The 118,842-nt window shown below is 28.9% G+C and overlaps 1 protein-coding gene across 2 annotated transcripts; it reads right to left on the bottom strand.

Annotated features, from left to right (window-relative positions):
• Positions 1-5,792: 5,792 nt before the first annotated feature.
• Positions 5,793-90,137, bottom strand: LOC107452277 (neuroendocrine convertase 1). Of its 2 annotated transcripts, XM_043042632.3 has the most exons (15): positions 89,832-90,137; positions 53,629-53,733; positions 46,774-46,911; positions 39,865-39,973; positions 39,259-39,296; positions 36,854-36,930; positions 36,678-36,766; positions 28,949-29,121; positions 27,110-27,322; positions 25,430-25,530; positions 17,259-17,477; positions 15,745-15,914; positions 13,752-13,885; positions 9,756-9,896; positions 5,793-6,187 (listed from the first exon to the last, which is right to left on the bottom strand). In XM_043042632.3, exons 1-15 carry the CDS (start codon positions 90,003-90,005, stop codon positions 5,972-5,974), a joined length of 2,097 nt encoding a protein of 698 aa, XP_042898566.2. In that variant the 5' UTR covers positions 90,006-90,137; the 3' UTR covers positions 5,793-5,971. The 2 variants fall into 2 exon arrangements, with proteins under 2 accessions (XP_042898566.2, XP_071039452.2); XM_071183351.2 differs by lacking the exon at positions 53,629-53,733 and having other exon boundaries at positions 89,832-90,134.
• Positions 90,138-118,842: the final 28,705 nt, after the last annotated feature.

Here is a 118,842-nt window from a genome sequence, read left to right on the forward strand (position 1 = left end):
CGTCTGCTCATCTTGTCCATATAAGAAACGAATAGATTGTGATGAACAAAGGAGTCCTTCAAATAAAACAACCCTGAGAGTGACTCTTGGTTGCACGAATGAAATGTACAGATGAAAAGATGTGCTGTTTACAGAGCTCCAAGTTACAACTGAAGAATGTTTCGTAATACAAATGTCAGTTGTTACATGCCCTATAGGCCAGGACAACAAAATTTGGAACATAATATATGAACATGAATTGTAAATGATGGTGTCCAGATATAAAGAAATGTTTATGAATAAAGAAGACATTCAAAAAATTGCAGTGGTAACACTATTTGATTTATTCGAATTTAATTAGATGACTTTTTGTTTACGAAATGTTTCATAAGCTTTGCAAAAACTTGAAAGATTGATTTGATTACCGATACATTGATTTGGGCAACCGAAAGAATTTTGAAAGGTTTAGATTACTGATTTTTCTATGTAAATGGCATTTTGATTGCCTCTTCTTTTATCGGAAGAACTTCCTCTATCTATCCTCCTCTTTTATCGGAAGTGCACCTTTGAGAAGTTTCTGTATGGTTATGAAAGTATAACATAGCCATCTATTTACTAAAATATACTTCCGTTACCGAGGAAGAAAATTTTTGGAACACTCAGTTCATAAAGAAGGCATAACTCGATTGCCCAGAAATTGCAGCTATAAAAAATTTTCCCGAACCAACTAATGTGACTAAATTAAGCTGATTTCTTGGAGTACTAAATTTTTATCGTCGATATACACGCAAAACTCTACATAGCATGCTGGGTCTTGGAATCAGAAAACGATAAAACTTCATTGATTTGGACAACCAAAACAAATCTAGCGTTTGGGAACCCTAGGATGTCGTTGAAAGATGTTACACATTTAGCCCATCCAGATCCTGAAGGAGCATTATTTTTAATTACAGATCCCTCCAATTTGACGATAGAAGTGTGTGTTCAACAACGTAAAAATAATAACTGGCAACCTTTAGGTTTCTAATTAAGAAAACTCAGTCCTGCCGACTAGAAATATAACGCGTGTGATCACAAAATGTTGGCGATTTTTTTTGCAATTATATATATTCGCTACATCTACTTAGAGGAGAGTTATTTTATGATTTTTACTGATCATAAACCACTAGTTCATGCTTTCACTCAAAAATTTGATGATCTGTCTCCAAAACAAATAAATCGACTAATTTTTATAGCCCGAATTTCAGTTAACATGCACAACGTCAGTGGCTCTGTTGTCGATGCAATTTCTCGTATTCATAATCTCTGCACACAAAATGATTTAAATTATTCTAATAAAGCTAATGCTCAAACAAATGGCCTTAAATTAAAAGAACTCTTAAATTCGATTTCCTGCTAAAAACTTCAAAAGCTTAAAGTATCAGGTCAAACAACTTATGCTTATTGTGGCATTTTGACGAATCTTATCTGTCCTTATATACCAAAAATTTATAGTGATTGAAATAATTTCAGTATTTCAATCTCAAAACTATTTTTTTCATCCTGGAGTTAATGCGACAATATTTACATGCCTTTGCGAAGCAGATGCATGAGAAAAAATGTTCTTGGATTAATCTTTGTCACATTTATGAATTCTGCCTGGTTTTTAATTTCAATGAAAAATTATAAAGATAAGAAATTCGATACTAAATTATCTGTTAGATAGTTTTCTTGCCTTTTATTACATTAATCTAGTGCAAAGAGATAAAACAGTGCCTACAACATACAAAAAAAGACAAAAAATTAAAATTTATTATTATTTTATAAAATAATTAATGAACACTAAGATTTTTAACTGAGATTAATTATTTGAATTTTTTTTAAGAAATACTTTTCTGAATTTATGAGTTTATTTTCTTCTAAACTACATATATTTTTAAAACATGAAAAAATTTTGGTGTCTAGTTACTTCGATATTTGGCGTTTAAGGTAAATTAAATGCCTTTTTTAAGCACAGAAATTTGAATATCGTGTAAAAAATATACATAGAATTGACAAAATAACAATTGTTTGAAAGAATTAGTTTGAATATATTACTAAAATTTTTTCTTATTTTTTTAAGCGAAATGTTTTTGAAACGAAGCCATCTAGTTAATTCCCACGATCTTGAAAATATGCTTTGTCAGTAAACAAACAAACAAACGAAAAAATGAATAAATCAATATGAAACTATAACATAAAAACTAAATAAAAATTATTACTACGTGCACTGTAAAAAATTTTTGTTTACCTCACCACCAAAAATGGTGGTAACAATACATTAAAAATGAGGGTCACTACAATTCGAAAATGGTGGCAAAATCGCATTAAAAATCGCATTTTCTATCATTATCTGAAACTATCATTTATGATTATAAAAGGGAAAAATTTTTAATGCTTTTGAAAAAAAATCATGATACGATACTTTAAGTAATATAAATAGAACTATTTTGAAGTTTAAAAAAATGAGTTGATGTTTAAAATATGTTGTTTGTTCTTTTTCCAATCCAGTTTAGAATAAAGAAGTTCTTTTTTGCTGTTTCTTTTAATAAAAGCTACGCAATTTTACAAGTTGTTCGTTTTTTATTACTTCAAAAACTGAATCTGTATTCTGCACGTTTTCATTCTAAACCTTAAAATTATTGCTCTTTAAATGAAACTCTAAAATTTAACTACCCATTAAAAACAAATGGTCCAGCAAAAAGCATAACTGAGAAACGGAGAATTGCTTTTTTGATATTCCTTTTATGGATGCAATGAAAGAAATTTAAAACCCCTTTTTTGTCCAAACGTTGATAAAACTTTCCAACATTAGAGGAAAATCTAAAAATAGACTTCTCATTAAATAATGGTAACAAAAGAAATGCTTAATCAAAATTTTCAGTAATAAAATGATTAAAGATTAAGAATGTTTAGCATGGGGGATAGGGGGACGGAATGCGATGGGGAATAGCATGTTATTTTCCATCCCCCATCACAGATCTAAAATATCTATTATCATACGTCAATTATTTAAGTTTATTGGTAACTATGCATATTAGGCATGTCTCTTCATCTATTCTTTGGGCTTTAAATATTTTTTTTCCAATGCCCACCTGTGTTAACATCCGTCAATTCAGGCATTTACTGGGCGATTTTGTTGGCCTCTCTTTCAGGGGCACCATATTAGGTGGGTCAACGTCACTCCCGCAGTGAGAACAGATAGTACAGAGAAGGGAAGAACATCCATGCCTTGCCCGAGATTCGAACCCAGAGTCTTTCTGATGAAAGGACAGTTCCCTGCCCCCTACACAGGCCGGTCGGCTCGGCTTTAAATATAAAAGAAACTATTTTGAAATATCTTAATAGCGAAGCAAGTGATGCCTCTTAGCTTATTTTTAGTTGGAGCTTGTAGTTGGAAAGCAATAAACTCGAAGAATTTGAGGAGCAAATGAAGTTCGGAAAACCTCTGCAGTCGGTGATATTTGAGATTTACTCTCATTAGAGCTATACTAAGCTTTACATGGAGGGACCGACATTGAGCCCTCGAGGATTTTCTGGACCTGCAGTCAAGAGTCTGGTCAACTGTGAACACCATCCAGTTGATAAGTTTTAGGCGCTTGAAGAAAATTTGCCAGAGATGGGGGGATAGGTCATTTCTGATCTTAATACTGATCAAAAATAATTATAAATCAGGTGGTTTTAACTAGTTATTGTCCATTTAATCTGAGATCACTAAGCTCAGGTGAACTTTCGAATGCGAGATGGCTCAGTATGATTGACAGAGGTATTTGAGTTTACATAAATAGTTAGATCCATCGGTGAACTTAATGTAGTTAGCTTCTTTCATTATGAAAGTATATGCTCCAATGTGGTTTTTATATCAAATGTTAAACAATAATTAAGACTGATTCGGTGATCCTATGGTGAACTTCTTGGTTTACTTTGTCTGTTTTCTATTGGTTGTTTTTTATTTAAGTCTCACAATTGCGATCCTATGACGAGCTTATTGGTTTTCTTTGTCTTTTTTTCTATTGATTGTTTTTATTTAAGTTTCCCAATAGTCTCTCAATTAATTTGGAAAAAATGTCAGCCTGAAAAAAGAAGAAAAAATCAAATAAAAAATTCGTGAGTAATGTCACTGGAAGTAACGATTGCGAGATAAATTAGTTCTACCTGAATATTTTTTTAAAATCCACTCACATTTTAAAATTTCGTATTTTTCGTTTTTTTTTTAAAATTGTTCTGCTGTTACAGAAAATGAAACTGTTAACAAAATATTCTGAAAAAAATTCACATGCAATATTTTATTTGATGTACAAATTTTGAAAGGTAATTTGTTTTTATTCAAAAGCTTTTGAAAATTTGCTGCGTTTTCAAAATATTATTCGCTGAAGAATTTCAAATTTTCAACCCTTTAGAGAACAAAAATGACGATTAGGGAAAGTTGCATTTTTTTGTTGCGGAAATAGGTGTGTGGGAAAATCTACAAGGAGTATGAAAGAATAAAAAATAATAAAATTAACAATCGATAATTATATACTGTCACTCTTTTTGAAGAAAAATAATACCAAGAGGCTGTTCTATTGGCAAATATGACGTGCTGAAAGGGCCCTTTCATTTATAAACTGAACGCGAATTTTTTTTTTCAAAATTCCAATTTGATTGGAAATTATTGCATTTTAAATACTGTTTTCACGATTTTTGCAAAATTTTTTTGCTACAAATAATGATTATTTATTCGTTGAAGAAGACATTTTTTCTTTCTTACGCGATCTTCGTTTTAGGAGCTTGCACTAGATTTAATGTCAAACTTTAAAAAAAAAAATTATGAATGATGGGAATTAAAAAAAAAGTGATTAGATATAGCTAGATAAAATAAAAATAACAAAAGAGTAACATTTTAATGCTACCAAAAATTAGATATTTTTCTTCAAGGTCCCGTGTTCTCTAGAAAACAAAGAGAAAGGTTTCAGGACCCAGATAAACAGTCATTAAGTCTCATTTATACTCCTTTGAAATCAGTAGCTCAGTTCTATTAAAAAGGTTAAACTGTTACCAATTATACTCCATATGTTACTGTTTTTTAATTATAGAAGAGTGGCAAATCGCCAGACGCCAATGATGCCTAATTAATTTTGATAATATTATTCATTGAAAAAAACTACGTCACGATCTAAAAATGAAAATTAATATAGAGCTGGTACTAGTTCGTTCCATTTAAAAGAAAAGTAAAAGCTCGTATGACTAATTTTTACTCCAATTATGCTTACCTACTTAATTTTGGTAATGGGTACCAAGTGAAATAGAAAATAATATTAATTAGCAATATTAATAAAGTAATGGTGCAAATTCGTTTAGGAGATTGTAAAGAATTGTCATGTGATTATTGACAGCAGTGTAGCGTAATTAATTTTGATAATAAGTACTAATTAAAATAGAAAAAGCAATTTATTAATTAAAAAAATAAGAAATGGTACTCATTCCTTTAAAAGAGGCGTAAAATATCGCCAATAAATTAGTGACGCCAAGTATGATTACATAATTTTAGTAAAGAGTTCGAATTAAAATAAAAAAGAGCTACTGTAAAAAACGAAATGGTGTAAATTCGTTTTGGAGAAACGTAAAAAATTCCCATACTATTATTGGCGCCAATGCTGCTTAAGAAATTTTGGAAAAACGCACAGCTGGTATTAAGGTAATTCGTCCAGTTTTAATTGGTATCAGATATAATAATATCGATACATTGAATTTTGTTAGTACATAGAAATGGTAAAAAATTATATTAAAAACATCTAATCTACATGAAATTTAAGACAGTTTTAAAAAATAATTTAATTTACAAAAACAAAATAATACATTCATGATTGAGGGCAAGGAACGGGAGCTGATTGACTAGAATTTCCAACTGACTAGAGAGTCCGATACACAGGTTTAATTACAAAATATTCAATCTTAATAAAATAATACTTTCACAAAATAATAATTTTTTTTCTTATTCCCAGGAATAAGGATATTGTATAGGTAGGTAGTCATAGTATTTTCTTTTAAAGGTTGAGCGTATGTAGGGGAACTTTCGGGCTGCAATCTTTCGCAGGTTTTTGTTGACGAGATCTAGCCAATCCAAATCCTCTTTACTTTCAGAAGATCTTATGTCGTCTAATTCATCATGGATATAATTCTCAGAAGATGGAGCTTCCTCTTCATATTCCTAGAAAAGCGTTTGTTTTTCATTAAGTAATTGACAATTTTAAATATATAATCAATATAATGTTATGAAGCTTAAATTTCCTATACAGTTAAGTAAATTTATCATTTGCCTATTAGTACAAAGAGGCAGATGCTCGATCATTAAGGGAAATGAAAGTGCTATGACCAGCTATGCAGTACCAAACTTTAAATAACACGTGATACTGAGCCACGATGGCTCAGGGAATAGAGCGTTAGCCTTCCAATGAGGTGAGCCAGGTTCGAATCCCAGAAATGGCAGGTCGATATGAATTTCGCATCCAGCTTTCACCGACCATAGTGCTGACGTGAAAGATCCTCAGCGGTAAACGGATCATGGGTTAGATACCCCTTTGCCGTCAGGCTAACTGTGAGAGGTTCTCGTGGTCTTCCTCTCCATGTAACACAAATGCGGATTAGTTCCATCAAAGAGTCCTGCACGAAAGCAAATTTCTCCCAATACTTGGATCAAGATCCAAGAGTTCCCTTGTCTTCTAGATTGGGTTCAAAATTACAAGGCTACGGAGTTGAATATTAGTGGTCGTAAACCCCAATTTGGGTTCGCTGTTCAACGACGATTATAAAATAAAATAATACGCGATACTAAAAATCTATTCGATGATACTGCATAAATCTCTCAACTCTCCTGGAACTGGGGTATACAACTATAGTGATTAGAGCATCCTTTTATGAACCCGGTGGTTCTTGGTTCGAATTCAGCCGGTATCCGACGAACATTTTCCCCTCGACTATATTTTTTGTTCAAAGATAAGTATATACTGTTTTAATTTTGAATACATGGGATTTTCCCATTCTACTATTGTTTGTTTCGGCGATATTTTGGACAAATTTTTTTTAAACTTTAAAAAACCTTTTCTTATTGTATATCACGCGCAAAATTAAAAGAAAATAAAAAAAAAATATTGTGCGAGAATTTCGAATGTGAATTAACTCTCAGTCTAGACGGAGAATTTTGAACTCATTAAGTATACTACGCAATCAGTCGTTTGCATCAGATGTCAATAATAACAAATACATAGAGATGGCCCATTGAAGGAGCCGGTCTAATGAAAGAATTTTTTCCTTAAACGATACATAGATAGATAATGAATTAAAGTTTTCATTCTATGCCTTTTAGATGTCACTTTTTCGAGCTTACTCAATAAAAATAATGTGTTTTTAGAAGCGCTACTCTTAAAACTGTCTAATCTCAGTACATGTAATTTTGCTTTTTAAAACATTATTTACTTTTCAACGTCTTATGAAAGTACTTTATATTTTTTGTCAGAAATGTCAGGCCTAAGTAACACAATTCTAAACATCTTCAAGCTAAAGAAAATAATATGTTAATCATTAATTACCTTTAAGACGATTTCAAATTTCATTTCAGATAAATTTCTATTCTGTTTACTATAAGTGGCCTTATTTAATCTTATAAGTGGATCTTAAAGAAATAAAATTTTTGGCAGTTTAACAATGCACGCGCAATTTTTTGGACATTTCTTTCCAGCAGAAGCTTCTGACCGCCATCTTATCACCAATGACTGAAACGTGAGGGTTTGAATTGTTGCACTTGCATTTTTGATAGTAAATTATGTTAATTTCTTTCAGATTCTGAAAATTTCTAAATCAAACTTTTTACAAGACTTTTTAGGGGACAGTCTCTTAATACGGTGACTCAGGTTATTCAGATCAGACTCTGGTGACTGTTTAATTCAAATTCTGCTCTCAGTACGCACCGACCACTGTGCTCCCTTAAAATATCTTCAGCTGTAAGGGATTAAAATCTCCTTGCCTTCGAACAAACCGTGGTATGTTTTCAGGGTTTTTCCAGTTGACTCCCAAAAAAATTTCTCCCTGAAGGCTCATTTATGTCAATGCTTGATCTTGGAGTTCTCTTATCGGGAAAAATATACTTGAGGGTGCTTCTTGGCGAAATTGGCGACTTATGTTTGGCACCATTCCTGTTTGCATGGAACACTGTGGTAACAGGAATGGCGGCCAAAACATAATGATATTTCAATAAAACATTGGAAAAATTCAGCAAAACATCGGCCAAAACTTGCAATGAACCAAATCTAAGCAAATTAATAAAGCCAATAAAAGGCATTTTGAATCGAAGCAAAAATTAATGGAGTAGACGTAGAAAGAAAAGGGAATAAGCAACTCACTTCTTCTTTAAGCTTGAATATTCTCAGATTTAGGTGCGCAGAATTCTCTAATAACAGTCAGAAAATGTCTAAATTTATCATGAATAGAATCTGTGTACATTAATCGTCACATAAATTCCGCGAAATACGAATCGAAAATTGCGTCCGTAATACTGGACTTGAGGTGACATTTTTTTCTAAAGTCCTTTTTTATGACTGCCCACATACCTTCGATCTTATTGACCAGAAACAAAGGTAACCTTACCAGCCGGTATCCAACGTAGAACTAACGGATCTCTGAAATTACTTTTACCGTTGAACATTTAAAAATAGCACTAAAATCTAAACCAATCAAAATGACGATTGGGTTCCAACATCGCCTAGCTTGGCAATCAACCACGATCACAACTTGGCGAGAATCAAGGGGCACCCTCAAATATAGTCTACCCCTCTTATCTTGTGGGTTGGGTTCAAAGTTACAAGATTATGGCTTTGAACATTGATAGCCCTAAACTGAAAACTGGGTCTATTGTTCAGCACTGGTTTCAAAATATAATAAAAAAGACCCTTGGGGATTTTAGAGAGAATAGAATGGAATACAAATCAATCTATAACTAACACAAGTATTTCAAAGAAACCAGCGAAATAACAGAAGGCAAGAAAACCATTTTAAGACGGTTCCTAATAGCTATTAATAAAACTAATCAAACGAACATAATAACAAAAAAGATCCTGGTAAATAAATTTTGTTGTCGTTGTTTCTAATACGATTTGCCAATCCATCAAGCATGCTTGGTGTAACCAAGCATATTTAAGGCAGAGGGTGAGTTTCATATTTTTCAGCGGTGCCATCTATGGCCAAGAATACGACTTCAGTCCCACATACGTCACATCCCAGTTACAGGGCCCACCTATTTATTCATCCACAGATCGTAATTTTGACCTGAACCGGAGAACGATCAATCTCCAATACCACTGGAGGTACATCCAGTACCTCCAGTGGTATTGATTTGTTATAGGAACTGGAAGGGCTTTAGGATCCAACAGAGTTAACGTGCACCAGTCACCATTTACCACACTGGAATCTTCAGCAAGAGAAGATCGAACTCATGACCTCTTGGACATGGACTCAACGCCCTATCAACCAGGCTATTCTGGCCTCAAAATTAAATAGAAAGGGTGAATATTAGTCATTTGAAATTTTCCAAATTCCCAAAACTCGAAAAACGTTATGATTCTGGTGTATAGTTGAAAAACTATAATTGTTTCAGAAAATTTTAGCAATTCTTTTCTGAGAAGTGACCGTCTTTTTTAACCTTAAATGGAGGCTGTTGATATCAGAGACACTTGTTCATTGACTACTGTGTATGTCTTGACTTGTTTGTGAAACATTTTACTCACTGGAATTCTATCTATGACGTATTCCATGGAATCGTCATCCACATATCGCTTTCGTTCACCTTCCATATGACGTGGCTTCATTTTTGTTCCATGCAAAGTAAGTTTTGCGAAATTAATACGTCCTTTGAAATTCCCTTCTGTCTGAAAGGGAAAATAAACATTTGGTATTATAAAATGTTCAGAATAAATAAAAAGGCAATATTTATAAGTAAAAATTTAAGTAGTAACTTTTCCGTATCTAGTGAATTCAATTAGTGTTATAAACACAAAACATAAATTGTTATGTTCATATCATAAGATGGTTATGAAGAGAATTTAACAGAACTTCAGTCTACGAGGGTTGAGTTTTTGCAGTGGCTGATGAATCCATATAATGTTTCTAGCTCGCATAAATATTAAACCCATAGTGTTTAATGATTGATTGTTTATATATTATATACAAACTTGGACAATGAGTCCATATTTAATCACATTTAAGGAGTTTTTCGATAAATCATCTAAAATAGTCAAATCTTTTATAAATTATCTTCCAACCTATTTAAAGTTAAAAAGTACTTAAAAGTAAATTTAAACAATTAAAACGTAAAATGTGGTTTCCTAATAACTTTTAATAGGTGCTATTATTTTTTATTCCTCGCAAAATAAAATATGAATAAAAATGCACTTTAAGAGTAAAAAACTAGGTTTAATTGAAAAAAAAAGCATTTTTGATGTTCAGCAAACCATTATCACCCAATGTTGAGATTAAAAGGATTAAAACCTGCTTGATTGCAGGAGGCAGCAGCATTAGTACTGCTTTATTTACGTCTCGTTAGAGCTACACACTTGGCTATACAATATATATATATATATATATATATATATATATATATATATATATATATAAAATTGAATAGATTGAATAAAATTGAATATAATATATATATAGATGTAAAATTGAAACTACTATTTAAATTTAATAAAAAAAAGAACTTTTCTTAGGTAATCAAATTATTTGTTGCCATTTTTTAGGTATCTAAAATATGCTGAAATATTTTTCAATGAATCTATAAAAGAAATCCTCAAAAACTATTCTTTATTTACATTTTTTTTGGAATAGATGCGTCTGCATGGGAAAAACTCGCCTGTCACAAAATTGTCAGAGATATTTCTGGTTTCAAATAAAATATGTATCGGGATATTTCATACGTCTATTTATTTCAGTTTGTTTACTCTTCAAGTCCAATTCATCTTCTTCGATAGAATTTTCGAAAATTGAGGTCATGAAATTCGTTCTCAGAATAGAAAATAAAAGATATTGAAACCTGACAAGTCATTCTAACATTTCCCCGATTCTTGGAAATAAATTGAGAACAAAATGAATCTTTTGGTAAGTAAGGTTTCAGAATAAAAATAAATCGTACTGTTAGAAACAGTTTTCTCTCCTTTCTAGATTCAATATTTAAAAAGAAAAACACGAATATCTTCTTTATATTTCATAAAATCGCTTTGCTGAATTAATGCAACCAATGCTGTAATGGTACTGTAAATTTTAAAACATTTTTTATTGCACTCATTTCTTTTGAACTTGGGGTTTTTATTTAATGCATGTTTTAACTAATATTGTAATTATTGTCGTTAAATTGGGAACAACTTTTAAATAGCATAGATTGCTTTTCTTTTATAACAATGTAATTTCAAAGCATAAATTTTAACTTTTAAGGCTTAATATATAAACTCACCTACGGAAAATTAGTCGCTTAAAGCGAAATTATGAAAAACATTTAAAGAAGGTGGGTTTGTGATCCTTTTTGGGGGAATTTTTTATTTCTTACTACAGATTGGGCCCGCTTACTAAGGTAACCACTAACATGAAACGAAAATGATTACTTTAACATTCTGAAAGATTATATCTTGCCTTTCAGTCGAAATCTTCATAATAAATGGTCTGAAACGCGAGTGCTTAGGGGTTAGAGCTTTTGCCTCTCAATGAGGTCACCAAGGTTCGAACTTTAATCGGTGGTGAGTTTTATTTTATTTTACAACCGTCGTTGTAAAATGTGATGAGTCAATTTTTTTTGGTTTACGACTTCGTATCCTTGTAATTTTGAACCCAATCGAGAAGACAAAGGAACTCCCGGATCAACTATTGGGTGAAATTTGTCTTCATGGAGGACTTTTCGATGGAACTAACCCGAATTTGCGTTACATGGAGAGGAAGACGACGTGAACCTGCCACGGTAAGCCTGACGTCAAAGGAACTTTAACCCAAGATCCATTTACCACTGAGGATATTTTTCGCCAGCACTGTGGTCAATACAAGCCGGATGCGGAATTCGTATTGACCAGACATAGCAGGTCGATTCGCAACCGGTTCACCTTATTAAAAAGCTGCAAATGTAATAACCGATACACCGACCATAGTGCTGACGTAAACAATCTTCAGGGAAACACGGATCGGGGATTGGAATCCCGCTGCAGTCTTGCTAATCCTGGGAGGTTCTCGTGGTTTTGCAACTGTGGGTTAATGCGATCAAAAAATTTTCTCTGGAAGTTCGTTTATTCCAAACTTGATTATGGAATTCCCTTATCCTCTGGGTTGGGTTCAAACTTACAAGGCTACGGCTTTGAACATTGATAGTTGTAAACCCAAAACTGGGTCGGCTGTTCAACACTGATCATAAAATAAAATAATAAGTATGCTGTTGGCACCATTATTTTTCAAAATGGCAACAAAAATTTCTTACACACCATCATTCATGGTGAAGCATTTAACCCCGTTTTCTGGGGCTTTATCCTTTATCAGTCGAGGAAGGTCTGCCACGTAATATTAATCTTGGACAGATGACGTAATCAGTGCTTGAGCTGGTAGCAATCTCCACACAACCAATGCAATGACTTTCAATCATCACAGATTAACTTGATTTATTATTTTGATACAATGATTACACATGAGACAATGAAGGATTCACATACGTATTATGTAACCTATACATTGCAGTTTAGTCATAACACGGTTAAAGACAGTTTAGCCATAGAACGTTTAAAGAAAATTTGCTTTAATACGTATTAAATATTTGATTGGGATAAAAATTGAACTCAGGACCTTCTTTTGGGAATAAAACGTATTTGCATCACACGCATTGTTTGAACTTTAATCAAAGTGAATAATTCTCTGATGACAAATGTTTAAATTTAGACTAATTATATGACAAACCTGAAGGGCAGATGTGTTTTGCTTTAATTCCATAATGCATAAATAATTTTAAAAAAACATATTCTTTCAATCGCTTCTAATCTCTAAACATCGCGACGTGAAAAAGAATTTTTGTTATAGATAAGCCAACTACAAATATTTCAGGCCAATTATTGTCGACTGAAAAACAAATAGTAAAATATTAATATCAAAAAATTCTGAACTGGCACTACTACGCGGGAAAAAAATTGTATGATAATGACATTTCTGGTAAAAAGAAAACTGTAATTCTGGTTGATAAAATCAAAATATAAGGTATTTAAACAATTCACTTCGTAATTTTTCCATTTGTATGGTAACTGTTAACCAGAATTTCTGGTTTTCAAAATATGAGTTCTTATTACCACACATTTAATTAAAAAAATTAACTGTATAAATAAATTTTATGCCTTGCTCTAAAATATTACAATAAATTACCAAATTTTACAACATCGTAAAATAACCATATCTTATTGTAAGATTTAAAAAAAGTCATTATCACAACACTTCGGTAAAATCACCACGCTTTTGTTGTTCCCAACGATTTAGAAACATGGTAATTCTTACTATATTATTGTAGTTTTGATCATACTTTTGAATCGTATGAATATTTTCGTACAAGTTCTTACATGTTGCTTACATGAATTAGATAATGTTTATATATAAAATTTAAATCTACTCTAAGGATATATACAAGTTCATTCTGAAAAAAAAAGGAAAATTTGTAATTCAACGCAATATCAGAGACAGAATAGTATATAAAGAGAATGAAGTGCACATACCATGTCTCTCACAAGAACTTTCCATACACCATGGGGATTCTCACCCCAGAAATGAACTGAGAGAAATGTCCAATTTTTGAATCCAAGTGACGATGTATCTTTTTCTCGGCGAGATAAGACCATGCTTACCGTTCCTAAAGGTTAAAGACATAGTTTAAACTCGTGAAAAACTAAAACTATTTTGCTTCTATTAATCTTTTTGTGTTAATTCTTCACTATAAAGCAACTTCTAATTAATTATTCTAATCGAAACACTTTCTCATACTTTTAAAAAGTCACATCCTGTTCTTAAATCTATTTTTGGCTCAAGTATGCATAATTAAAAGTAAAGACATTTTTCCCCTGTCCCTTTGTGGGAAGTCTTACGATCTTTTTCATAAACAATAGTAATTTCTAAGATTTCCCTCTTTTCCCTAAATACAGAAATTTTCGGATTTTTTGCAAAATTTTCCCTACCAGAAAGACTTCATTTGGTGTAAACTTCATTTTTCACTCGTCATCCATTTCAAGATGATCAAATAAATTATTTTGCTTTCATTAAAATCCTGTGTCTGTTTTCCTGCTCTTTCTGACTGCATCATTTTACAAGCCGGCAGGATTATTACACCTCATGAAACGGGAGCAGGATAATTATAAATGCTAAAATGATTGAGCCTATTAACGAACGGATCGAAATTGGACTTAACAGCGCAATATCAAAAATCATCGGTTGTTTTAAAACTCATTCTTTTCTTCACGGCTACTTCGATCTTGAAGAGAATGCTGAACAGTTTATTTCCAATGCTGCGAAAAAAATTGGATTTGGATGAACCTAGAACCTGGGCTGGCGACATTTTCCCCTCCTACTCTGAAATCGAAAGAATAATTTGCCACAATTTCTCCATCACTATCGGGTTAGTTTGTGATTCATCTTAACGAAGAAAATTAGTTTATTCCCCTATTAACTGTCGTGTTTACTTTTGGATTGGAGAGAAAGCACTAAGAAGAAAAGAAGGAAAGAAGTTTCGTTTTCTCAGCCTTTTCGAAAAACTACCAAGAAGCAAAAGAGCTTTTAGGGTGAAAAAATGTGATCTCAAGTGATGGCTATGATTCTGTGCACGTGATTTATCAAATATTTGAAATGATTTATTGGTGATTAAATGAAGATGTGCTTGATATTTACTCTCAAAATTTTCTATACCAGATGAAATTTTTAAACGTGAATGCATTTGAATCATTCATGATCATATATTGAAATAGGAAAATATAATTTTATGGTTATTGATATTTATATTTGCTTACAGTTATATTGATATTTATATTATCTATTTCAATCAATTGATTTTATTATTCAATAGTTTCAAATAGTATTTGGTTTTGATTATAGTAAGGTTTTTGAAATTTAATGTTATTAAGTGCATAAATATATAAATATATATTTATTTTTTTAAATTTTCAAATGTAATTTTATTATTTTTGGTGGTTCTATTCAGTTTTGTTATTTTTGGTTTTGGTTCTTCTCCCCTAAAAATCAATTTTAAGATTTAAAATAACGACGTAAACATTAGAGCATTCGAATACTGTTTAATTTTAAATCATCATCTTCATCAATGTATCAATACATAATTAAAAATTAAGAAAATTCTTATTAATTAATAGTGCCCATTACATAATTTATTTAATGGCAAAGTACATTGTTTGTATATTTCTTAAGGGTTGCTAAGTGACAAAAGTATTTAACTAAACAAGTGTACCTGATAACGTAATGATATGAGAACGGTATCAATAAAAAAAATTAATGACAGATTTAGACAAGGTACACGGTGAAATATTCAATACTCGTAATTCGATATTGCTTTATTCTAGAAACTAAGTTTATTTGATGTTTGATATGTAATTTATTGTGCTACAGTAATAGTGTTTCAAAGTATCGGTGTAAGATGTAAATTAATTTAGAATGATGCTTTTGACAATTACAAAAATAATAATAATAAAGAAACAATGTTAACTTTACCTGCAGGTGAAAAGAGATAAATATCTAAAGCTCCTCTATGGTTGTAATCAATATCAAGGGTTAGTTCAACATGCTCTAAGAAGTTTATTTCTTCAGAAGTTCCACGACAAGCATCTGATGGAATTTCAACTTGAACTTCCTTCAATTCTGAAGAGATTTGCTTAGGTAGCCTAAATAAAAGCAGTTAAACTTGTATATACGTTAAGCACCATATATTGAAAAATAAAAAGAAAACGTATTAATATACTATGTTTGTTCAGGCATAAAGGTGGGCTACATATTTTTGTAGAATGTCAGTTGTAAGTTACTCTTTATAAACTTGATTGATTATACTAGGGATTGACTTTTCAATGCATTTATACAAATACTTGTTATTACCTAATGCTGGTATAGGGATTTGAAATCTGAAGTTAGTTTTGTCTCCAAAGCTATAGATATTTTTTTAATCAAAATGGTATTTTTAATTTAGTTTACTTTTCGTCTGAATCTAAAAGTTTATAAAAAGCGAACACATACATATACACGTATCTGCTCTTTTGAAAATAACATTTAACAGAAAAAAACATGACTTGAACTTATCCCATCAGAAATTAAAAAACATTAAATATTACCACTTTCTATGTAGCAGAAGAAGTGGGCGGTACACTGAGTAGTCCCACTACTGAATTTTGAAAAATCCTGGTTCGGACTATATTACTAAATTACATAAAAACTTTAGAGGAAACGATTACAGATTTGAAGTAAGCGATACAAACTTTCTATGATTTGTTAAAAAAATCTCATGTAACGGAAAATATATTGTTCTAATCTTGTTCTTATAATTCCATTTTTTTCGAGTTTCGAGAGATGAAGTGAGGAACAACAAACTAATTATACACCGAAGAACCATTACATTCTGACCACCCTCCATCTATGACAATGGGCTCGCTCAGGTTTTCATGGTTTCTCGCCCAGGTACAATGTTTTCATGGCGCACATTAAGACCCATAATCTTCATAGAACAATCCCTGACGTCTGTAAACAACTTGAACATAGTTGCAGACCAGGTTCACCCATTCATGGCAGCAGTTTTTCCTGCGGGGGATGGTCTTTACCAACAGGATAATGCACTTTGCCATAAGGGTCGAATCGTCATGGATAGGTTCGAGGAACATTCCAGTGACTTCATGTCTTGGCCCCAAACTTCATCTGACCTTAATCCAATAGAGCATTTGTGATCCTACTTGGAAAACCAAATTCGTGCTGCCAAGCTACCCCTCTCAATGTGAGGGAATTGCTGGACCAGTTGGTGAGCGCTTGGTACCAGATACCTCAGACTACCTATCAGTACCTTGTGGAATCAATGCCACAGCGGGTGCTAGCAGTTTTGAGGGCTAAAGGTGGTCCTAATTAGCAGGATGGTCATAATGTAATGGCTCTTCTATGTAAATTCTAATTTTAAGAGAATACCGGGACATTTGAAGAAAAAAAATAGTTTAATTGTAAAATTGAATGAATGAATAGTTAATATTTACTTTGCCGATGCAGATGCTTTACAAATTGTTTTTTCAGGCACCGTTGTCCAGTTCAAGGCTGTCTTCACCATATCTTCAGCATTAATCAATCCAAAACCAAATCTGCTATTAAACATTAAACCAGCTGAATTCTTTTTCCATCCCTTGTTATGGCTCAACTGGTGATACTGTGACGTCCAGACTACAATGTGTTGCACGTCTCGCCAGCTTAAATTTGGACTGTTAAATCAATATAAACAATTATTACTTCCTTTATCAAAGGCACTGTAAGAAATGGGTATTCAAATATCACACACGTTTTTGACGATATTGGTTCCCGCTAAAAGCTCCAAGGAAAAATTTCATCAAAGTGACGATTGTTGCTTCTTCGAGGAAATGAATTTCGATAAAAGTTAAAAAAAAAAAATTCATTCCATTTTTGCTTCAAAAAATATCATGATTCATTCATAGTACCTCAGGGACGGACGGTATTTTTGAAAGCTTTTGCATGGTCACCATTTAGGTAAATGAACGTTATCCCGGCAACGCAAGAAAAGAAGAGTGGACATAACAGAGAGCTAAATTGCATCCACACACGAAGTGGGAGTCAACCCGGGATCTTCTTGGTATGAGATAAACTACTTGACCACCCTTCTGGTCACCGCCCTACACCAGTGATTCTAATTTCGATCGTCTAGTCTTCATTTCAATTAATAATCTCTCATAATGTTGCTCATAACAGCTATGAGGTTCCGAGAAAAAATTTTTATCACACAATTGAGATTGTACGTTTCGTCTCAAATCATGTAATTTCGTGACGAAATGTTTCTCGAAATTAACAAAATACAGCTCAAAGATTGCTGAATTGTAAAAATTGGGAGTTTCATTTCTGACAGTGTGTTAATTTTTTTGTTCATAAATTTACAACAATTTCATTTTTAAATGAAAACAAAAATATAATACTTTTTAGATGTTTAATCAGAGTTTCCAGATCCAGTCGTTTGCCCTACAACTTAAAATCCAGATACCGCCCATCCGTCGTCTTATTTGACTGATAGGTTCGTTTGCCCAACAGTAAAATATCGTGACAACACATTTACACGAAGGCGTGAACAAGCAATGAAAATGAGTATAAATATTTATTGTAATAATTATTTACACTATTCTAATAACTCTTTAATTTATTGTATAATTATTTATAGTAAATATTATTTGTAAATTGGGCGATATATATTAGGCGATTATATATTGGGCGATTTTATGCAGTGAGAGATAATAGATTTTTCTCCGTGTAATGAAAATGAATAAAAATATGCTTTCTATGTATGTTTCTAGGTTTATTATATATAACCAGAATTGAATAGTTCTATGCATCGTAAAATTTTTATTCCATACGCCAAAAAATATTTTAGCTCTAAAATGCTGAAAGAGCGGAAAAGTATTTGCATTGAAAAGTGAAAGTATTTTAGTTGTAATTAATTTATTAGTCGATTTTAAATTTGTTTGCCAAATTAGACTTAGTGAAAAACATCTTAGCATTATTTTTAACATCTTCTGAAATTTTGCGGCATTAATGACGACAAATCTTTTGTACTACGTATTATATGTTATAATTATTTCAAATATAAATAATTAAGAGCAATGCGTACCACAGTTTTAATTCTGTGATGCATTATATTATTCCGATATTTAGAAAAAAATAAAGGAAATTTTCGAACAAACAAAATGAATTTGAAAACCGTGGTTTAAATATATACTTTTTTGAAATATATATCAAGGCAGTGTGGCCTATCATTGAAATAAAGTAAACATGTGGGTGAATAACCAAACAGTTTTTATTTTATTATCAATGTATGGAATGTAAGACAAATGTAAGACGTCAAATCACACAAAATTGAAATGCTTCTCTATAAATATAAATGAAATTTTGAAAATTCATCCCCATAACCTCTTAAATCACATGCAAAAAAGGAATTATTATTTCCTATGACTCGTTAAAAAATTATTACCTGTGACTCGTTAAAAAATTATTTCCTATGACTCGTATAAGTCGAGGAATTTCTCTGGTTCTCATGCTTGATTAAGGGGAAAACTTAAACTGTTAATTCTAGCATTCTTTAATCTAAATTTAGAACCAATATGCCATACATGAATAATAAATGAGAGAACGCGTTTCGTTTTAAATTATAAATTAAATAAGAGGAATTGATATAAAGAAATAACATGACACGATTTTTAAAGCTTTTTATGATACAAATACATACTAGGTAGCACAAGGGTCAACTGAAAGCAATAATTCATATTAAAACTGCCATACTAATCGAAGAGCAATTGCCATCTCTGTTATAAAATCAAAAAAGTTTGTTTACTTATTAGCACTAAAGTGTTTAACAGTTTTGTACTATTAAAATAGTTTTATCTTATATTTTAAAACTTTTCTCGAATTTTAATTAATACATTTAACCCTCAAATGTGGTAATTAGGATTGAATATTGCTTGGAAAAGAAATTACAATTCAGCGAATGCAAAACAAAAATCATTCTGCTTCAATCGAATTTAAATTAAAGAGTAAAGCGAAAATTCTTTTCCTTATCCTATTTTTTTAAAACATATTTGAGGTTATTGTTTGAAACTACTTAAGCTTTTATTCAACATAAAATTAGTTATTTATATTTAAAGCAGAAATCTGAATAAATAAATTGCGAAAAAAATAGACAATTTCCTCAGAGTTTAGAACAAGGAAGCCTGAAACAAAATTGAAAATTTTTTCTACTAACAGTACAACAAAAGTAGTTATATTTTGCTAAATGAAAATTTCAATCCCGTTCTTATTAAAGTTGATTTTTTCCGAGGAAAGATGTAGTTTCTAAAACCAAAAGAAATTAATTTAGTTTTCGTTCGCAAATGAAAGCGGAAAATGTAATTTAGCATTTTGATTGTAAATAAAGAATATTTATTTTAGTTTGAAAATATTTTAATTAATAAACCACTTTAAATTGATCTCTTATTCACTTTATTATTCATTTCTAGCATATTATATTTATACAGATAATTAGCACATTAACGATTGGTTTTACTCTTTATAGATTTTAACTAGTAATGCAAATTAAAAGAGTCACTTGTTTAATGTTTTATTTTATAAATCAAAATTTATTTTGAAAAAATACATACATTAATAAAATTAGTTTTATTAATTAATTGAAACAGAAATTGCACTCTCGAAAATAAAATCTTTTTTTCTGTTTAATAAAAAATTTTCGACACTTTTCCTGAGACATATCAATTTTTGAATATTAAGGACTCTAAATGTTCATGATTAATTTTCCTATGCTCAGTTTCAAAAAACATTATTCATATAATTAGAAATAATAATTGGATTTTCATGTTATGAAACTCAATCTTAAATTCAATTCCTAAAGATTCAAGAAGGCAAGTATTTAATTAGCACTAGCTATTAATTGAATTAAGGAATTTAATGCCAAAAGCTACTTTTTTTGCATGAACATACATTTTTTGAGCAGTTTTTGATTTTAATTCTAAGCACCCCGATAACAAATTAAATAAAGAAATGATTTTAAAATTCGAGACGTTATTTATTTTTCTTAGATTAAATTAATCATTAAAATATTTCTATATCCCCAATTTAAAGAGCTTTGACTGTAATATGTTAAATCTTTTTAAGTCTTTGAATTTGATTATTATTTTGTGGTATTTCCACGATCTACGGAAAGTACCCTCATATTAAAGATAAAGTTATTAAAAATACATAAATTAAGAATGTTTCACCAGCATTTTAAATCGATAAATCGAATATTATTAAAATTTTAAAAGTATCAGAAAATAATATCTTCAAGTTTGTCCAGTGGAACATTTGAAAAAAGATCCTTGAAGTCAAAAGATTCAATAAGTGCAATTAAATTACTATTAATAAACTTAAAATAAACTTAATAATAAACTTAATAAACTTAACTTAACTTTAATAAACTTAAACATAAAAAATAATAACTGATTATTATTTTTAATAATCAAAATAAATCCTGAATCATATATAGAATTAAATAAAATGTTAAACTATTTAGCAAAACTTTTACCTGGTGTACTCATATAAGTATTGGTGCTACAAGTAAAAAAACGAGAATTGATAGAATATATTCTATTCCATTTTCAATCGTATTGCATTCGTATCTTAAATTGCATGATATATATATAAATATATATATATATATATATATATATACATACGAGGGTTGTAAATTAAATAGTGGCAAGTTAACCTTGAAACTCACAAAAGGGCGCGCATGCGTAAATAGGGTATGGGTGCGGTGAGGTGGCGCTGTTGTCGATGTGTAGAGTGCAAAAAACAGTCGATTTGCTTAGAAGGGTAGTTGTTGCGTGGCGTTAAAGTGAGGAGTTTCGTTTCCATCGCTCTAAAGCATGTTGTGAAAAGGCTTAATGAGGAAAAAAGACGAGATGCTGGAATCCATCGTGCTACTGTCCTATATGGTAAAGCATTTGCTCCAAAGGCTTCCACTAATCCTCGATAGCATTCTGTTGTATTTTTGCCACGGGCAACCTCAATTGTAAGCCACGACCGCTGATCACCTTTTGAAAACATGCTTTAGAGCGATGGAAACGAAACTCCTCACTTTAACGCCACACAACAGCTACCCTTCTAAGCTAATAGACTTTTTTTTGCACTCTACACATCGACAACAGCCCCACCTCACAGCTCCCATATCTAATTTGCGCATGCCCGTCCTTCTGTGAGTTTAAAGGTTAAGTTGCCACTATTTAATTTACAACCCTCGTATATATATATATATATATATATATATATATATATATATATATATATATATATATATATATATATATATATATATATATATATATATATATATATATATATATATATATATATATATATATATATATATATATATATATATATATATATATATATATATACATATATATATATATATATATATATATATATATATATATATATACATATATATATATATATATATATATATATATATATATATATTCTATATTTTCCTTCCTTTTTGGTGTTTCTTCGTATTTACCTCATCCGACATTTCATCTAAACTGAGGGGAGCTTAAATGGTATTTCAGATTAAATATTTAAATGCTCGGTTGGTCATTAGAGGGTAAACTGTAGATGTATGATCGGAATCTTAAAATACCTTATGCTTTATTATCCAAAAATTTAAGGGAATAATTTAAGACCAATTAATGCCATGCTATTGAAGATTTATAAACTTTTTGATTGGAAAGATAGATAAAATATTCCTTCATTATTTTCTCCAGAGTTATTTTAATATGCCTTAAGAAAAGTCACAACTTTTACCAAAGATTGATATAAATGCCACACTTTCAAGAGTTATTCATCTCCTCCTTTTCTTTTTCTCTTTGCTTATATGGTTGGTATCCGTTACTCTAACTATTCCTTTTTATTACATAATATTTTACAACTTTATGAGGTATAAAGGGTAGAATTCTTATAACATGGACAAGTCTTTATTTTCAACATATAGTGTATTGTATGGGTACATAAGAGCATAATACTTATTAATTTTTCGGAAAATGATTTTAGCCAAAAAAGTAAATAAAATTTGTGATTACTTTTTCAAGGAAATTTTTATAAATGAAAAAGTTTTTAAATATATTATTACAAGAATGGTGGTTATTTTTCACAATTGCTTTTTTTAATGCTTTTTTTTGCTTTTTTAATCTGTTTTACGTATTTGAAATGGTTTTTTTTAGTATTTCTGATAAAATAAACTTCAAGCATTGATTAATATGATTGCCAAAGATTTCATTGTTGATAAAAATCATTTTTTTTGTTATTTTAGTGCATTGAGTTACGTAATTTCAAGGGAAAAATGAATCACAATTTTTTATTTCATTTTTTATTTTCTTAATAGCTTAAATAGCTTATTTCTAGCAATCATCTGTCGAATTTTTTTTGTTGACATTTGAGATACCATTGGCAAGCTTTCTTTTAAAATTTTTTCACTGTTACATGTAGTTTTACAATATTGCAAGATTTGTTTTTTATAAAATTCCCTTAAATTGCCATTTACTTTATATTTAAGCCAAACGATTCATAAAATTTATGAAAAATTCTCATGCGTGTTTATATAAGTATTTGAAAATTCGTTTTTTTATTCCCTTGACCCTCTATGAGTTTAATAGATATTTATACCGTAATTCTCGATTAGTGTTTAACTAGCAGTAATAATTTGCAACAGATTGATCAGTGTTAATTAGTAACAAAAACTAATAATTAATAAATTTGCCTGAAACGAGATTTATAATTGCATCAAAAAAATATGTCACGCGGAATTTTTAAAAATTATTGCATTTTTAATTAACCCATTGCTTGTTCATGTAATTATTTATTCATCTTTATAAAATACCTTTCTATAAAATATAATTCATTTGCGTGAAATTATATACTCTTAAATAAATCTTGAAATTGAATGAAAAAAACTATCAGATAAACGCAATTTAATAACAGTTATACTTCATATTTAGTTATTTAACCCTCAATCGTACAATTAGCAATTACAGTAGGAATTACTAATGATTAGAACAAGGAACTGTAGAAAGTAAAGCCCTTTATAATAAACTTTAGGTCATACTACCAATTCCAAATTTCGACTGTCTTCTTTAAATCTCGATGACGCAGAATCCGTTATAGATATCCATCAACGTGTAAGCAAAGAAAATACATTTATGGAAAATATCTTTACGACTAAATAGGTAGTTAGTATTAACTATTTAACGTATTTAAGATACTCCCTCGAAATATTAAACTATATCTTATGGTACATGTAGGATAATTACGCAAAAAGTAATTCAGGAGGATTCTGGTTTTTCATGTCCACTGTACAGATATTTAATATTAATTTTTGAGTGTGAATTTTGCAGTAATTTATGAGAGGCTTTAACACCTACCTGGCAATCAAGCTATAAATTAAACTTACTTTTATATTACTTGGGTAATATTTTTGTTAGAAACTAAACTATCTGAATAGAAGTAGTTATTTATGATATCGAATAATATTTTTTTTTATTATTTAAATCTGTAGAAAGAGACTATAATATTATTCGAAATTTTAATGCTTTAATTTGTGAATAAATGTTGTACCTAGTAAATAGTTATTTACATTTGTCTTCTGATTTAACCCTTTGAGGAAGAATTTCTATAAAGCATATGTTTCGTACTTTTTCATTATTGTTTGTTCATTTATGTCAAAATAAATGAAAATATTGCATTTAATGTTTCAAAAATTTGTGGTTATGAAACATCTGTATCTTTTCACCTCTAAACGTAAAAGCTTCCAGACACAGCTCACTTCCGAACAATAATTTTGTTATTTGCACTTACTTGCAATTACCTATTTAGATCTGAAAGAACCAGTTATTCAACATTGCAATTTCTTTAGTTTACAAAATTAATTATTGATAAATTTTTGAATATGAATAAAAACTAATTACTTGTGAATTTTATATAGTTTGGTAGAAATATAATTCCGATATATTCCACCAAAATTTTCACTAATTATTAGATTGTTTTTTACAATTAAGAAATAACAAAAGTTATTTTTGCTCGGATGAGCGTCAGAAAAAATATAAAAAGAACACCGATCTCCCATTTTCGTCAAAGGAATAAACCGATCAGAAAATGAATTTTTTCCATTATATTCATGGGAACTTTATACTATCAAAAAGTAAATAATTTTGCCAGAACAGGAAATAAAAACATAAAATTAAAAAAAAACATAAAACACATTTTTTTTAAATTTATTACTAATTATTTTTTATAAGTGCTTTATTAAGATATTTTAGTTTTTACTAATTAATAAAAGAACTGTTTAGATCATATTTGAATATATATGGCATTAAAAGCACTATCCCCACATTTTATGTAATTATCAATTTTTATTTCATTTTTTATATTTCTATTTCGATAAGTTAGATATTAAAAGATATTTAGTATAAAACTGCTGGTCTTAAGTTTCTATGTACGTCCTTAATCCTTAAAAGGTGCACGTTATTACTTTTTCAAGAGCTTTTCCTTTCAATACCTTATCTTGATACTCAGTAGTAAAGTTGTTTTTCCTGGAAAGTCAGCTTACAGCTCGATTGATACTTACTTAGCTTCCAGGACGAGAGCAATAACTCCTGCAGCTAAGGGGGCGGCAGCAGATGTTCCTGTATGATGAACCGTGCATTGATTGTGAAGATCAGTTGTAGCCTAAAAGATAAATGATGCAATAAAAAATACATCTTGCTATGAGTTTCACATAAACTGGTATTTTTAGTTCAGTGTGGATATAATAGAGTTTCTAAACTTAGATTTTACTAGTTCGTTCATTTATATTAGTGTATAAGGAATATTATACAAATAATGAAATTCTACTTCTATATTAATTTTTCTGTAAGCAAAGATATGAATTATTTTTTTCCAACACTTGAAGTTTTCATTACATTTTTAAACTGATGATAAATATAAGAATAATGTACAATGATACCTAATGTTTGAATACACACCATATTAATTTCCCGTTCATGTAAGTTCATTTGATTTCGCTGCTCGCTTTATAGATTATGTTTTATGTTTTTTTCTGTTTTTTCTTAATGCTTTATTTTCTGTTTTTACGTGTTATTTTTACTTATTGTGTTCTATTTTATTTGTTGTAATTTTTGTAAAAATTTTTTGAGTGCTCCTCACACTATTGCATTGATATATTTTGTTTTGGCTATATTGATACAATATTAGAAAGCATTCTTTCTTGCTGATATAATCGTGTGGGCTGAGGAAAAGATTATATCTTTCATTTTATCATCTATCATCTTTAAAAGAATTCTATCCTTTTTTTCTGATTTTTTCCCCCAGTTTTTGTTATTTTTATTATTAATTTTCTTTTCCCCCCTTTTTTCATTAACCTGTAATTTTCCTTTGTTTTATCTTCCTTTTGAACTTATTTTATGAGTTTTATTTACTTGCAGCTTATGCGCAATAAATGAAACTTATTGTTTTTCTTAATTTTTTTCGTATTTATTTATTATGTTATATATATATATATATATATATATATATATATATATATATATATATATATATATATATATATATATATATATATATATATATATATATATATATATATATATATATATATATATATATATATATATATATATATATATATATATATATATATATATATATATATATATATATATATATACACGAAGAAAATGTTGCAAAATGAATGAGTTATTACTACACGGCAAAAAAATGCTGTTTAGTACTGTACATACAATACTGTATAGTAAACATTTTTGAAAAGAAAAACGATAGTTCCGGTTATAATTGCCAAATAAATGGTTTAAATACAGTATATTTAAACCATTAATTTGGTAATTTTTCCTTTTATACTGTAATTGCTTACCGAAAATTTTGGTTTTCAAAATAGCTCTTAATACCACACATTTACTAAAAAATGCATAACATAAAAGCAAATGTAACCGAATAATAGGTTTCTGTGCCATTCTCTAAGATATCGTGATAAGATTGTCAAATTTTTACCACATTTACCAAATTTAATCACATATTTTATTGTTATCCTATTAAGTAAATTTTATTGCCGTACTTTACCAAAGAGCCTCAGTTAAAATTACTGAGCTTTTTGATGTACCTCTTGAGCTAAGAACATGGTAAATGTAATCATATCCTGGTAGTTTTAACCCTACTTTTTTCTCTCGGTGCAAACTTGAATACCTTTTATTTAGATCAAAAATCAAATAAGAGAAGAAAAAAAAGTGCTTACAATTTTTTGGTCTGAATAAGCACCACTGGAATACGCAGTTGTCATGGTTGAGGCACACTTTTCTCCGTACCAGGGAAAATCTCCTCTTTGACTTGCACTGCCAACAGATAATGTATAAATAGAATTCGTATACCCATCACAGTTGCAGTTATCACCTTTTGATCCGCCATTACCAGAAGCCCAGACGTAGATAACTCCTTTTCCGTTTCGACCCTATCCAAAAGAAATGGTTAAAAAGAAAATATTATTATTGATTACAAACTATTGATTACAAAATAGCGTTTTTGGTAAGGTTGATAAAAGAAGCTCATTTATTGTGAGTGACAGTAAAACGTAATTAGGATGGCTGTTATTTTTTAACCGCATATTTTTGGTAATTAAATTTTGAATCAAGTTTAGTAATTTTATAATTTAGTAAATATTTTGTAAATGTAATCACTACCATCCATAATAGTTATAATATGTTATAATTATAAAATGTTAAATAAATATTTGAAAATAAACATCAGTGTCATTGATTTAAGGAAGAAAACTAATAGACTTCATTGGGAACTGGAACTGAACTAGACTGAACGAACTGGACTAATATAATAGCAACCTTCCTTATTCAGAAGAATTTTAATTCCTGTAGATTTTTAAATATAATTCTTGGTCTCAGCTCTTACTTTAAATTTTAGAATCGGAAAGTAATTAAATGTAAAAAAAAAAATTTTCTCATCAAGAAATAAAATTTTTAATAGTAGAATAATAAAAGAAAAGCAAGACATTTATAGATATCGATGTAATGGCTTTAAAGTATTATATTTTCGGAACTTTACGAACGTTTTATATTTTTTCTTAGGCATGGTCTTAGGAACAAAACTTTATAAATTCAGCAATCACCATGAACTCCGTTCTTGAATTCAAAGAATTAATTAAGATAGATGTCTGAGCTTATGTAACTTTACTTACCCCTGATGAAAATTTATCAATGTTTAATTAGTTACTAGTGGCAACCGATTGGAATACCTTTCATTTCAATGTAAAATAGTATTAACAACATTACTGTTATTGATTGAATGGCAGTAGTCAAGTGATATAATTCAGTCTCTGGCTTGTACATATCTACTTTAGTTTTAGTTATATTCATGTTTTCTCCCTCCACACTGCCTATTGTAATCTTAATAAAATAATATATTAAATACGACAGTAAAAGTGTCATTAATTACAGGATAAGCCAAAAAAATGTAGAATGAGTTTAAAAATGCAGGATACGTCTAAAAATACAGGATAGGCCTAAAATATACTAGACATGCCTTTATACAATGATGTTCATTCTATGATTTAATGTATGAAAAATCTTTCTTCTAATTTCTGTCGTAAGCATTCCTTATTGTATAAATCCTTATTTGCGATGTAAATATTAAATTTTTACAAATATTATTAAGAAATTATTTTACTTTTCCTTAAAAAGTAAAAGTGCAGACTGTTCCATACGTAAAAATAAAAATACAGACTGTGAAACCACATTTAATTAAAAAGCAATTTATTTGCTTTTGCATTTTATTTTTTAATAAAATTCAAAGCATGGCTGAAAAAAAACGAAGCTGTAGCGTTTTATAGCCAGAAAAAAATTAAAACAAAATACTTATTTTCGAAATTATTATTGGATTCACTTTTGTCCCAGTCTAAAACAGGATTCCACATTTATTTTATACTGAATAAAAAATCCTTTTTATGTGAGACAATTTAATACACTGTGTGTATTTAGATCCAAAAACTTAAGTTTCGAACATTGAAGACATTTTACAAACAGACAAACGAACATCAATTCTTCTATCAAAGAAAATTAGTGTTTACTCTTTGTATTCCTTTTTCTAATGCTTCAACTGCGAGCCTTTTGGGTCCGTCTACGGTCATGCCGTCATCATTTGGTCCCCATGAGGCACTAAAGATGTCGATATGTTCCACATTAAAGGCTATAGACACCGATTCCACAGCATCATTTACAATACCATCCAACATTCGAATACCTGAAAGGTAAAAAGAATTTTGAAATTTGAGTTCTAGATTTGGTTGCTTAAAAAGAGTTTTGTGATTGATATTCGTTTCTTTAAATAAAACACTGTAAAATCTGCATGTAGCGAATACGGCATAACAACAAAAAGTCCATTATTACGAAAATTTTACCAAGTTTCAGTCAAAATGTAACTATTAATGATGTAAAAATTATATGTTTATAGAGATTTAACTATTTACCAGCCTTCCACTATTGCTGTATTTTTTTTCAAGGGGAATACTTTTTTCTATTATTTAATCCTTAAACAATATTATACGAAAAAAGGCAAAATGTAAGATATATTTTATTTATTTCTTGTGTCAAATGAGAAAAGGGAAAAACGACTGTCATTACACCTTCTTCTGTCTCTAACATAAACTTATGTAAGTAACTTACAGAAAAGTTACCCCTTTTCTGGAGTTACCTAAAAGTTTTCCATACAAAAAATAAATTCTTCTGCTATTTTTCGAAATCCTGAAGCTCTTTTAAAAAGAATATGTGTTTTTCTCTCTTATTTCCATTCTTTACAGCGAACTGTTGACAGTGAATTCAGGTTTATAAACTCTAAAAACTGTGGTTAAACCGATCCTAATTTGGCGTTGTAAAAATCCATACATTGTGTGAATGCATGTGATATATGTAAATGCGTAATGATATATGTGAATGCGTATTGTGTATACTTTATTTCATGATAATATGGAATAGGGCAATCTTATAAATTTCAAAATTTTCAAAATTAAATCTTCAAAAACTAAATTTTATATACCAATAATTAACAAAAATTACATCAACCTCAAATCTTTTTTTTCTTAGAGGGTGTTTTTTTCGGAGCTTGAATAATTATTTCACACTTGAACTCGTGTATGAAATGATGGGAGGGCATATTTTAAAAGCATAAAAAATGTTTTTGGAACCTTATTACATATTTAAAAATGAATAATTGTATAATTTAAAGATAGTAGTAATTATATGGCGGTTTGTTTACAGACTGTGTACTATTTCATTGTGAGTTCTTGCTGGATAGAACTGACAAACTAATTATAGCCTATTCAATACTAAGTAAGTTTCAATCCTCTTCACAGATTGATCAAATATATTTTTTGTGGTCAATTGTTTGCCAAGTAATTTTAATTTTCCTTATCGGATTGATTTAAAAAACTATTTACATAAACTGTAGGTGTGCTTTTCGTTGTATAATAAAGATATTTTGTCTCCTCATAAGATTCACGTAAATATGTTAATTGTTTCTAATAATATTATAAAATTTAAGGTTTAATCTCTTCTGCTTTGTTAACCCCTTCTTTAAACCCTTTCCTCCCCTTCTTTCTCACTCCCGTCAAAATCTCCTGCTTAGCTTTTGTCTCCAATCTTGTGCCCGTGATATTTCCGAGCTAGAGCATTCAAAATGCACCAAATGCATCTCATGTTGTTTTTAATGCACCAAAAAGGTTTAAAAATGTCCCTCTCTTCTGCCGAGAGTTTTTTTAAAATTCTTATTTTACACACTGAATGGCAGCACTATCCAAATCTATGTATTTGTGATATGTATTTAGTATTCTTATCTCAGTTACTTATGCTCTTTATGAATACCAGTAGTTTGTGTTATATGAATAAATATGTTTTTATATTGTGTACATTATGAAGTCAGAGTTACATGGACATATAGTTTTTTAAATTCTAAGCTAAAAAAATTCCAAAATCAGAAATGAGTACATATATTGTATATACACCTTTTTTTATATAATTTTCTTGAATAAAAAAATTACAACTTTTATGACCATTTTTGGGAAAATAATAAGATCATTAAGAAATTAAGCTTAGCCTTATTTCATATTAATATTCTCCCAGTTCTGTGTGCATGTTTGATTTACAAATAAATTTTATTTCAGTAAATACCGTACTAATGCCTCCTAAGTTAATGATTCTTACTTTATATTGTATTCTTAAAAAATCTTTACTGCCCTTAATGTGTATTATATCTTACAGTTATTATAAACTTAAGTGTTAATGAATAACAAAAAAGGGTTCACAGCAAGAGGCGAAAAAGAACATTCTTGGTGCTTCACTATACCAGAAACTATAATTGGCTCGCTGAGTAGTTGAACTCTTATGGTGTAAAGTAGTTGCCCCTACTCTAGCGTCAAGATAAATTAAAAAAATTTTCTCTGTAGATGATGCGAAATGCTATTACAAACTATAACTCTCTAGTCATTTAAATTAATAGTTAAACAATAAATTTGCGCGATACAACTAACTCGACATTACAACTATTAAACATGCTATTGTGAATTGTCGTTATAACGAGCTTTTACCATTTTGAACCTAATTTGGAAATATTTTCAGAGACTTTCCTCAGTTATACTTTTAAGTAGTTTAAATAAGATTAAGGACTAGTGTAAAAACATCACTTTGGGCAAAATATTATCAATTGAGTTTATTATAAATTTAGAATCCCTGAATATAATGAAAAATACTTTAGTTACTTTAGTTTGCTATCTAGTTATTTACGAAGTTATAGTAGTTTTGCGCCAGGTGATTTTACTGATGATTTTAAGTAATTAAATGCATTCATCTCAGAATTAGCATTTCACAGTGCCTTAAGTACGATATCTCATGTTTGTTTTTAAAATAATTATCTACAATTTTTCATGAGTGTTTATCGTTATAACACCCATATTTTGAACTACAGACTAAAAGAATAAAGTAGAATTTAATTTTTTTATGCAAGTTTTTTTCTCAAAGACAAGTGCGGAAATTTTTAAAAACTTATTTTTTTAACTACATTGGTCCTTAACTCAGTAGTATATGCACCCGCTTTGAAGATGATACTTCAAAAAACAGTTGATAACCTCGTAAATAAAACCCTCAAAAATTTATTGTTTTAGACGATAAAAATTCTTTTGCAGTGTTTAGCGTATTTAAAAAAATTAACTTTTTTTAACCTAAAATAGCCTTTTAAAATAATAAAAATAATAGTTTTTACGCATAATAAAACAAATAAACAAATTTTTCTGAAATTTTATATTAATATTTAAGAAAAAAAACGTTTTCAAAACTAGTCGGATATCTTAACGTTTTCCTCTCTTGTTAATATCAATTAATTTCTTTATTTATTTTGAAGCTATGTTTCATGCTACTAAACTTAGAAAATAATGTCGTATTGCTTACTCTATTCTTTTAATTTTTTTTATCAGTTGCTACGCAACTTTAAACACTTTAACACAACTTCAAGCAGCTGTAACACAAATTTAAAAAATGTTTATTAAAAATAATTTTGCAGTCAACTCAGAAAAAAAAATGTTTTTAATTAATGACTCATCTTTCAGCTTTTATCGAAAATCTAATTATATGGTATTGCTTGGAAAAGATATAATTTGCAATATCAAAGAGCTGATAACAATAGTACGAAAAAAATCACCAAATTATAAAAATTATGCAGCTTTGCATTGATGTAATAATGTTTAGTAGACTACAGTTACTTTAATGCGATTTTTTAAGAGTTTTCAACCATTCAATATTTTAAACACGGACATTAGTTATTAACCAACCTCTATTTATATTTTTATGAAAGAATTAATTAAGACCTAAAATAATTTCAAAGACTTTTTTCACTTTTGTGCACGTAATGCAACTTTTATTTATTTCTTTGGTTTTTTAATGATTTAAAGTTTGTTTTTTTATTTAACTGAAAGGATAAAATATTTTTTTTCTATGAATCATTGTATTCATATGAAAAAAATGTTGAAAAATATTGAAATAACAAGCATTCAAAAATAATTTTATCTTTCAATGCGGTAAATATAATTAATAAATATGGGTGAATATATTTAATTTTAAATTTTTAGAATGTCTGATGCATTAAGAAACTTTAATGCATTTTTTTTAAGATTCTTCAGCTATTCAATATTTTACGAAGTGATCAGTTACTAACCCGCCCCTATTTATATTCTTGTGAAAAAATTAATTAAGATTTAAAATAATTTCAGGCTATCACTTTTTATCATATAGTGCTATTTTTGTTTGCTTCTTCGGTTTTTTAATACTTTAAAGTTTTTTTTAATTTCCCACAAAAGATAAAATATAATTTTTTTTTCTATGAATCATTACATGCATGTGGAAAAAATATTGAAGTAACATGCATTCAAAAATAATATATAGACGTGAGTGAATATATTTAAGTTTAAATTTTTAGAATGTCTGAAACATTAAGAAACTCAAAAATTAATAAAAATCTGTCCCAGAAGTAAATTTATGCTGAATCTTCAGTTCTTAAATTTCGAATCCTCAGGCTTTAAATTTTATAGGTTCCATAAAATATTGACTCGTGAAAATAAAATTTCATTTGATAAAGTTTCGATCAATAAAAGATCGTATAAAACGGAGTTTTGAAAAAACTAAAAAGAAAATGCTTAGAAAGAAAACTGGCTCTTTTAAAATTTCAATCTTTATATAAACTAATAACACTTCCGAAATTGTATTTTTGGACAGGTTTAATAATTTTAATAAAGCGCACTACATCATAGGTGTTTCACATATTTTTTAAATTTATATTTTATAATGACGTAGGGTCTAATCTATTTTTTATTAAAAATTGAAGTCATATACCTATAAAACCAATATATCTCTATATTGGTTTTATAACATAACCAATATATCTCTATTTGGCTGAAGTATAAAACAATTATGTATATAAAATAGCATTAATTGCTATATTAATTGTTAAATAATATTAATTTTATATGACAACCGATGTTGAACAGCCGGAGAAATTCAGTAATTTTGAACCCTACCCAGGAGACAAGGGAACTCTTATATTAAGCATTGAAACAAACTTATCTTGGTGAAAGACTTTTTGATCGATCGAACCTGCATTTGTGTTACAAGGAAAGGAAAACCATGAAAACCTCCTAAGATTAGCTTGGTAGTTAGTGGATTAAAACCCATGACCACTGAGGCGTCTACCACTGAGGGTAGTATATTTCAGGACTATGGTCGGTGATAGCCAAGAGCAAAATTTGCATCAAATAGCCACCGCCAGGATTCAAACCTGTGTCACTTGATTGAGAAGCTAACGCTCTATTCCCTAAGCCACCATGGCTAAAACCCTTATTAAAAAATGTAGTCAAATTTAAAAGTAAAAGTTTCATTTTACTCTAAATTAGTGCTTATTATGAACTCAAATGAAATGTATCTCTTACACATAAAATGATAGAGTTTAAAAAGGTAAAATGAATTCAATATATTTCACACTTTGTTAGAAATTCTTAACTACTTTGAACCAAAATATCGTTTAAACTTGCTGCAGCTTTACCTAGGTGAAATATTGTACCATCTAGTAGTACGAAAATTTCCTTGGTCTTTATTGCATGTTAGTAGGTCCCAGATTGAATGAAAAAACGGTTCGATTTAATATATTTTCAAGTGTGCAGCAAATATGTAAATATTCAATATATCGATATGAGGATTTAGCATTTAGCCATTTCTTGAGAAAGTGTAAAAAATCCTAAAGTATTGTTGAAATTCTCTGGCATAAAAGTTGCCATAATATTTTGTGCCATGGAAAAATGACGTTAACAGTAATTTTCTGTAATAGAACCATAAAAAAAATACATATATTGGACAGACTTTTTCGGTAAGACCGTGTATGATTAAACACGGTACAGTTTACGATAAAAAATTGGCATTGATTGTAATCTAGAAAATTGTGTCAATAATGTTAAGAGGACGCTATACCAAGAGAGAAACTTTTCGCAAATTCTCTTTCACTTCCATAAATATTTAAAAAAACTGAGTTCAAGCAGATCAAGAGCAAGCCATGATGTTTTAAATACTGCAAAGATATTTTCAAAATATTAAAATGAAAATAAATTATGAGAAGATGACTTAGGATTATGAGATGGGAAAGTACTTTTCCAATAATTTGTTTGCATCTTCAAATTTCGAATTTTTTTAGCAATTGAAATACTATAGATTTGCCTAAACTCACTTTTCCTATTCTTTAAATTTTAAATTAATTATGGCCTTAAAAATAGAATTTATGATGAAAAGTTTCTCATGCGGTATGGCGTCCTCTGAAGACGAATCATAGGAATGAAGCGATGTAGCGTCGGGCTGTCATCTGTCGAGAAAAAAAAGAATTGCATGTTTTGCGCATGGTCATTAATGTAGAGGATGGAGGAAAGAACAGAAAATAGGGCTGAATTTGTTATTAATGTATATTAGCATTAGGGTGAACCTGGCCAGGTCAAATGTCCAGGTTTCATGCAGGATTCGTTTGCCGCCCGATGGTTGGTATCGAACTAGCCAGCTTAATCTGATGCTCTAACCGCCATTAGAGAGGTTGTAATTCTAACCAAGGTAAATTAGAAAGCTTGTAGTCCGATTCATCCTTACGATTTACTTATATGAAACTGATTCACAGGAGAGAAAAATTTTGGTATAATAACCTTACTGTATGGTGAGGGTATTTTCACCCAGTGATTTTAGGACTCTATCTCTTAGCGGCCATGTTAGGAATACAACGTAATTTAGACTCAGGTCAGACGACGTGGACAATGCCTGAGCTGGTACCCTTTTCTCTCCAAACTTCCACTTCAAACAGAGGAGTGATAGACACCTTAAGCGAATGCGCCACTAGAGCAATTCTGATAAATAAATAAAAAATTTTAAAAAAAGCAATAACAATGTTACTTTGGTAATATTTATTTTTGTGTATTTCAGTATTTATTAAATTATTCATTTTGCGCTTTCTTTTCCTTTCCTATGGTTAGAGTTCATCAGAAGTTCTGATTTTCAAAATCATAGTTCTCATTTAACCGAATAAATGGTTTTTATGCCATGCTCTAAGGTATCATAATAAAACCATCAAATTTCACCATATTTAGTATTGAACAGTATGGTAATAAAACCATATTTCATGGTTTATTTAACCAAAAATTTTTAAAGCTTAGTAATTTTTATTAAAGCGCTTTGCTTTAATAAAAATTACTAAGCTTTTGGTGTATCCATAAAGCCTGAAGCAAAGTAAATTTTATTGTATTCTGGCTGTTTTGATCATACATTTTCTCAGTGCACAATGTGTAAAAATATAAATGGACCATCTAATGATCTGATCTTGACGCTATAGGACTCAATCATAATGGTTCGAGAGGATGACCTCAAATATGCTTACTAATTAGGGAAAATGAAGTTGTAAGTTACAAAAACAGACACAAAAAGCTTCTTTCTTTGAATAAAAATGCTTTTTTTTTCGATGGATTCAAAAATATGATCCTCAAACTATAGGGAATAGCCGCAATCTGGAAAATATGGTCCCAATAAAACAAAAGAAAGGTGTGCAATAATTTTTTAACTCACTCAAAATGTTCTCGAAATATGGCGAAATGTGTAAATAGTCCAAATTAACATTAAGGGGCCTTTGGATCGCTCTCCTGAACAAACTATTTTCCACATTGCAGTTTTCCCGATATTTTGACTGTCAGGAATTAAGATGTTTTTAATTATTACATGTTATTTCACTATTTAGTTTACCTCCAATCTTAGCATTGTAAGCAACTCCAACGCCGCATTTTTTGTTATCAGCCTTCATGGCTACTTCTCCAGCGCAACGTGTTCCATGACTAAAAAATAAATATAATAAGTATTTTAAAGAAGATTACAACTCAAAACAAACAAATTACAAATAAATAAAATATTTAAAAAAATACTTGTTGGAATCGGATGCATCGTATCTTGGAAAGGGATCATCGTCATCATCATTGGTATCCCAACTAGCTTTCGGATCCTGGAAAAATAAGTTTTTTAAGTAAATTCATAAAGGAACTTTCTTATAACCACTTTATCCAATCTTATCTCATAATCACTGATCATCATCATTGGTATTCCAAATAGCTCTCAGATTCTTATAAAAATAATGTTTTTAGTAAATCTATAGAGAAACTTTTTTATCACCACTATACATAATCTTATCTTATTACCACTGATCAAAATCATTGGTATCCCAAACAGCTCTCAGATCCTTATAAAAATAATGTTTTTAGTAAATCCATAGAGAAACTTTTTTATTACCATTATATATAATCTTATCTTATAACCACTGATCATCATCATTGGTATCACAATTAGCTTTCGGGTCTTAGAAAAATATTTTTTTAAATGAATCCATAAAGAAACTTTCTTCTATAACTACTATACATAATCTCATCTTATAACTACTGAAATTTTAAGACATTCTCAAGAATTCTCGATTTTTTATTCTTTAAGATAGGATGTCTTACAAACATATGTTAATGTTGACTTACGTTGTAAGATCTTTCAGCATATGAAATATCGCCTTAAGCCTTCATAAATAACGCCTTTTATATTATCTCATAGCTAGTGCTATTAATATACTGTTAATGAAAATGATACTGAAAATTTTCGATCCGCAATATTTTGAAAGATAAAGAGGAACTCAAAATACATCATTTAAAAGTTATTCCCAAACTGCTCCGTATAAATTTATAAAATACGAAATATCTGAAAATTAATCTAACATATTTATGGTTATTATCAAGGTGAAAAATCTGGACACACAGAAGATTTTTTCTTTTAAAAAAATATAGGTTTTTTCAAAAGCGTATGTGAAATATTTGAAAAAAGAAAAAATATGCTAGCACAAAATTATAATATAACTTAGAATTTTCTTCAAATTGATTTTTATTTTTAATTTCCCTTCATGAAAGTGTTTTTGAGAAAGAGCTAAAATAAAATTTAAATTCAATACTTAAATACAATTAATATATTTACCCTATAAATGCAATATTTAACAAATACAAAAATACAACTAATAAATTTGCTTTATTACATTTCTTTAAATACAATAGAATAAATAAGGTGCTGAGATTGCCAGTCACCTTATGAGTTAAATTTTTGCCTGTTAAGCTAAATTTTTTGTTTCTTTTTTTATTTTTAAAGGTTTAAAAATAGTGAGTAATGTTTAATTAGAAATTCATTCACTAAATATGATTCTTAGTTCTATTTTCTGCAAATTGAAACTCAGTGTTGGCCAATCTTAAGCTTTAACCAAAAAAATATGTTCAGCCTACTGTTCAGCCTACCTATTATAAAATTAAAAAGAAGTATAAAATTGTTGCATTGTATACAAGTACACCTAATAATACTTAGAACCTAAAGAAATTGCTTTGATAGTTTAAAAAAGAAACACGATTTTCTCAATTTTCTAAATTTCTTGGAGTCTATTTTTCCAAAAATCAGTTCCAATAAGGATATTTTTTTGAGAAAAAAAAACAAATATTTTGAAACATGGCCATTTGAGCATCAGTAATTTTCTTGATTCTCCAAAATTATCAAAACTGTTACTTCCAGCCTATCGAAGAAGTTTAAAGGCTAATAAGTTATTGCATGAAAAAGATTTTATAAAAAATTTGTTTTATCTGTAGTATCTTTTTTAATTTATTAATGCCTAATATACACGGATTTAAAAGTAGGAAAAAAAGACTAGTTTCTGAAATAGATTGCAAGAGCATTTGGGCTGTCGTTATGATAATTTCTGTTAAAAAAATGACTGAGAAAGGAAATATTTTATGATGCAAAGAACTTGAATACTGTTTATTTCCGGTTATTAGAAAATGGTTATTTCTCAAAAAAAATTTATATTAAAATGGATGCTTATTTTTTAAACAGATAAGAATTGCTATTTTTTCAAATGAACTCTTAGCAGTGAAGCGCAAATGAACAGCTTAGCGCAAATGAACAGCTTATTTTTTAACAAAAGAACTATTTTAAAGGAAAAACTTTCTAAAATAAATATACATGGTGTCCCAAAACGACCGCATAAACTCTGCACAGCTAGATTCCTCGTTGGGAGTACATAAAAGCAGCCCGAAGAAGCATTCCTGTACGATACATAGTTTACGAGAAAAATACTAAAATCAACATTTTATTGGGCATATCAACAACAGTATTTGCATATCTTTCAAGACGATAATGTTTAAAACGAATTTGATAAATTATATTGTACAATAAAATTTGTTAATGTAATTTGTTAAATATAAATTGTTAAAAACTCAATAAACTGAAAGAAACTTTTGAGAATAGAAATTTAGCTTACATAATTTCCAATTATATCAGTATGATTCCATTCCAAACCTGAAAAAGAGATACATTTTTACTATACTTCCCTTAAAAAAAGTCAATCAAGCTTTCATTTAGAGTCATACTGATTATAAATACTTGAATTTTAAATTTTTACTCATTGAGAGGCAGTTGTTTGCTTCACTTTGCTTCATTTCGTTCGCAAAATAATTTAAAGCTAGAAATTCTGAAACAATTTTTCTTTCGCTTACAAAAAAAAAAAAAAAAAAAAAAAAAAACTTTTTTTTTTCTTTACATTTTAATCAAACTATTTTGAAATTTTTTTCTTTCATTCAACTTAAAAATATAATGTTATGACAGTTAATAATTTTTAATGATGTTATTAGTTATTAATGTTTAAAAGTTTAAAGAGAATAAACATTCGACAAAAATCCTATTAATCAAGGGCATGATTAGAAGTGCATTTTATAAGAAATCCTAAACAATGAAAAAAGATTATTATTATCTAGTAGGGGCGCCAATGTTTGTCTTGGAGAGCTGGCGGAGAACCAAAAATGGTTTGAAAACTATGATCTAAATACATCAGTATTTATGTTATTTTATAATTACGTAAACATCTTACCATCGTCCATTATGGTAACAACAATTCCTTTGCCTGTATAACCCATGTTCCATACTGGAATAGTTCGCATGTCTAACTCAGGAAGGTTGTTTAAGCTTCTTGTATCATGCTGAAATCAAAATAACAGATACGTAATTTTTTAATAACCAGTTGATATTTAAGACCGTGTACTGATCTATTTTTAAACTTTTGATAAAAATACTATAAATTGAATGTTATTTTAATTTGTGACATAAAGCGTTTTAATAATCCCTAAAGAATATTTTTTTTAATTTTAAAAATTTAATTTTTTTTAAATATTAATATTTGGACATAACAGTTGCGTAATGTAATTAATAGTTACACATTATTTAAACGTCATTAAAAGACTATGAGTTTTTTTATCAGTGGTATTTCTTAGTAGAATAACAATCCAATAAGAATATCAGTTGTTAACCATACTTTTAAAGGATGACAACAATCAAATATAATTTATCTTTTGTCATTTAGTAATCACTGAAATTACTAACAGAATTTGAGATTTTTCAGTATTTAGTATTCGCAACAAATCTGTTAAATACCCATTTCCACTTCAATACTCGTATTTCATTTTATCTTATTTTAATGCATTTTTGTTGATCAGCTCATACGTTTTTGGATTTATGGCTATCAATGATAAACAACGTAGCTTTGTGATTTTGTAGCCGACTCAGACAAAGATACTCCTGGATCAAGCGTTGGGTCAACTTAGTCTTCGTGGACGAATTTTTGCTGGGACCAACCCGCTTTTGCGTTACATGCAGAGGAAAACCACGGTAGCCCGGTAAACACAACAGCAAGGGTACTCTAACTCAAGTTTTACCCACATCAGTATTGTGATGAGTGCAATCCAAGAACAGAATTCTAATCAATCAGCTATCGCCAGAATTTGAATCTGGGTCATTTAATTGTATGCAAGCGTTTTAGCCCCTGAGCTACTAAAGCTCAAATGTTATAGTTTATAAAAATTGTACCGTTTGATTTCAAAAACATTAGCACACTAGCAAAAAAAGATCTATATTCAATGATTGAATAGATAAAAATCTGGCATACAAACTCATGGTGATTCAGCACAGCTGTTAAAAACTTAGAGGGTGGTTATAGCACATTATATTTATACAACTCTGGGATGCACATTCCTATCATGTTCTAATTTATCGTGAACTTTTTAACCGCAACATTTATTTCACTAAATTGTCCTAAGGTTATGTTTTCAAATTACTATTTTAGAAAATTGCATCTAAATAGGATCAAAAAGATCTGTTTTTTCGCAATTTAATGATTTCGGCAACTAAATTAGTGATCTTTGCAAGAAAATAATCTGACACGCTAGCTAAGTTTCACAACCATTAAACTAAAATAATATTAAGTTAACACATCGGCTGATAAGTTTCCGGTTTGACATACAGATGGGGCCCTAAATGCAGAATTAGTATTTTGTTTAGCAAATCCTAACCTTCAAATAGAAGGTGTCAAAATTTTATAACGATCTGTAGATTGATTTTAAAGTTACAGTGATTTTTATCGAATGCTAATTTATATTATTGAAGCAATGGATAAAAAAGAATTTCGTATTCTTATTAAACATTGTTATTTAATGGGAAAAAACACGGTAGAAACTAAAGCTTGGCTCGATAAGTGTTATCCGTTTTCTTCAGCAGGAAAATCGACCCTTATTGACTGGTTTGCTGATTTTAAACGTGGTCGTACAAATGTTGAAGATGCGCCACGCTCTGGATGCCCTAAAGATGATGTTAATCCGGAAAACATAATAAAAGTCCACAAAATTGTTATGGAAAACCGCAAAGTGAAGTTGCATGACATAGTTGATATTCTAAATATATCAAAAGAGCGTGTAGGCTTTATTTTGCACGAACATTTGCTTATGAGAAAGCTGTTTTCGAAGTGGGCGCCGCGTATGCTTAACAGTTGACCTAAAACAACAACAAATTGATGATTCCGAGAGCTGTTTGACGTTGTGTCAGACACCACCAATTCACCCGCACCCACCCTATTCACCAGATTTGGCTCCTAGTGGCTTCTACTTGTTTGCAGACTTGAAAAAAATGTTCGTGGGTAAGAGATTCAGCACGAATGAGGAAGTGATTGTAGAAACAAACGCCTATTTTGAGGCCAAAGATTAAAATCACTGTAACTTTAAAACCGATCTACAGATCATTATAAAATTTTGACACCTTTTATTTGAAGGTTAGGACTCGATAAACAAAATACTAATTCTGCATTTAGGGTGCCATCTCTATGTCAGACCGGAAACTTATCAGCCGATGTGTTATAAACACTTTATTTACAAAGATGGTATTTTAAGAAACACAAGCATATAACATCAAGCTTACTTCAGACGCCATAATAACAATATATAATTCATTGAATAGTTCAGCATGAACGGATCATGATGCTCATTGAACGGAACAACCCATAGTCAGCAGCCCATGTCAGTGGTACTGGACGCTTATTATATTTTAAGAGCTAAAGTAAATCTTGATCACTAGTTCTGGTGATGTGTCTCTCAAAACTGTCTAGAGTGATTGCATTTTTTGGGGAAGGACTTTTTAATTTTGATTACTTGCTTTTGAGTACTCTTGCATTTATTGTGACAGCTGAGTGAATACTAAGTGAATAGAATGTTATTATTTCATGAAAAATATTTTCAATGTCCCTTCTACAACATCTTTTTTTAGACCAATTACAGACAAATGCTATCCACCCAATTGTGTACCAAACTGAATTTCATACTCAGATCATTTTGACTCAAGGATAGATATTGAGGTTAAATATACCATCTCAAAATAAGTGCCAAAATAAGTAAATTAGTGAACTACACTATGACGAGGAACTAGTTCTGTACCTATTTGAATCCAATTTTTGACAATAAAGATCCGAAAATGTAAAATTTCGGTAAAATTACTTTAGTTTTGGAAAATAAAAGTATCGGCTCACATGCGCATGAAAATATGAAGACACCCTAACAGCGTACTATGATATTTTCAGAAATAGGCTGCTACACGACTCGCAATCTTTGTCCATTATGTTTGTAACCGCATATTGAACCACTCAGTGCAAGTAGAGAGTTATGTAGATAATTTGGTTGGACTTAACTTCCATCAAAAGAATTGTTCATTATCACTTCGTGCTATCTTACGTCCATGGAAGAATAATAAAATAATACACGTCTTTTTCTATCTGTGTTTTAGTGCATGCTTAAGATTTTTTAAATTCCTTTTGAATCCGCTGAATATGATTTTTTTTACCATTGCCCTTACATGATCAGAAAACAACTTTTTCTTACAATTTTCAATATTCAGTTCATGTTTTATTAGTGTAAATGCAAACTATATTCCTTCCGTAACAAGCACTTTGTTATTATATCTGAAGCTTACAAAAGCATGTTTCAATAGAGAAGCTATCAAAAAAATTAAACACGTGGTGCAGCGTAACACGTGGTCTAGCGTAAAAATAAAACGTGACCTAACCCTGTTATTGCAAATCCGATTATCATAATGATAACAAAGAAAATTTGCCTTTCACGTTGTATTCAAGTTGTTTGAAAAATTCGTAGAGTTAAAAACTATTCAAGTGATTTCGTTAAAATTTTTATTTTGCCATATAAAATTACATGCTTTAAAATGAAGTAAAAATTGTTTACCTTTCAATTCAAAATTTTTACTGTTATTTAATAAAATAATATATTTTTACTAAAATTTATTTTCTGCTTGGAATTATCTTTGGATAAAAGAATTTTATAATTGTGTGTAAAAAAATTTCAATCCGCTTAGGAAGTTTTCGTGTTACAGAGAAACACGAAGTAATAAAATTAACATTAAGGGGTCCAAACTTTGGAGTACACTCCTGTCCAAATTATTGGGACCATATTTTCCAGATTGTGGATTTCATAGCTCAAAATATCATCTGCACTTGTTAGTTAAAATATTTAAGGTCAATCTCTCGAACCATTAAGATTGAGTCCTAGAACGTGAGAACGTGAAGATCCGATCATTAAAGTAAAAGTTATTCAGAGTGGTCCGTTTTTTTGTGCCCTGTACATAAAAACTGATTTCCAGAGAGATATTTGAATGATGAATTTGATGGTAATTTTAACATGTGATGGTCAATTTTATTAAATCACCGATAATATTTAATTGAAGTTTTAAAAAAATTGAGTGAATAATGATTTTATTCAAGTTTCCTTTTGTAAAATATTTTAAATTTAGGAAACAAATGTTTGCTTCGTTAAATCTGAGAAAAGGAGTCAAATTTCACAAAAAATATCCTTTAAAACATGACGAATATTTTTTATTTTAATTGGCAGAAAATGTTTTTCTTCTTGCTTTTCATTAGCATGATGATAGTTTTTAGAACGTACTATTATGCATAAATTTATCCTTAAACCCAAAGTGATTGAATTCTATCTAATTGAGAATATCGTAAACATTATCTCATAAATAATTCATAATACTTTTATGTCTAAACTTTATTTTTGAATATAATAACTGAAATACTTTATTTCATCCTAATAAAAGTGTTTTGATTATCTAAGGCTTCATTCTAGTTTTAAAAAGTATACAGCTTTACCTTTCATTATTTAAAAAAACATATTCTGAACTATTTTTTAATGAATTCTGTATAAAATTTTCAAAAATTGTTATAGATAAGCAAATTAGCATAGCGTGCTTTATTTATATATCCTTAATTAGATACTTATTTTTAAAGAGAAAAGAAGTTTCATTTTTCTTTTAAAGAGAAAAAAGTTTCATTTTTCTTTAAATCCGAATAGCGTAGATTGAGTGTAGGGGAGAGTGGGGTCAATTGTAAAATTTTTTACTTAACTATTTTTAACTAACAAAAAATCCAATATATTATTAGTATTAATTGACAGACGAGTAAAGTAGACTATCCTCTACTAGAAAAAAAAAATAAATACCTAATTTTAAATGTTATTATATTAGTTATTAACAATTTTTGACAGTCGTGCACTTGTTACAATTGTCCCCACTTACGGGGTCAATTGTAACAGTTCATAAATTCAACTAAAACATAGTTAATTATACATAGTATCATAGTTGTGATATATTTCTTTATTGATCAAAATAGTAGTGATATTTTAGGAGTAAAAATAATAATGAGCAGAGACCTAAAGGGTTAAACTTTTAACTTTAAGGGGTTAAAAATTTTAATTTATGCTGTGAAAGGTGACAAATAAAATAATGCATATGCAACATAATATAAATGATTTAGGAAATTATTGGTAGTTCTTAAAGAGTTAAGAAATGGGTTTGTAAACATAGGATTATTTATTTTCAGCTGTTACAATCGTCCCTTTACTTATTGTTACAATTGTCCCCAAGACGCCATTTCAGCTTCATTTGTTAAAAACAATGCTAGTTAATTAGCAAAACTAATTTTTTTTTATTGAAATGTTAATTAAGGTGTCCACTTACATATTCGGTTACTAATTTTTATTTGTTTAAACAAAATTACTTTGTTACAATATAATATTCTAATACCAAAAAAATTACTTGCGTGGCGTGAAAATATCTTTTATGATCTAACTCTTTCAAAAGTACATAAAAATGATTGCCAGCAGGGGTGTACATGTAGATTTATTAAATACACCTTGTGCGCCACCTAGGAACCAAATCTAGAACCCGACACTCGAAATTTTTGCTCTGTTACAATCGTAGTCTGTTACAATTGACCCCACTCTCCCCTATTGTCCTGTAAGAAAATTTTAATCCATCTTCCATGCTGAAAATATTATTTTATTTGAATTTCGTTCTTAAGTAATTTGTATGAGCAAATAATATACTGAGTTGAGCTGAACAATTTGAATGTTGAATTTAATTACAGAATTATTTTAACTTAACTCTGAACTCACCGTCTCTTTCAATAACCATCGGTTGTTACTGACAACTTTATAACTTCAATGTAAATAACAGTTCCAGTTCTCAAACTCAAATATACTCAACTGAATAACTGAAATAAACTCAACTCTTGACTCGAAAGATAGGCTTATAGGAGAGTCAACTCAAGTTAAGTACAGACTAAAATGTGGGAGTGTCATTATCTTCAGACCAATTAATTGCTCTCAATTTTTGGTGGCCTCATAAAAATGAATGTTGCATTGAGTGCTATTTGTATGGGGCCTGACGACGCATTAAAGTTGAAATTACATTAATGGTCCACAGTACAGATTAGAAACTAATGTTCTACTTAACAATAAAATCCCAAGATACTCTAAATTTAGTATTCCTCTAAGTAACTGTGAACGACGCATAGCGTTTTAAATTAGACTGACGGTTTCAAAACTTATAACATGAAAATGATTAAAATTTTTCAAAAAAAGTCAAGAAACTAATGTTACAGTGCACACTTTTCCTACCCGAGTTCCTATTTTTTTAATTAAAAAAGTTTTCTACAGATGGCGCTGCAAGTATAAAATATTTAAATGAAAGAAAAACATCTGAAATCTGCTTCTTATTTTCCGAAAAGTTTAATTCACATTTACAAAACGTCCACAATCACTTGTAATCAGTGAGCGAAATTTTTATACATCAAAAAGCAAAGGGCAAAATTGATAGACAAGACTTAGCGCGTAATCTGTCTGAAAAGTTTGTTTCTAAATCCAGAAACTCAGAAAAACTTATTTCTTGTTACATGACTGTGTTGCAAGAATTTTTTTATTATCTCAAATGTCTAAGTTTAGTAAGGTATTATAAGTTTTTGAATACTGTCTGTATAATTTAGTACACTCTATATTTATAACACATATTATACAGGATATATTACGAAGAATATTATTAAGGATATATATAGCGATGATATAATATAGACTACAAAAAATTGTTTTGTTGTTGACTGTATTATATTACTTACCAGGTACCACTGATCTGGCCACAAGTAGTCATTAAACCTAAAACGTTCCTTAGTCGTCTCCCTCAAAAATTCTGGAGTAACTCTAGAAAAATCTCTTTTCACACGATTTTTTGCAATCTGTTGTTCAGCCCATTCAACCTAAAGTTTAACATAATTGGGAAATGATTGATATCAGACATTGAAAACACAATGTTTTTTTGAATGATAGTTAGCTGCTAATCGTTGGTAATATAGTATTTGTGTATATGAACTCATTTTCTGTTTATCAATTATTTTTTTTTACTTACACATGAACCTAGAGTTGTCAGGTCCTATTATAGGCAAAATGATTATTTAGGATTTTACCTGAATCAACAATTTCATGCATAATTTTCGCATCATACACTCGTAATCAAAGATTTGAGTTAGTGAAGGTAAACGTTCCCCCCGACGTTTATAGACATAGTTATAATATATGCACATATATACACATAACATTTCCATGTGGTTATTCCTGTCCCCTGTTTTGAGTATCATTCAAAAAAATTTAATATGTTGAGTTAATTGAAGGAAGAATTTCATGATAAATTCGGATTAAAAAATTTGAGTCAAAGAAAACATTTGCTCTCATTTGTTTTGGTCATTTGTTTCGCAAATCATTCTAAAAATTTTAAAATTTAGGCTTAAATGTAGGAAAAATTTCCTGATGCATTCGGATTCAAAGATTTGAGTTAATGATTGAAGAATTTTCATGTAGTTGTTCCAGTCTCTTGCATTTCGTATCAATCTAAAAAAATTTAAATGTTGGCTTCATATTTTGATAAAAATAATTAAGCTTTAAGTGTATTACAATTTTCAACAAAAAAAATTGAATTTTATTACCTAATTTGAAAAAACAATATTTTTTTTCGTAATTCTTTCCTTCTTTTTTTTCATGGAATTAAATGATTTTATTGCTTGCTAAATAGTTTAAGAACCTGCTGCAAATTCAGTGTTTTTAATTAATTATAAAGTGAATATTAATAAACAGAAAACATTGGCTAATAAACAAAACATTTAATAACGAAACAATTAGCGCATTGCTTGATAAACAAAACATTTAGTAACGAAACAATTAACACATTGTTTTTAATAAAAAAACATTTAATAAATGAAAATGAATTTAAAAAATGAAATAAAAGAATGCACCTCTTTAATTTGCAATAAACAAAATATTTATTCATAAAATGAAATCAAATTTAAAGCAAATTAAAATTTATGGCTGCATCTTCCCGACCTTGAAGTTCCTACATTATGAATAACAAAAATTTAGCTTATTTTATTCCACGTATAAACTCTAGACATAAGGCAATCATATTTCTTTACAAAAATGTCCTTTCTGAATTTTCTTGAAGAACTTGTTTTTCTAAATAATTAATAATAAAGCATGGATTATTATTTATGCATTTCGTCAAAATCAAATTGAATTGACGCTCTGGTTTCTCAACTCAGTAAATTTTCTCTTCATTAAATCACGATTCTGAGCGCCTTTTAGGCGGCCAATTAAGCGAGATTAAATAAATTAGGCATTCTCTAAACTGACGTCTTGTTGGTTTAGGCATCCAATCTATGCGGTTATGAGCACTATAAATAGGATCTTTTGTTTACTAATTTCAGTATGGTGCAAATGAAGTGCATTCAAATTGAAATTTAAGCTTCGCCGCTAGAGGCATTCATTTAGTAAACTTAAAAGTTCCTTCTCAGAAATAAAGGTGAATTAATAATGTATAAAATGAAACTCGAGTAAATATGAAGTTGTAACTTATCTATATTAAAAGGATGAGAGGAAATTTCGATAGCAGCTGAAAGAGGGAATTTTTACTTGATTTAGAATTGACTAGTTTATGAATTAAACTGTAGATGGTTCTATTTTATAAATATTTAAAATATAACATTATGAATGCTATCTTATAGTTCTGTTTAATAAAAAAAAAGGATTTTATTCTTTGCACATAATTATTTATTTATTTTTTGTTGTGTCAAATAAAATTAAGAATCAACGTAAATTGTGTGCAAGAGCTCACCGCATTAGTATTTTTAAGTTATTTGTATCCATATAGTATTTCTTTTGCTTTTAGTTGTGATTTTGCAACATGTTTCGTTAATATTGTGTAAGAAGAACGTTAATTGAAAATTAAAGAAAAATAAATTATGTGCTAAAAAGCAAAGTTAATAAAGATATGCTCTTATTAGTTTCGAGAACAAATACAATTATTATATCACTATACAACTATTGACGCCAATGATGTTTAATTAATTTTGGTAATAGGTTTAGTTTAAGTAAAGATGTGGTTTCAGTGGGTACAAAATATATTTAATGTAAGTATTCATAGTACTGTGGTAATAGGTTTTTTACGGTCATAGGTGTTAAGAAAACAAATGCAAACAAAACAAAAACAATATCCTAGTTCGTAAGTTTTGCGAAAGTTTTTTATATTTTTTTCATTTGTAAATGTCTTGCATTTCTTTTAAAAAGAGAGGACAAAACAGAGTTTACGACTACTACTGTTCAGCTCCGTAGCCTTGTAATTTTGAACCAATCTAGAAGACAAGGAAACTCCTGGATCTGTACCCCCAGAGGTATTGATCTGTTATGGGAACATGGAGGACTTTGAAACTCTACAGTTTTAACGTGCATCAGTCACCATTTACTATACGGGGAGTCTTCGGCCGGCAGGGATCAAATCCACGAACTCTTGGACATGGGCTCAGTGCCCTACCGACGAGGCTATCCCGGCCGTTGGGGTAAGTATTTATAAAAAATTTTACTTACGGCTATTTTGGTAAACAATTCAAATGTGCTAATGTATGATTTAAAAATGCGAAAGACGTTTAAAACAGCCCTGCTTGGTATATAGGTCGATTGTCAGCAGAATATACTCCTATTTTCATGAGTCATATGAGACGCTTTTCATTGTCCTATATTTTATATTATAACAATTAATGATCAGTCAAATGCAAACATATATGAAGTTGACGAAAGAAAATTTATTTGAGCATGAATGAAACTTCGTGTCCTTCAATCCCATTTATGACGCAAAGGGACGAGTGTCTTGACTCGAGACAATCAAACACATCTTCGTGGAGAACACTTTTTTTTCTGTTAAATTAAATTGATTTGAGTTACATGGAAAAACACAAAACAACTCCTCGGGTATGCCACCAGTGGTTTAATTTTAAATAAATTGTCTACCACAATGAAAAATTCGCATCAACACGAAGTGTTCATGCAGGAGTGCACTCTTCACCTGTCACGAGAACTCCTTCAGCCACTAGACTGCAGAGTTGGACAAAAATGTAATCGGTTGCATTTTTCTATTACAGTAATCAATTACTTGTAATGATAATAACAAGATAACATAATTTTGATAACAACTGTAATCGTGATTGCAACAAACAATTACAGTAATCAATTACTTGTAATGATAATAACAAGATAACATAATTTTGATAACAACTGTAATCGTGATTGCAACAAACAATTACAGTAATCAATTACTTGTAATCGTGATTACAACTGTCAAAAACTCTTATTACAGCTGTAATCGTGATTACAATAATTGATTACAGTAATCAATTACTTGTAATCTTGATTACGACTGTAATCAAAATTTTGATTACAACTGTAATCAGGATTCCAATTAATTGCAACTGCAAGTAATCACAACAAAAATGATTACGGGTAATTACGATTACAAATAATCAAAATATATGATTACATGTAATCATGATTACTTGTAATCTTGATTACAAGTAATTGTGATTACTTGTAATCAAACTATACGATTACAAGTAATTACAATTGCATTCTATATGCAAATACATTATGTAAGTAATAATGGGGATAAATATTTTTATGTACATAGAATGTACGCTTGCATGTACGTACAATTTGTGATTCATATATATACATATACAATGCATGCAGAAACGTTGTTTGTATACATAGAAAATATATGTATGAACGTACGTGAAAATAATGTTCAGATGTATGCATGCATTTATGTGCGTAAGTACATACATTGGATAAATTTGCGATAGTAGAGCGTATATACAATGTACGTTTGTAAATACACTCTACGTATTTACGTAAAATATGTAAGAGTGTTGTTTATAGGTACACTATATGCACATAGTTGCTTAAATAAGACGCATACATGTATGCATGTACATTTATATGTACAGAGATATAGGGTTTGTACACGCAGCATGCATACTTATATAACTATATACTTTGTTGATACATCTGCACATGTAATGTATGGATGTACTAAGAATGGTTAGATGTACATATATATATGTATGTACCTACAACGTATACATATACGTAATTACATTTAATGCATAAATACATGAGTACATTTAAATACATGTTTTTACAATGTGCACATAAATTGTGCATGCATTAAAAAAACTTTATTACAGTTAAGTTATTAAAGTTCGTTTTAAAGTTTATTCTAAGATATATAAAACTCAATCTCTTATTTTTTAAAAAGCAAACGATAATCTTATTTTAAATTCCTAAATTTTATTTCCACATATTAAATTAGCAGCTTTTTTGCTATCTATGAACTATGTTATAAAAAATTAATTCGTAGCGTCTAACATTTTAAGAAAATACCTGAAAATTATACTTTATTTAAAAAAATTTAAAATTTTACAGAACAATTAAAGCTGAAAACTAAATTTACATATCATTTGATTTTGTCATTTAGCTTGCTTGAGTCGTTATCAGTTAGCTTACATACATTTTATTTTATAAATTGTAAATATATTTAGACATAAATATATTGTACATAATGTATGTACGCATCTACAATGCATGTACATACATTCATACATAGTACATATGGATATGCATGCATGGAACATACGTGTATTGTATGCGTGTGTTTACATTTATTGGACATATATACATTGTACATGCTGCATGTATTGGGATTACATGTAAGTACACATATAAAATTTGTATGAAAGATTTATGTAAAATATACGTATGCACATATGTACAGTATATGTACACACATATGTACATTATAAGAACATTATATGCCTATTACATCATATGTACATTATATGAATGTACATCTGTACACTGTATGTATATACATCTGCACAATATGTGCATGTCAAATGTATGTATGTATGTACATATGTTATGCTTGACGAAAGTATGCATCTACATCTGTACAATATATGGACGTCGAATGCATGTATGTGTGTATGCATATTTATATTGTTCATAAATAAATCGTACGTGTAGGCTTGGGACATACATATATCGTGTATGTGTACACGCATACATGAATGGGACAAACATTGTACAAACAATGTATGTTCGCACAAACAGCAAGTATATACATGCGTACATGAACAAAGATATACATTTTACATACTCACGTTTTGCGTAAAATGCATACATTCGTTGTGTATAAATGTACATGTCTACACTGTTTGCACATGCATACGTAATTTTTATCTATATACATACGTACATATAATTTATACATACAATGTAAGTGAATGTATATGTGTGTAACTAAAATGTCTGCACATATGCATTTATCTACCTATGCATTAGATAAATTCATATGTTCATGCATTTTGGTTATATTCATTCGTACATGCTCTGCATGTAAATAAATGCAAAATGTATTATTATACGATACATTATATTATCTACTGTGAAATATAATTATATGTATTTATACAATAGTCTTGTAATCGTATATTTAGATTACATGTAGTAATAATTACAATCAAGATTACATGTAATCATGATGTAATCATATATTTTAATTACTTGTAATCACGATTGCAAGTAGTTGATTACAGTTATTGGTTATGTAATTAGGGTAATCAGGATTACAGCTGTAATCAAAATTAAGAATGTGTTTGTAATCATGATTACAAGTAATTGATTAGTGTAATTGAGTATTGTAATCACGATTACAGTTTTAATCATGTTGCAATCATTATTACAAGTAATTGATTACTGTACCTAAAAAATGCAATCGATTACACATTTGCTCTACTCTGATGTAATCAAAAATTATGATTACTTGTAATCGCGATTATCTGTAATCGTGATTACAAGTAATTGATTGCATAGCAGTAATTATCTGTAACCAATTACAGTTGTAATAGATTACTGAAATCGACGCCCAACTCTGCTAGACTGGCATGCTGACTATTACCGTGGCAACGAAAATAAGCCATTTCTAATAGGTGTATGAGTTAACCTTTTCGTATTTCTTTGGGTTGGGAGAGATTATCATTTCTTCTATTATAAGTGGTTTCACTGTTTCCATATGAGATGACAACCTACGACTTTTCGACGAAAAGAGTTCTGGTGATAGCTAGACAGTACGAAACATCCAGCCATCAGAAAGTGTGAGATTATATCCTATAAACAATTCCAGTCTTCTCAAGACATTGAAAGATTGGAATTTTGATTACTATTATTGCATGTGTAAAATGTCAAAAAATATAAAAGATTTTCACAAGAAAAGAATCTGTTTTCAACCTAAGCAGTGTTGCTACATAGTCAAATATAACCTTTTCAATGAAATTGATATTACCATTGATATTTTATCATAGCTGAAAAGAATAACACACTGAACCGGACAAACAATGGTATACTTTCATAAGATCTAAGAAATTAGCAGCATATTTGAATAATAACGCAATTTGTTAATATAAAAACGTTAATATAAAGTATATTTAAAACAGTACACATAACATTTACACATTATAATAATAATTCAAATAAATTAAGTCATTTGTAGTTGGAACAAAATGTTTATAATTGAAACCTGTAGCTAAGGTTATATTTACTCTGTGATCATCGGCTAGCCTCTTAGTTAAATGTACGGCATTTCTTCTAGATCGTTGAGGATGATTAACTTTTCTCATGAGGTATGTGTTTGGAAATCCCCGCAGCTGAAATATTAGGAGAAGTTGCTAAATACATATTAAAATAAAAAATTTAATTTAAATGAAAGTTAGATGATCAGTACTTAGTAATAATACTAAAAAATAATGCATATTTATTAAACTGCGTTCTAACACATAAGCTAAATAAGAAAAAGTATATCTGTTTTCTTTTTTATCTGCTAAAAGAAGCGTATGTCACATCATTTTCGGTAAAACGAATGAGGAGATTTTTTGCTGATAAAAGAAGTTAATTGTGCAAAAGTTATCTGTACTATGCATTTCGTTTTTGTCTGGCAAAAACACTTGCAAAAGCATATCGCTTATTTTTTTTTTTAAGTTTAATTTTAATATTTCCTTCCTCTTATTTCGCTAGTCATTTTGTTCCCAGTTAACTATCTATTAGTTTGTAGGTTTACAGAAAGTAGTCAAAATTTTGATTGCTGATAAAATGGCGCAACGGTTTTCTAAATGATTTGAACCATTCAGGAAACTATCGAATTTTGTATATGCCAGCACTAGGAGAGAGAGGGTTAATTAAGCACTCTTAAAAGCTCTTATTAAGCAAAAAAGAGCCTAAATTTAGATTGACTATAGTTTAGTGATAAATTTAAAGTGTAGAGATCAGAAAACCATTTGAACCTGGAATATCATCAGATTCAGAATTGAAGTTAAATTTTGATTAATTTTTAATGGAGAAAAAGTGATAAATTCATTTTCGAGTATCCGATTACCTGGAAAAAAGAATTCAGTCAAAATCACAGTGTTCTAGCTAAGCATAAATGAGTCGAAAATCTGATGGATGATAATTTTTTGGCGACGGTTTTGCAATAAATTTTGCTTACTATCAGGAAAAAATGGCAGCTCGTATTCCCTTTCGACGCAGTTAAAACGTAAATGCCCTAGCTGGTTTAAAAGGAGTTGAAATTTAGATTGACGATAAATTTTTTGACAGTATAATATCATGACAAATTCTACTTACAGTGGTCATGGAATAATGGACACTTATATAGCCGTTCAGCACAGGGAAGATATGAATGCTTTAGCTAGTTTAAAAAGGGTTGCAATTTTGAATAGTGATAAATTCGAAAAAATAACAATAAATTCTGCTTCTGAGAATTATTAAACTTATGAAAATAGCGAAACTTCAATTTTTTCAATTTTTTAGAAAAGAACGTTGTTATACTTTGAGATACAATTTTTTATATGCAGATTATATGCAGATATAAATTATACATTCGGCTGAAATTTAAAAAATCGTTTTCTACATTCTGAAGAAATAAGCCATATCCCAGTTGAATTGTGAATCTTTTAACAACATTTTAAATAGAAATTTAAATTAGAACGACTTTTGAAACTCCGAGTCATTTATTGCGGAAATTTTCATTTAAAAAGTAAAAGATATGTATGCTATGAAATTTATTATTCTGGCAGATTGGAAGACGGATAAGTGTTGGTCTTTGCTTTACGGAAAATATTCCAAAAGGCAATCAGTTTTTAAAGATCTTATGAGCAAAAATGGTTTCGTTGGATTTTGAAGGTGGCTTATTTCACCATTCATATAAATTTTCAGCAATTTTAACTGAACAACGGTTAATATTTGAATTTCTGACTACTGAAATATCGATTTAGAAGAAGACACATAAGCATTAGACGATATATAATAATTTGGCGTTGCTAACAAGCGCTGTTTTTTAAGGTCAAGATAAAATTGTTTAACTCTTTTATCCTGCCAGACGAGATAACTAGTCTTTCAAAAATATTCACATTATTGTTAAATGAGTAAGTATTGTCATTTATTGCAATTGATTATTATTTTTTTTCATTAAATTAAGCAACTATTAAAGAAATTTGTGTTTTTGCTTTAATTTCAGAGCTGCAAAAAACTCTTAGCTCTGACAGTAAGACAGATGTGCACCATTACCCCATTTTGCTTAATAAAACCAAAATATTTGGTTTTTAAATCACTCATTTAAAGATTTTTCATACGGTAAGTGATTTAATGAACATTTCATATGGTAACGGTTTACCAGAAATTCTAGTTTTCAAAATTATATTTCTTTATTATACACTCATTAAGTACAAAATATGAAATTGAAAAGTAAATTAAATGGTTTTTAGTACTATAATAAAATTTCCAAGTTTCAATAAACTTAAAAATTTTATCACATTTAAAATCCTATTTTATAATTAAGTTTACCAAGATATTACCAATAATTACCACGTAAAAATTACCGAGCTTTTTTGAGTTCCTATGGAGCCAAACTTATTATAAATTTCATGATATGCAGTAGTCTTAACTGCACATTTTTTCGTAGTTTACGAAAACTACATCCTATTGGAATGTGGATATGTCTTATCTACAGCCTTTTTAACTGAAATGTAAATCAGAACAACAATAAAAATCTGAGTTGTTGATCATTTAAATTTAAATATTTTCCTTTAAATAAGCATTTTTGAGCTTCGGAAGGATGTTATTACTCCGAACATTCTAAAAAAAACAGATATAAAAACCATTTTTCAGGAATAAACTGATTTTCAAAACATTAAGAAACTGTTGAACAACATTATAGGAGTATATTTCAAAAGCATATTCCGATTTAGAATTTATGACACTGATGGTTTTAGCAGTTGACTATCTTAAAGATTTGATACAATAATTAAATCTTAAGTATAAAATGAAAAATGTTCTAAATGATGTTTTTTACTTAGTAAAAAACACGAAAAACGTAATTGTTTTAGCTTTATTAATATATCTTGAAGGTATATTTTTTTTAAAGATCTGCAAATCATGTTTTTTTTTCTGATCTTGAAAACATTTTTTCAAGCATAAGAGGCAGAAAAAACATTTTGATGATAACTAAGTGTTTTTCAAGATAATGTGATTAAATACACAGAAAGTGGAAGCAATATAATTTTTTTACATATTGTTCGCTGAAAAAAACTGCATTCGTCTTTCAAAAAAAATGCTTACTTAAAATTAATACAATTTTTTTTGTTTGAGTAATAAATTAACTTTTTTCAGGCAATGCTTTTAGAATGAAAAAGGGTTTGTTTTGACATGCTAAGTGGAAAACTATTAATTTAATTACTTTGCTAGAAAGAAAAAAAACCATTTTGTATTAGTAGCTGAAACCAGAATAGCAAAATGTCACATTTACGTTTAATAAAAGTTTTTAAATCTCTCCATGAAATTATTATAACTTCGAAATACTTTTAATTTTTCTTCGATATTATAGTGAAAAACATTCTGATAATTTATAAAGTATTTTAAGGTGCGGTCTTTGTGAGGCTTTAATTTAATCTGAAAATCATTTTAAGGTGAAGAAAAAATAATCGTAATAGTGAATCATTCACTATTAAGTAATCAACAATATTTTAACACTTAATGATAACTTTCTCAGGTTATTCTAATCAATCTTTGCTTTCCAATGTTTTAGTTCCATACCTAATAAACATATTGCAAAAACGAATTGTTAACCTCTTAGCTAAAGGTAATTGAAACTTATTTGCTATGTATATATGACATTTCAGAAATTGAACATAAACGCTTCAACTGTTCTTTTCTTTGATTGATAGTAAAAATACTTCTGGGACTTCTATGACATTTATTATAGATTGCCCATGAGTGCAGAATTACAGAAAGGAATGTTTTGGAGGAATTACGTGAAGTATTAATATAAAAATTTAGATAATTTGATACATTTTATTTAAGAAGGTAATATAATTTTTTTACAAAAAAATATTTTTTCATTTAATTTTTACTACGATTACAGTATATCTCATACTATTATAAAGTCCAAAAGTATTAAAAAAATATCTGGCTGACAAATGAATAACCATGAATTAAAGACCATGAATAAAAGAAAGAAAACATATAAAGAGATAAATTAAAATAAAAAAATACGAGATTTTGAGGCAAGAGAGCTGATTTTTTATAGTTTTTGCTTTTGATTTCGAGTTTTATACTAACCAGTTGCGGATACTTTAATTTTGTTAATTTATGCGTTGTTGTTAAATAAATGTGTTTTTTAGAAGAAAAAAATAACTGTTTTTTAATATAGCTTGATTCGTTATGCTATAAATATTGTTTATTCATGAATCACATTTTAAGCAGGTAACAAGGGGCTGTTTTAAAAAGAGAAAAAAAAATCTTTAAAATATTTTTAACAACCATACTTTTTTTTATCTGGTAAAAAAAGAGAACTCATGAGCAACCCATAATTAAAAGAACTATGTTTTATACAAATCACAGATTTTATTCGATTATGATGTTATCCCTCAAATAGTCATAAAAAGCTACAGATTATGGTGATTTTTTTCAAACTCACTCTTGAAAACAATAAATGGTCAATATGTAACATAATGCAAATTTCACAACATTCAGCCGCGTTACTATTCAAATGAAGAGCTTTGCAGATGTCAAATTAAGTGTGACGGTTGAAAAATGTGACATTTTGGCTTTAAAAATATTTTATGATTAGCTAGCTGTTTGAACTTTTTTTGTAGCCTGATGTCATAAGAACAGCATGGGTTTTAATGACAAAAAATGTGCCAGATTTTTTATATTATTATATTTTTAAATGCTGATAAACCTAAATTTACTCTCATGTTACTTAGACCCATTTTATATAAACCTACTAACAACCTCAAGAAGTCCAAAATTCCGAATTTTAAAAAAAAATTATGGTTAGCTAAATGTTTAGATTTGTCTGAGATAAATAATTACATTTTTAAATCACTAAGCTATCACTTAGAACATTTCTCTTTAATCAAATGAAAATTATTTAAAGATAGAAAGTTTGAAAATAATAGCTATTTTTATGGAAAAGAATTCTATAAAAAACCTCTTTTAAACAAGATCTATTAAATATTATTGTTTATGAAAGCTAATACCAAATAAAACATTCAATAATTTAAGTTTTAATCAAACATTGTTTTGAAAGTATTAAAAAATTTCGCTGAAAAAGTTAAAACAAAAAACTTTCTCAGAAAATACTCCAAAAGAGAAAATAACATTTTAAACATATTTTTAAACTATGATATTTCAAAAACTATTTCAATTATTTATTTAGCAGATTTAGTTTATCTGAATTAAAACAAATTCTAAACTGTCTTTGCAGAAATAATCGGAAATCCGTTTAAGAATTAAGTACTTCAACGAACTGTTAGTGAACGGGATTTAAATTTTTAAACTTTGTACATTTAAATTCATTTGGACAAACTTAACAATGTGCTGCAGTCGAACCTCTCTTTAACGAAGAATAAACCTGCAAACTTAGGTCTAAAAATAGAAAAATCCATTTGCAGTTTACTAAACTTGAATGCATTCATTTAGAGATGAAAAGAGCTTCCTCAAAAAACATTTTATTTGTCATGTATTAAATTCCGTAAGCAAATTCAACTTGAAGTTGCTGGTTTTCTCAATATAATATTTTACAACTTCGATTACATTGTTGTATTTTGAAATTTCAGCAACTTCAGCAAATTAATTTCTCGTATTAAATTGATTTCTACCTTCGGTTGAATCGTATTATTTTTTGAATGAAAGATTAAATTTCTTTCTTTGCATTCATTTTTCGCAAAATATTTTTTTTATTAAAGGCAGTGTTAATAAAACACATTTTTTACTATGCGGCAGTTCTCAAAAGGTATAGGATCATAACACCGATTAAAATATTAAACTCTCACAACAAGTAAGTTTAAATTCAATTCACAGTAAAAATTTTAGAGTAAATTTAAAATTCCTCTACCCAGTTGAAACAATAGTATAATCACTGTTCAAAAATTGTCTGAAAAACACTTTACTTCGGGTTAACACAAATGAGCGTCCAAATGCAATTTCAGGCTGTAATTTAAATATAAAATGTTAAAATTGAATAATCTTCCACCAAACTCTCGGGCATTCACACTATACGAGAGAATAATTTTCACTTCCGAAAACACCAATATTAGCGTTCTTTGAAAATGAAAATTTTAAAAAACGTCAGTAGAATACCACCAGAGTTTGTTTACAATCTAGAATGAGCTAACGAGCGTTTGCTGTTGCTTTTTACAAGCAAGAATTGCCCGTTAAAATATGCATGCATGTTTTTAGTTATTTAATTAGGTTAGTTATATTTTAACTATTAAATATCTGAGAACTGTTAATTTACATTGAATTAGTGAATGATTTTATAATGTATAATTTCAATCCACATCCGTTCTATTAAGCCTACTTCAAATTTGTCTTAATATTATTTTCTCTGTGCTAAGCGAATGTTTAATTCACAAACTATGTTTCTATGTATGTTTCATTCAAATACAATTTACAGGTGGGTTATTTAAATCTAAGAACTTAAAATGGAATAAACTGCCAACAAACTCTCTCGTATTCACACCATACAAGAATTATATTCACTTCCGAAAACATCAATGCTTATGCGAATTGGAAATGAAAAATTTATGAAGCGCCAAGTAGAATACCGCCAATAGTTCATCTGCAAACTAGAATGAGCTAACGAGCGTTTGTTGTTGCCTTCTGCGAGCTAGAATTGTCCGTTAAAATATGTATGTATGTTTTTAGTTGTTCAATAAGGATAGTTATATTTTAACTTTTAAAACTCTGAGAACTGTTAATTTATACTGAATCAATAAATGAATTTATTAATTCAGCATTATATTCAGTATTACTGAATAATTAATGTAAAATTTCAATCCACTTCCGTTCTATTAAGCCTATTTCAAATTTGTCTTAATATTATTCTCTCTGTTATAAGCGTATGTTTGATTTTCAAACTAATTTTATTTATAGAATAAGTGTATATATACAATCTGAATTAATTATTAGATTCTTATACTGGTAAAAAATTTCCTGTTTCAGCAACTACAAATCAAAGCAAAATCATGAACCACCGATTATGATTTTTCACACTACTTGGAGTAAAGAAAAACAATTAAATTTATGAAAAGATAATTCGAAAATAAAAAAAGTTAGACGAGTTGATATTTTTACTTATAATAGTATATAGTTGCATATAAATATCGATATTTACCGCGTATTTTAAGCATACATTGGTGGTTCATAAATATTACTTTTCTGAATCTTTTGGAGCTGCTTGCATTGCCCTTTTTATCACTATGTGTCTTACATCACTTTTTAAATGTTGTAAAAAAATGCTGTTCCCTTTAAAATTTAAAACAATTCAGAGAACAATATTTTTTTCTCTAGATATATTTAAAATCTATCAATCTTAGCTGAAAGAGGACCTGCGGCATCTGCTATGACGCAGGCTTTCGTCCTGCTCTATTATTTAACGTGGACAAACATAATAGTATAATAAAGAAAGAAATTCTAAGAGGAAGGGTTTTTAAAATTTTCCCTAAATAAGTGTAAAATGGAGATGTGAGATACATATTTTCTACGAGTCATTAAAGGAAAAATTAGAGTAATGCTTTGCGCAACAAAAAAAATAGTGGCCCCTACTTTGAAATACTAAGAGATATCTTCCTCCAGACAACCATACAAATTTAAAACTGTTTACCATGTAACATTTTCAAGGAAATGCAGCCGTGTGATTGGCTTCTGAACTGACAAATACCACGATCTACCCATGATGACGTCACTTGCAGGCATCCAATTGAAAAAACATTATTGCGCGTGATTTTGCATCATTTCCTGCCTTCATTTTGGAATATTGATGCATATTGTGAGCAAAATAAACTTTTCAAGTATATAATTATGCACGCTTTAAATATATCCTTAATTTGGTTAACATAAAGGAACAGAAAAAGAAAAAATATATATAAGTTTGAATAGGAAAAAAAACTTTTATCCGTCATAATTGATTAAAATTATTTAATTGATTAGTTTTTCCTGATACATATCAATTTTTAAAAGAATCTAAAAACTATCTCTATCTGTAAAAAATGTAAGTGTTCTTTGTTATAAAACTTAATAAATTTAAACACGCATGAAATGGGAATGAATAAACAAACATGCGCCGGTATGTATTATTAAAAAATAACGACAAAAATCTAAATTCCATTTTACCATATTAACTTAAATCCGATTAAAATTAAGTAGATTAGTTTGTAAAATTGCGATTTTAAATGCGTAAGTTTCCGTCTTTAATTCGGTAATGATTTTTAATAAAGTGGTAAACGATTGTGAAATATGCTTTCCTACATTTTGAAATAAGTATTAAAATGTTCTTTTATTTTTCATTTGTCAAGATGACTTTCTACTCCATATTTCGATTCTTAGACAATATTGAAATTGCTTTTAATGAACTTTTGAGAACAGCACATCAAGCAATTAGAATAAGTAATAATAGATTTAATTATGCCCTAATAGCATTAGATTAAATTTTATAATTAATTAGAAAGATGTTTACAATTGATTTTAATGAATTATCTATAAAAATATAAAGCTCCATTAAGGAAGAACAAATGTAATTTTATGAGAAGTAGGCAAGGGAAATTAAAAATAAGATAGTTCAAATATTATCTTTTTTTGTTCCTTTAGGAACTATGCAATAGAATTTGATCAAATTTTAGATATTTTGCATTTAAAAATATTTTTAGTAAGACTGTAAAAAAATAAATGCTTAGTAAAAAAATTAATAAATTTTTAAAATGTTTTTTATATAATTACTATTCTGAAAAAGATTTTCTTAAGAGCTGTAAAAAGTTTTTAATTCGCTCTATTAATGTAATAATAAAACCAAATATATAAATATATCCCCCTAAATAATTAACACAAACTATTCATTTAATACACGGACAAAAGAAATCAAGTAAAATTACAGTACTGATTCTTAACGACATTTCCAATGAAAGAAAAATAATAATTCTTGTTACTAAAACCTAAATATGCGATATTAAAGTATTTATTAGGTAATTTTTTTTTCATATGGTAACGGTTAATGGGAAATTCTTTTTTTCTAAATTTTAGTTCTTATTACCACGCATTTATTAAAATATACAAAACTGAAAAGTAAATTAAACTGGATAAATGGATTTATGCCATGCTCTAAGGTATCATGATAAAATTAAAAAATTATAAAACATATACCGAAATTTATCCCATATTATAAAATTAGTTTTCCATATTAAAAAAAGTTAATTTTACAAAAAACGCTACCAAAGAGCTTTGATAAAAAGTACTGAGCTTTTTGGTGCCCCCATAGAGTGAAAAATTTTTACATTTTAGTATATTCTATTAGTTTTGTCAATAATTTTTTCTCGTAGTGTACTGAGTGAACAGTGTATTTTCCTCAGGGATTGAACCTTACCTTGGTATGACTATATGCCTTTAAACGTTATGTACTACAGTGTCAGGAATTTCAGTATTTAACACAATAATTTTTGTTATATTTACTAAAAGGTTTCGGAAAACTATTGATCCTAAATTGTAAGAGTTCAAAAACAAAATTTTACGCTTTCTCAAAAGCAAAAGCTTCATATACCTCGACTTCTATAACTTTAAAATAATGTAAGAGAAACACTTTTTAAGACATGCAAAAATCATGAAAGATTTTTTAAAGGAATTTTATACGTTTAATTTTATACGTAAGTAATAACCTTTTTCTTAATTTTTCTATGAACTAAGTAGTAGTATTTCGTTTTATTTAGTGTTGTATTAAGTAAATTTTAATTTCTCTATGTTTAAAAATCGTAAGCTCTATTAATTTTTTGGTTGTTCAACGTTAGATAGCATTTTTTTTATGCATAAAAACTATATTACTAACAAAAATGCGATGCAAGATGCATAGATTATGGAATAAAAAAATAATTTTCGATACATTAGAAAAAATTCCAGATCAAATTACTGTAAAAAATACTGGCACCCTGGGTGCATCATCCGTAAAATCCATTTTACTGCTTAGGTTCAATTTTATCATAAAATTTCATACAGTAATTTTAACAGTAATACTTATTTAATTGCAGTAATACAGTAATATTACTGTGAAAATTACAGTATGTCAGAATTTTTTTTGTTTCGCACAGTTTTACGGTAAAATATACCAGCGCTTGAGTGCCGGTTCTTTTTACCGTAATTTGATTCTGAGCTTTCTGCAGCATAATAAGTCTGAGAATTATTAACTGGTAAATCTGCAGTAAAAAAATACGCTGTGAGCAATCTCTGCATGTCACAGAAACGATGAAGTGAAGAGTTGAAATTTAACGTTTCGCTATCTATATATATATTTCTCTTACACGGCGACAAAAAAGCCTCATTACAACTCCCCGAATGGCAATGCTAGAAAATCGACCAATGATTGCCGCTAAAAATGTCACATGCTAAATCTAGCTGCGGTGGCTCAACATATAGCCCTTTTAAAAACAGAAACTAAAATAACCAGGGAGAGCATGAACATTCTCACCAAATGTGATCTCTTCCGAAATTCACCCTATCAGCTGCGGCAATCTCATACTATTAAGCTAGGCAGAAGTGAGTAGTCTTTGTCGATAGATCTCTATTTTAGTATTTTGTCGAAAGCGCTTTTTTTTCACGAATTTATTTGACGATTTTTGATTTATATCACGAATTTATTTGTTTTATTATTGTTATTAGTTACTCATTGAAAAATGAGTATCAGTCGTGCTGTTGCGCTTTAAGATTTTATACTATAGCACATTTCTAATAGGTTTAACGAATTACATGTCATTTATCTGAATTCAAATTTATTTTAATGACTTAATATTTACTAAAAAGATGTAATTTTTTTTAAAGAAAAGTTTTTAAATGGATTTGAATGATTGTTTTGAATTCTTAGAATTTTGTGCATTTGCAATGTACCTAAGTTAGTAGCGAGCGAAGCGAGCTTGGTTTGCGAAGCAAACCATATAAGATTGTGTAGCAATTTTCGGGGGTTGGCGAGCGCTAGCGAGCAGGGGGCGCAGCCCACTAGTTTCTATTAATAATCCTAATGCTAGTTTTTTTTTTCAGAGTTGGTGTTTCTTTGAATGTTGTTGAAAGTTATTCATTTTTCTTGTAATGAATAATGACTAATCAATCATCTTTGTAAAAATATTTATCTCCTTCGAAAGCATTGTTTCATAAGTTGCGCTTGATTAGACGTCAAAATTAACGAAAAATGAATAGAGATAGCAAAAAAAAAATTTAAGAAAATATGAGAGAGGGAGTCGATGTTAAATGATATAAATTTTAACATTGTTTTTAAATTTTAAAAAATACAGTGAAACTTTTAGGAAAGATCACCTCTGTGTAGCTACCTCCTCTACTTACGACCACTTCTGAAAGACACGGGATTTTTTCTATTGACTTTGTGTTGAAGAAAATCTTTAGGAGAGACCATCAAAACCTCTACCAGTGACCGAGCAAACCTCTACCCAAATGTGGAAAAGATCAAATAAGGAAATACAAAAATACCAAAATAAAAAACATTAATAAAGCAAATCAGTAGATTCAAATGCGTGTAAAAAATATTTGTGAGTGGTTCTTTTTTAAAGAGCCCCTTTTGATGGTCTTTAAAAGAGTTCCAAAATCTCATGTCGCAGTCAGAGAGAGCTAAAGACTCATGCTGTCAATGATTTGTTTTTAGAGTTGAATGTTAATTCAGGCAGATAAAAAATATTAAAAAGATGAGATAGAAAAGCTGCTTAAGAAATACTAAGCAACTCAAGCAAACAAAAGTCATTTTATTTTTTAAAGCAAACTAATTTTTATGATCTAAAATTAAATGCAATCCTAAACAAAGGCAGAATTGTTTATTTGTTTAACACAGTTCTAACATTCATAATTGGCAAATTTGTTTTTACACATAATTTTATCAGCAGGGGTCCTTTATATTGACGTTTAATTTTTTCTCATCCACCCGATTTTCATGACGTCAACATAAGTGGCTTTTCTGCTCTAAGGAAATGGCACTGAATAAAAATAAAATCTCTTGCAAAAAATCAGGTACCTTCGATAACAAATTTTAAGTCAATGGAGGTAACTCCTTGAGAGTGAACAATCTCTATTAATGACCATTTACTGTGGAGCAGAGAGTGGTCACTTCCGAGAAGTTTCACTGTATAGATAGATGCCTTAAGAGAGCTGAAAATCGTTTTCAAGTTGAACTGTCATATAATAAAATAGAAATACCGTTGCACATTGTTAACAAGTAGAATTGCTTTCTTTTACTGCAATTTATTGAGTTGCACTTTCTGTTATGTCTAAATATTCCTTTTTCACATTCATTTTATTATTTTGCCTGTCTATGTCTATTTCGTTACGATTAACATAGTAACAAGATAGCCTTACATGAAATTGTAATAGTTATATATTTTACTAACTCAGCTATTTTTCTTTAGGAGTGAGAAAAAGTAAGCAATCAATCTATTAGTACTGAACCAAATTACGAACTCCTGCACAAAACTGAAAGACTTATATCAGCACAATTGATAAAACTAAAATAATTTTAAAAAAATTTTAAATTATTATTATATTTTGTCCTTTCTGGTGGCTTTACGTTCTTAGATTAGGCAAAACAAGCTTTTAGTATCTTATTTAAATTTTGAGGCATTCAGTTTGCGTATCAAAATTTCCATTTCTACATTAATTTTGCTTTTCAATACATGAAAAATTATATTTTTTATTTCAATTACAGTTTAATTCAAATTATTTAATTTTGTAGAATCACGCTTTGAAATCATAAATGGTAACAAAGTAAACACGTTGTTTCAGATAACTTTGAAGTTGTTGTTTCTATTGCCAAATGCTAATGACAGCAAGCCTGCTTGTCAAACCAAGCGAATTTTAAGGCAGAGGAATGCTTTTCTCGTTTTTCCGTGGCGCCATCTTTGGCCAAGAATACGATTTTAGCCACACACGCATCACAGCCCATTTTACAACGTAGACCCATTCATACACGCATTCATTCATCCACCTATCGCAATTTTAACCTGAACTAGAGAACGATAAATATCCAGTTAGAAATATTTTAAATGAAATAAGTTTTTCAGAATGAATTATTTTTAATTGCTTTTATAATTACTCCAAGCAGTTCTTAATGTTGTCTTATGCATGATGCAAATGGAAACAGTTTTTACTTATTTTAATTAAAATCCTAAATTTCATTACATAGCTTATAAGGCTTACAATTATAGTAAATAAATACTCTTCAATATTTTGTATCATTTAAATCCACGCTTACAAATTATATCATTCAATGATAAAAAAAGAAAATTAAAAATCGCAAGATATATTATCAAAGTATGTTACTTCCAATGTCTGATTTCAGATATTTTCAATTTAATATAAAAATGAAGAATTATCAGTTCAATGCACAGACGTCACGAGATGACGTCACCCCATGGAATTTGTGGGGATAGTAAGGAAAAAGATTATGGCAACATCCGTGGGGGAGTAATAGACAGAGGAATGACCAAAAATAGCCACACAGAAATGAAAACAGATTACTTCTCTTTGATCACTATCCACTGTATTATCTTAATCTAGCAACATTAGTGGATTCCTTATAGCAACATAAATAACATAAGGCTCTTACGCAACTTTGGCACATTAAATGCATCGTATCACTTTCTGTTATTTTCACTTACAGGAAATTAATATTTTTAAATATACAGATCTCTAAAAATTTAGGAAAGTTTTCAGTAAAAGTTAATGGTTACAATTTTTTCCTTCACAGGAATAAAAAAAGGTATTCAGAAAAAATTTTGTAACTTTTATAAAATTTACTTAAAAATAGTCTACTCATTTAAAAACATTTTTTGGGGGTTATTTCAGTCACTAATTACACTTATTTTTTTAAATTTATGTAGCATATAGTTCGATGTATTTTATTTAGCATTTTTAAAATAAAACTAGCAAATTGCAGGGAGTAAGAACAGAGCTAAAAGATAAGAAAAGAAAGTATAGAACAGAGATAATTTTATCCAGTGCTTAGCCCTTATCTTTTCTTTCTTTCCTTATTTGCAATGGAATTTTGATTATTAAAATAATATAATTCTAAGTATAGATCATTAAAATGATATTAATTCGTAGATTTTAAGCACCAAAATTATGGTTATTGTAAACTCTGAACATTAAAATAATAATTACTTCAAAATCAGTTCATTAAAATGATAACGATTCTAAGTACCGACTATTAAAATTGTTATGATTCTAATCTCTTAACATGATGAGGATGTTAAACTCTTAATATTTAAATGATAATGATAATTGATCTGAACATTAAAATAATAATTACTCTAAAACCTTGGACATTAAATGATCCTAACATTAAAATTATAATGACTTTAAAGCTTTGGACATTAAATGAACTGAACAATAAAATTATAATGACTCTAAAACTTTGGACATTAGAACATTAAAAGCCAAACTTCATCTACACCTATCGCAAATTATTTGTTCTTAATGTAGTGGGAGAAATGAAAGTAGTACAAAATTACTTCCATCTCATTTTTAAATTATTTTTTTCCTGAATTGCAAAGCATTATTATTGCATGCAAATTATCAAGTATATGATGACGACATTTTAGAAATTAAATAAACCACGTGATTAAAAAAAGGTTTTTGAATCAGTATATAATGCTTGAGCGGGAAGGGTTTTAGCATCTTTAATAAGAATTAAACTTTCTAGAATGTGAAACGATTACTATATCGCTCCTTAATTAAATGTACTCAAATATTTTTGTTTACCCAGTAGACCAGGAGATCCTGGCAAAATCCAGTAGCCTACTGCTAAATACAGTAGAGTTGGCAGCTATTTATTTGCATTGGACGTTTTTGCAAATTAAATTATTTGAACTCGTTCAAAAAATATTATGTTACAAATTTAAAGAAAAAGAATTCAGAAATATGCTGTTATAATGTGTATTTAGTATATAAAATGCAACAAAGCCTTTTTTTTCTGAAAAAAGAAAATAAAATCAAAATTGTTTTCTTTCTTATCTCGTTTCAAGAAGATTACGGATATTTGCGAAGAGCAGGATATAACATTGAATACGTCATATTATTATCTCATAAAAAACATTTTCAATTTCATTTTGTCTATTGTTTAAAAAGTTTTCACCACATATTTATGCTTTTAAAAAAAGAAATTCCCATTGACAATTTAATGCGTTTAAGTGCTTTCATTGAATTAAAAACTAAATAAGACTTTAGTGAAATCCATCAAATTTAACTGAAATTATTTGTATCTGTTTCATCGTATCTAATCTGTTCAATCATTCAAAATTTTCATATTCACTTACTCCCGGATCAATTCATGATTCAAAATAGTCATTTATGTTTATCGAGCTGAACATATTTTATTTTCCAGATGTTTACATGAAAGCTATTCATCAGAAAATTTTGAATAAAATTTTCACAAACTTTCCTAAATCTAAAAATATTTTTCAACCTTTACACACCTACGAATAATAAAAAAAAATTCATAACCTCAATGGAAAAAAAAACTTTTTAAAAAGTATTTAAAATCTTTTTCAAAAACAGCTTTGTTAAGAAAACCAAAATACGCGATATTTAAACCTGCCATTTAGTAATTTTCCAGTTTCTATGGTAACTGTTTGCCAGAAATTCTGGCTTTCTAAATTATAGTTCTTACTACCTCATATTCAAAACTAAAAAGTAAATTTACCGAATAAATGGTTTTCATGCTAAAATCTAAAGTATCATGATACAATTACGAAATTTTGTCATATTTACCATCTTTATGATAAATAATGTATACATTTTAAAACTATTGAAGGTATTTATACAAAAAGATATTCAACTTCAAACAGTAGCATTTTCTTAGCTTACAATTTATTACTGACACAAAAGGGATATACCAGTTTCGAAAAGTAAAATTTACCATAATAAGCTTATTAAGAGATTTTCACATTTTCTCGAAAGTATAGAACTAAACATATATTTGTCGAAGAAAGTACTAGAAATATTACCTTTCTAAAAAAAGGCAAGTGCAAACATACTTATCCAACATTAATTGAGTTTAAAGGCAAAAATTCACTTACTATACATTTTTTCTTCCTATTTTACTTCAAATTCTTGAGAAATAAACACAACTGAAAAAATTTTTGCATGCCTCATCTCCACTATTGCAACATTTGACTAATTATATCTTAATTATTACAAGAACTAAAATTGTGTTTAAAATGAAGAAAAATGTAAACTTTGCTTTAGATAGATTTTTGAGAAATTAGTTATGGGAACAAAGCGTTTAAATTTTTTTCGCTTTGTTAATCACTTTTTACTGCTATTAGACTTGCAAATTTATACTTCAGCTTGGTTAAATAATTTTTTGCTTTTTAATTCGTGAAAAAGTAGTTAGAAGAAAGAAAAATTTTTAATTCCTTGTGCAATTTATTTCAGAAATAGCACTGGAATAAATTAAAAATTATTTCTTTTGTGAAGAGACAAACAATGTAAAACATTAATGAAGGAACAGGAAATGTATTTCATGGTACAATCAAGAAAGACTTTCAGGATTTATTTTAGTAATGTAAAACGCCCCATAAAAATGAAGAAAGAATGAGTGAAAAAATAAATATAAATGAATGCACTTTAAAAAATACTAATTACATTCCATTACTTTTAGGAAAATTTAGTGAACTGGGTATCTTTAAGAATAAATTTAACATAGCACTGATAGCTTAATTTGTTTCTCGCCATTTTCAATTGTCTTTCCTCAAATCATCGGAAAAGGAATAGATTCCTAGAATAGAAGTATTTCAAAATGTAATATTTTCGAACCACATTTCTACGCTAATTAGTTATTCAAAGAAGCAACTCAAAAATTTTGCTGTATTTGAAAAATAAAACTAAAAATAGCTATTACAATAAAGAATGTCAAATATTATTCCAGTTCTGCTCCTAAATCAATAAGGCGAGCAGGAAAATATTATATTCCGACACACCCAAGTTAAAGTAAATTTAAATTGGTTTCGTGTAACTCACAAAAGAAGATTTTCTAACAAAGGAATATTCCGGCCGACGGAGCCAAGTGTTGCCATTCTTTATTTCAACAACTTTCTTCGACGAACGATTGCCATTACATTAATGAAGTTGTATCGGGATACAAATTTCCGGTGATCCTCACGTGATGCGAATTGAGGAAAAGCTACTTGACACTCCATTTAATTAGAATTCGGACATAAATATTTTCTTGTCAATGAATAAAGAGCAGAGAAAACGAAATATTATAATGTGATATCCTAAATATTCATGAAGATGAAAAGAAATTCAGAGAAATTTGGAAAAATTCAATTTTTCTAAAATTAAATAAACTTAAGCGAAAATAAAGGTGAATTTAGCGATCGTATTTCTTCATATTTCAAGCGATTTACAGAAAATATCCCTTTGTATTAGTGGTAATTACTAATTACGTCACACAATCAGATCTGAAAGCTAATTCACTTTTTTATATAGATTTAGTATTAGATCTTAAAGAAAATGGAGATTGCAGTGACTTTGATTACGTGAAGCCGATAGAGAAAGACTTACCCAAACTTATTCTATTTTAAACTTTTTGATTTTGTGCTATTTTTGTCACTGATTGCTTAAGCTTTTAAAGTCGTTTACTTAATTTAATTTTTTAGAACTTTTAATCCATCTTTGTTATTCTTTACTTCGTAAATTAATTACGTTCTGATAGAGAAGAATAAGACAGAAATTCGGACATAATTGTTACACGTTTTCACTTTTTTTTTCTTCTTTTTTTGTTGATAAATTGGAAAATATTATCAAAACTTGACACATTTTGATTAAAAATTATACAAATAAAAATTTTTCCCCAAAACAGCACAGTTTAATTCAAATTAATACAAATAAAATATTGTCCCCCAAGCAGCCCAGTTTGACTAAAAATAAAAATAACGAAAAATTGTCCCCCAAACAACCCAGTTTGATTAAAAATAATACAAGTAAAAAATTGTCCCCAAAACAGCACAGTTTAATTCAAATTAATACAAATAAAATATTGTCCCCCAAGCAGCCCAGTTTGACTAAAAATAAAAATAACGAAAAATTGTCCCCCAAACAACCCAGTTTGATTAAAAATAATACAAGTAAAAAATTTTCCCCAAAACAGCACAGTTTCATTAAAAATAATAACAATAAAAAATTTCTAGTACAAATTTGATCAAGATAATCAAAATTTCTGCTGATGATAATTTCTGAATGTAGCGATCAGAAAATAATTAAAACTTGCTTTGTTGTCAGAACAGATAAGCAGTTTTAACTCTTCAGCTGGTCAGAATTTTAATTGGCGATAAGAATTTGCTTTTAGAAAATACTTGAAGCTTGCATTGGCATCAAACACGTTTGAACTGTGTCGAAACTTTGTAAATCATTTAATTTCTTTCAGAGATAATATAACGATAAGTATTGGTTGTTACGATCAAAAAACAAGTGAAGTTTTAAGATCTAGATAGTCTTAAAGCGGTCGGAATTGTGATTGACGATAAATTTTCCTTGATGATAAATTCTGCTTGAAGCTTTCAGGACACAACTAAAACTTATATCCTCACCAAACATAGAGTTCCAGTTAAATGTATATGATCGTACAAAAGATGAATTTTTATTTACGATAAATTAATTTTTTGTGTAATATCGCTATAAATTCTGATTGTAGCTATCATGAAATGGTTAAAATTTGTGCTGTACAGGATTCCTGTAGTCCTGCAGAAATAGGATTCCTGTAGTGATTTGAGCACTCTAGCCATTCGGGCAGTGTTAAAAATTCTGAGATTCCATTTTTAAAATCACGAAAATAAGTTAATAAACCGAGAAATAGCAGTGTTATAAAAATGACAATTTATCCACTTGTTCATTTAAATTACCACTAGTTTTAGAATACTGAAATATAAAAAAAACTTCGTCCTTTGAAATATTTTATTTAAGATAATGTTTTATTCTTCTAAAATACAAAATAGTTTTGACAAAAAAATTTTCTGAGTTTTGAAATTGCTTGTTAGTCTTGCAAACTGAGAAAAACATGCATGAATAAATTGGCAGAAAGAGCGAAAAGTTATTTTTTCAGGTACCTGCATTCCTAAAGTTATTATCATTAAAAAATATATAAAATAAAAAATAAAAAATCCAATTTTGCTCGGAGAAAGAACATTGCAAAAGTACCGTATTTGTACAGCAATGACGTTTCTTTCTTTTTTCAAATAAACATAAACTAAAAAAAACCATAAAACTAAAATATATGGAATTTAAAACATTCGTTTTGTAATTTTTCGTTCCTGTACAAAAAGTTAACCAGAGTTAATTTTCAAAATTAACTCTGGTTCAGAGTTAAGTTAATTTTCAAAATTACAGTTTTAATTACAACACATTCAGTAAAAATACAAAACTAGAAAAGTAAATTTTACCGAGTAAATGGTTTTTATGACATGATCTAAGATATAATAAAATAATCAAATTTTATAACATTTAATACCAACCCTTACGATATATAAGGTATTTTCGAGGTCATTTTGAGGTTGACTGATGTAAAAAATTCACTTGAGGTATGTTTTGTACCAAAAATAACCTCATTAATGAATTTCTATTTCAACTTCATTTATGCCTTACAAAATCAACCTTATATATAACTCAGAAACAATTTTAGTTTAGATCGGGTGAAATTATTCATATCTCAAATATACGTATTTGCTTGAAGTGTGGAAAAATAATCCGTACATCTGAAAAATAACCTCCCAAAGCCAGTTGCTCCATCAACCTCAAAACAACCTAAAGTGTAAAAAAGTTCATACACTTTGATTATGCACCTTGGGAGGTAGATCTTTAAAAGTTATTTTTGAAATCAACTTCGAATAAACCTCAAATAAACCTTGACACCTCAAAACAACCCCATATAAATCTCAAAATACCTTAAATTTTTGCAAACAGAATTGTAAGGAAACTATATTTATTGTTAATTCTTCCAAAAGTTGTTACGAATGCACTTCGATAAAAATTACCGTGTTTCCTAAAGTATAGAGCCAAAACTAGACGAATTTTACTATGTTCTGGTAGTTTCAACCATACTTCCTTTATAGTGCACATGTGTTCTTTTCCAAAGATGAAAATATTAGGAGTATAGACTTGATAAGAATGAATTGATGCTGCAAATTTAAGTGAATAAATTTTGTATTGCTTTTAATAATACAATTGAAATGATACCATTGAATAGCTGCAGGTGTGGAATATTTTAATATTCTCAATTTTTTTTTAACATTGTATCTTAAAACAACGCATGTGTTTTCTCCAATTGCTTTACTTTCGAAGTGAGAGATAAATGTTGCAATTCTATTAACTCCATTTTTCATAATAATTATCATGTTTTTTTTCATTAGCAAAGTCTTTTTTTTAAAAAATTGGCGTTTAAAAGTTAATCAGTAACATAAGTAAATGTTGATTTTTTTTAAAAATTTTTGTATGTATTATTTTTTGTTTATTTCGTCAAAAATGCATTTTATTTCCTTTATAGATGAAAATAGTTAAAAATTCATGAAATTAAAATTAAATTCATTTAGTATCAAAAATAGATAAATTCTAAAAAAACTTTAAGCAATGTTACATTAAGTTATTAAAAAAGTTTTTGCGTGAAATATTTGAACTCTTTTGTAAATTGAGATTATTAAGAAAACAAAATCCCAGAATTCATTATATATTATTTTCAAACCATCACAATAGCGTATTTGCTTTGTACTATGGAAAAATGAGAAAAACAATTTTCACATTTTCCTGAAATTAAAATCATTTCGTGGAAAATTCTAACTATTAAAAAAATCATTTAACTAGGTAGGATGAAAGAAAATTTAACGCAAATTAATATAAATTTAATAAAAGGTATAAAATGTAGTTAAAAAATCTAATAAAAAGAAATAAAAAAAAAACAAAAATTAAGAATTCGAATAAAATGAGAATTCGTTTTTTTCCCTCGCAATAAAAATTAAAAATTTAAAATTTCTTCTTATTCGTTGCACTCTCACTTCAATTATTTTATAACATTTTTTAAAATTTATGTTTAATATGGATTTCAAGATAATATTGTGAAGTATCAAAAAAGTTGTTGCTATTTTACTTTGTATCTTGGTTTTTTTTTTAAAAAATATGTTTTGTACGTCATATTTTACTTTTAAGGTTTTTTTTCAAATTGTATTATAAAGTAACTTTTTAGGACAAGAATTAATGTGATACAATTTGTATATCATTTTTTTAGAAGTCAAATGGGGATTACACTGTTATTATCATTTTGTTTAAAATGAAATAACATTTCAATAATGCTTCTGATCCCTTGAGATTCTTGAGTTAGAATATAAAAGGGAAAAAAACGCTAACAATCATTGAAATCCATTTTCGTTTAATTTCAGCGAGAATTAAAGGCAAAATTCAAGGATATCATGTATTGGTGTAAAGATACCTTTTCCTTTAAAAGGGCTCTTTCGTCAAAGCCGAACTTAACCGTCAAAGATAACGCGGCTTTGAGGTATCTAAATAGGCCTTTATATAATATTTTTATTCAAAATTCATAAACTATTGTTATACAGTTGCATAACTCGATATCATCCCTAAAGCATGTAAAATATAAGGCTATCATTCAATCAGATTTTCCGTTATATATCTCGCAGTAATTTCGATTGTCTATGGACTTTTCTTTCTGAATAATGTCCATGAAATTCGGCAATCACTATTTTTTAAAGTAGTTTAAAATCATGCATTTGTTTGTTTTTAAAGTTTTGAAAATATTTTAGTTTCTGTTTAATTTACATAAAAACAATTTTTCAGTGTCATCCAGTCATGTTTTCAAGAGAAACGTGAAAACATAAATATGCAATATTAGTTTACGTTTCAAAAACTACACACTGTGTAATTTTATTGCTTTATTTTTCGACAAAATCCATAAAAACTCTAACATTTGCAAAGCACTATTTCTAATTCCAGATAGGGCATGTTGACAAAAAGTAGTGGTGTCAAATGTGATCTTCAGCTTACACTATTTTATCATTGTCAGCACTTTCATAAATTATTCTCAGCATACCACCCTGAATCCCATGCTAATTAAGAAAATAAGAGTTTTAAATAATTACTTAGATCATTCGAAAAATATGTTTGAAAAAATCGAGGTTGAAAATAATATTAAATAAATACGTGTAATTAAAAAGAATTTCCATTTTAATTACTGCTTTTTTATTCAACTTAAAAATTTGAAAAAGAAGGGCATCGTTTAATTAAAGATTTTCTAACAAGCTGCAGATCAACTTCTACAGCATGAAGAAAAAATTAATTATAGGTAGAAAAAATTATCATAAATATTAAATAAATATCTTAGGTAATAGAAATATGAAACATTTCGACAAATATCTAATATTTAAGATATTAAAATATAATGTCAGTTGAAAATAATTGCAAAAAAATTTTAAAATTTGCATTTGTAAAGAAATAAGACTATTGTTTAATATATAAGAAAGAAAGGCTTGAATTAGGGGGATAGTTTGCATTTATTAATTTTCACTGCAGTTGTATAAGTGCGGGTTTTTAATTTATTGTGAATTAAGGAAATTTATTGTATGCTTTCAAGAAAATTTAATATTAAATCTAAAAGTTTACTGAAATTAAAAATCATCCACTATTAATAATGTATGCAAGCAATTGCTTTAATTCCAATCTTTGATATAATTTACTTTTAAAAAAATTACATTTATTACCTCTTTAAAGGCTATTCCTGGATTTTCCGGATTTACAGTTGGTTAGTACAAAATGACATAAAAATATTTGTCTTTTCCAATCTAAGGGGAAAAAACAAATTTTCCCTGAGTAATTAAAAAATTAAAAGGCATGTAGCAGGGGAATTTCCCTGAATTTTCAACTAAATTATCAATCTTAACATTTAAAAAACAATTAAGCCCACGCAGAGAAAAAAATTCTGGTAAAATTGCCTTAATACATAGCCAAAACATTTTTAGTAAAAAAAAATATTAGATAAGGAAACCAATAAACACGGTATTTAAACCTATCATTTGATAATTTTCCTTCTTTCTAAATAACAGTTATTTTTAAAACATATTTAGTAAAAAATACTATGTTGAAAAGTATATTTAACCAATAAATGGTTTTAAGGCCATTCTCTAAGTTTTCATGATAAAATTACCAAATTTTACAGCATTTACAACCCAACAGCATGGTAATAAAAATCTATTTCATTGTTAATTTTACCCAAAATCATTACCTAAGAGCTTTGTTCAAAACTACCAAAAACACGGTAAATTTTATTTTACTATATCATGGTAATTTTGACCATACTTTTTTTTCTTAGAGCGGAGGCAAAGATAAAAAATTATATTAATTTAAAAACTTGTGTAATTTTTTCATTTATATTTATGATTGTTTATCATATTACGCATTGTTACTATTTAAACTGAAAAGACTTTTTAGTTTCAATTATTTAAAAGATAACATCAGTGCTATTTGCTATAGCTTACAGCTCAATGTAATAGAAAATGAGTTTCACCGTGAGTTTATTGCTACCTTCTTAAATTATTTATCTTTTACACTCTATGTCAGGTTGGATCAAGAAAAATCGATTTAGTATATAATGGATTCGTTCCAGAAATAGTATTTTTAAAGCAATCTGTGTTTATTTTGTTTTTTCAAACATTCCATGAACGATAAAATATGCGGTTTTAAACTATGTTTCTATGAACTTAAATGATGTAAAATCAACGATACTTGATAAAAAGTAAAAACAATGTACTAAAGAACAAAATTAATTCAGAAATTTTCTTGATTGTAATAATTCTGTCTATCTTGAGTTAGCCGAAATCAATAGAATAATTTACGATGCCAAATTATACTGAATACAGTTATAATTTTTATTCCATATGGTCTCTAGTTTTGTATGTGATTGAGTAGAGTTTATTAATACCTTTTTATTGATTGTTTATTTTTTCCCCTTTCATGAAAAAAATGTTTAATATATTTATTTCTAACATTTAAAAACCAAATAATTATACCATTTAATCTTTTTCTCAGTAAATAAAAATCATTAATATAAATGGAAATTTTTTTTATACCACAACCTTGAATTGAATGTAAAATAAAATTGATTTTCAATGTTTCCCTCTAAATGTGCCAAGCACATTAGAGTATAATTTAAAAACCGTTATATGGTTGCAAAATGTTTTACATTATTAAAATGCATTACTATTTCTCATACTTTCTTTTCCGCCAACACATTTGAAAGGTGACTAAGGGACCCGTGGTGACTAAGGGGATAGAGCGTTCACCTTCCAATGAGGGGAACCGGGTTTAAATCCCAGCGATAGCTGGTTGATAAGAATTCCACACCCGGCTCGCACTGACCTCAATGCTGACATCAGGCTGACATAAAATATCCTCAGTGACATGCGGATCATGGAATAGAGTCCTCTGGCCATCAGTCTAACCATGGAAGGTTATAGTGGTTTTCTTCTCCAAGTAACGTAAAAGAGGGTTAGTTCAATCAAAAAGTCCTTCAAGAAGGTAAATTTCTCCTAATACTTGACCCAGGAATTTCCTTGTCTTTTGGATTGGGTTCAAAATTACAAGGCTATAAAGTTGAATATAAGTTGTCGTAAGCCCAAAATTGGGTCGGCTGTTATAAAATAAAATAAAATAAAATAAAATAAAATAAAATAAAATAAAATAAAATAAAATAAAATAAAATAAAATAAAATGAAATAAAATAAAATAAAATTAAATTAAATTAAATTAAAAAAATAAAATAAAATAAAATAAGCACATTTGAAATCTTAAGGCTAAGAAAATGAGTTTTGGCAAATGAATGAAAACAATTAATAACCAATACATGGACTAAATGTAACGATGATGAAACTAAATGGCAAGTGTAACAGGTGTATTTTTTTCTATCTCTCTTTTATTTAGAGACATTACGAAACTATTTTATTGCTACGCAGATTTTTTTTATCATTAAATACTTTCTCTTTAAGGGAACTATAATATGCTAACTACATGCTGAACTATACTCGAATGCAATAATGAAAAGTTGTTTGTTAAACATGAAGTGATTTAAATTTCATCTAAACAAGCATTAACCTTATAGAAACTGAAATTTTTAATTAAAGAAATATTATAGATAAGGAGTTCCACAAAAATTATAAAAATTATTTTTTCAATCTAAATCTAGTATACTACGTATTAAAATCACGTTACTTACGTCTGTTCTATAGATGTTACGTAGTACACATAGAGCTATTATTTTTCAAAAATTATTCTATTTTTTTAGATAATTAAAGATAAATAATTAGTATAGTATATAAGTTTTTTTCGGAAAAAAGAGCATCTTTACATAATTTGTTACGTTATACAATGTTTACTTTAATATTCATATTCTAAGAAAATGTATGGTCAAAACTACCAGAATATGGTAAAATATACCGTGTTTGTGGCTCTATGGAAACACCGAAAAGCTCGGAAATCTTAACCAAAGCGTTTTAGTATAGATTTTGGCAAAATTAACAATAAAATATGGTTTTACAATCTGAAATAAAATTTAGAAATTTTATCATGAAACTTCATACCGTGGCATAAAATTTATTCCTCCGATTAAATTTACTATATAATACCATATAAATATAACTATATAATACCATATAATACCATAATATATACTATATATACTATATAATACCATATAAATATAACTATATAATACCATATAATACCATAATATATACTATATATACTATATAATACCATACCATATAAATGGAAAAATTACTAAAAAAAAACGACCGTATAATTTAATTTCTATTTCCAAAATTATTATTTATTTTTTTTAAAAAAATAACACCAGACTTCAAATAACTCAAGACATAAATTCAATATAAATAGGTTCATTTATCAATTAGAAAAATTATAAACTTTAATAATGAAGTACTAAATGTATAAATTGTGTATGCGTTATAAGACATGCAAAAAAAGTGTATTGGAAAATTCTTTCTTTTATAAAGCATCGATTAAATATTAGAATCGTATGTCACAATACCAAATACCGTCTCATGCATTTAAGGTATAAAATGCAAAATTTGTTTTCCCTTTATTTCGTAGATATATTTTAAAATTTATACATTTTTTCAGTACTAATGTCCTTTTTTTGCGCTTCAAGGGAACAATATAAATCTTTCATCATTATTGCATTCATCTTCATACCTTAATTTTCATTTTATAAATATTGCAGTCATCTTCATTTATGAATCTCTATATTATCAACATTACATTCCTATTCATACATGAGTCTTATTTTTATCGACATTCCATTCATCTTTGTAGATTAATCACCATTTCATCAACTTATGTTAATAATTATAAAATAATTTAACTTAATACTTTTCACGCATTTTCCGATCATGTTCATCCAAATTATTTAGGAATTGAACACAAGCAAAATTCAATTTATCGTAAGATAAATGACATGAAATTTTCAAACAAACCTAATTAAATTTGCAATAAAAAAATATCCCCCTTTTTAAAATATCAAAAAGACGTTCACAACAAAAAGCACTTTGTTAACATTTCTTGAAATGTCACATAAACTAGAAAACACTAAAGTAAAGATGATGCATCTAATGACGTAAAAGATGTAAAAAGGAGGAAAAAAATATCGTGCAAGTTGATTGCAAGTAATATTTCTTTTTTATTTTCAGTGTTTTCTTATAATTATTTTTAAAGCTATTTTAAAGCATTAACAAGCAACTTTCCATACCTAATATTTATTATCACTGGACTATATATATATTTTTGACACTCGAAATTTTTCACTAAATAGTTCATAATTTTTAATGATGATTCAAGTTGATATAAGTTTAGGAGACCGATTTAGCAGATTCCATTTAAACTATTTTGAATGACTTGTGAAAAAGAAATTTGTTTTATCTCTCAAAGAGTAGGCTTTATTCTAACAAGAAATATTTATAATTTAAAAGTAAGAAAATATGTTTATAATAGAGAGAATAAGGATAATATCAAAAACTCGCGAAATTGTTATTGAAGACCACCTATAAAATTATTTTCAATGAAATTATGATAATGCGTCTTCATCTTTTTACAAAATGTAGATTCAATTAGAAAATTTTTCTTAAAAAAATTAATTATTTAAAATATGAAAATTATGATAATTTCGGCTGTAATTAGAATGTTTCTTGTCCGTAAAACTTAAAACAGTAAAGCAATTTTTGAATTGGAACAAAAAAGTTTTAAAAATTAAACATTTACTTGTATCTGCAATTATATTCCCTTCTATTACCAATGTTCAAAACAGTAAACAGTCAAATTTACAATGTAAATCACTAAAATTGTTTTTTGTTAATTTTGCATAGGAAAATAAAGCTGAATAAATTGTAGGCAACAGACGCAAAAGCTGACTGCACAGATAAATTTTAGATGTTTTTACATACATTACATATAACTCTATCTTAGTAATACAAATATCAACACTCCTTTAAAAAAAAACTTAACATATAATGAAATACAAAACTGAAAGTCCATAAATAAAGTCAGACTGTTAGAGTTTCATTCTATAATTATGGTAAAATAACCGGTTGCAGTCTCTCTATCCAATCAACCGTAAAACTTTATGGTAAACAAAATTTCCTACTTTTACGGTTTTAAAGCCGTTTACAACTAATACGGTTAGAAAACCATACATACAAAACTATAACGTTTTTTAACCATTTACAACAAGCATTGTCGTAAACCATAACCATAAAAAAGAAATGTAACTGGATATTGGTTAATAGTTTTGCAACTTTATTGTACTCCAATCTATGCGTGAATGAGAGTATCGTATTCTAATAGTACAGGGTCACGAATTGGGGAGTGCAGGACACTGGAAACTCGTCATGTGTTGAAGGTATGGTGGAAATGTTCTGGTGATGGTGTCAATGCTGGGACTCCATTCCCGCTCTGTCGGTCATAAAAGTGACAGATTAGCCTTCTCGGCTATAATATGTACCCATCCGCAAAGAATAAAATTGCTTAATTAGGTGGGCCAAGTTGGTGTGATAAAATCCTGGTTGTTTAACAGCAGTAGGTGAAAGCAGTTAATAAAGTGTTTTCTCACAGTTAACAGTTTGATTGTCCTTTTATTTATAACCATTTATTCCGAGAAATTTCTAATAGTATATCAAAAACCTGGTAACAGAAGAAAAAAGAAACTGCAAGTCAATCTACTTAGACAGGTTAGATAGAAAAGCAAAGAGTTAATATAAAATTGAAAAACATAGTTTGATCTTACCATAAGAAATTAAATGAACTTTAAAGCAATAATTTTTTTTAAAAAATTATGCCAGTAACAGAGGAGAAAGTGAATAAAACATCATTAACTTCTCAAAGCTTTATTTTCTTTAAATATGGAACAAAGATATTAACAATTTTTGAAATTGCTACCTTAGCTAAAAATAGATCATCGAAGGATCCATTTTTGCCAACTCAATAAAAATAATTAAATACAATAATTATGATAATTATGAGTGAATAATTATTATGAATATTGAACAATAATTATGAGTGAAAACTGTGGGACGGGTGTTGCCGCCGGAAATTAAAAAATTTGGAAACCGAAACTAATTAACCATTGCCACTGGAAGCTAGAAATTTTAGAAACCAAAACCAAAACTAAAGCAGGAGATGCACAACTCAACTCAGCAGCAAGAGGGGAAACAACTCTACGCGGATCCGCAATCCTCAGATCCGCTGTTCCAGAGCTGTTCCTCTACTAGTGAAAATGAATAAAACATCATTAACTTGTCAAAGCTTTATTTTCTTTAAATATGGAGCAAAGATAAAGACAATTTCTGAAATTGCTACCTTATCTAAAAATAGACCATCCAAGAACCCATTTTTGCTCACTCAACAAAAGTAATTTAATACAATAATTATGGTATCAGAGTGAAAAACTGTGGGACAAAATTAAAATTTGTGATTTTTACTCATATGTATTCTAGAAACTGTGTACTAGAAAAGCTCTGCTGTATGCTACATAAAACAAGATAAATCCAAATTAGATTCAATAAACTGCTGGTTTAGTTACAATGATGTAAAATTCAAGAAAGGTTGGGACATAGTAATTCATTTGTATCTGACGTTATAAAAAGATATTGCACAGACATTCTTTTAAAAATAATTATTCTGTGCATATTATTCTGTATATTTACCAAAAATATACAGTAAATTAATATGAATAATTGAAAATACAATTTTTGATTTTTTTTTTCAGTATTTAAAAGTACATAAAGTCATGGGACATCAAAAGTGCAAGTATTTTGCAAATGGCCCGTCTACCTCAGATTCTTTTTTTAAAGGATGACGTAAAAAATTCTTTTTATTTTTAATGAGAAAAGAAATTATTTTCCTGTCTGTTATTATTTTTCTTCCACTAAAAATAAGTGATAATAAAATTAAAATTTTCTGTGACTTAATTTTTAATGCAATCATTAGCAGAAATATTAGTAAAAAAAATTCTGCCTGTTACACTTTACAATCTTGTTAAAGGCGTTATAAGAATAAATACTATATTTTTCTCATTTTTGCAATTCTAATGTAATTTATTGTAAAGCTTGTGGAATACATATTGAAATGTAAACTAGCATTCAAAATTTTATATTACACAGAGAAAATAATCGTAATATGAAAATTTTACCAGAAGATGGTAAATTCTGCCATGTTTCTGGCTCTATGGAAATACCCAAAAAGTCGGTAATTTTTCCCATAGTGCTTTGGCATTGATTTTGGTAAAATTAACAATGACATGTAGTCTTATAATATGTGATAAAATTTGGTAAATCAAGTAAAATTGTTTTACTTTATCACGATACCTTAGAACATCGCATAAAAATCATTTATCTGGTTAAATTTACTTTTCAGTTTTTTTTTTTTTTTTTACTAAATGCATGGTATTAAGAACTTTACTTATGAAAATCAGAATTCCTCATAAACCGCTACCATATGCATGAAAAATTTACCAAACAGATTTAAATACTGTACATTTTAATTTCATTAACCAGGATTAGGATTTTTTTACCAGAAATTTCATTACCATACAGTGCGATAATGTTACCTGATTTTTTTTCTCCTTGTAGAAACACATAAAAATATAATTCTTGAAAAAAATTACATAAAATATTATTATAACAACATTTAAAACAGGTAACAAAAATTTTTTAAATGCATTTATTTAATACTACATCAGTTTTAAAACCCTCCTATTATTTATGAATAATAGTTTTTGAATAGTTTGGAAATGTTTTTCTCAGTCTCTCAGACATATTTTAGGTTTACAGAATTCTCTATGTAAATCTGCTTCTTGGAATTCTCCGCAGTTACCTTTTATTTAAAATTAAATTTGAGGAGTCTCTTACTACGGAGGAAATGTCAAGGATATATCTTTCCTAGCTATGAATTCTAAATAGTCTTGCATTTTAAGTTTTACCCCTTAGCGTTAAAGGCACAATTTCTAAGAACTATTTTGTATATTAACCATAAGTATAAGGAAATCAAATGCTGTGAATTGAAAAAATGCTAAAAATCCCATCTTAATACTTTATGTTATTTAAAAATGTTAAAATATCCATAAAGTCTTGAGATGGGATTTTTTTAAGATCAAGAAAGTCATTAAAATCTTATATTATTTGAAATTTAAATTTAAAAAAAGTGCAATTTTTATAATTGTGTGTTTTCAAAAAACTATTCGTCAATGTCAATAAACATGGTATCAAATATTTAAACTGACTAACTTTTTTCTGAGGATAAAATGATAGTAAACGTTAAAATATACTATAATATATGCCTTTCTATTCAAAAGTCTAAGCAAAAGATAAATGAATAAATAAATAAATATATAAATAAAAAATAACATTCTTATATAAATGCTTGTTGATTGCTTCAAAGGCAAAAGTTTAGCTATTTATTTTGCTAGAACTGCTGGAAGATATTTATAAATATAATTATATCTTAAAAAAATCATGAATTTCGCAAATTTTCAATGTTGAAAACATTTAATAGAATAATATGTTTTACAGTTAAGCAAACTCATTACGAACTCCAGTGCATAAAATTAAATTTCGCTCTAAATGATTCCTTAAAATTGATAAGGAACAAAAGACGCATTTTAAAATGTTTTATTTAGAAATGCTTTTTAACATTACAATACAAGAATTTTGTGCGTGATACTCGAGAACAAGTGAGGAGATTATTCCTAACCATGTGATTTAAATCAGATGCAATTTGCTACCGTTAAGCGACGTCACGCATGCGTGTTGAATCTGATTGGCTTCAAAATTATAAATGTATAAACTTTTTTATTTAAGAAGTGTAATTTTTCAATTTAAAATAAATGGTGAGGTGAGAAGTCAAAAGCTGACTCATAGGCGAAAATCACATAAAAATTCATAAATCGAAGGGAAAAAAAATGAAGTCCGCATTAAAATTTGAGTAATAATTGTAATAGTTATTTTTAAAAAGAATAATAATAACTTTTTCAAAATAATAACTTTTTTTTCAAAATTATAAAAGTGAATCATATTACAATTAAATTCGAAAAGTGATATCGTGTATTTTATTTTTAAAAGAAATAATCGCAGGCTGCATGAAAAAATTTAAATTACTGCAAACTTCAAATAATCATCAAATTTTGAAAGTAAGCCAAACATTAGGATTCAGTACAAAATTCGCGATCAGTATTTAAAGTTAGTAAATCTTGAGAAAACCATTGATAAATTTAATGAATGACTGGCTCACTAGAACTTACAATTTTTAAATAAACCAGGGTTATATTCTTCCTAAGCTACTTTAGTAATTATCCCTATTATATGTTAGTTACTTTAGTTTCTTCGTCAGACTTGGTTTACAATATTGTTTAGATTATTTTGTAAGGGAAATACCTTTCGTGTTTGAAGCAATATATCCACTTCTGACTTCTAATTGGGGGACCTCAACGTACAATATTACACAACACATTACACAACACAACGTACAATATTACACACACCATTACGCTTCATTATAAATTACGAACTATCAATATTTTGTCTAAATTAATTCTACTGAAAGCCGAATAAAAAGTACCATTTATGCCAAGAATTTATTATAAATATCACTTTGTTTATAATTACCTAAGCATCATTCAAAATTAAAAGTAAATTCAATAAACATCATTCTAAAGTAAAATTGTACGGAAAAACGAGAAAATGGTAAAACTACCTAAACATAGTTCAAAATTAGAAGTAAAAAGAGTCACTGTAAAATTGTGCGGAAAGGCGAGAAAAATGGAAAACTACCTAAACATCGTTCAAAATCAGAAGTAAAAAAAGTCACTGTGAAATTGAACGGAAAAGCGAAAAATATGTAAAACTACCTAAGCATCGTTCACAATTAGAAGCAAAAAGAGTCACTGTAATATTGTATAGAAAAACGAGAAGGATGTTTCTTTATGAAAAATAGCGTAAATACGATATTTTTGGGAGGGAGACAAGGTAAGTGAAAGTAAAAATGCTTAAAATGAAGAGCAATGTCAATTTTGATTCCGGAATATTTTTCTTAAATATCAAGGAAAAGAGTAATTATGAAACCAAAATTAAAAATTTCAGCAAACATACGGAACCACACCTTAACTTATGATAATATGAATGTAGAATATTTTTAACTACAAAACATTTTGAAATGTAACATTTGCGTTTACAAACTCTCTAAAGCATGGAAACTCTCTTAGAAAAATCATTGCTAAAAGTTATCACTGAATCCTCTTAAACCTCTCTCACATACAATTTGTTGGTTAACACTGAACAATGAATAACATTGAATTCACGATATTTTATGATACTTCTTCGCGACTTATGGGAGTAGAGTTATTCACTCTCTTTAGAGAAGACTTCAGTGCAATATACAGAAGAAAATTTATACCATTTCATTTTAAAATCACACTTCCTAAATATTGCAACAATAAAACATTATTACACTCTCAGAAATAAAACTCTCAATTTTGATAATTCATTAATCTATAGATCTATATTTTCCGTACCACGTATTTCACTGTTTTTTATCATCTGTTAATGGCGAAATCATATGATTTTAACGAAACACGAACACTCAAAAATTTGACAAGATTGATTAATCACTCTTCGATAAATCTGCGAGTTCTGCTACTGTTGTTTCTGATTTTTTGAGTCTGCGAGTTGACGGAGTCTAAGAATTTCGATTCAATTTCTTAAAAATTTCAAAAATTTGGATAATCCATTGCATCATTTTTTTTTTACTTTCCAAACTAAGATTTAAACTAAAATTAATCTAAAATTTAACTTAAGATTCTAAATTTTTTATGGGAATTGAACATAAGCACAGCCATTATTTAAATAGAAATCTTTTGTGAAGCAATACCAAAAAAGTTAATAATTGATTCTTTTTAATCTAAAATTTGGAGAAAAAAATACTATGATGTCTTGTGCACATGCCATAAGTCATAAATTTATGTTAATGACTCAAAACAAAATTTAATTGGCAGTCCAATACAGTCTAACCCCGGTTTAACGAGCCCCTCTTTTCCGAATTTCGTGATTTAAAGAACTTTATAAAGTTAATGAAGTAGATTTACAGGAAACAATGAATAGCGACTCTGACTCAGAAGTCAATAATAATGAATCTCCAGTGTAAACTGTTACTTTTTCTGTTGCTTTGCACAGTTTGGAAACAGTGAAAACATTCCTAATGCAGCAAGATGCAAATGAAAGAGTATTTTATTCTCTTCATGACGTCGAAAAAGAACTTTTTAAAGTAAGAAATCAAGGAAATTAGCAAACCTTACTCATGAAATGCTTTAAAATTTCAGATTAATCAGTGCGTAATCATGCGCTGTATTTTAATTTCCTGAATAAAAAGTGTTAAATTTCTATTTATTTTGTGTATTTGCTTATTAGAGATGTTCGAATATTGCATAAGGTTAGTCAGTTTTTTTTTATTTTGCTCCCGATTTAACGAGTAATATTTTCGGTCTTTAAGAATTCGTTAAATCGGTACTGATTGAATGCATTTTTAAATATCAAACTAAAAATACCCAAAATATAAAAAAGTCCTTTTTTAAATTGAAAAAAAAAACTTATTTTTTGATATTGATGAAAAATATTTTGTATGAAACTAGTACGAATTCGAGCATCATGCTATATTCAAACTTTACTTAATATGTTTGTTGGAATCAAGTAATCTTACTCATCAGGTAACGAATTTAGGATTGAGAAAACCCATTTAAAGACAAAACTGCCTGAATCTCTGAACGATTGCAGTTTAGAAAATAGTTATGTTATTTTGTTTTTTCAGCGAGTTCAGTATTTTTGCTATAACTTTAAAAGTTTTCAAATATCATCTTATGCTTTCATACAAATTTCTCGAAAAAAATTAGTCGTAACATCGAAAAAGCAAAAGCTATTCGAAAAAGCAAGAAGCTTTTCAAAAAAGCAAAAATTTTGTTCGGATGCTGTGTTTAAATTCTAGAAGGGAAAGAGAACTTATCCGTCCGTACTCCTTTTATTTTATGTTGTATTTCCGAATAAATTGCATTTACCATGCTTCCTTTGTTAATAGTATTAAGCCTCTTACTTTTGATTAAACTCGTATCCTCAATCAAATAAAGATAGTAATTTCCTCCATTTTACGGAATGCTCTCTTTAAGCATTTCATAGGAAACTGGTTGCCCCAAAGATGTAAAAAATTTCAGAAATATTGAGCATTTTTTTTCTGTCCATATGGCATTTTATTAAGTTATAGAAAAATAAAAATTCATTCCACCTAATTATTGGAAATCAAACTAATCTACACGAGGGAAAGAAACTAAAAAAAATACTTAAAATAACCATAACTAAAGTTTACTACAATGAACATATTTCAGCTCATAATTTACAAATGAGTGTATAATTCACACACTTCTTTATTTTTCCTGGAAACGCCTTAATCTTCTGTGGAATTAACCATGCAATTCTAACAAGTATCAATAAATGATACACTGTAATGATATTTTAAACGTTTATCAAAATTTATAGATTATTGTACCTTATTTCGTATTAATAGATATCAAAGAAGTATGTTTTTTCTCAAAATCGAAATATTTTAAAGTAAACAATTCATAAATGTTTCATATTCCAGTGAAATGTAATATCTGCTTGGTAAAGGAAAAATAATGTATGTTTTGAGGAAATACAGTCCAAATAGTTTTTTATTCATTTTTATTTTCAAAATATTGTTTGTAACTGTAAAAAATAAACATTTTCTTAAAACTCCGTGTACTTGCTTAGAAGTAGGCTTTTTTTACAATGTTTATAGAAAGTACAAACTAAAAAAAATGTGTAAAAAATTGTGAAGGAGAAAAAATCATTTAACTGATTGAAGCTTTCAGAGGGGAAGAATAATATTTTAAAGTATTTTAACAGTTCGCAACAAACGCTTAGGTTTCGAATGATTCTTTTTATAGATCGTATTTTCTTAATTTTTGTATTTGTCTAGATATAGTACTTAAACTATTGCACTTGATAAACGTAATCCGATATTCAAAAAATTCTTACACTTTGTAATATTATGATTATCTTGATATAAAAACTTCAGCCTACGAAATTCATTTGTTTCATAATTCGAACTAATGACTTTTTTACAATTGTAATATCATTTCATAATCACAATGTTAATAACAAATTTAACATAAAATTTTAAAAATGCTAAAGTGAATGATAGTTATCAAAATATTATGTAAACTACAAATTGTTTATAAATGAAATATTTTGAAAGACTCACTTTACCCAAATTTCGGTAACCAAGTTCAATAGCCAGTTGATCCACCACATTTTACACCGGTTAATCTCATCACCCAGTCATTAGTGTAATGCCCATTGTCCTCATAATCCAATATTCAACAAGTTCTTACACTTCGCAATGTTATGCATATCTTAGTATTAAAACAATACCCTTAAAAATTACTTTTTTTTATAATTTAAATAAATACTTTTCTTATAATTGTAACATTATTTTATAGCTAAAATTTTGGATAACAACGTAAACACAATATTTTAAATATGCTAAAATGAATTTTGTAAACTACACTCCAATAAATGAAATATTTTAAAAGACTCACTTCACCCAAATTTCGGTAACCAAGTTCAATAGCCAGTTGATCCACCACATCTCTACCACCGGTTATTCTCACAACCCAATCATTAGTGTAATGTCCATTGTCGTCATGGGCTTCCACTTTGTCCCATAAAAGGATTCCTACACAAAAGAGGAATAAAGGGACGAAGCGCCGCATCTCTACTTAAAGGAAGGGAGCTGACAATTGCAGCAACCGTCGTCGGGGAGCTCTTCTCTCGGAAAGATATCAACAAGTTATCTAGAGCGGCTGGTGGCCGATTCTAGCTGAGAAGACTGCCATCTGGGAAAAATGTCTCTTCTGATAAATACCTTCCTTTTTATCTCAATTCCTCCTTTCTTTTTCTTTTGGAGAAAAGAAGGAATTATTGCAGATGACATAATAGAAGAGATAATTCGATCGAAGAAATGTGAAACAAAATCTTTTAAAAGAAAGGAAAGCTTTAACCGAATTGAGTTTTTTTGCTTTGTTTGTTTTTTAAGATACGTGCTACTATTAGAATCTTTATATAAATATGAAATATAAGCTAAAACTGATTTGAAATTTATTTGCCTGTGTAAGTTTTAAGTTTACAGAGAAATTGGAAGCAATGAAGGATTTGTATTTTTATATAAAAGAATTTATGCGTCATAAAAGTATAGTTAGTCTGCATAATTGGATATAAAAACGAAAGCGACTTACTTATTTTCAAATTTTGGACTGCTTTAACTAAAATATAGTAAAAGTAAGTAAAAGATAGTAAAAAATAAGGAAATTTAATAAAGGAAATGTAAAATAATGAAAAAATAGAAAATGATAAGAAAAAAAATAAATTGTTGAAATTAAAGTATTATAAATTAAAATTCAAAACATCTAAAAATAAACTTATTGAATAAATAGAAGATTTCATGATAATAAAACTTCGTTTTCTAAATATTAAAAAAATGAAAGAAATTCGAAAATGAAATCATATTACATAAAGCGTTTGTATGAATTCAGTAAGTCACTGTTTAAGTACGGTTAAAGCTTAAAAAGAATGCCAAAACGAAATTACTATTATAAGAGAGTATACTTAAAAATACTTAAAATTAAACATTTATGGAAATAAATTTGAAAATATTGCCTTAAAACTAAACTATTTCATTAAAAAATATTTGCACTATACTTATTTTAACTTGTTTCATTTCCTTTTACATTTATATAATCATTTTACTTTTACTGCACCAGTTTACAATCTTTTTAAACATTTATACAAGATTTAAGGCTAATATATTAGTTACCTTTTTTTCAGTTTTTATTATGCTATATTTTATTAAAAACAATTTAAATTTTTCTTAAAGAAACTCTTTATGGAATAAAATATTTTAATTGTTTTTTTAGAGATCTCGTCGCATACATGAATATCAAATCTCATTAAATTACTAAACTATCCTTGTTTTAACTTAACGCCATATTTATTTTAACTTATCTCATTTTCTTTTACACATATATTATTATCTTATTTTTTATTGCATCAATTTACAATCAATTTCTTAAACATTTATAAATGATCATACGCTAATACATTAGTTAACTTTTTATCTCCGAAGTATTTTTCCTTGTCCAAAATATTTTTACTGTTCTGTCTAATTAAAAACAATTTCAATAAAAATTTCTGAAGATGCCTTTAATGGAGAAAAAAAAATTATCGACTTTTGTAGCGACGCACACACACTACTAGCATATCGATCGCATTAACCTTTTTTAAATCTAGAAATCTTATGAAAGAAGTGAACATATTTAGTTACGTACCGGAATCATCATTTAGTGACATATGAATAGTTTTCGATTAATACAACAGATGTTTTTGTCAGAATATGGAACAGCATTTACCTTGAAAATATGGCATTATTAACACGCCCACTTTTTTTCTCTATTTGTAAAATATTTATTTGTTATATTATTATGTTTTGGGATTTTGGGCACTAAAAATCCGAGTTTACATTACCTTTGTGTTTTCTTTATCGTTTCCAAATAAACCTAGTTTAGTTCCTAGAAAAAACCAATTGTTTATCTAAAAGAGTGAAGTAATTTCGGAATGAAAAATAGCTATTTAATGCAATTGCGTGAATAAAATAATATCTATAAGAGATCATCACCTTTAGAAAAAAATATACATTTTGCAAGCAAAATGTTCACAAGTTTTTTGTCTATTTGGGAATTACTTCCTTGAGCAAAACTGTAGTTTATGTGAGGAGAAAATAAAATGTTATTCCAATCAAAAGTAACTTCAATAATGACTTCTCTTTCTATATAAAAGCAAAACTCTGTCTCTATGTTTTTAGCTAAAAATTCTAAAAAAAGGCATCGATTTAGATCGTGTTTTTATTGCTGCTAAAAAAAATTTCATGAGGTGGTTTGTAAATAATCGCCACTTTCCGGTGTCGTGTAGTTTGGAGGAAAAATCAAAAATTCGAAATTTCATTGATGAGACCCATTGTTTCATATTAAACTTTCGCTAATATAGTTTGAACGACTTCAAAGGTTGGCGAGGTGTGCAAAAATTTCGAAGATTTGGTCGCGGTGAGTTTCACTTCTCAACGTTGAGTTTCCCGCATGTTTTATTAAAAAACGTGTTTTTTTTCATAATTTCAAAGTTGCGTTTTCATAAAAACAGCATCGATACAAATTGTTTAAAAAAATGGAACATACGGAATCTTGAAAAAAAAAAGAAATATATCATTAAAGCCCGCTACGACTATATAGTTTAGCCACGACTATAGTTTAAATGGAGAAGAAAAAGCCGACCGGACTTGTGTAGTGGTCAGGGAGTGAACCTCCGATCACAAAGGTCGTGGATTTGAATCCCTGACAAGGCAAGAATGTTCTTTCATTCTCTGTACTATCTGTCCTTACTGTAGGAGTAACGTTGGCCCACCTAATATGGTGCCCCTGAAGGAGGGGCCAGCAAATCTGCCCTTCTGATACCCGAATGACAAGTGTCAATCGGGTGGGCATTGGACAAAAAAAATGAGAAGGAAATACGCGTGCTAAAAAAAGAAAAATACGAGCGCTGACATAAGTTATCAAATATTAAATAAATTCCAAATTTAACCTTGAATGAAAATTTTAAACATGAATATAAAATAAATATGCCTATTCTTGTTCATCCAAGGAGCTTGTTCATCCATTTTAATTTCAATACTTTTAAATTTTGTTAACTCTATTACTATAGCCCTTTGTTGCCAAATAATAATAATTATTATTATTTTTGAAATCTGTGATTTTTTGAAACAAAAATCTTTAAATTTCTAACTGAATATTATTTTCCCTTAAAGTAAAATATTATAAAATTTTAAAAAATTATCCAAATTTTAAATGGCGAAAGGTTGAGCACCTGCAGATACAATTAAACGTAAAATCGTACGTTTGTGTTTTTGCACTTAGGGCCTTAGTCAGTTAATTCTCAAAATCTCTGTATAAATATTAAGAAAAGAAAAAATTTTAACAGCAAAAATTTTTTTGTCTTGACTTAAAAAATCAAAATATAACAAAATCAAAAGTTAAATATGACAAAATTGGCAATCAAATGTCCATTTTATATACCGATTAAACGCATCATACGAATATAAAGAATGTTTTCAACTGTTTCACGCAAATACTCATTTACTTGGTCTTGCTATTTTTCGTCCTTCAATAGCACCATTAAAAGAAATAATTTTCTTCCTACTTTATTTTTTGCTTTAAAATGCATCATTTACTGTTTTATATTTGTTTATTTTTTTAAACTTAAGGAAATTTATGACATCGAATGTCAATCTTACCAACAAAATTCAGTTTCTCGAAATATAACGTTTCAACTGGACAACAAAATGATGATTAACTATAGCAAATAAGCACAAAGTTTAATTTCAACAAAGTTGCTATTTGCTGCGTTATTCATCAAAAATAACCATTGAGCTACTTAGCGTTTCTGCTTCACAATGTTATCATGTGTTGCATTGAAAAATTTATTAAATTTAAAAAATTAATTGCAAAATTTACCGCGATACCTATTTTCATCAAATCTGAAAATTTCTTCAAAATGCCGAACAACTGAAAATGCTGACATATAAGACGCGAAAATTACATTTATTGTCATTTAAGCAATCTATCTATATTATATAAAACGCTAATACGTATGTATCAATAAAACTGATGATATTTCTTTTCTCGCGTTGGCAATAGTTTTCATTTTTAATTGATAGGCTTCGGCGCGCAAGAGCACGTAGTGAGCATATCATATGTCTAATCGGGTGAATTCTCACCGAATTATCAAAAAAATTCTCACAAAATTATCTTCATCGAAGCCGATACTTTACATCCGGCTTTCAGTACTATTTCATATTGTTTTACAACACATGGTTTTAGCCCTCTGGTGGGAAAGACTTTAAAACAAAACTTACAAAAGTTACTTTTCTCAACAACTGAAATTTAGAATAGTGTGATTAAGAAAAATATGCGAACTGTTTTCAATTTCAAATTAATATTGAAATGCACAGGTTTAGAATTTTCTACAGTGAAAAGTTTTCGGAACTTCAGTGTTCAAAAAGTATACAAAAGCTAGACGTTAAGAACGTATCTAATGAGTGAGCAAAGCGAGCAGGGGGCGAAGCCTCCCAGTAATAATTAATACTTATATTTCGTCTTGATTTCCGATTTTACGATTTCATATTTCAAAATGTTTAAGAGTAATGTTAAGACTTATTTAGAAAGGCAAACCAGCTGCTTAATGGATGTGGCTAGTTTTAAATCATAAAGTAATCAAATTAATTATAAAATCATACTGTTTCTGATTCTGTCTAATAAACACTAAGTACAAGGCATAAAAAACCTGGAAGCATCCTATAACTCTCAAGTTAGTTGTTATCATCCATTTGTTTTTAAAATTACGGTTCATTAACTTTCAAAATACAGTAGCCAGCACTAAGTACATGAGCCTTAAATTTAAAGAATTCAAAGTATATCTTCATTGTTTCAGAGAATATGAAACTTATTGAAATTATAAATGTCGAAATAGTTTTTATAATATGTGTAATTTTCAAGACACAATTATGTCTACAAAACGTAACCTTCGCGTCTGATTTTGTGTACGATTTTTGATGCCAATACGCCACTAAGTATAAGAGAAATTACAAGAAAAACGACTTCTAGGACATATTTTTACTATAACGAAGAAAAGTTTATGTCGTTAGTATAAAAAAAAAAAAAAAACACTTTGAGGAAGTTTCGGACTAATGAAGGGATTTTCTGTTACGATATCATTGAAATGGGTGTAAGAAAAAATCTCTTCAACAGAATCAGTGCTTATGCTTTCCTTATAATAAGTACCTAAGAAACCACATAAACCTAAGACCAAGCACATGAATATAAACTTACACATAATCAGTGAGAACTATTTTTCTTCGATTTTTATCGAAAGTTATACTCATAAGGAATTGACATTACGCCAAAGTTTATTCACTCGTTTTATTTATTTTTGAGTATTCTTATTTTTTGGGGGGCCCGGAATCTAAAAATTTATATCCAAGAGTATTATTAAATGGGATAAAATCACATGTTTTTACATGTGGTAACAATAATGAATAATAGTTAGATTAATAGTATCGCGCATCTCATCTAGAATTATAATGTTCTAAATAGAATACTAATTTCTAACTATTTAGAGAGTTAGTTTAAATTGGACTGTAGAAAAGAAGTGCTAAAAAAAATTTAATTTATTTTTGATTATAAAGCAATTTAATATCGAGAATTAAAAAAAAAATTACCACACAGATAATAGACGTTTTATTTAAGAAACGCTTCATTTTTATTTTAAATAGTTAAAAAAATTGCATATCACAGCAGTAAAACTTTATACTTTTTAAATTTTAAAATAAATATAAGCATTTAACAAGCCGTTGCAAAAAACATTACATTTTAAAAGTAAAATATGTAACAAAACAATTAAAAAATTTTATAACATTTCTATAAAAGACAACTAAAAAAATAATTAAATTTAAGAACGATAATTTTATATTTTTATAACTTTATTCTTTATAATTTAAAGAAGTTCTAGTTATTTTAATGCAATTTAAATTTTATTTCATATTTTTAAACCATAAAAAATTTTTATTAGACATTGATACAGTGAACAGTATTCAACTTACACATTACGTCCAGCTAACTTTTTTAGGATGTATTTCCCTTCTATTTTGTAGTAAATCCAAAGTCAAAATATTATTTCATAAGTTTAATCCGTCACAACTGTTTTCTTTATACTTTTGACTTAAGCCGTGGTGGCTCAGGGGATAGAGCACTCACCTTCCAATGAGGTGAACCGGAATCGAATCCCAGCGATGGCTAGTTGATACGAATTCCGCAACCGGCTCGCACCGGCCACAGTACTGGCATAAAGATAGGTAGACGAATCATTGTTTAGAGTTCCCTCGCCATCAAGCTAATTGTGGAACATTTTCGTGGTTTTCCTCTCCATGCAATGAAAAGGCAGGTTAGTTCCATCAAAAGTCCTCCCCGCAGGCAAATTTCTCCTAATGCTTGATCCAAGAGTTCCCTTGTTTTCTGGATTTGGTTTGATCAGTCTACGGAGTTAAATATTAGTAGTAGTAAACCCAAGTTTGGGTCAGCTGTTCAACGACGGTTATAAAACAAAATAATACGTGATACTAAAAATCTATTCGATGATACTGCATAAATCTTCTTAACTCTCCCGGTACTGGGGTATACAACTATGGTGATTAGAGCTCCCTTTCATAAACCCGGTGGTTCTTGGTTCGAATTTTGCCGGTAGCCGTCGAACTTTTTCCCATCGTCAATGTTTTTTTGTTCAAAAATGAGTATAAACTGTTTTAATTTTGAATACATGAGATTTTCCAATTCCACTGTTATTTCTTTCGAAGATATTTTGGACAAATTTTGGTTCAACTTTGAGAAAAACTTTTTTATAGTGCATCACACGTAAAATTAAAGAAAAAATTATTAAAAGTGTATAAAATCATAAGAATAATTAAATCCTTTGGCTTCTGGATTGTGTCTAAAATTACAAGGCTTTGGAGTTGAACATTAGTAGCCTTAAACCCAAAATTACTTTGACTGTTCAACGACTGTTATAAAATATAAAATTTCAATCCTCACTTAAACGATTTAATTCAGAATCAAAATTGCTTGTTTTTTCAAGTGAAATTGTTTGCGTCAAAATCATATTTTAGTGAAAAGCTTCATACTAAAAAATAGTTTACCTTTAATGAAACAATCTACAATTAATTTCATAAAAGAGAAAAAAAGCAAGTCAATCGGAGTTATTGCCTTGTGTTAAATTCCGAAATCCTTGGCGTATCATTTTTTATCCTTTGTTTCTGAAAAGTTTTCAATTTTCATATAAAAAAAAATAGGTTCTAAAAAAATTAGGAAGTAAATTTCCAAATCGACATTCTTATAATACATAAAATTGATATAAATAGAATAAAATGGTTGGCTTCGTCTTCAAAAAGTTAGTTTTAAAATAATTGTATAATAATTTAAAAAGGGTTTTGAACAATTCAATATAGTGAAAACTTAATTTATTATCATAATAAAAATAGAAATAATTCAAACTTATACAAATGGCAAATAATGGCATACTTAAAATAGTTTTCAAATTTAATTTTGTAGAATAAAGCTTTTCGTGAGTTTAATTTAAAATGAGAGATTCCTTTGTGTTAAAAATTAATCACAACCATTGATATATTTTAAGAATTTGCAAGCAAATTAAGTTGGAGTGTAATTAAATGTTTATTAAAATATGCTCAGAAAATTGTTCTTGTGGAAACTGTTGCTGGCAATAGTTTTCTTTTGTGATATAAAAATATTATTTAAAATGTATTTTAATCATAAAATAATTCGGATAGATTTTCACTGCTTTATTTGCTTCATAAATTATTTTTGAAACAAATTCATAAATTATTTTTGAAACAAATTCATATATTATTTTTAACACCTGTACTTTAAAATTAATTTTCAATATTTATTTGTTGATTTTCAAAGTAAATAAATAAATATATAAAAGAAAACTTTTTTATATCTGGTAAAAAAAACTTCAAAAGTGCATAAATTTTCTTTTAGCGTTAATTGCATTTATTTAATACTTAAAACACCCATTTTTTTTTTCAAATTATTTTTAATGGAACATCTAAATATTATGACTTTTGCATTTTATGAGTTTCCTTATGAAAAGTCGGTTTAAATATGTTATTATCAATATCATTATTCCCATTATTTCTAATAATTGATGAGAAAAATGCCTAAGTAATACAAACAACTTTATTCATTTTGTTTCTTTGCATCACAATTGCAATGTGTTTTTGCTCAATAGCAGCTGTAAACTACCCAAAAGGAAAAGTTTTCCATATTTTCTACATACATATAATACATATATTTTCTACATACATTTAAATTAACTAAACGCTTTGAAAATAAATTTTAACTTAAATGCTTCAAAACTTACTTCAAATATTGGTGTTAAACTCTCTTCTCACCAACTATAAAAACTATATAACCATGCTGGAATTTTTTCCATTATTTTGTAAAAAATTACGGATAAAATTAGGGTGAAAAGTATTCGCACTCAAGGTACCGGTACTTTTTACCGGAATCCATTTTACTGGAATATATTACGGAACAAAAATCCGATATAACGTAATTTTTATAGTAATGATTACAGTAAAATCACTGAATCACACTAATTAAAGATATATTACTGGTAAAATTAGAATGTGATATTTTACTTAAAAATGGATTTTACGGCTAAATGAATTTTATGGATGATGCACAAAAAGTGCCAGTATTTTATATCATAATTTGACTCGGAGTTTCATACTACGTATGGTTATGTTAATCAAAAGATGCTGATAAAAATATTTGCAATTTAATGAAACAATTGCGCGAAGTTCTATGCTCAACTACAGATTAAGAAGAATGTTCTCCGTATTTGGTTTCGTACACTGTTAAAAGCTGTTTCGCAAAATTGGGGGAGGGGGAGACAATGATAGCTGACTTATTCCTTTTCACTCCGAATTGGAGCATAGGGCTTCGGTTTCCATCATAGATTTTCCTCTCACCATATGTGGCCAGATATTTTGCCTCTCTCCATGCCTTTCCTATTGTTTTCAATTTGTTTACAATCGCCCTGCTCCAAGCATTTTTAGGTCTTCCTCTTTTTCTATTTCCCTTAGGGTTCCAATCAAAAACTTCTATACTTTAAATTTTTCAGGTTTACGTAGCACCTCACTAATCCAGAAATATGTGAGAGTGAAGTTCTCTGTCCATCGGCAGTATTCGAACCAAGAACCTCCAGGTTTGTAGTAGGATGCTCTAGCCCAGTGATTCTCAACATTTTTTCTTTTGTTGTGGCGCACTTTTAACGATTTCGAAATTTGAGGACACACAATGAAAAAAATTAGATTGAAAGTTGTTTAATTGCCTATTTTACACTGTATTAAATAGTTTGTGCTAATAATTTTGAATGCGAAATAAAATAATATGTACTACAAAAGCACATTTAATAAGAGATTAATCATTTCTTTCGACCAATTTTTTATTAGTTAGTAACAGTTATTTATTTTTTTGCTAGTTATTAATTGCTATCTTGTTTTCTACAATTATTAACTGTTATTTTTTGTGATTTCTTGTTAACTAGTTTTTTTCCTAATTATTAATTGTTAGCTTAATTTTTGCTAGTTATCCTTTGTTAATTTGTTTTTTATATATATTTTTTTTAGTTATCCTTTGTTAATTTGTTTATTAATTGCTTAGCTTACATTAATGATTAGCTCTTACAACATTTTTTTAAAAATTGTGTGGCATATACAATTTAAACACTTCCATCTTATTTTAAGATTGTCAGAGACAATACAATCGCCGACAAGGATGTTCACGCGGTTAAAGCGTGGAAAAATTATAAAAAGAATGTATCTATCTATATATATATATATACACTTTTCTTTAATTTAAACTTTACTCATAATAAAAAATGCATTATAATTTTTATTGTATCATTTCTGATATTTGGCGGCACATTTTACGAATTTGGCGGCACACAAAAGTGTCGCGGCACAGTGGTTGAGAATCACTGCAGCTATACAGTCCGAATCGGGTGAATAAGGAAGCTTTATAAATAAAAACTTTCATGTATTTGAACATCAAAAAAAGGTGTCAACAATTTTACCCCAAAGTGGTGTTTCTCTACACCAAATTGAAGGATAGTTGTGAAACAACAAGAAGATTCTTTTAAACTACTGGATGTAATATAGCCGACACCATGTTTGCAATTCTGTAGCACAGTAATTTTTAATTACAGGAAGACATGATAAACATACGAATCGGTAAAGTTACATTTAAGATGCTGTCTGAAGCAAGAATCATAAATTTAGGATGCATATACACCGAAGAGCCATTACATTATGACTACCCTGCTAATAACATGTAGGAACACCTTTAGCCCTCAAAACTGCTAGCACCCGTCGTGGCATCGATTCCACAAGGTGCTGATAGGTAGTCTGAGGTATCTGGTACCAAGCGCTCACCAAGTGGTCCTGCAATTCCCTCACATTGCGAGGGGGTAGAGTGGCAGCACGAATTTGGTTTTCCAAGTAGGACCACAAATGCTCTATTGGATTATGGTTAGGTGAATTTGGGGGCCAAGACATGACTTGAAAGTCACTGGAATGTTCCTCGACGATTCGACCCTTATGACATGATGCATTATCCTGTTGGTAAACACCATCCCCCGCAGAAAAAACTGTTGCCATGAATGGGTGAGCCTGGTTTGCAACTATGTTCAACTAGCTTACAGACGTCAGGGATTGTTCTATGAGGATTATGGGTACTAATGTGTCCCCTGAAAACATTGTTCCTGGGCGAGAAACCATAAAAACCTGGGCGAGCCCATTGTTACAGATGGAGGGTGGTCATAATGTAATGATTCTTCGGTGTATACAGTATTTCTTAAAATAATATTAGTTTGTTCGTCAAACCTACACACAGCACAGACAGAATATTAATATGAATTCGAAAGCGAGAAGATCAAAATTAACTTATTCAAATATGTTTTTTATACTATGTTTTGTACAAATTAATTTAAAGTAAAAATAAAACTGTTTGCCTTTGTTTTCTGAAACCTAACAGTAATTTTTATTGATTAAGAATTGTTTTACATACTTATGGGGTCATCAATTAAAACAAATCATAATTTAATTGAAAGCTACAAGTGAAAAGAAAAATTAACCATAATTTCAAATGTAATTGATTGCCTCAGAATGAATACGACAATTTGAGACTTGAAGTTATGACAGATAATTATAATCCTTTGAGTTCAAATAATGTGTCCATTATAGGATTAAATTCCGTCATTCACTAGAATTATCCTTTGCTTTGTATCTGTAATTCCTCAAGTGATGTAAAATTTAATTATTTCTGTACAGACTTCTATTCTTGTCACATAAACATTAATATGTATGAGAAGTATTAAATATAATTCATTACGCTTTCAAAGCAACTATTTAATCTCATTATAGATAATTTACTACGTTGAATAAGGGAAATAAAATTAATACCATACTAATTTAGTATATTTAGCTTTTAAGAAAATATAAACACTTGCTTTTTTATTCAAAAAATTTTCAAACTTTTACTAGCATGTGTTATTTAAGTTTCAGATATTTTTACGAATAACATAACAAAACGCTTTTTGGATGAAATGAAAAGTAAGTAAAAATAAAGTAATTCTGCTCAAGTGTAAAAGTAAAAAAGTATATAAAAATTTATATACTCTCAACAATCTGAATTATAATCTCACTACATTGTTCACTTAAACAAAAACGGAATAACTTTTCAGAGGAGAATTCCCCCCCTCCCCGCCCTGTCAATTTTTTTCCCGACTTACAGTCGGAAAACATTACACCCAAATTATGTGCATATTACAGCTTTACATTCAATATTACAGTTATACAACTTAAATTTTTTCACTGCTAGAATTTTAACTATAAATATATGGTAAAATGACCGACTGTCCATCCAATTAGCCGTAAAGTTTATGAGAAAGAACATTTTTTACTTTTATGGTTTTCAAACCGCTTGCAACTAGCATAGTTATAAGACCATGAATACAAAACTATGTGGTTTTTGAACTATTTATTACCAGCAATCAAATACGTAAAACGGGAATTTAACTTGACATAGGAGTTAGGCCTTTCGTTAGGTAAAGGGCAATGCAGAGTGCAGGACACTAGAAACTCTTAATGGCCGAGTGGTTAGGATGTCTGACTGCGGAGCCATTGGCTGCGGGTTCGAATCCTGCTCAGGGCATGCGTGTTTCTTTCTCTCTCTCTGTTCTATGTCCTTTCCTCTTTGTGTGAATGCGTGAATGTGACCGCCCTATAAACGGGCTTGTGGTTGTGTGACATGGGCGACGCTGCTCCACCGCCGTGGCTTCGCCACAGGTGCCCACTGGGTAACGAGAAGAGAGTAGCAGTTCTGGCATTTCTGTGGCCAATGGGACAAACCCCAAGTGCCCACTATTACAAAAAAAAGGAAACTCGCAATGCGTTAAAGGGAATGGAGGCATCAACACTGGAATTCGAACTCTCATTCTGTCGGCCATAAGATTGACAGATATTCTCGGCAATTATATGTACCTCAGTTGCAAAGAATTAAGAAGCTTTATTAGGTGGGCTTAGTTGATGCTGTAAAATTCTGGGCGTTTAACCGTATTGGGTGAAAAACAGTTAATAAACCGTTATTCCCAGAGTTAACAGATTCGATTACCACCTTATTTATGGCTATTTGTCTGTCAAGTTTGAATACTGTAAAATAACAGTTAAATAATTTATTATTTGACCATTTTTTCCGAGAAATTTCTAACAGTGCAAAGAAAACATGTTTAATCCACATGAAAACATTGTAGCGGACTAAGTATTTACTTTGTACTTCAAAGGTAAAGAAGCTCTCAGTAAATGGATCCTCTTGGAAAAATGCTTTTTCCTTCCACAGATTAAAACTACTAAAGTAGCGCTTATTGAAAAAATAATATTTGGAAAGCGAATTTTTAAGCGTTCTACTACAAAACAAGATATTTTTTAACGTTATATATAAAACTTTCAAGATAAACATAATATTATCATTTTATGAAGGGAACAAATTTCTTTTTAAGACATGACATAGATTTGCTCATTTATAGATTAAATAAAATGTTACAAGGATATGAAAGGCGTTTCATATACTATAGATACATCAATTCGAAGAAGAAAAAAAAACATTATTTTATATTTTATTAAGAGCACAATTTTTTTGTATCTTATTGTTTTAACTATAGTTTTAAATGCATTTTGCAATTAATATTTTAAAAAGCATGTAACTCAATTTTAAAATAAAACATTTAATACCACGATTAAAAATTAGAATATAATTATTTTACATCTTTTATTTATTTTATTTTATTTTTAATTCTAACCATAAAAACAATATTATATCTTTTATCTTGCACATCAGATACATTTAGCGGTGTTCTACAACATATCTGAAAGCAAAGAAAAAAAAAATACTATCATGAAATATTACTAACACATTAAGATTAGAATAACAGAGATTAAATATCATTAATTTGAAATCAGTTAATATCCCTCAAGTACTTATACTAAGTCTGACAATATATTTTGAATATAAATCTAAGATTATTTTATATATTAATATAATATGGGAAGTATAATTGGTTTTGTAATTTTTCGATTGGACTAAATTTATTTATTTTTAAAAGTATTAATTATTTTTTTAAACATTTTTTGCTATATTAAAAATGATATTACAATGTCAAAAATTAGTAAGGTAAACTTAGATACCTGTTTCCATTTTAGAAAAGTAAAGTATCAGCTGTTAAAAATTTTTTAGCTTTGAATGATAATTGACAAAATATTATGCAAATAATAATACGCAATGAAAAAGAGGGGGAATGTTGAAGCAAATAAGAAAATCAAAGGGAAAGAAGGCCAATGGAGTATATAAGATTTTGGAATTTGTATTTTTTTTTAAATTTCTACTTATAAAATATATAACTACAATCCTTTTTTAAGCTTTCCTACTACTTTTAATTTTTAATACCATTCAAACCACTGTTAAATAAGGCTATAAATGCGCTGTTAATTTAGAATATAGAGTATCTTATATTTTATTTTATAACCGTCGTTGAACATCCGACCCAATTTTTTGGGTTTACGAATACTAATGCTAAGCTCCGTAGCCTTGTAATTTCGGACCCGTTCCAGAAGACAAGGGAACTCCTGGATAAAGTATTGGGAGAAATTTGCCTTTGTGGAGGACTTTTTGATTGAACTAACCAGCATTTGCGTCACATGGAGAGGAAAAACGCGATAGCTACCCATGGTTAGCCTTAAGGCAGGGGAACTCTAACCCATGATCCGTCTACCGCTAAGGATATTTTACGTCAGCTCTGTGGCTGGTGCGAGCCGGGTGTGAAATTCGTATCAAAATGACTGCGCTATGATTCGAACCAGGTTTACCTTTTTGGACGGCGAAAGCTCCTCTAGTGAGCTTGATTAAATTGTAATAGAGATTGTAGGTACTTGAATACTTCTAAAACAATGCATAAATTGTATATGTAAATAAATTGTTTAGTTTAATATTGCTTGGTTTGTTAAGTGAGAACTTTTAAACATAGAATTACATACGAAAATACGTACAAAATACACGAATAAGATTATATGTGATTATGATTGAGTAATCAAAATATATGATTACATGTAATTATGATTACATGCAATCGCGATTGAAAGTATTTGCGAGTACATGTCATTAAAACATACGATTACAAGTAATTACGATTGCATACTATATGCTAATTCAGTTTGTATGCATTATGTATGTATGTTTGTAGGTGTTAACATATTTTTCTGTACAAAAAATGAACGTACGTATATAAATGCAATTTACTAATGAACAAGAAATGCATGTAAGTTCGTATGTATGCAGACGTACATATATATACGTAGCATCGCTCATACATAGATATATTTTAAACTCATTCAATATTTGTCCGTATGCATGTACGTGTATGTAAGTACGTATGCATATAAGATACATGTATGAATGTACAGATTTAAATACAATGTACCTATGTATGCACAAACGCTTTTTGTACATACACTATCTGACATAATTTTGCATATAATATACATGTACACATGCATGTAACTTTCTACGTAGGCATGGAGATACAATATATATGTACATTTACTTGTATTTGTACACTCAAGTACATTCATGGTATAAATGTAGATATGTACGAGCATTGTACGTGCGTGTAAGAACTTTTTTACTCATAAGATATATGTACATATTTATTCATATAAAATTCATGTACAGACATATATGGTTTGTACGTGTATTCTATGTACATATCTATGTAAGCACTTGTATATGTGCATTATCAAAACATGTGTATGTAATGTATAAGTGTAGGTATTTATGTACGAAAATGTTCGTATACGTGTGTATAAACAATATATGCATGTATGCTAGTACATATAATGTATAAAAGTGTGCATGTACAGGAAATATATGTATTTAAAATGTGTGTACATACATTAAGTGTATGTAAGTCAACTATTTACTCATCAGCGCTATGTCATTTCCCTTAACGAGATGTCTTCGTCTATAACTAGATGCAAAACATCGTTTTCTCTTAAACGTCTTATTTTTGGAATTTAATCATAAAACTAAGACAAGTGTGAATATTTATTTTTATTTTATTTTAACTTACTCCAGCATAACAGTATTGCTTTATAAGTTCTTATACTTAGTTGTGCTAAAAAGTAGTTTATAACAGTTTAGTTATTTAAGTTCATTTTAAAATATTGTTCTTATATCTATAAAACACAATTTCTCATAGTTTCTAAGAGCAAACGATTATCTTATTTTAAATTCCTAAATAAAATTTTAACTTAAAAAGTTAAACGCTTTTTTACTATGTAAACATTTCTCAGCACTATGCATTATGTTAGATAAAAGTAAATTTCCTCAAACATTTTATAAAAGTATTTGAAAGGGATTTTTTTTTCAAATATTTTTTAAATGATATAGAAAAATAAAAACTGACAATTGATTTTAAATATCGCTTGATTTAATCATTTGAATTGCTTGAGTTGTTATTAGTGGTTGTAATAATTAAAGTTTTGAAATTCAGATAACTTACATTAATTGTATACATTGTATTGTAATTAAATTTAGATATACATACATTGTACATTCATCGGACTAACCTGTATGCACTTATGTCTAATATATGTATGCACATATGCATAATATACGTATGAACATAATTACAATAAATACATGTCGAATGTTTGTACTATATACACTGCTGGACAATTGCTAAGGACGGATCACAAATTGCAATGTAGCGTAACATTAAGCGAGACATGAGGCCTAGTAGGATAAAATATAGTTGCCACACTGTTCAGACATTAGAATAAAGAATATTCATTGTTCTGGAAAGTACAAAAGCTATGAAACATCTGAAAGAAGAAGAAAAAGTTCATTTGATGCTGCGTACGGAAAAATGGAACAATGCATCTAAATGTCAGCAGGCAACTTGAAGAAAGGTGTCAGTACGGGATATGTCCACCGTGGAGTGTGATGCAACATTCTACACGTCGTATCATACTTTGCACAACATTATTCAGTAGCTGTTGAGGCAATTTATCCCATTCCTCTGTTAGTGCACGGATGAGGGTGTTCTTGTTTGTCAGAGGATAGTTTCGACCAGCAAGTTGCCTCCCCAAAGCGTCCCAAGCATTTTCAATGGGGTTTAGATCTGGAGAACGTGATGGCCATACGAGGCGTTGAATACCCTCGCTATCTAGACAATCCTGAACAGCGAGTGTTCGATGACATGTTGCGTTGTCGTCCATAAAAACAAATTCATCACCGACAGCACCACGGAAAAGACGAACATGAGGAAGTAGAACTTTACCAATGTATCGTTGGCTCGTCTTAGTCCCATTCGCAACCACATGTAGGCGCGTGCGGCCATTGATCATGATGCCGGCCCACACCATGACACTGCATGTCGGATATCGGTCCCTTTTCTGGATATTTTCTGGACGATAACCAGTACCACTCTCGCGACAGATGAGTTGGTGTCTACAATCCGATGACAGACTAAACCTACTCTCATTTGAGAATAGTACGCATGCCCAGTCCTGTTCAGTCCAATTGTGATGCTCACGACACCATTGCAAACGGGCAGTACGGTGCTGTCTGGTCAATGGGACACACGCAACAGGTCTGCGTGCGTATAGTCCTCCTCCCCTTAAACGTATGGCAACAGTTTTTCGGGAGATCTGCTTTCCTGTGGCAGCAAGAAACTGATTTGCCACCTGCTGAGCTGTGATGCGCCTGTTCCTTTTTGCTGATATGACGATGTATCTGTCTTCTGCAGGCGTCGTACTTCCAACACGACCTGCCTCGTGCCACCTACTACACATTCCAGTAGTTTCAAATGATTTCCACAGCCGTGAAACAACGCTGTGAGCGATGTCGAACTCCCTGGCAACATCTGTTATTTTTCGCCCTTCTTCGATCTTTCCAATAATTCGGCCACGCTTAAAATCATCTAAGTGATATCTGGAAGACATGCCGAAAATTTCAAGTTCGTCAACTAAATCTTTCCTGTAAAACTTTGACTTGAAACAACAACTCTCCACACGCGTCAAAACCTTTAAGGCTCTTATCAGCGCTATCACGTGATGAACAGACGTGGAAAACAAATTTGCATACGCATACCTCTTCTTACTATATCCCGCACTTATTCTAATTTTCCACATTTTGCTTCCCTTCATTTTGTGGTCGCTATGGATGATAGTGTTATCCGTCCTTAGCAATTGTCCAGCAGTGTATGTATATATACGAGTATATACATGTATTGTGCTTATGTGAATACATACATTGAAAAAAGTAATCACGATTATAAGTAATTGATTACATAGCTGTAATTGCCTGTAATTAATTCCTGTAATGGGAGCCCAATTTTTTTTGTACGCTTACATATGGGGGTACGTTATATGAGCATGCGCAAGTACATTGTATGAACATACGCATTGTATATATTCCCTTGTAAGTACACATATTTTGCATGTGCACACATACTTACTCATTTATACGTATGTATGTATATTTTTACACACACATACATTTTATTTGTATATGTACATTATATACATACGTACACTGTATGTGCATCTATGCACTCATACGCATGTTTTCTTACATACTTTATGTGCATACATGCATACTAACATACATTGTGTGCCCTACTTACGTATGCATGTACACTTGAATGAACATACAACGTACGTAAGTACGGATATACTATGTACTATATACTATATACAGATATACAATAAGTATTCAACTTTACACGATAAGCATTCAACTTTTTTTACTTATTCATATAAGTATTAATATACAGTGCTCGATCATGTATACGCATAAACATACAGCATAATTAAGTGCTCATGTATGTACAACATGTTTATGTATTATCGCAGTGACTATTTTTACAATTATTCATTAGATTATGATGGCTGGTAAAATGACTGCTTGTAATACATATTGATTACATTGATTGTTTAAAATAAAAGATTTCCGTCACTTGTAACCATATGCCAGTTATCTCATCTTGTTGTGATTACAGGTAACCATAAACTCTTTTTATCTGAAATTGTTACTTGTAACTTATAAAATAATTACAAGTAGTTTATTACCATGTACGTTTTATTTGTAGTTGTCACAATCATTGTCAATTAGAGTATTCCGTGCCCACTTTTGTTGAGCAGTGAAATTATTCAGTTATTATTCTTGACTAATGAATAAAGAAGAATGAATAAAGAATAATGAATGATTTATTCTTTATTCAAAATATTTATGACTAATGACTAAATCTTTACTCATTATTCAGGAAGATCTTGAATAATTAATCATCATTCTTTATTCATTTTTCTGAATGACACATGCCCATCTCTGCGCCTGAGCCATCACGGCTGAATATAGAGTATTTATAAGGAATGGCAATCTATAACTGCACCAAATATGGAGGTTTTTCTTCTCCATCAACCTCCTCAACCTCAAACTTCCACAGCTCGCGTATATATAACATAGAAAGCATAATTACTTATCAATTTGATTCCCTAGACATACCCAGAAAGAACAGATATACAGCTATTTTTTTTTTGGTTTTCTGTGTCTATGTACGCTTAAAAATGAGCAAAATTTTAAAATTAGGTACTCCTTGGAAGCAAAATAACAATGGTCGGCATATATTGGAAAACGCTACTCACACTACGGTATTGATATATTTCGCTTTGGCTACATTGATATAATATCAGAAAGCACTCCTTTTTTGCGGATATAGTCGTATGAGCTGATGAAGAGATTCAGGGTTTCTATTAAAAAATAAATTTTTTATAGTGTTATTTTATTTTATTTTAATAATTTTCATTTTCTTCTTCTCTTATCATTATTGCGTAGTTTTTTCTTTCCATGTTATATACTTTTTACTCAATATTCTTAATATTTTAATCTCAAGAATCATATTTTGTCATCATTAAAATTTTCCATTTCCTTCTATAAATAGTTTGCGCGTCACCTTCAATTTCATGATCTTAAAAAGGATTAGATAAAAGGATAAGTTACTTTACTTTTTAGATAGAAATAATGTTAAATAGTTGAAGAATGGAACTTCACGAAAGTTGTCACTTTTCATTCTCATATTTTGAGTTTCATTTATTTTGCATTCTTTGAGCTTTATTTATTTCACATTATTTGGGTTTTATTTGAACTAGATAGTGGGAGTATTAAATTTTCTAGGATATGCAATTAAATGGGAAAGAGCTTCTTTATCTAGATTTCTAGAAAAACTGAAGTATAATTTATGAAATTGTCAAAATAAAAAATGCCGTAATATTCCCATTGAGCTTATTCTAATTACAAAAAAAGTCAGAAAATTAAAGTATTTATTTCAAGCATGAACAATATGCTTTATTGGAAAAAACATTAATATTCATATTTCAATATGCATTCTTACAGAAACGATGATTTTTTAATTTCTTTATTAAACTTTTTTAAGTATTTCTTAATTGAAACGTTCTCTGCGCGTGAAAATAGAAACTGTGAAAATAAGTTCATGTATGTGTGAAATATTTATGATGGGAGGTGGCATGCATTGAACACTCTCTATTCCTAATAAATAAAATATATAGTCCGCTATTTTTGTGAAGAGTTTTTTTCCTTTAAAGTGTCGATTCAGAATCGTGAACAACTTTACTGTTTTTAATTAAAACAACCACAGTGCATTATATTAATGTGAAATAATAAATAATTTTACCAGCTTGAATAATAAATAATCTCATCACTGCAACATAAGATTTCTAGAAATTGAGCAGAAACGTGTCCAAATAGCAACGAAGCAAATAATGGTCGTATTTTAAAAAGAAATGCTTCAAAATTGAAGTGGCATATATTTATTTTTGTGCAAAATACCTGTGGAGTGTGAAATATGAGAAAGAGCTGTTCGTTGGTAACCGGCCAGATTCGAACCATCGAACCCGGGTTCGATGAAGGATGCTCTAACTACCACAATTGTACACCACAGTCCCGGGAGTGATAGGAAGTTTTATGTAGTGTCCACCACAACAGCACACCATGATGTACATTTCGTTCGCTTAAAAGTTTTAATAATAAAACGAAATAAGCAAAAAGTGAAATCAAAAAAAGTATAAGCTATTGCTATTGAAGTTAGGACTTCTTACTACGACCCTACATGTCCTAGCCAACCAACATCTCTCTGGCACTTTTCTCCCTCCATATACATTTTTCTCAAAAATGACTACATCGGTGTTAAAAACATGTATGCATGTTTTTAGTTGTGTAATAATTATAATCGTGCTTTAATTTTCAAATATCTATTAAATGTATAAAATAATTTTATGATATTTAATTCTTGTCCACTTTGGTTTTGTTCGAATTCATGTTAAAATTCTATATGTGCTGCTCATATGTTTGATAAACAAATTAATTTCATTTTAAGAAATATTATAGAGAAACTTCCGAAGTTAATGATTCTTATTTTATACTATATCATAAAAGTAGCTTTACTGACTCTTATATGTATAACATGTCTTCGGATCATCCTCAGGGATATTTCCCAGACCTTCGCTATTGTGCAACTCTAGTGCAACGTAAATGAACTACAACAATAACTTATATGTACAGGGTTACTCATAATTCCCTCCGCCTGTAAACGCCATTTTTCTTTACTACAACTGGCTTCAGTGGTACATGTTTCTGCCATCTACCAGCAACTGCTTAAATTAAAACTTGAATACTTTCGGAATAATTTCATATGTCCTTTTTGCCATATTCGTCTTCGTTTTTTTACTATAACGCTTCGAAACCCCGGAGGGAATTATGAATAACCCTGTATAATATCTGACTGTAATAATAAATTTTAGTGTTATTGGATAAAAAAACATGATAGCTCCTAATTTACACCAATCAGTGTGAAAGAACATTCTTGGTTTTTTACTAAACCAGGAACAATCCTTGTTACTTAGTGTCGTGGAGCAACGCTATAATGTAAAGAAGTTGCCACTATTTTGGTGTTAAGGTACACAAAAAACATTTACTGAGTATTTTTAAAGAATTTCCTTGTAGATAACTGCAATTTATTGTGAAATAAGTAATAACTGATCAATTAATTCTCCTTTCCCTCTTCCTAGCATGATAGACGGGACCTGGTATCGAAAATGACATACATTCTGTTTGTTTTTTTCAACGACGACATAAAGGATAATAGTTAGCCACAACAATTTTCGGTAATTTTCTCGCGGAAAAATAATGTTTGAGAAATTAAAGGAAAAAGGATTCCTTCAGGTACTTTTGTGCTACCAATTCTGCAAAAATAATAATAAATAATTTTCCAGATATTTTTTTTGAAAAGCACAATGTTACACCCGGAAGTCGAAACAACCCATTAAAAGTATTTTTAAAAGCATGATGTAGGCAAAAACGGTACTATGAATTACGATTGAACAATGATTATATCTTTATAGACTCATCAATCATATGATCCATGCTGCTTGCTTTCATATCAAGACGAAGTGTCTGAATTTCATCTCTTATGCTCATAATACGAGGGTTGCTATTTATATTTCTGGCCTAATAATGAAAAAACAAATATGTAGGATCGAAATTGGTTTTATTGCTTTTCAAAATATTCTCCTTGAGGATCAATACACTTTTGCATACGTTTGAATCAATTTTCAAAGCACTTTTTCCAGTCCGATTGAGGTAACTCCAAAACATGCGTTTTGAATGCATCAACCGCTTCTTCGGGGGTCGAAAATCGTTGTCCACGTAATTTATTTTTGATGTGTGGGAATAAGAAGAAGTCATTGGGTGTCAAATCAGGGCTGTACGGTGGATGACCCATCAGTTCGATCTTTCGCTCCGTCAGAAATGCCTCTGTTTGAGTCGATGTGTGAGAGCTCGCATTGTCATGATGAAGAATGATTCGCCTGTTCTTCTGCTTTTTTCGAATTTCTCCGATGACTTCTGGTAAACAAATGGTCGTGTATCATTCAGAATTGACCGTCCTGCGTTGCTCTAACGCCACTGTTGCCACATGACCGTTAATGCCAAAGAAACAGGCAATCATTTGCTTCGATGTGCTTCTTCCTCGAACAACTTTTGTTGGTTTTGCCTCGTCTTGGAAGACCCATACAGTTGATTGCTGTTTTGTTTCCGGCTCATATGCATAGATCCATGATTCGTCACCTGTGCAGATGTTATACACAGCCTTTGATGTACCTTGAACGTATTTTTCTAACATTTCCTTGCTCCAATCGACACGAGCCTGTTTTTTGAGCGTTTGTCAGATTATGCGGGATCCAACGCGAACAAATTTTTTTTACGCTCAAATGTTCATGCAATATTTTATTGATGCTAGTCATACTAATGTCCAAAGACGCCTCTATCTCACGGTATGTCACATGACGATCTTGCTTTATCAGTTCACGCACAGCATCGATCTTTTCTGGCACAACAACGGATTTTGGACGACCTGCACGGGATTCGTCCTGGATCGAACATCGACCACGATTAAATTCGTTATACCAATTTTTTACAGTGCTGTAGGATGGCGCTTTATCGCTGAATAAAGAATTAAGTTCATCGAAGCACTCTTGTCCTGACAATTCCAGTCGAAAGTTATGAAAAATAATGGCATGAAAATAATTCACGATTCAATTCCATTTTTTGAAAGAGAAGAACTTTTCAATTTACTGTCAACAACACAAATGAAGCTATAATGGTAAATCGTCTGCTGAATTTATGTTTAAAAATATCAAACTTTCGATTAAAATCGTCTACGGTCGCCTAGCAACACTTACTGTTACCAAGGTCAGAAATATAAATAGCAACCCTCGTATTTCATGTTTAGTTCACAGAAATGGCTGTTTTCTTTTTCTGCAGATTTTGGGATTTCAAACACTACCTCCTATTGCTCTTTGCATTATAAAGTTGTGATAATTGCCAGCCTATCAATCTTTTCTAGACTTTTAAGGAATTTTTCACTGTTTATAAATTTTAGAAATTTCTGCATGTAATTTTTTCAAAGACGATTCGAAATAATCCTAGGATTTTAATATCATGTCCAAACTTTTCATCCGAGGTACGGTAAGGTACTTTATTTATGCCACACTAGAGCAGCACAATGGGCTACTGGCGACTGAGAAGCATTCCTGCTGATGATCCATAGACAAAATACATACGCCACATCCCATTTCACGGGAAGGATACATACTTGCTCCATCCATCCATACGCAGATCTTAATTTTAGCCTGAACCAGAACATGGTCAATTTCCCATCCAGTGTCCCAGCGATATTGATTTGTTATGAAAACTTGGAAAACATTGTGACTTCGACAGATTTAGAGTACATCAGTCACCATTTTGTACACGGAGAATCATCAGCAGGAGGGAATCGAATTCACGACCTTTCGGATATTGGTGAGTTTCATTCGCAGCAAGTAGTAAATAAAACTGATTTCTCTCAGTAAGTATCAATCAGTATCTTCCAAGTGGCAGGAAGTAGAAATTTATAATTTTTCTCGAGTTTCTAGAACTGTTGCTACGGCAGTTTTTTTCTATTTGAATATATTTTTTAGGTTAATAGAATTTTCAATTTCGTCAATATCATGACGTGAGCTACTTGATGATACATCACTAGTGTTTGAAAAATCAAATTTATCAGAGATTCACTGCTCGACCATGCTTTTTTTTTTTAAGAAAAAACATACAAGATCTAGAAAGAAAACAATTTGACAAATATAAATAATAAAATAGTATTACAATATATACTATTTAAGTTTGACTGATTTATATTATTTTAGTTCATGCTTATTATTTATAAACTTATATTATTATTTATAAACTTAATAAATGTTGAATTATGTTTTTCCTTTATAAGCTTATATCTACTTTTGAATACGATTGGACTTTAATAAATTTATAACAAATGCTACGAAATATTCATGTATCGTTAAAAAATAACGAAAAAAAGAAGAAAAATCTGTATATATATATATATATATATATATATATATATATATATATATATATATATATATATATATATATATATATATATATATATATATATATATATATATATATATATATATATATATATACACCAATACAATTATACCAATCACTATTAATCATGTAGTTACATATCATTTATGTTAGATTTTATTTTATTATCGACATTTATTTCTAATATTTCTTCATCCTTTTTACACAATTGGAAAAAGATAAGTCAAGAAGTCTATCCATAAAAAAAGAAAAAAGGTCAAATTGAATGTTTTTATTGATTGAAAGCGTCAGTATTGGTTTGTTAAACTAGTAAAAGCACTTGAGACAAAGGTAGTATAGCAAAAATCAATCACTTGCATTTCTCTTTCCATGAACTCAAGTTAAGGAAACGAACTATCTCAAATTATGTTACGTGCAATTTGAAGTATTTTGAAGAATGAAGAATTCATTGAATCTATCAATATTGAGAAAATCATAAATAAAGATTAAGACATTTTTATTAAAATTTTATTTTTAAATGTAACATGGAGACAACTGAGGTGTTTGTCTGAAGAAGAAAAAATGGAAGTTGAATTTGATTTTTACTTTGTAATGCTCATATTTAAAAAAAAAAGCAATGCTCTAAGTGCGTCTGAAAAGAAATGTCGCTGATTTAACTTTAAAGCTTTAAGGCGTTTCAGTGTGCTTCGATCAATCATGAGCGCGGTCATCTTACACGTGCGTGGTCAATCTGACCTTCCGAGGAATAAGGACAGGTATTATTGTGAAACTCATTTATATGTCTACCGTACAAGCCACGGTGCAATGATCCATGGATTTTCATCAAGTTTTGAGAAAAACTTAGCAAGTTCAAAAGGGAAACTTTTTTCTTGATAAAAAAGTTTCTTGGTGTTAGAAGTTGATCAGAATGTCTAGTAAACTAATAACGCAAGACTTTTTCTGGAGAACTTGAAGAGATTCAGTGTTAAGGCTCATGCTGGAAAGCCATCAAAGACCACTTACTGACAACGTTGCTTAACTCTTAAACTCCGACAGTCGTTTGGCAGGACAAACCAATAACCGAACAAACCAATTTTAATGTCTAAGATAATAAACATTCCAAAAACTCCTGATTAGGCTTCGCAGGTTGATTGGAAATTTCCCCATGACAACGGAGTTTACCACACAGCTTCTAACCAATTCAAAGATGACAACATTTCTCCAGCGGCCCTAAGTTTCAGGTGTGGCTCACTCAGAGTTCTTGTTCCAACATTTGAAAATTCTTATGAAATGACATCATTTGTGCCCAATTGGCTCAACCAATGGACGTGCACCCAATGCTCAGTGAAACCCTATATAATAGACCTCCTTTAGCAAAATTCTGACTTGAGATCACCAACCTCTTTTTAAATAAAAAAAAGTTTCAAGTAGATAAGGATTTAAAATCAAAATCAAGACAATATTTAAGTATAGCAAATTTATATTGCTCAAGTGCGAGTAGATTATAATTTTTGTCTCTTACAGGCTCATATGGCATTGTGGGTATCGTGGTGAATTTGTTATTAAAATGCTAAGTACAACATAAGCTAACTTTCAAAAAAATAAGATATCTTTCTACTTATAGATTATTAATATTATACTTGCGTTAGCGACTGCTTTTAGAATTATCACCCACACAAACATTAAAGCCTATGACTGATAAGTACAAATTTTCATAACGCGATGTATTGTCAAAAATATCTCTCTATATTTTCCCCAGTATTCTAATTCCTATAAAGGGTGTCAATATTTTTGTTCCCAAATAAAATTTAGTAACATTCACACAATCATATTCAATGATTATCGGTTTGTATAATATCGACGATATTGGCATATTCGATGATAAAATGTGTAGTATCGGAAGTCGGTGACTTTGGTAAATCAGAATCTGGCTTAGTTCTAATTGTTGGCAGCCTTGGCTTCATGCTATCAATAAACGATAAGTACTGGTCGTATTTTTTTATAAACAGTTTATAAGATTTTCATTTAAAAGATAATGATGTTATAAGAAGACGTCATAAAATGATAATATAATGATGTTATAGGATGATAATATGTTATAACATCATTATCTTTTATATTTCGCTTAAAAGATAATGATATTATAACAGTTTAAAAGATTTTCATTAAAAGGTAATGATAATGATGTTTCATTTAAAAGATAATTAGATAATGATAATGAAATGAAAAAATATTAAAAGATACTGATTAAAGTAGAGAATTTAAAATTCGTAATCAAAAGATGAGTAAAAAATTAATTATTATGACTAAGGACAAGTATTCTCTTTCTTCCTTCGTTCGCATTCTTCTTTTAACCCCTATTTAACATACTTAAGAAGGGAAAATAATTAAAAAAATCTATTCTTATTATTTTTATTTTATTTACTGTTGATTTTAAATAATTTATTTTCTTAGAAATACGTTTTAAGCACATAACTATAAACAACATAAACGCGTGGTTTAAGATAACTTTAGGAATACTGATTTGTTTACTAAGTCTAACTATACTATTAAGTTAATCTGTCACAACGAATAAAATATAATTAAATATTAAATTGGGTGCAATAAACTACTTATTTTTTTATTTACGAGATCAGACATCAATGATGTCATATCTTTTAAAATATTTGATAAAACTGAATCATCTATCGTTTCATTTAAAGCAATGGCAACCAATGAATAAAAATATTCCAAAATATTTATCAAACTTCTCTCCCGAACAATCTAATAATAATTTTTTAGTAATTTTCAGGATCGAGGTCAAATCCTACCCCTTTCGCCCATTGTTAAAACATCAAGACGAGTTCATAAACAATTCTTAAATTATAAAAAAAAAAAAACCAAACAAGCTCTTATTTTTTTAATTATAGATGTTGTATTTAGTTAAGACGAAACAAAATAGTTTTAAAAATGCAAAAAAAAAATATATTCTACATTATTCAAGGATAGTGTAACAAAAAACTTATATTTAGATTTGTTTTTAAATTAATTATTTAATTTCATTTATTTATTTATTTGATTTATTTTCTGCTTATATTATTTATTATTTATTTATTTACTTTCCGAGTTGATAAATAGTTCAAACAGTTTTTATATACTGAGCAGCGCGGAATCAAGATGTCAAGAATAAAAATGTAATCCACTGCAAATATTAAATACCGAATCACTAGTATATAAGACATGTCAACTTGATTCCATCTTGTTAACATGTGTTATATACTAGTGATTCGGTATTTAATATTTATAGTGGTAGTTACCCCACATACCATGAAAATTTCTAAAATTACCTTCATTTCCCAAAGAGTAACTCGTGTAATCAAATAAAATATTTTGAAACAAATTAAATGCTACTACTACTATACGTTATTCTTTATCGTGTACTTTCCTTCCTTTTTTGAGGTACATATGTTTTCGAAATAAATTTTTCTTAGCATTAAGTATGAGAATTTTTTATAAAAATGTAATAAAAAACTAAATACAGTTTTTTATTACAAGAGAAGTTCTTTGTTTGAACCATGCCTTTAATCAATCGCAATTGCTCACATAATTACTGGCATCTATATTATAAGAAACACCAACTCGCATTTAAATTGTTAAATACCGGATGCAATTTCTTTTTCGCGTTAGCAACAAGGAACTGAAAACTGAAATATCAAGCGGGTGACCAGTGATATGCACGAACTTTATACAAACATATTTACGAATTTCTGAAATAAAATTTTCTTCATTTGTGGGCAACGAAAAGTTGAAACAAAATTAGTTTGTATGTTCAAAAAAATGAAAGGTTAAAACCGAGCAATTATCATAAATTCAATGTTCTATAATTTTGTTTTATTTATGCTTATCAATTTATTAATCTGTGCAGGTTCGATAGTAAAATTGAGAGCTATATTTTAGTTTCAGTGAGGCTTCATAATTTATGCAAAAGAAAAATGTGTTTTATTAATAAACATTGGTCAACTTCATTTTTTTTTCGTCATTTTTTTTATGAATTTAACTAGTTGATGTTTGAATAAATAAGAAACCCAGAAACTTATTGTGTATATAAGGAAATTTTATGAACTATTTCTTTCAAATGTAATTTTTAAATAGATGAAAGGTTTCAGAGAATGAACTCGTTGATTATGTTTAGGCCTTTATTTTTAAGAGCCTCTAGTTTTCCATAATATTTTTGATCAAATTTGTTGCATGCTTCTAACATGCAAGTAAAAACCTATTCACACATTTTTTTAACAACATTAGAAATATACGTACTGCTATGCGTGTAAAATCTTTAACTATA

This window comes from Parasteatoda tepidariorum, chromosome 7, assembly GCF_982258835.1.
Source record: "Parasteatoda tepidariorum strain Cologne lab strain chromosome 7, Ptep-v5.0, whole genome shotgun sequence".
Lineage (NCBI taxonomy): Eukaryota > Metazoa > Arthropoda > Arachnida > Araneae > Theridiidae > Parasteatoda > Parasteatoda tepidariorum.

Coding starts and splice junctions, on each gene's coding strand:
- LOC107452277 (XM_043042632.3), bottom strand. CDS start 90,005: ATGCGGCGCTTCGTCCCTTTATTCCTCTTTTGTGTAGGAATCCTTTTA. Junction 13,886..15,744: donor TTATCTCTTTTCACCTGCAG/GTAAAGTTAACA, acceptor TTTAACCTTTAG/GAACGGTAAGCATGGTCTTA. Junction 6,188..9,755: donor ACGTCATAGATAGAATTCCA/GTGAGTAAAATG, acceptor ACGCTTTTCTAG/GAATATGAAGAGGAAGCTCC.